This window comes from Drosophila grimshawi, unplaced genomic scaffold (assembly GCF_018153295.1).
Source record: "Drosophila grimshawi isolate 15287-2541.00 unplaced genomic scaffold, ASM1815329v1 contig_1377, whole genome shotgun sequence".
Lineage (NCBI taxonomy): Eukaryota > Metazoa > Arthropoda > Insecta > Diptera > Drosophilidae > Drosophila > Drosophila grimshawi.
The window spans coordinates 19897157-20028087 of record NW_025062900.1 but is presented as its reverse complement, the minus strand read 5'-3'; the positions used below and the strand labels follow the sequence as shown (position 1 = coordinate 20028087).

At 36.5% G+C, this 130931-nt stretch overlaps 28 protein-coding genes across 46 annotated transcripts in view; 10 read left to right on the top strand and 18 right to left on the bottom strand.

The window, feature by feature from the left end:
* LOC6567023 (ubiquitin conjugation factor E4 A) overlaps positions 1-2663 on the top strand; it is a 3568-nt gene extending 905 nt beyond the window's left edge. The window contains exons 2-4 of the mRNA XM_001992951.2: positions 1-2; positions 64-452; positions 521-2663. The exon at positions 1-2 is cut by the window's left edge and continues 791 nt beyond it. Coding sequence (XP_001992987.1) covers positions 1-2; positions 64-452; positions 521-2395 — 2266 coding nt within the window. The 3' untranslated portion in view covers positions 2396-2663. The remainder of the gene's footprint in view (positions 3-63; positions 453-520) is intronic.
* Positions 2664-3119: 456 nt separating this feature from the next.
* LOC6567022 (ZZ-type zinc finger-containing protein 3) lies at positions 3120-4282 on the bottom strand. Its single transcript, XM_001992950.3, has one exon. It carries the CDS (start codon positions 4264-4266, stop codon positions 3193-3195), a length of 1074 nt encoding a protein of 357 aa, XP_001992986.2. The 5' UTR covers positions 4267-4282; the 3' UTR covers positions 3120-3192.
* A 205-nt stretch (positions 4283-4487) lies between these two features.
* On the top strand, positions 4488-5798 carry LOC6567021 (hydroxymethylglutaryl-CoA lyase, mitochondrial). 2 transcript variants are annotated; one of them, XM_001992949.3, is made up of 3 exons: positions 4488-4614; positions 4677-5135; positions 5191-5798. In XM_001992949.3, the coding sequence occupies exons 1-3, from the start codon at positions 4564-4566 to the stop codon at positions 5668-5670; spliced, it is 990 nt and encodes a 329-aa protein (XP_001992985.2). In that variant the 5' UTR covers positions 4488-4563; the 3' UTR covers positions 5671-5798. The 2 variants fall into 2 exon arrangements, with proteins under 2 accessions (XP_001992985.2, XP_032595200.1); XM_032739309.2 differs by having other exon boundaries at positions 4503-4614; positions 4662-5135.
* On the bottom strand, positions 5705-8366 carry LOC6567020. 2 transcript variants are annotated; one of them, XM_032739308.2, is made up of 4 exons: positions 8317-8366; positions 7587-7960; positions 6112-7502; positions 5705-6050 (listed from the first exon to the last, which is right to left on the bottom strand). In XM_032739308.2, exons 2-4 carry the CDS (start codon positions 7927-7929, stop codon positions 5817-5819), a joined length of 1968 nt encoding a protein of 655 aa, XP_032595199.1. In that variant the 5' UTR covers positions 7930-7960; positions 8317-8366; the 3' UTR covers positions 5705-5816. The 2 variants fall into 2 exon arrangements, with proteins under 2 accessions (XP_032595199.1, XP_001992984.1); XM_001992948.2 differs by lacking the exon at positions 8317-8366 and adding an exon at positions 8142-8274.
* Positions 8367-9274: 908 nt separating this feature from the next.
* LOC6567019 (oxygen-dependent coproporphyrinogen-III oxidase) lies at positions 9275-10715 on the top strand. The gene has a single exon (XM_001992947.2). The coding sequence runs from the start codon at positions 9385-9387 to the stop codon at positions 10543-10545; it is 1161 nt and encodes a 386-aa protein (XP_001992983.1). The 5' UTR covers positions 9275-9384; the 3' UTR covers positions 10546-10715.
* Positions 10716-11413: 698 nt separating this feature from the next.
* On the bottom strand, positions 11414-12313 carry LOC6566950 (small ubiquitin-related modifier 3). 2 transcript variants are annotated; one of them, XM_032739246.2, is made up of 2 exons: positions 12214-12313; positions 11414-12087 (listed from the first exon to the last, which is right to left on the bottom strand). In XM_032739246.2, the coding sequence occupies exon 2, from the start codon at positions 12024-12026 to the stop codon at positions 11736-11738; it is 291 nt and encodes a 96-aa protein (XP_032595137.1). In that variant the 5' UTR covers positions 12027-12087; positions 12214-12313; the 3' UTR covers positions 11414-11735. The 2 variants fall into 2 exon arrangements, with proteins under 2 accessions (XP_032595137.1, XP_032595138.1); XM_032739247.2 differs by having other exon boundaries at positions 12243-12294.
* A 2070-nt stretch (positions 12314-14383) lies between these two features.
* On the bottom strand, positions 14384-17527 carry LOC6566949 (U1 small nuclear ribonucleoprotein 70 kDa). Its single transcript, XM_001992945.2, has 3 exons — positions 17359-17527; positions 16829-17282; positions 14384-16035 (listed from the first exon to the last, which is right to left on the bottom strand). Exons 2-3 carry the CDS (start codon positions 17244-17246, stop codon positions 15056-15058), a joined length of 1398 nt encoding a protein of 465 aa, XP_001992981.1. The 5' UTR covers positions 17247-17282; positions 17359-17527; the 3' UTR covers positions 14384-15055.
* A 490-nt stretch (positions 17528-18017) lies between these two features.
* LOC6566947 (protein cup) lies at positions 18018-29929 on the top strand. The gene is made up of 7 exons (XM_032739641.2): positions 18018-18034; positions 18109-18582; positions 18793-19692; positions 22263-22898; positions 23008-23845; positions 23917-24792; positions 29845-29929. The coding sequence occupies exons 2-7, from the start codon at positions 18112-18114 to the stop codon at positions 29856-29858; spliced, it is 3735 nt and encodes a 1244-aa protein (XP_032595532.1). The 5' UTR covers positions 18018-18034; positions 18109-18111; the 3' UTR covers positions 29859-29929.
* LOC6566948 (probable galactose-1-phosphate uridylyltransferase) lies at positions 19924-21781 on the bottom strand. The gene is made up of 3 exons (XM_001992944.2): positions 21591-21781; positions 20863-21238; positions 19924-20782 (listed from the first exon to the last, which is right to left on the bottom strand). Exons 1-3 carry the CDS (start codon positions 21607-21609, stop codon positions 20125-20127), a joined length of 1053 nt encoding a protein of 350 aa, XP_001992980.1. The 5' UTR covers positions 21610-21781; the 3' UTR covers positions 19924-20124.
* Positions 27306-29151, bottom strand: LOC6566946 (serine protease inhibitor 27A). Its single transcript, XM_001992942.2, has one exon. It carries the CDS (start codon positions 28759-28761, stop codon positions 27406-27408), a length of 1356 nt encoding a protein of 451 aa, XP_001992978.1. The 5' UTR covers positions 28762-29151; the 3' UTR covers positions 27306-27405.
* A 387-nt stretch (positions 29930-30316) lies between the features above and the next one.
* Positions 30317-31336, bottom strand: LOC6566945 (non-structural maintenance of chromosomes element 1 homolog). The gene has a single exon (XM_001992941.3). The coding sequence runs from the start codon at positions 31226-31228 to the stop codon at positions 30527-30529; it is 702 nt and encodes a 233-aa protein (XP_001992977.1). The 5' UTR covers positions 31229-31336; the 3' UTR covers positions 30317-30526.
* Positions 31337-31573: 237 nt separating this feature from the next.
* On the bottom strand, positions 31574-33411 carry LOC6566944 (protein cortex). The gene is made up of 7 exons (XM_032739359.1): positions 33381-33411; positions 33155-33283; positions 32850-33093; positions 32594-32776; positions 32127-32504; positions 31908-32057; positions 31574-31855 (listed from the first exon to the last, which is right to left on the bottom strand). The coding sequence occupies exons 2-7, from the start codon at positions 33170-33172 to the stop codon at positions 31596-31598; spliced, it is 1233 nt and encodes a 410-aa protein (XP_032595250.1). The 5' UTR covers positions 33173-33283; positions 33381-33411; the 3' UTR covers positions 31574-31595.
* A 480-nt stretch (positions 33412-33891) lies between these two features.
* Positions 33892-42417, bottom strand: LOC6566943 (sodium/hydrogen exchanger 6). 10 transcript variants are annotated; one of them, XM_032739305.2, is made up of 15 exons: positions 41988-42415; positions 39749-39873; positions 39488-39676; positions 39125-39414; positions 38481-38622; positions 38076-38384; positions 37891-38002; positions 37673-37826; positions 37558-37609; positions 37033-37068; positions 36555-36772; positions 36387-36495; positions 36200-36319; positions 34922-34943; positions 34202-34239 (listed from the first exon to the last, which is right to left on the bottom strand). In XM_032739305.2, the coding sequence occupies exons 1-14, from the start codon at positions 42223-42225 to the stop codon at positions 34926-34928; spliced, it is 2112 nt and encodes a 703-aa protein (XP_032595196.1). In that variant the 5' UTR covers positions 42226-42415; the 3' UTR covers positions 34202-34239; positions 34922-34925. The 10 variants fall into 10 exon arrangements, with proteins under 10 accessions (XP_032595189.1, XP_032595191.1, XP_032595192.1 ...); XM_032739304.2 differs by lacking the exon at positions 34202-34239 and adding an exon at positions 34532-34783; XM_032739298.2 differs by lacking the exon at positions 34922-34943 and having other exon boundaries at positions 33892-34239; positions 41988-42417.
* Positions 42418-42736: 319 nt separating this feature from the next.
* On the bottom strand, positions 42737-43542 carry LOC6566433. The gene is made up of 2 exons (XM_001992938.2): positions 43382-43542; positions 42737-43295 (listed from the first exon to the last, which is right to left on the bottom strand). The coding sequence occupies exon 2, from the start codon at positions 43267-43269 to the stop codon at positions 42766-42768; it is 504 nt and encodes a 167-aa protein (XP_001992974.1). The 5' UTR covers positions 43270-43295; positions 43382-43542; the 3' UTR covers positions 42737-42765.
* Positions 43543-43916: 374 nt separating this feature from the next.
* On the bottom strand, positions 43917-44696 carry LOC6566432 (glutathione S-transferase 1). The gene has a single exon (XM_001992937.2). It carries the CDS (start codon positions 44657-44659, stop codon positions 43997-43999), a length of 663 nt encoding a protein of 220 aa, XP_001992973.1. The 5' UTR covers positions 44660-44696; the 3' UTR covers positions 43917-43996.
* A 1986-nt stretch (positions 44697-46682) lies between these two features.
* On the bottom strand, positions 46683-47480 carry LOC6566431 (glutathione S-transferase 1). The gene has a single exon (XM_001992936.3). It carries the CDS (start codon positions 47441-47443, stop codon positions 46781-46783), a length of 663 nt encoding a protein of 220 aa, XP_001992972.1. The 5' UTR covers positions 47444-47480; the 3' UTR covers positions 46683-46780.
* A 645-nt stretch (positions 47481-48125) lies between these two features.
* LOC6566430 (acyl-coenzyme A thioesterase 9, mitochondrial) lies at positions 48126-49870 on the top strand. Of its 3 annotated transcripts, none has more exons than XM_001992935.2 (2): positions 48126-48334; positions 48410-49870. In XM_001992935.2, the coding sequence occupies exons 1-2, from the start codon at positions 48160-48162 to the stop codon at positions 49612-49614; spliced, it is 1380 nt and encodes a 459-aa protein (XP_001992971.1). In that variant the 5' UTR covers positions 48126-48159; the 3' UTR covers positions 49615-49870. The 3 variants fall into 3 exon arrangements, 2 of the variants coding, with proteins under 2 accessions (XP_001992971.1, XP_032595440.1); XM_032739549.1 differs by having other exon boundaries at positions 48225-48334; positions 48415-49869; XR_006246611.1 differs by having other exon boundaries at positions 48278-48334; positions 48387-48478.
* A 286-nt stretch (positions 49871-50156) lies between these two features.
* LOC6566429 (ATP-dependent (S)-NAD(P)H-hydrate dehydratase) lies at positions 50157-51499 on the bottom strand. Its single transcript, XM_001992934.2, has 2 exons — positions 51058-51499; positions 50157-50995 (listed from the first exon to the last, which is right to left on the bottom strand). The coding sequence occupies exons 1-2, from the start codon at positions 51382-51384 to the stop codon at positions 50420-50422; spliced, it is 903 nt and encodes a 300-aa protein (XP_001992970.1). The 5' UTR covers positions 51385-51499; the 3' UTR covers positions 50157-50419.
* A 327-nt stretch (positions 51500-51826) lies between these two features.
* LOC6566428 (2-oxoisovalerate dehydrogenase subunit beta, mitochondrial) lies at positions 51827-53614 on the top strand. Its single transcript, XM_001992933.3, has 6 exons — positions 51827-52198; positions 52264-52341; positions 52412-52658; positions 52718-52936; positions 52999-53091; positions 53150-53614. Exons 1-6 carry the CDS (start codon positions 51969-51971, stop codon positions 53375-53377), a joined length of 1095 nt encoding a protein of 364 aa, XP_001992969.2. The 5' UTR covers positions 51827-51968; the 3' UTR covers positions 53378-53614.
* A 104-nt stretch (positions 53615-53718) lies between these two features.
* Positions 53719-54589, bottom strand: LOC6566427 (mitochondrial fission 1 protein). The gene is made up of 5 exons (XM_001992932.2): positions 54404-54589; positions 54278-54345; positions 54149-54197; positions 53901-54068; positions 53719-53836 (listed from the first exon to the last, which is right to left on the bottom strand). The coding sequence occupies exons 1-5, from the start codon at positions 54446-54448 to the stop codon at positions 53720-53722; spliced, it is 447 nt and encodes a 148-aa protein (XP_001992968.1). The 5' UTR covers positions 54449-54589; the 3' UTR covers position 53719.
* A 523-nt stretch (positions 54590-55112) lies between these two features.
* On the top strand, positions 55113-59351 carry LOC6566426 (integrator complex subunit 3 homolog). 4 transcript variants are annotated; one of them, XM_032739346.2, is made up of 11 exons: positions 55113-55314; positions 55388-55998; positions 56083-56716; positions 56789-56978; positions 57043-57251; positions 57321-58139; positions 58208-58365; positions 58426-58570; positions 58630-58755; positions 58829-59017; positions 59084-59351. In XM_032739346.2, exons 1-11 carry the CDS (start codon positions 55213-55215, stop codon positions 59153-59155), a joined length of 3255 nt encoding a protein of 1084 aa, XP_032595237.1. In that variant the 5' UTR covers positions 55113-55212; the 3' UTR covers positions 59156-59351. The 4 variants fall into 4 exon arrangements, with proteins under 4 accessions (XP_032595237.1, XP_032595235.1, XP_001992967.1 ...); XM_032739344.1 differs by having other exon boundaries at positions 57043-57257; XM_001992931.3 differs by having other exon boundaries at positions 55114-55314; positions 57046-57251.
* Positions 59352-60193: 842 nt separating this feature from the next.
* LOC6567182 lies at positions 60194-64442 on the top strand. Its single transcript, XM_032739297.1, has 6 exons — positions 60194-60352; positions 61357-62653; positions 62715-63289; positions 63363-63800; positions 63870-64036; positions 64100-64442. Exons 2-6 carry the CDS (start codon positions 61438-61440, stop codon positions 64371-64373), a joined length of 2670 nt encoding a protein of 889 aa, XP_032595188.1. The 5' UTR covers positions 60194-60352; positions 61357-61437; the 3' UTR covers positions 64374-64442.
* Positions 64443-64604: 162 nt separating this feature from the next.
* LOC116805713 lies at positions 64605-65533 on the top strand. The gene is made up of 2 exons (XM_032739472.1): positions 64605-64709; positions 64779-65533. Exons 1-2 carry the CDS (start codon positions 64665-64667, stop codon positions 65274-65276), a joined length of 543 nt encoding a protein of 180 aa, XP_032595363.1. The 5' UTR covers positions 64605-64664; the 3' UTR covers positions 65277-65533.
* Positions 65534-65540: 7 nt separating this feature from the next.
* Positions 65541-67515, bottom strand: LOC6567181 (TBC1 domain family member 20). The gene is made up of 4 exons (XM_001992929.2): positions 67257-67515; positions 66401-67185; positions 66233-66342; positions 65541-66160 (listed from the first exon to the last, which is right to left on the bottom strand). The coding sequence occupies exons 1-4, from the start codon at positions 67309-67311 to the stop codon at positions 65953-65955; spliced, it is 1158 nt and encodes a 385-aa protein (XP_001992965.1). The 5' UTR covers positions 67312-67515; the 3' UTR covers positions 65541-65952.
* Positions 67516-69049: 1534 nt separating this feature from the next.
* LOC116805705 lies at positions 69050-72179 on the bottom strand. The gene is made up of 7 exons (XM_032739435.1): positions 72049-72179; positions 71669-71784; positions 70062-70276; positions 69885-69996; positions 69676-69831; positions 69431-69616; positions 69050-69352 (listed from the first exon to the last, which is right to left on the bottom strand). The coding sequence occupies exons 3-7, from the start codon at positions 70266-70268 to the stop codon at positions 69186-69188; spliced, it is 828 nt and encodes a 275-aa protein (XP_032595326.1). The 5' UTR covers positions 70269-70276; positions 71669-71784; positions 72049-72179; the 3' UTR covers positions 69050-69185.
* Positions 72180-72444: 265 nt separating this feature from the next.
* On the bottom strand, positions 72445-74642 carry LOC6567179 (serine/threonine-protein kinase haspin homolog). 2 transcript variants are annotated; one of them, XM_032739321.2, is made up of 7 exons: positions 74500-74642; positions 74145-74446; positions 73647-74087; positions 73441-73589; positions 73091-73294; positions 72738-73033; positions 72445-72679 (listed from the first exon to the last, which is right to left on the bottom strand). In XM_032739321.2, exons 1-7 carry the CDS (start codon positions 74562-74564, stop codon positions 72484-72486), a joined length of 1653 nt encoding a protein of 550 aa, XP_032595212.1. In that variant the 5' UTR covers positions 74565-74642; the 3' UTR covers positions 72445-72483. The 2 variants fall into 2 exon arrangements, with proteins under 2 accessions (XP_032595212.1, XP_032595211.1); XM_032739320.2 differs by having other exon boundaries at positions 73441-74087.
* Positions 74643-76021: 1379 nt separating this feature from the next.
* LOC6567180 (atrial natriuretic peptide receptor 1) lies at positions 76022-83474 on the top strand. Its single transcript, XM_032739556.1, has 8 exons — positions 76022-76238; positions 77972-78126; positions 78356-78557; positions 78617-78883; positions 79302-80406; positions 80475-80573; positions 81036-81146; positions 81230-83474. Exons 2-8 carry the CDS (start codon positions 77973-77975, stop codon positions 83129-83131), a joined length of 3840 nt encoding a protein of 1279 aa, XP_032595447.1. The 5' UTR covers positions 76022-76238; position 77972; the 3' UTR covers positions 83132-83474.
* A 14448-nt stretch (positions 83475-97922) lies between these two features.
* Positions 97923-111090, bottom strand: LOC116805701 (lachesin). Its single transcript, XM_032739421.2, has 10 exons — positions 110772-111090; positions 109512-109630; positions 108351-108536; positions 107795-107909; positions 107464-107544; positions 106878-107009; positions 102134-102253; positions 101217-101390; positions 99417-99722; positions 97923-98208 (listed from the first exon to the last, which is right to left on the bottom strand). The coding sequence occupies exons 1-10, from the start codon at positions 110899-110901 to the stop codon at positions 98015-98017; spliced, it is 1557 nt and encodes a 518-aa protein (XP_032595312.2). The 5' UTR covers positions 110902-111090; the 3' UTR covers positions 97923-98014.
* Positions 111091-130931: the final 19841 nt, after the last annotated feature.

The following is a 130931-nucleotide window of genomic DNA, read 5'->3' as shown; positions in this document are numbered from 1 at the left end:
AGGTTGAATTTTTTGTTTTTGTTTTATCTCTGTGCAGACTTGTTGACATATTTATAATTTCAGGTGGTGATTACATGGACACACTTTTCGGCCAGTTGCTCTGCATATCCATCATGCCCAAGACTCAAACGGCGCCATATGAATTCTTTCGCGAGATTTCGCCCATCTCACAGCAAACGGATCCATCGCTCTGGCAGCTGTTGGCCCATCATCAACAGTCCATGTTTACGCTAATCAAACAGCTGCTCGTCCAGTCATCGACAACCAAAAAGAAGACACTCCAGTGGATCGCCAACTGTCTGGATGCGAATGTGTCGCGTGGTCACCTATGGAGCACCATTAATTTAAATCTGGAACAGACTGTGCACAGCACCGCCAGCGATGCATTCATGACCGGTCTGAGTGCCGTTTTAATGCGTTTGTGTGCGCCACTCTGTGCGCCGTCCTTGAAGGTAGCACTTGTCTTAACTGTTTGCATTTTTGCACGTGCATCAATTGAAATTTGTATTCGCTGTTGCAGGTGATGCTAGTCGATCCCACGTACTGTGCCGTCGCCGATGCCGATGAGCGTCAGGCGAAGGGTGTCAGCATGCTGAAGGCCTACGAGGAGACATGCCTGCTGCCCACAGAGGAGGGTGAACAGCGCTTGAGTGCGGAGAAGTACAATTTCATCACGGAGATCTTCTATATGGCGCACAAGGCATTCGAGCTGGGGAATCGAGCGTGCATTGAACGGCTGACACGCATGATGCGCGAACTGCAGAATACACAGACTGCGTATCAGGATGTGGCCACCCGGCATCCCAATAATGATCTGACCAAGAATCTGTTTCGCATGCTGCAGGATCAGATGCAACAGATGCTGTGCATCCGCAATGGTTTGGGCGAACCGGAGAACGATACGGCCATACTGAAGTTCTTTGAGGCGTCCGCCATTTGGCTGACGGAGATTGCAATGATGCCGCGCGAAAGCTATGAGGCGGCTTTGGATCGAAAGGACTTTGCGCCACAGATGCTGCGCAATCTGGAGCTGTTATCCGAGACGCCACCATTTGTGGCGCCCTACATGAAATCGGTGCCGGAGTGCATCATCGATAATATTGCAGCATATTTGAATTTCTGTCGCAGCTTCTCGGGCGATCAGTTCATACAGATGTACACCAGTTCGCACGATGCCTTCTTCAAGATGATACTCCTCTTTATGGGCAGTTCCGCTGTGGTTAAGAATCCGCATCTGCGTGCCAAACTCGCCGATGCTCTCGAGTTTCTGCTGCCGTCACAAATCTCTGGCAGCAATCGCAAGTCGTTCAACACACACGTCTTCGATAGCCACACGGATCGGCTGCAGGTGGTGCGCAGTCTGCTCAATGTTTTCGTCAGCATCGAGATGACCGGCCAGTCGGTGCAGTTTGAGCAAAAGTTCAACTATCGTCGGCCCATGTACGCGATCATGGAGTTCCTCTGGACCAAGGAGGAGCATGTGGAATGCTTTCGTCAGCTGGCCAGCGAAGCCGAACGCAACATGGAGGCAATCGAGCCACCAATATTCTTACGCTTCATCAACTTGTTGATAAATGATGCCATCTTTTTGCTGGATGAATCCCTGTCGAATCTGGAGCAGATCAAACAGCTACAGCAGGCGCAGGACAATGGCGAATGGAACAATTTATCGCCCAGTGAGCGGCAGCAGCAGACAACGAATCTGCATCATCTGGGCATGCTGGCACGCTTCGACAACATACTGGGCAGGGACACCATCAATCTGCTCAAGCTGCTGACCAGCGAAATCAAGAGCATCTTCTGTCACAACAGCATGGTGGATCGCATCGCAGCGATGCTCAACTATTTTCTACTCCATTTGGTGGGGCCGCAGCGGGAGCGCTTCAAGGTCAAGGACAAGAAGGAGTTCGAGTTCGATCCGGCACAAATGGTGCTGGAAATTGCGCACATCTATATCAATTTAAGTACGGACAATTCCTTTTGTTTGGCCGTCTCGCAGGATGGTCGCTCCTACAGCGAACACCTCTTTGGCTATGCGGAGAATATATTGATACGCATCGGTGGCGGTCAGCTAATTGGCGACATGTCCGAGTTTGCGGCCAAGGTGCAGAAAATGTGCGATGACTACAAGGAAGAGCAGGAGCTGCTTGCCGATGCGCCCGAGGAATATCTGGATCCAATCATATCCACTCTGATGACCGATCCGGTTGTGTTGCCCAGCTCCAAGGTGACTGTTGATCGATCGACAATTGCACGGCATCTGCTCAGCGATCAGACAGATCCATTCAATCGCGAACCGCTCACCATGGACAAGGTCAAGTCGAACGAGGCCCTCAAGCAGGAGATTCAGCAATGGATCGAGACCAAACGCAGTGCGGCGCGTGTCAAGAGTTGAGCAACCAAATCCAAAGAACGTCGCTCGTTGTTTCTTTATTTTGTTGTTGTGTATTTGGGAAAGTTTGGCGAGGGGGTGGAGACGTGGGAGAGTAACCGTATAAGGCTATAGCTTAAACTAATTGTTCTTGATAATTCCAATATATATGTACATAAAAGGCTACTAAATTCAATTCAAATCGGGATTCGCTAATAGATAAATGTAAATAACTTTGTACGATTCGCGCGAATGCATTTAATCCAATAAACGTTTCAATCAACCGTTGAAATTGTGCAAACCAATTAATTAAAGTCAATCGCAACTATAAATTAAATTTGGCACATTTCTTTGTCAAAAGTGCATGTTCAGCTTGACTGTGAAATGATTGCGAATTGCCTTCAAATTAAGAAAACTTTAATTTCTCTATTGATTTGATTTGCAAAATGTAAGATTTGAATAGCTTCAATATAATAAAGGCTTAGCTGAGTTAATTGGCTAAGGACATTACTACAGGGCTAAGGATAAGGATCTAAGATCACGGAAAAATTAAGAATTGCATAGCCACATCAGTTTTATGGTCTCGGAATTTATTTACAAATCGATACTTAATAATCGATTAATAATGGATAATGCAAAATTAGCTAGTAGAATATCCAGGAACTTCGCATTGGTTCATTAGGACAACAAAAAATGGCACAATATTCTTTGGAAATAGTAGTAATTTAATTGAAAAGACAATCGCACCTATTTTACTGTCCAGCTGTGTATATTAATCAATTATCAATAACTTATTATACTTATTTACAAGTGATTCAAAACTATGTCTCCAGATCCACAGCGACATCGTGAGTCATATGCTCGAAGCGTTCCGTGATTAGCTGGTCGGCCAGGCAGTCGCCACATAGATTCAGGTAGCAATAGCAACTGTTGCAGCGCCAGCGTGCTCGCGTCACAGCCGAATCCTCACAATTGGCGCATTTGGGCGCCAATGGATCGGGACTGTAACCATCCTCGGTTTGTAGCTTCTCCTCCTGTATGGATGTTAAGATTTTCAGCTGCAGCAGCTTTTTGCGGCGCTGCTCCGTTTCGAGCGCCTCCGGCTCCAGCTTGGGTTCGGTTTTAATGGGAGGCGTTGATGGCGATGGCGCCACAGCCATCAGATCATCCAACGTGTACTCATCCTCGGGCATTTGTATCTCAATATTTTGGGCGGGAAAGAATGTTGAACGACGTACATTAAATTTGGGCCGCGTTGGACCACCTCCCCGCCTATATTTGGGCAAGCGTCCCGGCACCGGCATCCCGGCATCGCGGAGTTTCTGAAAGTATTTCTGGACACGACTGAAGACCTGTTGCGTTGTTCGGTTGCCCAGTGCTTTGGCGATTTTATTGAAACGTCGCATTTCCACCTCTTCCGGCGGATACTCGATAAGCAACTGCTCCAAGCGACGCTGCTCCTCATTCGTCCACAGGCGCATTGATGTCTTTGCTCCATTTTTACAATCTTTTTCCTCGTTGATGGGATTCGATTTTGGCTTTGGCGGGTCCATATCCTTGACGGTCAATGTAGGCAACTCGGGCAGGCGAACAGTGGCCAAATAGTTGGCCTCAATTAGAGGCTCATTGTTGCGCAGCTTGTCCAGCATCAACTGCGGATTCTCCAGATACAAATCTCGTATTCTTTCTAATTCACCGATCTGTTGGTGGACGCGAATGCGTTGCGCCTGCAGCATGGCGATGGTGCGCAGTAGTTTGCTGTAGCACTGGTTGCCACGCAGCGCCAAGTGCTCCGTTTCAAAATGGAACACATCCTCAGTGTCGCCATTATCGTCACTTTCCTCCTGCTTGATCATATTTAAATTGTTTTCATTTTGTTTATTGTTTTCTGCCATTAGTTCGCGCTTGCAGTGAATAGCAATTAGAGATGTGCGATGCTCAATAAAATGAAAATATCTTAAACGATCGATTGATCTATCGATAAGTCTATCTGAATTCTGATGAGAAGCAGCTGTTCGTCTTGTACGTAACAAGTTGCATAGACATAATGCAAATTAGAGATGTGACAACAAAATACAAGTAATTTAATCGATTGATCGATCGATATCTTTATCTTATCTTCTGATAAGAAGCAGCTGTTTGCGTTGCACGTAACAAGTTGTTATTTGTATATAATTATTATATTTATAACAATGCTAATTCCACGATACTTGGCACGTCGCTTATACCAATGCACAACCACTGTAAGAAGCTGTTCAGCTTAAAGCAACTCATAATAATAGACACTCAGTCACCCATATTTCAGGCAAGGATAACGCGACAGATGTCGAAGTTGTCGCAGGACAAAGTGCGCATTGTTGAGGTTGGTCCACGTGATGGTCTGCAAAATGAGCCAAAACTGCTGCCAGCTGCTATTAAAATCGAGTTAATCGATCGCCTGTCAACAACCGGATTGCAAACGATTGAGGCAACAAGTTTTGTCAGCGCCAAGTGGGTGCCACAAATGGGCGACAATGCGGAAGTTCTGCGTGGCATTCGCCGAGTGCCCGGCATCAGTTATCCAGTGCTAACGCCCAATCTGAAGGGATTCGAGGCCGCTTTGGCCGCAGGTGCTGAAGAGGTGGCTGTCTTTGGTGCCGCCTCCGATGCATTTTCAATGAAAAATGTCAATTGCAGCGCATCGGCGGCCATCGAACGCTTCAAGCCCGTCCTGGAAGCGGCCAAGCAGCATGGAGTTCGTGTGCGCGGCTATGTGTCCACTGTGGTAGGCAATGTACCCAATCTCATCCGATAAACTCAACTGTTGTGTATTCTGCCAGGTGGGTTGTCCCTATGAGGGTGCCGTTGCTCCCAAGGCTGTGGTCCAGGTGGTGAAGGCACTGCATGATATGGGCTGCTATGAGATCTCGCTGGGCGATACCATTGGCGTCGGTACACCGGGCAGCATGCGCAAAATGTTGGATGAGGTGACGCGCGCTGTGCCCGCCCAGCAGCTGGCCGTGCACTGCCACGATACGTACGGTCAGGCGCTGTCCAACATACTCACCTCACTGGAGTATGGCATACGTGTGGTAGATGCCTCAGTGTCTGGCTTGGGCGGCTGTCCCTATGCACGTGGCGCCTCTGGCAATGCTGCTACCGAGGATGTTGTTTACATGTTGCATGGCATTGGCATAAAAACCGGCGTCGATTTGGACAAGCTCATCGGAGTGGGTCGCTACATCTGCACCGAACTGGGCAGGCCCTCCGAGTCCAAGGTGAATCGCGCCTGGAAGGGAACAGCCCCCAAACAGACCTAAATCCACAGATATGCTCAAAAAGGAAACGATGGCATTTATTAGTTACTAAATTGTTCTTTGTTTATTGGTAGTACTGACTTCTGTTCTAAACATGAAAACAAATGCCGATATTTGTATGTTAAAAATAAGCTTGAATTTGTGATTGATTAAAATTTCTGGGCATCCTTGAGCGTGTACAGAGAGATGTCGCCGGAGGCCAGGGACAGATCGGCAAGGCTTTCGTTGGGTCGAGGTATATGCGATGGGCGCTTCAACGGGCTTTCGCCTGCCATTTTCATCTTGCCATCGTGTCGCATCACAGTTGGCTCCACAGCCGAATCGAGATACTTTTGAATCTTCGGCACATGCGGCATGGGGCGTCGCGTGCGTTCATCCACAATCTGCAAAGTATAATTATTAATAATATAATTAATAAATAGATGCCACAACACTGGCTCTCACCTGCGTCAGCTCCGATGATATATACGCCTTCTTTGGCAGCAATCGAGCAGTGGCATCAATGCAGCCCACACCCAGCTTTGATTCGGTGGCCTGGCCACGTTTCAATTGGCAGAGATACGATTCCAGTTCCATTTCCTTGCTGCTCAGCTTGTCGAACGCATCCTTGATGTTTGACGTCTGCCGGAACATGCTCATCAGGGGGGCAGTGCCCGATTTGTGTGTGTAGGCCCGTATCGGACTAACAATGTGCGCATAATTATCCTTTACGGCAAGTTGTTGGCGTCTCATCGGTATACCCGAGGGCTCCTTGAAGAATTTATCCTGTTTCTTTGCCAGAACTAGCAGAGAATATTTTCCGGCAGATCCGTGCAACTTGCTGCTGCTGTTGGCACCTTTTTGTAGTGATGATGATGGTGACGGCGACGCTGATATTGGTTGTCTTTTTTTGGGCGTCAACACAAATGTATTCTGCTTCGGATGCAAATGGATGATATTCGAGTCTGCCAGCGGTTTTGTGGGTGTGGCAGCTGGAGATGCCTTAGGGGATGGTGTTGCTGGTTGCGCTACTGCTGATGCTGCTACTGCTGCTGCTGCTGCCTTGGCGGCAATTAGTTCACGACCCTTACGCATCCTATAATCCATTTCCTCAATGGTATCATTGAATTCCATAGACGTGTTCTCCTTGTCCTCCCCCTCCTCAATTGCAACGCCAATTGTTGAAATTTTCTCTTGCTTTATGTCCGCATCTAAATCATCCTTATCCTTAGCTGCATCCTCGTCCTCCTCCTCATCCGTTGAGGACAATTCGATAATTGTATTGTCCGCCTCATCGTTGTCGACCAGTTCGAAAACGGTTTCGTGGAAATCGCTGAGCAGCTGCTTCTGTTCTTCTGGCGAGATGCCATGTGGCTTTGCCTTGGCAATGGCCGCATAAAACAAATCATCAACATTCAGAGTTTTTCCCATCTCATCCACCTTCTCAATGCTGGCCCGCGAATTGTCTCCAGCTGACTGATAGCAACTGGAACCGGATGCAATCGTTTCGTAGCTTTGTGCCGTTTTCAGCATTGGTGCGGTCAAAAAACTGCTGTTGTTGTTGGTGAGTGAAGACGAGGAGTCAGCGGATTGCTGACCCGTCATGTCTGCCTCATTGGCCTCTAGTATGGTTGACGGACGCATCAGGCCCACCATCTTAACCGGTGACGTCTTTGCCAATGGCTGAAACGCCGAATCGTTATCCATCAGTGTGGAGTCCCAGAAGCGAGATGGCGCCTCAACATCCTCCAGCCGTGTGCAATCAGCACTCTTGAGAGGACTCTCATTTTCCAGTCTGTCCTGACCGTTTAGGTCGTCGAACAAGCGACGCAGTGCATCCACTTCCATGTCATCAGCTGTATAATAAACAGATTGATAACAATGTGATAAGCAGTCTACAAGCAAAGCGACATGCATAAGGATTCCCATCGATCACTTACATTTATCTGCACGCGCGCTTCGCTCCTTGGCTAGGGCCAATATCTGATCCTTATCATCGCTGTGCAGGTATTGGAAGAGCGTGTTATCTGGATCGGAACCGGTCTTATCGCACATACGCTCAAACACACCAAAAGTCTCATCGGCATTTTCCGTCATCGAATTATCTGCGCATGCTTCGTAAAGGCTCGCAAATTGCGCGCTAACATTAATAATGTTAGTGTCGCTGCTTTGCTCGATGTTTTCGCCCTTTTCCTGCTGCTGTTGAGCGGCAAGTTCGGCCTTCTTGGCCTTAATCAAGGCTGGAAAATCCAGCACAATATCCAAACTATGGCGTGGCTCCATTGATTCTCTTTTCGTTTGTGGAGGTGGCGAACTACAAAAAGAAAATCCAACCTTAAAATATTAAATAAATTTCGTCTTCTTATCCACAGCTGTGACACTAATAACTATGAAATGTTGTTTTACTGGGGTATTCTACATATAAAGTACATTCCAAATAATCTATTTATATTCATCAGCATTACAAAAATGTAGAATCATCAAAATTTATTTACCGCATCAAATGGGCAATCAATTTTTGACGCCAAGCCGGAGTGTCTTCAAATTTTTCCAAGCCAGACATTTCGCTTCTTTGGGGTCCGTTTTTATTGAAACAAACATGAATGATTTCAACATACACACAACTCACACAATCTTAATTCCTAAAATGCCAAACACAAATTTACTCACTTGAATTATTACAAAAATGATTTAGTTTAGTAGAAATATCAATTTTGCAGCCGCTTCTATTCAAAAGTGTTGATCAAGCACACAAGTAAGTATCGACGCTCTGCAAAACTGTCGGGTAATTTTAAAATCGATACTTTTATCAGGGCTGCATGAATACAAGGAAAACATAATAGAATTTATTTAATGTATTCAATTATTGTTTAAATAAAATGCAATAATAATAAAATCGGGTTAAAGTTCATTCTGCTCACATTACTGAACAACATTCCACATCGATCACATCGTAATCGATATGCACAATTTTCAAAAGCTTAAAGTGTTAGTCGCAACAGAATTTATTTAACGTGTTCAACGATTATTAATAACAATTGCACTAAAAATTGTTTAAAGTTTCCAGTGACATAACCGTCTAAAAGAAAGGTCTACTTGAATTGATGAAAATAGCTTAATCCCACTTTACAGATTAAAAAAAGTTATCGATAATGACAAACTCCATATAAAACAACGGTGTCGCGAAATATTTCGCGACCGAATTTTGACTGCCGGTTTAAAGACTGTTAAAATAATACTTACAATTTAATTGATTGGTAACCTATGTGGATTCTGTGAACGGCTGTTAACGGTGTCAAAATAATGAACATTGCATTGGTAATAACATTGGTAATGGAAATAGTAAATAATGAATGAAAAATGATTTAAATCTTCTAGAAAAAAGTGTACTTATAATCACCGTAAAGGCGAGGAAATTAATTCATTAAATTTTTGCTTCGCAGAACTTTTTGTTTTTAGCTTCCACAAACGAAATATATTGCAAATTTGAGTTGTATTGATAATTGCCTATACCATAAAAAAGTTTATCCGTGTCAATAAAGCTAGACTACCATTACTGAACAGCATTGCAAATCGAACGCTTCGCAATCGATTGGAACAATTATCGATAGCTTGTGTTATCTAGTGGCCTTTAAATGCCGGCGCAAGAAGAAGATAGATAACAACAATTGTGCACTGTCCACTTAAGAATTTCGTGTACTTTATGCAACAAAGTAACCAAACAAAAATAGAATCAATATGAATGCGATGAGGCACGCGATATCGCTGTTCTCCCTGGGCTCCTTCCAGCTGGGCAGACGCATGAGAAGCCAACATCTGAGGGGTTTTCTACTTGGCACTGGGCTGGGTCTTTGCAGTTTTGCAACGGTCACGTACGCACAGGCAGAGGCCGCAAAGGTCAATCGCAGGCTGAACGTATCGAAATTCATGGCGGAACCGATAACGGAGGCAACTGTGCTGCTGGAAGACAAGGAGAATATGCGGCATCGCATGGAACTCATGATTATGGAGATTCAAGCGGAATTCTGCCGTGCTCTCGAATCGGAGGAGTTTAACGGTCAAAAGTTCAAAGTGGATCGTTGGATGCGCAAGGAGGGCGGCGGTGGAGTCACCTGTGTCCTTCAGGACGGCGATGTCTTTGAAAAGGCCGGCGTCAATGTGTCGGTGGTGACCGGCTCTCTACCACCGGCTGCAGTGCAGCAGATGCGGGCGCGTGGCAAAGCGTTGACAGAGAACGTGAAATTGCCGTTCTTTGCGAGCGGTGTCAGTGCTGTAATTCATCCACGTAATCCCCATGTGCCGACGATACACTTTAACTATCGCTACTTCGAGGTGGAACTGCCCGACGGCGAGAAGCAATGGTGGTTCGGCGGTGGCACAGATCTGACACCGTATTATTTGGACGAGACGGATGCCCGTCACTTCCACAAGACGCTAAAGAGTGCCTGCGATGAGCACGATGCTACCTATTATCCCCGGTTCAAGAAATGGTGCGACGATTACTTCCACATCAAGCATCGCAACGAGTCACGCGGCATCGGTGGCATCTTCTTCGATGACATCGATGTACCCACCCAGGACTCGGCATTCAATTTTATCACCAGCTGCGCTCGGGCCGTGATCCCCTCGTATATGCCGCTGGTGCAGAAGCACAAGAATGACGCCTATGGCAACAATGAGCGGCAGTGGCAACTACTGCGACGTGGTCGCTACGTCGAGTTCAATCTAATCTATGATCGTGGCACCAAATTCGGCCTGTATACCCCAGGTGCGCGCTACGAGAGCATTCTAATGTCGCTGCCTTTAAATGCCCGCTGGGAATATATGCATGAGCCGCAGCCCAAATCCAAGGAGAGCGCTTTATTAACGGTTTTGCGCAATCCCAAGGAATGGATTTAATGAACAAATCCACTTGAAACGTTTACGTTTTCAATTACTACTATATAATATCGGGTTGGAATGGTGCCTTTATGTCACTTTTAGCAATATAAGAATTTACAATATTTATGCCTGTACAGTTTTTGCGTTAAACATTAATAAACAATTATTTTTACAAGGAAAAAATAAAAGATTTGGTTATCAATTTCATTATTGAAATACATTTGTAGGTATTTCCGTCCCTAGAAAGTGCTATCTTAATAACATTTATTTTTGAAATTGAAAACATAATAAATAATGTATATTTTGTTTGGTTTTGTTGAATCTGTTTGTGACCAAAAAACAAACACAAAACATGCATTAATGCATAGAAAGTTCTCGACCCTTTTACCAACCGCTGACGTCATCAATTTTATGCATATATATATATATGGTTTTTGAGGTTATGTCTGAAGATCTAATTTTCTTTCGATACCATGTATATTTTCATGCATACGTTGAGCTGATACAATTCTGCTAATGGCATCACACACTCACACTCAAACATACACACATACATAATTATGTTGGGTTTTTACATGGACAGATGTCTGTCTGCTTCGATTGTGTATGTATACTCGTTTTCACACACACACATACAGGCACACACACAGACACGCAGTTGCTCTACTGTACACGTAGAGTTCGTACGTTTTGTGGCGGTGTGTGTACCAACAATGCTGAAACCCTCACACACACACACACATACACGCACACCATTTTATATCATGCGCTTCATGTGCTTCGCGTGTGTGCGTTGGGCAGAGGGACATAAAGCGGGAAATGTGCGCCACCGGCGAATTTACCCACCAAAAAAAAAAAAACAAAAAATATACACAATTTTCGTGAGTCGTTCTTAAATCATAGTTTACAAAATGCTTTATTTTCCAGTTGTTGTTTTTATAGCAAATATCTAGATCTTTGTTTTGCATTCTAAGGGAAAGGGAAGGATGGGGGAGAGGAATATACTCCTTTTAGTTGTTTTCATCTCTGGTTTTTACAAACAAAACGGAACTGAATGGAAATTTTCATGTGTGTTGTTTTTATTTATGTAGAATATTTCTCGCTGTTGTTTATCTGCTGCTTGCGCTGTGGTTGTTGTTGTTTTGTTGTCGTAAAAATGAAGAGTAACTAGCTTAACTACATTCATACAAGTATTATATATATTAGATTTAATAAACATCGACAATGCCGCCGCCGCCGCCGGTCTGCTGCTGGTAAACCTCAATAGTGTCTCCCTCCTCCATCTCTAGCGAGGTCGGAGTATCGTTCTCATTGATCGGCTGTCCATCGAAACGGAAGCGCACCACCTGCATGGAGAGTCCGGCACGGTCGCAATAGGCGTTCATCAGTTTGCGTAAGGGTGTGTGTTTCTTTATTTTAAATTGGACCACTGCATTATCCTGGCCAAGTACTTTCAGATTAATGTGCTCGGTTTCGCCGCCCTTCTTTTCGTCAGACATGTTTTTTTTCTCTCGTTTTCTTTTCACAAACGTAAAAATGCAATGATGCCGGGCGTGCGTGCTGTACAATAAATATATATATATAGCGACAAAAAAAATATTCAGAAATTTATAATAATTCACTATTTATTTGATTTGCGTTGATTTGCACTGTGTGATTGCGTTTGGATATAGAAAATTTTCTTACTCTTTTAAAACGTTTCACTGCTCGCTTACTTTTTTTAGATTATCAAGCGGCTTGCGTTTGCCTCACACACGCCAAAAAATGGTTGTATTTTGAGTGTCTCCCTATTTGCAGCGCGAAAAAATTATTTGCGAAATAATATACTAAATATGACCAATGATGCCAATTCTGCCAGGGTTGCATTTAAATATATATAATACTAAATGCGTTGAGGGTTGGTATTTTTTTTTTAATTCCAGTTTAATATCATAATGCTTCCATATCAGAATACTTTTATCTTCATTTAATAAAATATTGGTTAATATATTAAATATTAAATACCAAAAATATCGATTGCACTTATTTATTATTTCGAATGAATTATTCAAGGTAGAATATTATAAAATACCAGTAAATTAACCGAATGTCATATTTTTCTAAATATAACACGAAAAACTTCGAAAATAAATGAAACGATGAAATCAAACGCTTAATCAATTGGAAAAGAAGATATCCAAGGTGTTTGCGTTTAGTCTATAATGAAAATAACTTTCGCATTGATCACCAATTTTTTATCTTATTGTCAAGTTGTACAAATGAAGTTTACAATTTTTAAAATGAAACATATAAGATGTTTGAGACGATACATTCCAAAATCTTCAAAAGTAATAATAAAACAATCAGCTAATCAAACATCTTACTATGGCAGTTGCGGAATTGATTCTAAAAAATATATAACCTTGAACCTTGAACTCATGTCCGATTATCCAAAATCACACAAGCACAATCCGATACATTTTGGGGGAGAATTTATTTTTATTATTCCCTGTGTTAGATTTTACACGATATTTGGAAATATTCGAAAGTCCCAGCAAAGTTATAACTTAGAGGAAAAAGCTGGGTACGCAAGGAACTATTTCAAAAAACAAAGAAATTTTATATTCAACATATTTTGATACTCACTAATCAGCCACTTCACCGTTTATGTTATTTAAAGAAATACAAAATGGTAAAAAATCTTTCTTTTCTTTTAATAAAATACTTTATTTTTGGGCAGTATTTAGTATAAGCTTATTTAAGAATTTTTTTTTTAAACTGTGAAGCAACAAAGATACAAATTTTTGCATATCCAGTGCCTCAAAGAGATCGAAAATTTGGATCATTCACAAATTGCATCTTTAGCTTAAAATATAAAAAATAATAATAAAATAATGCTAATTTTGGACCCATCTAAATTACCTTTGGATGCATAAAACAGGACGTTTTTTGTTGATTTTTTTGCGATATTTGATTTTATAACACTAACAAATTACTTATTTATCAATTGTGTCTTTTAACACCCTTCTCCATTTCGTATTTTAAAAATACGTATCCTTTCGGCTACTACAATTTTAACCCTATAGAGGGAGGACCCTTACCAGTTATAGGCGCCAAAGTAGAACGACCAACCAATAACAAACCTTATTCCATTTGGAATATTATCATGTGTTCGTTCCGTGGTTTTCATCCTTTAGTAAAGGGGCAACACACAAACAATCACCAATCAAAAGTACTTGAAAAGATCGAGATCGAAAATTGATTACATACGATATCCAGTTGATATGTAAGTTCCATACCATAACCACTTATAATGGCATACCTTTCTCGCCATGCGTAACTTTTTTTTGTAGTATTCTTACCAACAATCAATCAAACCAACTTGCAACAACTTACAATCGTCAGTAGTTACCATTTGTATTTAAAGAAAAAGAAAAGAGAAAAAAAGCAGGCCCGATTCAAACTTACTCACAGACCCCAGCTGGTTTGAAGAGAATACATACAGAATGTACACCAATTGAATAAGGTGATCTGGCGTCCCTGGGAGCCATTACGTTTCTAGTGTTGGCCTAGAACGGTAAACGCATGGGTTAGTGAGATTTGTGTAGTGAAGGAATTACCTGATTTTTTTTTGGCAAGTTTCTAATGGGTCAAGTTTTCACTACTTTGTGTGGAAGTCTTTCGGAAAGATTACTTTTTGTGTTTGTTTGTTGTTGAAATACTTGTGGTTCTGTTTGCACATAATACACATACATATCGTACCATTATTGAGTTTATCAGATTTTCAATATTGAAAACTGCAAAAAGATAAAGAAAATAAAAATGGCACAAGTTAGCGCACGGGTTTAATGTTTTTTTTTTTTTTTTTTTTTTTTTTTTGCTTAAGTATTTTTGACCAAACAAACCAACCAATCGGTGCTGAAGTGCATCGGTTTTAGCCATGTGGATCCAGGACGAGGGATACTCTTACACACCAAGGCATTCCCATATACCCCCTTACCAAAGGTGGGGAATCAAACACACACATCTTGATCGGATTTATTTTTACTTACTCTTCATTTCAATTGTTTAGAATTACTTACATATTTAAACGTATTTAAGCTATGCACAATTAATTGTTGATTTACGTTTTTGTGTCTGTTTTTTTTTTTTGTTTTCTTTTTTTTTTTATATTGTTTTACTTTCTTTGTTGTTTTTTTTTTCTCTTGTTGTATTTATGGTAAATTTGAAAATGGAAGTTAACAAGTGCTCCAACAGCATTTAAACGGACTTACAGCATGTCTTACGCTTCGTTGTATCCGAATACTGCATCGTCCCACTGTATTGCTATGAATTGCAAATTTCAATTGAATAAATATGTTGAAAGCAATCGTTAATTTCGATTGCGCCCCCAAATGATTGATTGTAATTACGATTCTAGTGTATTAAATGTAGTATTACCATCCAGCAAAGTTTGTTAATTACGCAATAATAACTCTGAAAAGTTGTTATCGTTAATCGTATCGATTACCATCCGTTGACCAGGACCATGTACACGTAGAGGACTCACTCACTGTCGCCACCATGCCGGATCGTTGGCATTTTGTCCACCATTGTCAGAGTTGCTATTGCTATTGCTGCGCGCAAGTATCGGCGGTGGAGGCACACTGAACATATTGTGATGTGCAGCGGGCGGCCGATATTTCTCCTCGTTCTCATCATCCAGTTCACGTTTAATGGCCGTATTCTGATAATCGTTCATTGAATACGTCGGATAGCCATCATCAATGGGCTCCTCCTTAATCTTAATCATATCCATTTCACGGAAATCGGGTTTACGCTCCTTAACATCACGATCGCCGCCGGCACCGCGTTCGACGCCACCCCGATCACGATCACGTCGCTCGCGCTTGCGATCGCGCCGCTCGCGTGACGATTCACGCTCGCGTGACTTGGAGCGCTTCTTTTTCTTTTCACGCTCACGATCACGATCGCGATCCCTGTCCCGTCTGTCGCGTCGACCATCGAAATCGTCATAGTCACGCTCCCGGCTGCCGGCGCGACGTTTCCTCCGCTCACGCGAACGACTGCGTGAGCGACCCATGACACGACTGCCACGGTCACGATCACGATCCCGACGATCGCGGGAACGCGACCGACGCCGCTCGCTGCCGCCCACAACACCAGCGCCGTACGGTGCACCGCGGCCGCCGCCACGTGAATCGATGCCATTACTGCCTACACCACCACGCCCACCACCACCACCACCACCTTCACGATCCTCACGCTCGCGTTCCAAGCGATAGCGTTCACGTTCGCGCTCATTATCCTCACGGCCGGAGTGCTTGATATTCACATCGTTGCCACCGCGCCGGGTACCGCCCAATCCACCACCCAGACGTCGTGGCAGCCAGCCCTTGACAGTGCGGGCCCGTTCAACATCCACCAGAACACGCTTGCTGTCAATCTTCTTACCATCGGCGTGCTTGTACGCCGCGTGCATATCACGCTCGTGCTCGTACTCAATAAAGGCGTAGCCTTTGGGTTTACCTGTTGGATGAACAACAAAAAAATTGATGAAAGTGGGAACGAAATATTTAAATATAAATAGTAATACCATTTGATAACAGGTGCCGCATACCAGGAAATAATCCTAGTAATCTATCCTCCAACTTTGGCTTTAAAATTTCACCAGATGTTAGCTTTTGGCTATTTTCGGGGGCAGGAGTGGGCGTGACTAAAAAAATGTTTGCGGAGTTTCCTTTTGAGCCTTCCAAGTTTTGTAACTTTAGCTCTCAAATTACAGAAGATTTCGTCTTTTGAGAATTGTGTGGGCGGGAGTGGGCGTTACCAGCCAAGTTTTGTTTTATTAATCTTTCAAGGCAGCTACCGGTGATATACTTTCAAAATTTGGTGATTTCAGCTTCCAAATTGTGGAAGTTAAGCGCATTTCTAATTTCAAGGACCGCAGTTCACGAGGGCGGTTAGTGAGGGCATGGTCTGAAACTGCATATGCAGGTCTTTGAAGAAAGTTACCAGCAAGCTACATTCCATTGCCATACAAATTTGTTTATCGGTAATATATGCCCTCAAAATTGGATGGCTCCAACTTAAAAACTGTGGTGGGCCTGGGGGCGGCGTAGATAGGCGTGGCCTATGCTAGATTACGTCAACCACCTACCAACCAAATTTGGTGGTTGTAGCTTTAAATTTGTGAGGGATATTTGGCTTTATCGATTTGCTATTATCGATCTGATCGATTTCCTAATCAGTTCTTGACACATTCGGTATCAGTGTATAAAAATTTAAAGTGCACATATAAAAAATAAAAATCAGAATTTACCTGAGTCCTGATCATGAATGAGCACGATCTTCTTGATGGGGCCGTAGAACTCAAATTCGCGCCTCAACTTAGACTCGGAGGTGTCGTAATTGATGCGTGCTATGAACAGCGTACGAAATGGATCCTCCGTGGCATTCTTGATTTCAGTTGGATCCCACAAAGCTATTTCGCGTTCCAGCTTGTAGGCGACTTGTTCCGCTTTTTCGCGACGCCGCCGCTCGAGACGCTCCTGGCGCGTCTCAACGGTTTTCGGCAGCGGTGTATCCTTTGGGTCCTCGAAGTCGTCCATGAATTTGGCAACGCCTAAATAGCCCCGCGATTTCTTTTCGTGTGGCAATTTATCCACCGGCGGCATAAATGGTATTGGATCCCGCGAGGCGAATAACGCCAATAGATTTGGCGGTAGATATTGGGTCATTTTGTTTATATATTTTTATTACCTTTGTTTTTTGTGCTAGACAATTGTACAAATTGAGGTTATGTTTTATATGTTGTTTACGAAATTGTACAAATTGCGTTATCTTACTTACTTTATAAATCCACCATCCACGAGGCGTGTTTCTTAAATTCCTGGCACTTGAATCGAATTCAATTTTAATTGCATTGGACTCTAAATCGATTTATCTCAACAAATATTTATAGGCGAGAGAAAAAAAACCATTTTTCCTCTAGCGTAGCTGCACGACTGCTAAAGATGGCAGAATGCTAGAGATGAACTAATTGGGTTCACCGCGATTGTTACTTTTAAATACCAGTGACTGTGACTTAAAATTAATTATGTATAAGAGTATACTTTGTATTTATATTTTCCCTACAACTATCTAAATTATTATAAATTTGTATTTTTATGACGTCCAACAATTGATAAATGAATCATTGCATCAGCAGAAATAGTCACTTTATTTCGCTGGTTGGTAAACTTGGTAAACACGATGCGATGGCAGTCGATAGTTCGATAGTCGAAACTGACCAGCCCTGAACTATTTCTCCTGATTTCTATTCCGTTCATTTAGTGAGTTCAACGCATACACGCATAACTACATTTATATACATATATGAAACGGCGCACGATTGAAAAATCAAATAACGGCATCTACGAGTTCGCCATAAGTGTGATTTTAGTTCGCTATATTTAAAGCAAGATTTGCATTACAATTTTAGAGTGCCTTTTTAATAAAAACACAAAAAAAAAAAATTAATAATACTGTAAGTATAATTACACTATAAAAGAATATAAAAGAAAATGTTTGTTTTTTTTTTTCAAATCGAATGACAATCAGAAAATGTCGACTAGTTCAAAGCAAATGCTCGAAGTTGAACGGATCGAAGAAGAAAATGGCGCTGGCGCTTTACGAAAGCAATCACCAAAGGAGCAACGCAAAATCAAGCACAAACACTTACATCTAATGGATGCTGATGGTGCTCCGCATGAAGATGGCGAAGATGCGCTACAATTGCTGACTCCTGTTGAAAAGTCAAAATTTGTAATGCCACCACCACCGCCACCCCCCACACCGGTTCAGGCCCCTCCGCCGTCGGCGCCCGAAACGGATGACGAGGCGAATTCGGAGAAGTGGGAAGATCCTTGTGCGCCTCCACCGCCACCACCGTTGCCACGGAAAGCGTTAGCCAAGTGCGAGAAATATGCTAGTTTCACGGCCATAAAGCTAAAAGACGCTCTGGAGGATGCCATCACTAAAATGGAGTCCAATAAACGGGAGCAGCAGCAGCAACTGCACTACTCGAAATTCGATGTAAGTCTTACAGTTAGTTGTTGAAAATTTTGCCAAGTGTCGTGAAGTTGAATTTTTGTTAACCTAACTCAACATGGAAAATGTCAAAAATGATTTGGATTTTTGTGTTTTGGAAATGCCATTGAAATTTTTGTGTTTGAGTTTTCGCTAACATTATTGATTTTAGTAGAAAATTGTATTAATCTGTTAATATTTTTTTTTGGTCAACAGTCGTCTGTTTCCGTGTTAGATGTGTTAAATACCGAAGCTGTTGTCGAAATGTCGCCAACATGTCCAACAACAACTATTCGTACTGCATGTTGTTCCCAAGCCCTCATCGTGCATCCCAAGTGTAATAGGCCCGCTCTTCTCGATCAGCTCGATAGGAAACTGAAGGTGGGCAAACTGCTGGCCAAGCAATCGAGCAATGTGACCATCTCCAGGGAGCCAATACCGTTGCCAGCGATGGCTCATGATGATGAGGGTCAGGGTCTGATGTCATTGCAGGTGCTATCGGCACGCGCCTCCACGCCCTACACTCAGCCCATAAGCCAGTTGTCTTGCACAGCCGTCAGTTGTGATCTGCATTTGAGTCCGCCACCCTTGGTGACTGTCAAGACAACAGCCAAAAAGCATTTGCCAGCATCTTCTTCGCAACAACAATCGAGGACACGCAGCATCAGCTCTGCACCAGCCACTACTACTACTGCCAGATTGGGCAAGTTACGCGGCGGCACACAGCCGTCGACAATCGCTATGACTTTGCCCACCAGCCGACAGCATTATACGCGTCATCATCTCCTGGAGATACGCAATGCGATGATGCATGCTCTGATGCATCGGTCGAAGGAGTCTTTGACTTTCAGTATGCCACGCATTGCCACCTGTGATGATATCGAACTGGAGGCACGTCTGCGTCGCATGAATATTTGGCGCAACACGGATGCCGTTACTCGTGGCACACAACAGCACAGCTTGAAGCTGCATCCTCCACGTCTACATCATAGCCATAATACGGGAAACAACAACAACGAGTGCATGCCAGCCTTCTTTAAGAATAAAACCAAACAGCAGCAGACCGATGAGTCCATCATACAGAGCCAGCCACCGCAGTCACAGCAGGAATTTCAGGTGAGCATTTGCACATATATTCCATATAAATATATATATACATATATATGTATATTGACGCTCTTATCTGGTGACTGTGCTCAATAATCTGATTGCATTTTGATAAGAATTTTTGCGTAGTGTGGAAATCTTACTTATTAGCTAACAGTGAACATATGTTTAAATTTTGATTGCTTAACTTGAAGTCATACTATAAATATTTCAATCTTGTTTTATATTACTCTATTTTGGTTTATGTTTCAATCATCGTTTTGTATTGCAATCTTGATTAGCGTAGAGAAAAAGCGATCACAAACGATTTACTTTTCTCTCCATATTTTGGCTGTTTTCCTCCTCCTTTTTAACATAAGAATTTAGAATTTACATATATTTTTAATAACAGCAGATAAAGACAAATTTAAAAACAATCTTGAATTTTGCTTAGGCAGGCAATTATTTGCTTTGATAATGTTGTTTACCATTAACATCTCGCAGTCGCTGCGCTGCCTGCTCTGGTGTCAAGTCTCGCTGTGCCATTGCCAGCATCTCAAAACCGACCATAAATTTCCGTACGGTGGCGGAGCGTAGTAGTGGCGGGTAGTAGAGGGCATGCAGGGTCCAATGGGCGATCGAGGCGTGCGCATGCTCAGGTCCAGTGGGTGCACCATGCCAGCCCATGGAATAGGGACACGAGCATTGAAAGAGATTATCATATTTAATGGTTAGCTCCTTGATGGTCAGTGCAAGATTGTGTCGCTGTTCGGTGGTCAGATCATTGATGCGTTTGTTATTGTTGCGTGATATGAGCATCGTTTCAAAGGGCCAGGTGGCCCAGTAGGGCACCACCACCAGCCAATCGGGATTCTCGATAACAATGCGTTCCCGTCGCTGCAATTCGCTATTCACATAATCGCTGAGCATCGGACGATCGTAGGTGGCATAATAGGAACGCAATCGCTCCTGCTTTAGTTGTGGCTCCGTTGGCAAGAACGAGCACGACCAGATTTGGCAATGTGGATGCGGATTCGAGCAACCCATGCTGGCACCTTTGTTCTCAAATATTTGCACCCAAGCATATTTCGTGCTCAGCTCATTAAACTGTTTTATCCATCTGAAATAGAGGTAATCGATAACTTTTGCAAGCATAGATCCTGTTTGTCGATAAACATTTGTATCGAAGTGTTCACTCACTCATCGATGACGGCACAAATTTCCGTTGGACTCATCGTTGGCAAGGTTAAATTGGATTTGGGATGAAAGCACATAACGCGACAATTGCCACGCGCTGCAGCTGCCTGGAACAGCGGATCATCGCTGGCAGGCGGTGACGGCACCTCTTCCAGCAGGGCTGGAAAATCATTATCAAAGACATAGGTGCTCTCGTACCTATCAGTTATGAGGCCATTAGGCCTCTTCACACCCGGACAGAGGGGATTGTTGGGATCAAATTCGGGTTGTTCGTTCAGTTGCGGTTTTTCCTGTTGGCCCGACCAGGGACGTTGCATCCGATGGGGACTCACCAGCACCCACTGTCCATTTAATGGATTTAAACGTCGGTGTTGGTGTTCTAAATTCAAAATATATACAGTGGCTCTCAGTTCATTTCGGGCAGTGTCTAGCAAAAATTTTAAAGTGCTATAAAGTTTAAACAAAGAAACAAACGCAAAATGTTTAAGTGCCAATTTGTTTTATGTTATATCACGTTTGAAAAGGAAGCTTCAGTTTTTATTAAAATATTAATTAATTAACTAAAATTAGTCAAAAACTGAAAACATATCCAAAATACATGTCAAAATTTTGTTCGGACAGTCTTAGAAAAGTACCATATTAGGCGTATAAAAACTTAAATGTATCTACATATATACATATATGTATGTAGACAAATAATATATATAATTTAAATCCAATCAGATTCTTACCGGTGGCCACAAACTGCATGTTTTCACTGAGCTCAAAACCGTTTGATTGCTTATGGTTTTATTTGTTGTTGCTGTACACTGTATTACTCTGTTATGGCTGCTCTTTACAGTTAATCTGTCGATAGAGCCGTTCAACCGATGGAATCCACGAGACAGCACAATGTCAACTGTCTGTCGCTGGTACCGTTTCAGTTTTAGTATCACTTTGTTTTTGTGTGCATCTCCGACTAGTGTTATTGTTGTTCTTGTTGTTGCACTATTTTCATTTTGCTTATTTGTTCCCTTTTGTTTTTTTTTTTGCGCTCATCTCTGTGCACGCATATTCGCAAGTTGGCGGGTTTATCAGCTTACAGTGGCAATCTCTCTCACAGCTGTTGCTGTAAATGTTGTGCTGTTTGTACGTGTGAGAGATTGCAATTTGGTGCCGGTTGTTAGTGATGTACAATCGCTGCGATTAACGGTGAACGTTATTTAACAGTTACAATTTAAATAACTTATTGTGTCGCAATGTAATTGTATATTTTTAATTATATAAATATAAATAAAATGTAAACTGTTTTTGTGTATGAATTTTTAGTGTGTATGGATTGTAAAATGTAGCAGCAATTTAACAATTGCAGCATATAATTAATAAAAAAGGTTAATAAGCAATGCTCATTAAAACTCCTACAGGATCCAGCTATTGTTAATCAGAGACGCATCGGCAGTGGACGCCTGTCGCACACGAAATGGTCATACAACAACAACAATAACGACTATAAGTCGTACAACAACAACAACAATTATCAGGCCAATAGCATGTCAAAATGTCACATGGATGATGCGAAACAACATCATCACAACAACAACAATAGCAATATGACGGTTATGAAATTCTTTGATAATGGGGAGATCAGCACCTCCCATTTGAATGGCACTCAGCAATCGAATGGTCGCCCAAATACACCCATCATGGGCACATCCAACAACAACAACAGCAACAATAATAATAATAATCGTTCGGAAAATGAGAGCTTGAAATCGAATGAATCTATCGAGGATCTGAATCGTGCCAATGAGAATTATGTGAAGCGTGTCATGTCTGGCTTTTTGGTCGTTTCCAAGACCAGGTCTCGTGAGGCGGAGGAGCGACACTATCGTCGCTATAGAAATCAAAATGAGGAGCCCGAGTGGTTTAGCTGTGGTCCCACCTCCCGACTCGACACAATCGAATTGTGTGGCTTCGATGAGGATGAGGAGCGTATGCTAAGAGAGGGTAGCCACGCCACAAATGAAGTCAATAGGGAACCCATTATGCAAAAGCACAAAGTAAGTTAAGAAATAATGATGAAATATTTAAATATATTTCGTTCTATTTGACTAAAATTTGTTAGGTAACTTATCAAAATTAACTTTGAATCTCTCTACTCTGCCCCAGATCGAGCATAACAAATACAAAACACAGCATCGCGAGACTATTGGACGCAACACCAACAACAACAACAACAATAACAATAGTATGCTAAAGCACGACAACAACAACAATAGCAACGCATCCGAGAATCTGAACAAGGTGCACCCAACGGATAATGAGAAGCGTTACAGCGGTCGTTCAACTTCCTTTGACAGGTTCAATCACAATCAAAAGCACTTTGATAATTATCAGCCATTGCAGCAGCAACAGCAGCAGCAATCGGCACAGAACAATAACAATAACAATTCGAAATTTATGCCGTTCTTTGCAAGCGAACTGACGGAGAAGAAAGGCTCATCGTCATCGCTGAATGAGTTCTTCAAGCAGGCCATGTGCCACAGCAACAGCAATAACAATAACAATAGCTGCAATCCGAAAATGGAGCAGCCCAAGAGTCTTGGCTATATTAATCAAATGCCATCGGTGGAACAACTGGAAGCCAAATGGCGACGCAATTCGCTCGATGCGCCAGCAGCAGCTGCAGCTGCAGCTGCAACACATGGCAACGCCAACAGCAGCAATAACAGCAAACAGTCTGATAATTTTCAAAAATTAATAGGTTCTCTGAGTGGTGCCAAGCCACAACAAGTGGTGCCTCAACAACAACAGCAGCAGCCGCAAGTTGGCAACGATGCTATTTCCAATTTCATCCTGCAACAGCAACAATATCAACAACAGCAGCAAAAGCAGCACGTGCTTATCCAACAGCAGCAGCAACAGACCGCGTTCCTGGCCAGCCTGCAGCTAAAGGCAATACTTGGACGCGCCGATACGCAGCTGCTGCTGCTCCGTCTGACCAAGGGTAGGCCAAAACCATATATTATCTATTTGCAATAAATCTATAAATCACTATGTGTATCACTTGTACTGTAGGTGAAATATCGAAGCATGGTTTGCTTGTGCAGTTGGCTAATCCACGCTTGACCAACATGGATCGTGAGGCCATCACCGCCGTGCTGCAGTTTACCAATACGCAGCAGCAGCAACAACAGCACCAGCAGCAACTGGAGATGCTGTCGAGCACAGTGATTGCCAGCCAATTGCAAAATCTACAAAACTTGGCAATTGTACAGCAAACGCTGGCCGCTCGCCAACAGCAGCAGCAGCAGCAGCAACATCAGCAGCAGCAGCAACAACAGCAGTTGCCATTACAGCTGTCGCAGGAGGATCTACAGGCACATGCCAATACCATAATGCGGAATGCGGTCATGAAACGCAAAATGGAGGAGCAAACCACCAAGATGTTCAACATGAATAATGCGGCTAGCAAACAGCAGCAGCCACAGATACAGCAGCAACAGCAGCCACAGATACAGCAGCAACAGCAGCCGCAAACGCGCTCTCAATTGCCAGCAACAATGCTGGGTGCAAGAAGTGGCATGCGAGCGGAGTCAACAACATCCAATGCGATGTTGAACGCACTCATTGCTGGTAAAAACCATCAGATAGTCAGCGGCAACATGATGCAATCGGAACATTCAACGACAACAGCAAATGCACGTCGCTCTGACGCAAATTTGCGATTCCCAGAAAGCGTAAATTTCCAAATTGGTGAAATGTCCCAGCCTGCGGCACAGTATCATCCATATCAGCAGCAACCACAGCAACAACAACAACAGTATGCCGCAACCCAGCACCTTCGCCATCAACAAAACAATCCGAATAACAACAACAACAACAACAATTTTAACAAAGCGCACATTCAATCGCAACAGCCGATGGCAATGCTGTCCAGCGGCAGCGGTGGAGGTGAGTCTGAAGTTCTAATATATGCACATCTATATATAAATCACTTGTATATGTTTGTATATTCCCTGTATCCATACAAAGTGCTTAGCTTTGGGCAACACCAGCTTAGTCGATATTCAATAGCTCAATCGCGGTGATCTCTTCGATTCCCTCTCTCTGATTGCTTTAAAATTGGCAAGCGGGAATAATGGGCTTATGCAAAGGTATTCCACAGGCAGAAGGAGGCAGCATCTGCGATCCATATTAAGTATATATGAATTCTTGTATAGCATCAACCTCCGAGTCGATTTGCCTATGTTCGTCATACAGACGGATCAAGCTAGAGACTAGAAGAGACTATGGAATACAAGTTCTCGTATACCATACACAGATCAAGATATTTTTTTATCGATAATTGATCCAATTATAAAGATATAGCATTTCAATTGATGCATAATATATCGTGACATCAACTGTAAAAATTTCATTTAGATTGGGAAAGAAACGTAGCTGAACAAACTAGACTTGTTGATAGTCTTGTTAAAATCTGTGTTTAAGATTTCTTTTAGTTAAGGTGTCTCGAACTTTCGATCCGATATCGGATCTGAGCAGTAATAATTGGTTTGAAGATATCTTAATTTTCACTTATAAAGCTCCTTCCGTTTGAGAAATAGCAGTGGGCTCCTATATCAATAGTGTTTCAGTTTAAGCGGCTTTGTTTAGGGTTTTTTTTTTTTCATTAAAAAAAACACGTTTACGCTATAAAAACTACATATATATTTGTAAGTGAAAACACAAACATAAAAATGGACATGGATGACCTTATTTATATACTGATGAACCATGAATCAGTTTACACAACAAAAATAAATGGAGTTTATTTATATTTGCAATGCTCTTTCAGTTTTCGTTTTGTGGATGTGGTTCAAGCAAATATTATCAAACAAAGGGAAAGATACCAAAATTATTTTCTCCGCAAACAAAAAATGAGGGATAAAAATGTAATGGTAATTGAGCTGTGATTCGAAGCAATAGTATCGAATGAGTGAGCAACATATTTAAGCATATTTGAATACAGATTAAAAAAACTCGTTTTTAAGATATGCATATTAAAATCAATCATTAACTATACAACAATAAGAATTAAAAGGTGGGCTGAACAGAGATATGTGTTAGCAGCTTATCTGTTGAAACTGGAGTAGGTCAGAATTAATCAGTGATTTCTGATAATTATTATTAAGATAAAGGGCGGATCATCATTGGTCACTGCTCACTGGTCACATAAACACACAATTCACATTTGTTATGCTTGAAACCAGTTCCAAAAATACAACTCATACTGTTATCAAAAAACCAAATACAAGCAAACACGACTGAATACACTGATAAACAAATGTTTATATATATATGTATATATGTTTGAGTAGATTTCACGATCTCTCATCGAAAAAAGAATGGGATGATAACAATGTGTGCGTTTTAAATATGCGACTGTGTAGAAGTTACTTGTTCTAGCTTTCAAAGCTGCAATAAATATGATTCTCCAAGTTGCAGATGATTTTCTCTCAAGTGCTTCTCCGAGATAAAAGAGCCATAGTAAACAAACAATATCTTAAGTATAGTCAAGATTCTCGTTCTCTCTCTCTCTTTCTCTCTGTTTCTGAGTGAGAATACTATTTACCAAAGCGGCATTTGATTTAAGTTGAACTCGATATTAGTCTATATTTTTCAGATAGGCATTCAGTTGGGGATCGTGCAGTGAATTGACTAAACTGTTGAAGTGTTAAGTGTTAATTAGGTCCCCCACAGTCGTCGTGAATCATGTTCATTTCTTAAGTGGGTTTTCATGTGTTTGTACTTATCTTACAAACAGAAACATTCATACAAAAGATCGCAAAGCTCGACGCGCAATATTTTTTTTTCGGGAATTTCCACGCCCTACAATACACTTATTTGTACGTGCATCTTCATTAGTGCCTAACTGCTGTATGTATGCTGGCTGTATACTACTCATAAAATAAATAAATACAAAAACAATTGAGTAAGCTCTAGTCGATTCAGCTATTAAATATTTTCGATTGTATTTTAAATACAGGTTCTCGCTGTGCGGCACACTCAAATTTAAGCAGTTATGCCACTGTTCTTTATTTATATGGCTATCATTGGCTAAAAACAATTTATATTCATCATATATTTATACATATAGATTGTACAATATGAAAATGCGATTTGGCTATTAATTGACATTTTTCCATTTCATTGGTAATGAGTCAAGGCATATCCAATACTCAATTGGCGATATCTTTCCCACTTTTGCACATATTCATTATCACAATTTTCAATGGGCTTGGGAAAAAATTCTATAAAGCGGATATCAAAATTGAATGCCCTAGCAAAAGTTGGAGATTTTATATTAATATTATTAATAATAATAATTAATAATAAAAAGTCGTAATACTTTATAGTATCATGGGTAGTTTTCTTCATATTTTGTTAGACCGTTGAAATAGGTGTGTAGAAATGAAATGCCACAATTATAATCTCATATATAGGATAGTTTTTGTTTATTGTCAATGTAACTCTATAATCAAATAATCATATCAAGCGCGCCCGTGTTGAGCTCGTTGAGCGTCCTTAGGAAGGCTGATGAACCTTGCCGGCAAACAGAATGTTGCCGGTGGCCTCCTCCTCGATGAAGAACACAAATGGTCGATTCACATTGAACTCCTCGATCTTTGTCGGGCCTCCGAATTTATTGATAATCTCAACGACGGTGGCTGCATACGCTTCCGTTCCCTGCTCATTCACATCGATGCCGGCCTTTTGCAATATATTCGATACCTTCACCTTGCCGGCAACATCGGCACCCCGTGAGAGACCCGGCAGCGAGGCGGTATCCTCGAATATTTCGCGTACGCCCAAATCCTGAAGGGTTTGCTTAAAGTTGCGCTTGTAGTCGAATTTAAATTTGGGCAGTGTCACCTTCACCTTCACCTCCTGCATGGCCCACTGGGCACTCTTCACATCAACGTTCTCCAGCGCCTGCAGCAGCTCATAAATGCCGTCCATTTCATGGGGCAACAGGACAAATAGTGAGTTCTTGCCCTTGTAGGGCAGCCGCAATATTTGTGACTTTAGCTTGTCGGAGTTGTGGTAGTAGAAGAATTCCGTTTGCTCCATATACTGGACGCGTGTCTGTGCATCTCTGGTGGTGAAGAAGGGGCCCTCGTATGTGCTGAAGAACTGACGGCGCCACAGACCCTTAAAATAGATGAGATTCGTGAGCAGCATAACGCTATTCTGCACCGTCTCGGGTGTGACCAAATTTTTTAAACGCCCATCGGTCACATTGTTCGCCCACTCATTGATGGCATAGGCAGCAGCGGGTGAATCGGCAAAATCAAGTGCTTCAATTTCGCTATCGTAGAAGTGTTTCAGTGTCGACGTAAATTTTTGCTGCGTCTCAATGAAACTGTCGGTGAAGAGTTTTGTGCGCACACTCAACGTGTTATGGAGTTGATTCTCCTTCTTGAACGAGTTGAGCGTCTTGCGATAGAATTCACGCACATTATTCGCCGACCTGATGTCCGTTTGTGTGCTTATCAGCTCTTGTTGTGTCTGTGTATTTGCGCCCGCGGCCTCTGACAGCAGTGCCAGCACCAATTTAATGGAAAATGGTGATATGATCACATTATTCTGTTGTTCCGTCTCGCTAAGTAGTACCGTTTTCATCAATTGCCACGAGAAATTATCGTGCGAATCACTGCGATATGGCACAAATGTGTCGATGTCATCATAGGATGCAGTGGGCCATGATGCCGAAGCCGCACTCGGAATCAATGAACTTTCAGTGGTGGTAATGCTGGGCACATGATCTGTGCGCGTCTCAAATACGCCAGTCGGTGTGGTTAGTGTGGCGGGTACGTTTGGGTTGCCATTGATATTTGCCGCTAGGCTCACTAGCAGCAGCACCACCAGCAACGAGCACATATTAAATATTATTTAATTTTGTTTTGTGTATGTATACGTATTTTTTTTCTGTATTGTGTGTGTATTTTCACTCCTTTTTGTAGCAGTCGCAGCGACAGCAGCAGCAGCGATCTGCACAGAACGTTTAGAGAACCGTTTGGTACTCGGGTCCAACTGAGAGTGACTCAAAGCTAGCAGCGAGCAGGCCATTTTAAAACCAGCTTACTGTTTAACATCGTCGTTTTGTTGTTGCTCGTCTTTCTTTTCGCTCTATTGCTTTAAAGGGAGTCCCGAGCCGAGAAAGCAGAGCGCATCACGAGCTTGCTTACTCTCTCTCCGTCTCTCGCTCTCTCTCTCTCTCCGTCTCTCGCGCTCTCTCTTTCTGTGTCTATTCTGCGTATTCGCTTGTTGATGCTGCTAACTGTTGATTGCTAGCTATATAAATAGGCACAAGAATGTTCACCGAAACGTGTTTGGAGCTAAGAAAAAACAAAAGATTCGTGCTGCTCGAAAGGAAATCCGCTTATTAATTCCGTTTGCGTCAGTAACTCAAAACCCCTTAGAAAATCCCAGCGTCTCAATTTACTTAAGCATTTAATTAAGTATACTCACTAAGCATATCATATGTGCATAACCTTGATCTTGTGTTTATTAAATTTTAAACAAAAATTTACGCTACTATAACGTAACGGATGGCGAAACTGATACGTACCTCTTTGCTTCTGGCAACGCCAAACGCTTAGTGCTGTAAAATTCGCCAAGCCAAACAGCTGTTTCTTATGTGTTGCGACTTGAGTTGATGTAACAGCTACCGGCTAAAAAAAAAATTATAATTTACCTTTTAAATGCAATGCAAATACGTCGACCACGTGGTGTTACAGTAACTCAATTGATGGTCGTAACCGCAATTGGTTTTCTTGGTGGCGTTTACATTTGGCAGCCACTAATATTAAAACTGAGAAACGAAAATAAAGCAGAAAATAATAGCGAAACAACAACAACAACAGCTGCCCCTGCAACAAATTCTCCAAAGTGCGCCTTAAACATAGTTGAATATTGAATATTTTATTGATGCACATATTATATATGTTTTTTCTATTGCAGATGAGCTTCATTAAACAATTCGCGTCAACGACTGTCGGCATGATGGCTATCGCCATCGGTTCGACAATGGTGGTCTATTGCAGCAATCGTTTTTTAATTCGGCCACATTTGGATAGAAAGCGACGCCTGGAATCGGAGGCATGTGCAGAATATATATTTCAACAGGAGTCCCAGAGACGTGTATAGTGCGAAAGTACTGCACCCGTGTAAAAGTTAAAGATTTATCAAAACAATAACCTCTCTCTCAAAATACAAAGATACAGCAACGTAGAAAATTTCAATCAAGTAACGGTTTTTTACCATCTGAAATTTATCGTTTTCATATCTTCATTTGTGAAAGAGAATAAACCATTTAATACAATTTTTAAGATTTGGGAAATGATATGCTTAAAAAATAATCCCTAAGATAAAAATCAATCAATATGAAATTTTAATGAAAGATTTATGAAATGAATTGAAGTAATGAAAGACTAGCTAATAAATACACGTATGTTAAATAATTTTTGAAATAAAATAAATAATCTTAATCAACAAGTGTACTTAATTTGAAGCTATATATATAAGCGATTACTCTATATCGCTGTACATTTTACCAAAAAATGTTTAATCTTAATTTTAACATTGTTATTGGATCACACATTTTATTGCTTGCCCTTGTAACACTGACGGCCACTTCATCCTATTATTGACTAAGCCGCGTGCACCATTTGTTGCCACAGGTGGGGCAATTGGAGCGTGTTCGCAAATATTTTCGTATGCACTCGCGATGGATTTTCCGCCCACAATCCGAGCATTTGACATCCCAGAACACCAGTTTCTTGCACAGAGCGCACTCCTTAATTGTGTCCACGTAATGCGAGCGAAGATGGAACTCGAACTCAACAATGCTGCGCGCGCCCAGATAAAGATGATCGTCCGATTCGACAAAGTAGCCCATATCATTCCACATTTGTAGAAGTGTCTGCATGCGCAGCTTCGTGGGCGGTTTGGTGGCAGTACCCTTGAAGTTCACATTGGAGTATGCCTCGTTCCAAGCTATGCACAAATCCTCGCGCTGTCCCAGCATGTCCAATATAATTGAAAAATACTGGCATTCCTCGGCGGACAGACCGGGATGAGCAAGTTTGTCGGGCGTTGCTTCTGTTATGGCAAACACCAAATATTCCTTGCCACTAATCGGATGCTGCACGAAACCCAATGACTGATTTAGCTCCCTTATGGTATTTTCGATTTCACCAACCAATTTGTACAAAGCCTCTTTATTGGCGGGCTTTTCCACTTTGTGATGCTCACACAGCGGTGTTAATATCTTATCAATTTGTTCTGGATCCAGGCAGCTGTGATTAATACAGGCGCGCAAAAATGCTCGCTTTACTTTATCCATGTTAAGTATTATTTGAGATTTATTTATTAATTAATTATTTGCTCAATTGCAAAACAAAAAAAAATCCAAATGAAGGGACGCACTCTACGAGGGCTGAAAAATTAAACGGATAGTAACGATAAGTCGGATAACGTAACAAATTTGCAAGTATGAACCGATAAGTGGTTATCGGTTAGCTGCCACTTCGAAAATGGCGGTAGTTTTAAAACTAGCAAGCGCTCTCTAAAATACCCTTATTTTGAATTAAGTGAAAAATGCATAAATTTTGCCACCGTTACTTTTTTCTTTTATTAATTTAAAACTAATACAAAAAAATTAAATAAATAAAAATAAATAAAACTTGCGACAAATGTGAACAATTTGAAATTTACTTAAAAGGACCGTAAAGTTCTAGAACACTGCGATCCGCTTTATCGAGAAAGTCCTTAATAATTTCAGCATTTGTCTTATCCGCGGGGTAAAAGTCCCAAACCGAAAAGGACTCGTCGTGGCCAGCCGCAGCGAGGCTTCTTCCATCTGGACTCCACATCATGAACAATGCACCTCTGTCCTGATAGCCCAATATGTCAACTACCCGATTCAATGAAGAAAGCACCAAGATCTCAGTGCACGGACAGCCATTTTCGTCTATGGATATTTCAAATTAAAACAAATTCTCCATATATACGTAGCATCTTACCCTGTCTGTAAGTGTTGACCAGCAACTCGCCTGTGATCTTGCTAAAATTAAGTGACTTTATTAAGATCTTCTCATCGCCGCGCTGATAGAAGGCAACAATTTCACGGCGTTGCACATGAAATATATAAATGGATGAGGGTAGCTTTTCCGCTGCACAAAAATATTCAGTTTGGATTAGAATATGAATAAAAATATTGAAATTTGACTGATACTACTTACAAATAGCCAATTCATTATCGGACCAAGGATGCCAGTCAAAGACACTGCCACCTGCCTTGGCGCCCAATCTCAATATGACCTTATAATTCCTGCCATCGTATATAAAGATATGTCCTTGCACATCGGATGTGGCCAAATAGCGTCCCGTGGGCGAGAAACGCATACAATTTATTTGATATTTATGTTTACGCAAAACATGCTCTGTGGTCATCCAGGATAATTCGACTACCACAATTATGCCACATTTTGTGCCACAGAGAATGTCTTCATTAGACTTGCTCCATTCAATGCAACATATCGATCCGAATGATCTCGGCAAGTATTTACCATCGGCTACCAAAAATTCATTTGGTGGCAGTAATTTCCAAAGCTCCAGCACTGAAATTGCAAATACAAAATTTAGGAATTCTCGAATTGTAATTATAAGTTATCCTAGAAATGTAGTACTAAAATTTGTAAGCAATTACCAGGAAATTGGGAGACCATGCAGCCGATGGCAAGATATCGCCCCGATGGCGAATATTTGAGTGAATTTGTATTTTCGACACTGAAGACCATGCTGATATTATCCTCATTGCGCGATATAATTAAGTTTTCCCCAAACGAAATGGCCATCTGGCCATTTTTCGACCAGTCCATCATATTGAGATCTAAATCGAAAACATCAACAAATTTGTGTACAATTGTTAAATGAGTTATTTTGTTTTTTGGGTGTGGAAATACCAAATGAACTCCAGAGACCGGGCATCTCATTGGTGGCAGTGGGATAAGCAATTGGCCGGGTGCGTGGATGGCATGGCCAATCTCCATCATCGGGTGTGTTTTGTCCATGTGGACGCTGACCGAAGCACTGCTGGCCTTGCATATCGTTAAATTGCAGCAAGCGAAATTCTTGCATATTGAAGGCGTTGTTCAAGGCGAAAGCAAAGCTGCTGTGACTCCAATAGCTGCATGATTGGGTTAGATTCTAGATATATAGATATTATAGATATACGTACATATATAAATATAAGTATTCATGTACACACCATTTTGAGAATATCCATTTCCTTACGCCTGCCCACAAACTTAAGATTATAGTCAATATTCTCAGGCTTGAAACGTTTCGGTATGAATCGATCGGCATAGGTAAATTGCGACCTCGTATTTCTTTTGCTCTATATATGTGTATATATATGTGAATTGTGTTGTTTTTTTTTTTTGTTCTATTATTAATATTAATATTTAAATTGACGTAGTATTTGTTGAACTCACTGCACCTTAAATACTTCATTTTCGTGTTCGACCCGGCGCCCTTTTACATAGGAACGGACGCATTTTTTGTCCATCAAGCAATTCTTACTTAGACTTTCACAAATATCCATAACGAAGACAGACAATTAACTAAATCACTTGTCGCCTACTCCATATTTATCTACTTGAAAAACAGCTTTAATCAAGTAACTGTAAATGCTCTCAGTTGCTAGCATCAGAGATGAGAAAAGGGTAGGTTTTTGGCCTTTTTGTAGCTGTCGTAGTTGAAGAAAAACACATTTTTTATTTTGTTGTTTTTATTGATTTCGACTTACAAATTAATAGCACAGCAATTAATATCTTCAATAAATGTATATATAAGAGAGTTATGCTTTAGTTTAAATAATATTTGTAGTATGTATGTAATAAGAACTTTTTCATAGACAGAATATTGAATATTAAAACCGAATATCTTTAACATTTGTGTGTGTGTTTATTTTTTACCGTGCAAACACCGCGTTTTACATGTGTTTATTTTTTACCGTGCAAACACCGCGTTTTACATATTATATTTAATTTACATGTACAAAGTGTGTTTGTAGGTTTGCAAGTTTGTATAATTTCAAAACACAAATACATATCTAATGCAGTTTAAACTATATATAAATATTTGTATTTACACTAATTATTGTTCCGCAAATTTGAAAGCATTCTATTTAATTTCCTTTTTTTTTTGTTTGTTTATGTATTTCGAAATACAAATCTATTGTAAAAAATAAACGATTATTTATTTGTATATCTTCTATAACTTTTTGCCATAAAATCCTAATAGCCTGATTCTCGTTGATACCGGACTTTGAACATGCTCCAGGATTTCCATCTAAACATTTGTGTTTTGGTACGATTTTGAAGAATAGTTTTATATATTTTAGATTGTGTACATATAATTTGCAATTTCAGTTTCAATAAAATGTTGCAGCGGTTTTAAATAAAAAGAGAGGGAATATAATAAAGCTATGAGTATTTTTTAATATTTTTATAACATCATACAAATTTTCACATTGGGCTTCCAAGTTAATTTCAGTTAATGTAAAAATTATGTTTATATGTCCTTTTATTGACTAAAACAATAATAACAGTTTAAAAACTCAAATAATATACCAACTTTTCAATTGAACGTTATATTCCTTGAACGTAATAATCCATATTTTCAATATTCAACAACAAGAAAACAAATAATCATTGTAACTAACTCATATAACTAGAATTCAAATCACAAAGTCTTAAAAATTAAACAGGATTCCAAATTAAAAATAAACTAATTTGTACGCATCAAATTTGCATTTCAAATGAGACCAATTGCATAATTGTGTAGCTGGCAACAAATCAACTTAAATATGAACATTCCCATCTTCGCACGTAACCTATAAAAGAAAGTTTATAAATGAAACATAAACTTAAGTAAGGAATATGTAAGAAATGAGAACTGAAACTATGCTGGCATACTAGTGATAAGAATAATTAAATATAAAATGAAAATGAACTTATAATTGTATACTTACATGGTTAGTCGCATGTTAGATTCTAAGAAATAAGATTGTGAGATACGTAAACATAAATAATAATTACCAAAAAAATACAAAAAAGCCACTTCAATATTGTGCTATTATTAATACGATTCAATTCCCAAGCAAACCTTATAATACCCATTCACCAGCCCAATTTAATATACATATATTTTTGTGCGATCGGACAGGCAGGCCGACATTTGACGATCGTTATCATTATCAAGTTTTGTATTCAGTAGTGTACGTATATTTAAATATGAAAATGGAGCAATTTAAACACAAAAAGAAAAAAAAAAATAATAATAAATCGGAAAAAGAGGTTTTTTGGTTAAATTTGTTGTGTTAAATTCGATATTCGATTGGGTTGCAATTGATTACATGAAATTATTGGTAAGCAAGCTGAGTTCGTTTGCAATGTGATTAGTTTCATTTATAATATTTGACTATTGTTGAGGCAGTATTGTATTAGCATTGGTTAAGTTAATGGTTAATGGTATGGTTATTGTTTTAGTTTCAGTTTCAATTTCAATTTCAGTTTAAGTTCGAGTTTGAGTTTGGGGAGCAGATGTTAACCGAAAAACCGAATAGTTAAATGGTTTTTAGTCCACATGAGTTGTTGTTGTTTTTATTGTTTAGATGGTTTGAGGAAAGATAGAAAGAAAGATGCCGCAGCAACCAAATAAATTAATATTTTCGCTGAGAAAGTTACAGTTTGTTGTTTTTAGTTTTGTACGTTTATATTTGGTTAGCCATGCAGTTAAACAGTATGTAAAATATTAACAAACAATCAAAAATATACAATAAATATGGATTAAGACTAGAAAACTCGCCTGACGTATTTAAAATATAACTATAATTAACAAAACAATAATAAAATGGTTTTACAATCCTAATTATAATATTTTTTTATTTATAAAATTAACATTGAAATCATTGAAATAACGAGTTAACTAATAAGACAAATCACAATTTTGTTATGATACATATACAATATATATTTTATATATATGTACATATTTAGTAAGTTGGCAATTGCTGTAGTTGAAGTTAGTTTTGATTAAAATCTCGCTTAAAAGCTATAACAATGCGTCTACTTGGCCAAAATTTAGTTGTTTCGGATTTATTTTTTGAATTGGTTTGGTTTGTTTTGGTTTGGTTTGGTGTGGTTTTGTTAGTTGCTCTTTCTACATGGTATTAGTCTTTGGTGCTTCATTCAAGATTTCTGTAGCTAGCAAGTAGGTTCTGAGTATCGCCCATGTACCGAATACTTACGCGATTTATCGAATTGCGACGCCCGCCACCAACTAGACCATCCTGACTGATCCCATTGCCCGTATCGTTGTCAATGCAAATATCCGAATCGGAATCAACTCGCCTAAACTCGCTGCCATCCTGTGTGTACAAAGTAATAATACATCTCTTAATACAGTCGAACAACAGGTCAGGATTTGTGGCATACCTGCGTCAGCTGCTGTGTGGTTGTCAGCAGTCGTGCAATAGGATTACAGCATACTGGCAATGTCTCCAGCAAAGTGGGCCTCGAGTGCGTCAGCAATGGCTTCATATATCTGGCGAAATACTTGATACATATCCGTACTATGGCAATCATTGTTTTTTATATACTCACTTGGTATCAAAGTTGCCCCAAATGCGCGCTAGGATCGCCTTCTCGTGGCTGTTGCGTCGTCGTCCACTCGTTGCAGTCGCCGCATTGCCATCCAGCGGCGTATCCAGATTGGAGTCGGCGCCAGTAACGAGACGTGTCTTGCCACGACCGCTAACTCCTACAGCCCCTCCTCCTCCTCCGCCGCCACCGCCTTCCACGTCCTGCAAGTAGCCATCAGACTGAACAGATTTCAACGAGACAAAATTAGCGATATGTGTATTGAAAATGGGTCTTAGAAGAAAGAGTACCAGCAACAACATAATATAAAAAAAAAAAACTCAAAAGAAGAAACCTTAATGCTGCAAACTGAAAAAAATGCATAAATGTGTGTGTATTTGTGTGTTGTTGTCTGTTGTAGTGTTGGAACAGAGGACGACGAGGAAAGAAAGAAGCACACACACACAAATTGAGAATTGTATGGAATTTATTATCAACGTACCGGAGCCGAATGTGAATTGTCCATGGAATTGTAAACCTTTTTCGAATGATGCAAAATGTCGTGAATTGCGTGGAAATGTACAAAATAATTCAGTTAGAATTTACATTAAAATGTGAACAATCAACAACAACTGAATCAGAAATGCAATGTAAATTAAATCATTCATCGACAAACAGTTTGAACTTAAAAGTGCCACATTGAATATATATATATATATATACATATATATTATGATGATCCCTTAAAGGTACAAATAAAAGAGTTCCATTTTGAATATGCTTAATACACTGTAAGAGTCAATGACGAACTTAAGGATTTAGTTCCGGGAAATGGTTGATGCTAAATTTAACTTTAGCTATCACAGCTATCACTGTTAATTTTTTAACCGAAACTTAACTCACTAAAATATAAACTAAACTGTGATTATATATGTGAAAGTTCTTCAAATGTGAATGATGCCCAAACCGAACTTAAATAGCTCTTAATATATAAATGAACAAATGAACTTATTACACAGATACTCACACTGTGGACATGATAATTATTCAATTGCTCAGTCTCATCATCAACGCCAACGCTGCAACCAAAAAATATGGCAATTCAAAGCCGCTGATTTATTGTTATTAACAATTTAACTTACGGTATTTTCAACCAGTTGAGCAGAAAGTTAGCCGCACCCCCCTGAATGATGACCGTAAAGATAACAATCAGTGATGTGGCCGTTAACATGGTTTGTCGCGCATCGGACACCGTATTCCGAATGGCCAAGGCGAAGGACATCGCGCCACGTAAACCTAACATAAATGAAAAGAGATGGATATTATTGGGTATTTCAGATACGCTTTGATTCCAGCTTACCAGCAAAGAATAGCATGTGCTGGAAATTAGATGAGATTTTTGGTTTGCGTTTAATATTGAGCAGCCAGGACAAAGGATACACATTAACGGCACGTCCCAGAGCAGCACAAATCTATTAAATAAATTAATAATACAAAAATTAATATAAGTATATATATATATATTATATATTTCATTAGACTTACAAACGCGGTTATAATAAAGCCAGCATCGAAATGATGCTTGGGAAATGTGAACATCGAGACGCCAATGTAAGAGAATATGAAATTCTCGGCCAGAAAGTTGAGCAGCTCAAAGATCTGTTTGGTGCGCTGTCGCGAATCCTCCGACAAATTGTTATACGTATAATGGGCCTGACAAATGCCGCAAAACAATACGGCCACAACGCCGGTCAGCTCCGTGGCCTCGGCCAGCAGAAATGTGCTGTAGCTCATCAGCACAAAGAGCGCCGATTCCAGCAGCGGAAAATCACGCACGCGCGTAAACTTGGTCAAGTGTGGCAGGAGTTAAGGAAGCACATTACTTATAGAATGATTAATTTATATGTATATATATATTAATATTTTTTTTTGTTATTTTGAAAAGGATATCAATGCTGTAAAACAGCCCATGACGGCGCCAATTAGCAGCGACAAGAAGAAAATGCTTACAAAGTCGCTGAGCGAACGCAAAAATGCCGTCGACTCAAACTCGCCCGAGTTTGAATAATGCTCGCCGTAGTTTTGTATGGCACTGCAAATACACACATTAACAATTAAAATCGAAAATGTCAAAAAAGTTGGTAACTTTTTCGATATAAAAATATATTTTGGTTAACAAAATCTGCATTTTTCACAGTTGATCAATAATATGTCAGCAAGTAATATATATGTCAATTGGAAGGCTATATCTTTAGTGATATTAGAAATCGATTTATATCGATACGCTAGTAATATGATATAAACTTGAGCGGCATATTTCATTATCATCTCTGATATAGACTTACTTACACAGACGGGCACACGGACATGATTAAGTCAACTCAACTATTAATGCTAATCCAATATATATTCCAAAAGCAGCCTTTTGCTTTCCTTATGCCCCTTCTCCCATTTTTTGTGAGAACTTGTATTAATTTGATTGGCAACTGATTGTTGAGACATTCAACAAACTTTCCTCGGTCACAGATATGACATACCTGAACCGATTTTGACCCCTTGAATAGTACTAGAATTTAATATTTAGTAACATTTACCCGCTTAGCACAATGGCAACGGCATCGTTCAGCACAGATTCGCCCAACACAAGCGCATAGAGATTAACATCGACGTGCAAATCATTGAATATGGCCAGTATGGTGAGCGGATCTGTTGGCGATATCAGCGCCCCAAAATACAGCGTGTCCAGGAATGTGTAACTGCTGCTCAAGTATTTTGGCATCAGTTTCACACAGCCGTACATCAGACCACCGATTAGGAACGCCGATAAGGTGGTGCCCACAATGGCAAACGTCAAAATGGCACCCAAATTGCGAAAGAAGTATTTCTACAAAACGATAATGAAATTTGATTTAGAAATTGTTCCAGATTTGATATGTACATTTGTAAATAAATACAACCTTCTTTAGGCTATAGCCAGCATAGAATATAATTGGCGGCAATATAATGTTGAAGAAGACCTCCGGATCGAATGTGGCCTTCAAATCAATTTCATTCTCATCGATATCATAAACCTGGCCACGAAACACATACGCATATGTCTTAACGTCCTCGGGCTGCTTAGTGGTATTTGTCTGATTAACCGGATACTAAAACAAAAACAAAAACAAATCGATTACTATTGCCAGCAAATTGCATAGGACAGAGTTTTGTGTACGCACCTTAAACCACAATGTGTCCGGTGGCAATTTGTCACTATATGTGGGTGTTCCCTGCGTCTCCACCTGCATGTGCACCAGAGTGGTGTTTGTGCCCGCATATCGTATAATGGCACCAACAATTAAACCTGCAATTTGTTCAAAGAGTCATAGAGGTTCAGATTAATAAACATAATTTAGGAATTAAGGTTAGCAAAAGAATAAACAGTATAAACATAAAACAGATGTGATTTCATAACTATTGTAGGGTATATTTTTTTAGACTTAGGATCAGACTGAGATGATATTTTTTGTATCTGTTTTAATTCAAGAAGATATTTTTTATATGTATTTCCTCTTTGCTAACAAAATTTTTAGTTTAAGAATCAGATTGAAAAAATATCCAATATACAAATAATAATTACAAGTATGTAGTATTAAAATATCTGCTTAGTACCCATATAACAAAAAAAAAAAAATAACTAAAAAGAAATCAACAAATACTATATATGTTTGTGCAAAGTAAAGTTGGGAAAATTTTCAGCTAGCGATAACAGAAGTCTATAAAAACCAGTTACAATCCAAATAGAAACTAGCAACATACTTGCAAATACACGTATATATAATAATCTATGAATTGCATATATATATAAAATATAATTTATGACTAAATGCCATTTTTTTGCAAACACGAAACCAGCTTTTAGGGAATAGAGAGCACCATCTATTAACTTAAATTATAGGCCCCATTGAATGTCAAATCAAATTGGAAACTACCTTAAGTGGAAAAGGAATAAATGGGGAAACGATAGAGCCAAACCATAAATCGATATAAATTGGTTTCACTTCTGTTCTTTGATTATTGCCTGACCTATCACAAAGTGACTAAGTGAATGCGGCTGTTGCTTTCTTTCAATTGAGCCAGATAAGAGCGTGTGGAACGTACATGCATACTTGATATTTTGTTGACTCATTTGCCTTATCAGTCAAGAAAGAAGAGTGTGTGTTATCTGCATAGTATAATTTATTATTTTTTGTTAGTAGCACAAATATTTGTACGATGGTCTAAGCCAATTTAGATAAACAGTATAATTTAAATGTCCAATTATTTTATTTCATGCAAAAATAACTTTAATTATAACTGCTGTTCATGTCTAACACACGTGTCTAATTAGTTTTATTGCCTTCAATTCTACTATTGATCATTCCAATTGGTCAAGTCTGATTGGCAACTGGAAATGATGACGAAAAAACCCAAAACGAATACAATTAAAATAAAAACAGAAAATGTGGAAGGAGAAACCCAACTGAAACCAAATACACAAATACAACACACACACACACACAGTATGAGCACGTACAATGCACATACAATTGCGTAAAAAATAATAGCGCCACTCTGACATTTTTTCTTACGAATGAAAAAACAAAACAATACTTTTGCAATTTTTTCGAATGTAATTAACATTTATATTATATATTATTTAGTGTTCTACCTATAAATGAATGTTAGTACTGCTCCTGGAAATTATTCTCAATATTTATTGTTAAATATATTTGTTTTTCATTTGAAGTACCAAAAAGTTGCAGATAAATAAGAACAAATCGTTTATTTACTTCGCACTTTTACAACTATACAACTAATTTGAAAACATTTCTTGTGAGAGTGGTGCTATTATTTTGTTCGCACCTGTACAAATTATAATGAATAGAAGATAAAAGCATGGAATATTCTTGAATATCTCGAAATGCATATTATTGTAAATGTACACACTGTACACATTTATGACTTTTTAGCTTAATTGCATTTAACCGAAAGATGACAAATATCAGATTCAAACAGAAACAAAGAATTTGTGTGCTGCGTTGTGTAATTAGAAGTTTAAATACAGGTTTCATATTATCAACAGCGCAAAACATGCAGGCTTAAAAGCTTTTGTCGCATTTAAATTTATTCGATTACATGGGCGGGTTTCTAAGGGGCGGGAAGTGAATGATGGAATGTGCACGTAAAGTGTAAAAATACGCAATTACGTTTGTATTTATATATATATATATGAATATATCTATTCATATATGTATACAAGCATACATATACATATGCATATAGCTGCTTAATAGATACGAAAAAACAAAAACAAAGAGACGAAAATGAAAGCTGCAGGTGACAATGAAATTAAGAGGTAAAGGTAAAGGCAAAGAAGAAATGACATAGAAAATTGATAATGACAACAACAAGAAAGTATGTTTTTTATTTACTAACCATAAATAACAGCCAATCCGGTCTCATGGAGCCAAGAGACGCGATGATGTTTGAACAGCCAAATGGTCAAAACTGTGAGGGCCAACAGGAATACGAAGACCAACAAATCGAGACTCTGAATGCGATGATTTAGCGTCGCTTTGGCATCGAGTGTTATATCCGTGTCCGCTCCACTGCAAACTGCAATCAATGCAGAAACTGTCAGCGAAAGCCAAAGCGAGCTTCTCCAGCGTTGCATTTTGTTGCACTTGTTCTACAAAATTAATTGTACATTAATTGAAATGTGAACCGAACAGAATGGCAGCTGTTAGCGGAGCAGGCGAAACTGAAATCGATTTTCACGTTACGTTTGTGCGCCGTAAATTGATTTGGCGCACACGCAGCTTTTGCACCCTTTCGCTTAAGTTTGACTTTATTTATCTTCTTTTTTTGCAATGTGTATATAAACAATTAGTATTTTACACAATCCTGATTAGAATTAAAGATTTGAAGTTATGCTCGCCTTTTATAATCTCTTATACTACTAACTACACTATGCTGAACAAAAAAAAACAGTTGCCTTGACTGACACAGCTGTTTGCCTATCGATAACAAACGATGTCGTGATATTGCGCCTGTGATATTGCTGTCAGTGTTGTTAAATTCCACAAATACTTTCTACTCTTTTGTTGTGCTTAGCTCAAACATCTATTGCGTTTTGCGCTAGCATTCTCAACAATAGGCTTGACTCGAAAACAAACGAAAAAAAATAGATATATATACAAATTTAGTTTTATTTTTAGCTGTTGCTTTGATTCAAGTATTGTTCTCTTTTGTATTTGGCAATAATTTGCATTATTTCTAGCTTGGCATCAATTTTAAAGTCCTCATCCAGTTGATCCAGATCCTGGGCAACCGTCATGCCATAATGATAGAAATTTGTTCGATGGGCAATCCTTGTAGTTCGCAGCTCCATGCCTTTGGATTCCTTACTACGTTTTCTTACTGGTGGCAAGGATTCATCTTCAATTTCATTCGATGTTGGCGAATCCTCTACCGAAGGCTCTTCGGTTTTTATGCCCATATTGGCTGGCTGGATGCAATCTTGGGTAGCCAGTGGATCATCCTCGGACAGACAATCAAAACTGCTTTCACTTGCATTTGGTCGACTTGATGCCGGTGCATCCAGCGTTGTGCTTAAAAAGGCCAATGTTGATCGAAATCTCCAAGTTGTGCTGAAATTATCCGCATCGGCACCGATTCTTCGCGATTTGCTCTCCTCGAACAAATAGTATGTCTTCATATTTGTCCATTTCTTTTGCAGCGCCTCTAAAATCACAACATCATCAGTACTTTAATATGTTAGTTTATTTACTTTTATTATATTTCTAATTGAATATTTTTGTTCAATTTACCCTTTGTAATTGGTGTGGTTGAGAAGAAGCCACCGTGTGCATTTACCTTCTCTGCAAGCAGCGACCAGAATTTCGCCTTTTTCGCCTTATACGCATACTTGGGATGGGTGTTGTCCCAAACAAATGGCGCATGTTTTACATGTTTGATTATAAAAAATAAAATCTCATCGGTCCAATCAACTTTGTTAGTTTTGTTCATATTGTTTTTGCTATTCGTTCGCTGAATAAATCGATGAGCTACCCTTTCGATAGTTAATATTCATTATCGATAGTTGCATTTAAAAATGGTATGCAGCTCGCAAATCTCTGCTGTGAAATCTTGCCAACAGCCATAAATTGTTGATAATAGAGAAAAATTGATAAGTAAACATAAACAAATAAGTACCTATTTGATTAAGCACATGCATTTCTAACATTTCTTACATGAATGCATAGACAAGAAACTACATTTCAGTTGAACAAACCAACCGCCCATCAACAAAACAACTGCGCATTTATGTTGCTTACATTGCGGATGATAAATAATAAAAGCATCTTCGAATGATGAGAACATTTAATACACTGGGTACATAGTTTATTTATAAGAAAAACAAACTTGATTCTTAACCTTAAGCCTTACTCCTCTATTTTCGTCCACTTGCTTCGCATGAAATCCGTGTATCGCTTGGCGCCCACATTATTAAATTCCTCAAAGTATGGCAATTGACCGAGACGAGCCAGCCAAGCAGTGATCTTTGGATATCGATCTGCATTAAGGTCAACTGCCACTGCCACAGCTGATACGGTCGGGGCACAGCAGAGATCGGCAATGGTCAAAGTATCTCCAGCAATGTAGGATTTCTCCAGCAGAAGTTCGGTTTGCCTGAGAGCATCGTGAATATTGTCGACCTTTTCCTTTTCAACGACGGTGTGGCCACTGCGCCAGAAACCGATGGCAACATTCCACACAGACCTATAAATGACACTGGCATCGAAGAACAAGCGTTGATTGACTCCGGCCCGCTTCACCAGATCCTTGGGATAGAGTGCATCCGTCTTGGCATACTTGTCGCATAAATAACTGCATATGGCATGTGAATCATATATAACAGTGCCTTTGTCATCGAGCACTGGAACCGTGCCCAGTGGATTCAATTTCAAGTATTCCGGCGAACGATTCTCGCCTCCGGCGAGATCTACCACTTTATACTCGAAGGGCAGCTCAAGTGCTTTGAGTGTGAGTAAACAAGCACGAACTGGTGGGCTCTCATCGACTCCATAAACCACAATTTTCGACATCTTGCTGCGAGTAGTGCGCGGATCGAAGCAATAATTTAAACTGATGCCATCATTGCTTGCGCTAAGTGCTTGTGGAACGTAATATTTGAAATGAACTTAGTTGAGCTTTCAATTAAGCATAAGTTCGCGTAACGATGATAAAGCACTTTTATGTTTGTTTTGCAGGGGGTATAACAGACAAGTTGGTCTGTCATCGTGATGTGCTTGCTGCAGGCGTCGATTTGAAGCGTGTATGTACAAATTGAAATTACCTCTCAATGCTTACGCTCAATTTTGTTAGGATGTAAAAAGAATTTCGTTTGAAAGTGCAAGATCATCTCATTTTATCGCAGGCGAGAGCCTGGCCTGGGTATGCAACTTGATAGATTGAATGAAGTAGGTAGGACGAAGGATTTAGAATCACTTCTTGACCATAAATTAAAATTTAATAATGGTATCAAATTCACTATCAACAAAGCCTTTGAAGTTATTGATTTTCATAATTGATCTGATTCGGGTTTTCCTGGGTTTTCCTCAATCCATGCAACAAATGTTGAACCATTCTGCTTTTAAATACCCCAGAATACTTATAAATATTTCATATTTTTGTATATTAAATTTCATTTTAAATGAATTTTATTTAATTTGATTACTTTAATCAATTTTTTTACATTTTGTATTTATTTTTAAGTCGACTTACTTTAGATGACAAGATGAAGTACATAAATAAATAAAACTAAATCAATAAATTAATCATTAGTCAAAGGAATTTTATGAGCCTTAAAGACACACTTCTCTTCTCTTCAAATATGGATCTTGTGTGTGGTCTCCTGAAATATCTGATTCACCAAAGCAGATTGGAATCAGTGCAAAAGAATTGCCTACTTTTTGATCCGTGTCGCTATGAGTGATATGTATATATTACTTTTATACATCGATATTCTCCTCCCTTTTAACCTTTTCTTCCCTAACTAATGGTCGTGTTATGCTCGGTGTTATGTTTGTCGTTAAATTACTAAATGTTGAATTCGACTTAGCTGCTCAGATGAGTTAAATTAATTGTTCTGTTTTCTCGAGATCGTCTCGTTACTTGTTCCTTCCCACTTTCTCTTAATCGCAGTACTACTGACTATTTTGTAATGATTTCAATAAACTTTATTTGTAATAAATTCAATTCTATATCTCTATTATAACATTTTCCCCGCGTTTGTGGTTGGGCTTAGCTAATTCATACAAACTATTTTTTTTTGTTTGACTGATTTGGTTTACTGGGGTTTCCCCAATGTTGGACCATTTCGTATTTAAATACCTCCAGAAATCTTGTAAGTCGTATAAATATTTCTGATTTTAATTAATTAATTTAATTTCATCTATTTTTTATTTTTTCTTTGGTCATCTGACAAAAATAATAATAAATAAATTAAGATATTTGCAAGAGTCTTGCAACTTATTTTATTCACTATATTTTTATCTTATCTCTAGAAAAAATCGATGTACAAAAGTAAGAAAATACTCAGTAAATGAGTGGTTTAGATTATTAACTTATATGATTGGTATCGCGTATAATAATCTAAACTTATTTGACATTTCTGGTTACTGCCTGACATCATTCAAATTATCCAATATAATAATCTTAACAAGATGCGGCGTATAACTAACATTGAGTTAAACGCTCCGATAATTAAATTGAACTAAGCTTAAAATAACTCAAGAATTAAGAAAACAATATCTATATGGGGCACTGTCTAACCTGGGACAAATGCCCATCTTCGATGGATCCACAGAGAATCTTACAATCTTTATTAAAAGAGTGGAAAAGAAATACCTGTTGGATTAGAGTACCAGTAAGTTCTGCAAATATTGTAAACCAACAACTGGCAGGAGCTAAGAACCACACTTATCGAAGAACTCAAGCTGGAACTTAGAACCCTTTGTATGATTAGTTTTTTTAAGCCTTCAGTATCCAAGCCTAAGAATTACCAGCTTAAATTTGAGTCTACAAAAGCCTATTAAAGGGAATTTTTCAAATAAAACTCGAAAATGCTTTTTAATCGATTTAATATATTTATTAACAACTGGTCCCAGGTCCCAGTGAAGTTCACTCGACTAGATTATTCTACTTGTTATTGTAAGCCTTGTTAATTACAGCTCCACTTTTGTCCATTTACTTCGCATAAGACCCGTGTATTGCTTGGCGCCAACATTGTTGAATTTCTCAAAGTATGGCAACTGACCGAGACGAGCCAGCCAAGCAGTGATCTTCGGATATTGCTGTGGGTCAATGTCAAATACCAGTGACATAGAAGTGACAGTCGCAGCACAGCAGAGATCGGCAATGGTCAAAGTATCTCCAGCAATGTAGGATTTCTCCAGCAGAAGTTCGGTTTGCCTGAGAGCATCGTGAATATTGTCGACCTTTTCCTTTTCAACGACGGTGTGGCCACTGCGCCAGAAACCGATGGCAACATTCCACACAGACTTATAGAGGACACTGGCATCGAAGAACAAACGTTGATTGACTCCGGCCCGCTTCACCAGATCCTTGGGATAGAGTGCATCCGTCTTGGCATACTTGTCGCATAAATAACTGCATATGGCATGTGAATCATATATAACAGTGCCTTTGTCATCGAGCACTGGAACCGTGCCCAGTGGATTCAATTTCAAGTATTCCGGCGAACGATTCTCGCCTCCGGCGAGATTTAGCACTTTATACTCGAAGGGCAGCTCAAGCGCTTTAAGTGTGAGTAAACAAGCACGGACCGGTGGACTGATATCAACTCCATACAGCGTTATTTTCGACATATTGCTTGTGAGTAGTGTGCAGATCAAAGTAATAAATTGAACTAATGCCACGAACAGCTTTTTCAGCTCTTAAATGCTTGTGGAACGCAACGAAAGCTGATAAAGCTTATCGTCAACTATTTGCTGAGCTTTCAGCTTGCCATTAAGCATCGAGTCGCTTAACGATGATAAAGCATTTTGAACGAGTTTTTTGTTGGTCTGCAATTCATTTTGTTGTAAATCATAAGTATGTATAGCAAATACCTTTTTATAAAATATATATCAGTTATATTGTTATCCTCTATTAAAAAAAATTAAATAAAATAAAAACATTAAATAAAAATAAAATGCAGGGTATCGTCCAGTCGATATATTATTATTGCCTTGTTATTTCATAATAATGATAAGAATCATCTATTTGTTTGGTTTATTTGTCTATTTATTTTTTCAAAGCTTGTGAAATATTAACATCTTGTAAAATAATGATGAGCGTGCGAATTTTGTCTCTCTTCAGGAAATTTGATATTATTTATTATGAAATTGTCTAGAAAAAATCAGAATCAGTCACCCAAAAATAAATACAATTTTTATTCTTATCCTCCTATCTTGAAATCTAAATAAAAACGAGACATCAGCACAGACACTTACATCTCATATTTAGAAGTAAAAATGTTTATTAAAATTGGTATTATTTGGAATATTAGTCAAAATAATATGTATTTAGCTAAATTTTAAGAATGGCGCCGCTGCTGAGTCAGCCACGATTTGAGTTTGGAGTACATCGAATTCTGAATCCATTTTTTAAGGCATCAATATGCCATTTCCATCAAAGTGCCTTCCGTTGTGGCTGGGGAGTATCCTGTGACTTAGATGAGTTGGAGTCGGGCCACTGTTCTGGTACAATGTCTGATGGTAAATGTCTATAGTAATATCTCTATATATATTTATAAGTATATATATAAAGCGTGAATACGCTTTGTGCTGTAGTAAAGAAGGACATCAATCAACGTATTGGCTTGGAGCCGGGCTACCATTCAATACCCAAGTGTCGGGCAAGTCTGCTCAAATATCAACCGGAACAGAATGATTTGCCCAAGCGGAGTCTAATGGACTCGTTCACTACGGCCGTATTGCCATTGACCTTGATTCCGGTGCAGGAGTCTTATGTCAATCATTTGGGACAAGTGCGTATGGGTCGCCTGATGGAGGACCTGGACTTGTTTGCCGTGTGGATCTGTCATCGTCACGTGAATTTGCCAAAATTGCCCAAGGGCATCCCACTGCCTTATGTCTTTGTTACGCTCCTGGTGGACAGCGTGGACTTTGAAAATGAAAGAGGACTCACCGCCCATGAGGATATGGATTTTTGTGGTCATGTCTCCTGGACCGGTAGAAGTTCCATGGAGATAACCATGTATATTCGACAACAATCGATCATCTTTGCCAAGGCCATATTTATGATGGTGGCACGCAATGCAACCAACACGGGACCAGCACCAGTCAACGCCCTCCAGCCGGCCAACGAGAAGGAGCAACGCTGCTACGAGAATTCCATCGAAAGGCACAAGCGACGCATGGCAAAACAATCGAAATCTGTGCTGAATGTGAGACCAACCAAAGACGACGAGAAGCTCATGTATGAGATCTTCAAACGGACAAAGGGCACTGACATCAGCATCAGGGATGCCAGCGAGTTGCCGCCACCCAATTGTCGATGGATGAGCGACTCCTTTCAGACGACCATACTGCACGCATTCCCGGACAATCGCAACTCGCATAATCATATTTTCGGTGGATTCGTCATGCGTCAGGCTGTGGAAATTAGTTTCATCGCTGCCTGTATTTATGCTGGCGGTCGTCCATTATTGACTGGCATAATGGACGTGGCATTCTATGGCCCGTTGAAGGTGAACTCGTTCCTAAAACTAACGGCCTATATCGTATATACACATAAAGAGTATATTCAATTGTTGACAATTGTCCAAGGCTTTGATGGGACCAACATGGAAAAGACGACAACAAACATGCTGCATATGACCTACAAGGCGAAGGTGCCCGTTAAGGAGGTGCTGCCCGCCACCTATCAGGAGACCCTGTGGCACATCAATGGACGCAACAAATTTCGGGCCATTCAGTTATTGAAAATCAAACGAAGAAAGATCAACAATAATAACTTAAGCAAGCAAAAATAATTTGAAAATTTTTACCTGGACTTGCCTTGGATAAGTTTGTTTATAATTTGTGACTGTTAGCTATTTACAGATTAGAACGGTTGCGACTTGGGAATTATAATATTTCTATCAAAATTACCCATATATATTAATACACATTTAAATCCCTTTCGGTTTTTAATAAATACGCAACCAGAAAACAGATCCCAGTATGGATATTAATAATTGAACTATATTTGATTCATTCAGCGAGATATTTTGTGTGCAGAATTTGCAGTTTATAATAAATGTAAAATAAAATGGATATTTAAAGTAATAAATACGCATTGTTTGAATAAAATACGTCGCAAATTGCGCGCGCTACAAATGTCCTAAAGTATACCAAAAAATTACAAATACCGAAACAAATACCACAAGAATTAGATGTAAATTACAATGTAAAAGCAAATTAAAATGAAGAAAACTTAATAAATATTTTCCCCTGTTTTGATAGCCTTTCAACAAATAATTAGAAAACTAAAAATGTACCCAAGCAAAACAGACCAGCAATAACAAATATATTCTTTTGGCATCAACAGAATATTTAATTTATTAATTAAGTATTATGATATACGAAAATGCATAAAACGCACATTAATATATATATATATATATGTTAAGGGCACCAAGTTATTGAGTTCGATACGAGGAAAACCTTATTGCTATTTTGAATCTAGCTTACAAATTCCATAGTTCTATATATTGCATATAATAATAGTGCAACAATTTTAAAATCAGTCCAATACAGATCTCTATGTACTAGATAACAAAGAATGCTATAATTGCATTAATCTGAGTTCGAATTCTCGAATTCAGTTTTAAACACCGTAGATATCTCATTAACCATATCACTGGCAACCAAACTACGTCCCAGCTTTTGAAAGGCTGCATAATTCAATTTTTTCACAAAATAACTTGAGGCACATGCAGCTAAATAGGCCGGATTCGATTGATTGGACTGCAGGGCCCAATAAAAGAACGTTGCCAGAGAACCGCTCAACAAATCCCCTTGACCACCACAGCGACGACCCGATCCACCGATTGGCATTGCATACACTTCGTTGGTGTGTGGTATATGAATCTTGTCGTTTGCTCCCTTTTCGAGGACCACAACCCCATCGCCGAGAAGCAACATCTTTTCGCTCGCAGCGGCTGGATCCTTGCCAAATAATCTCTCGAATTCGACAGCATTCGGTGTCAAAATGACATCACGTTGTCCGCACACCAGATCGATATTATTGTTTAAAATAAACAGCCCATCGGCGTCTATCACAATCGGCTTGCCAATCCCCAGGCAAAACTTAATAATATCTGTGGCAGTTTTCAGAATACGCTCATCTCGCCCCAAGCCGGGTCCAATCACCTGAAAGCCATACAAATGCATTCTAAATATGGAAAACAATTGCGATTAGATTTTGCACATACGAGAACATGTAATCGATCGATCCATGGCTTAATCTCCTCCACTGCATCCTCACGGTTTAGGACGGGATGTACAATCAAGTCGGGACTGTAGGATTTAATAACTGTCGCCGCATCGGCATGACAGAAGATGTGCGAAAGATCTGCGCCGACTTTCATAGCAGTTATTGCTGCAAAATACGGTGCTCCAGTATATTCCAAGGAGCCTCCAATGACGCCGATACGGCCATATTGACCCTTGTATTTTCCATTTGTTAGCTTGGGTATTATAGTCCTGAATATAGTCAGCAGCTTTTGTACGTGCACAGGTATTTCTATTATTTTCGACATTGTTGCTATTACTTTTACTTTGTAGCTTTTTTGCTGCAAGATGGCTTCATCAATTATGGTCGATTTTTTGTGCACATTTCCCGTTTTTATTATGGGTATGCTCGATTTCCAATTTGATGATGATGAGACAGTAGACAATATATCGATGATGATGAGACAATAGACAATATATCGATATTGTTGAATGTCACTGTGCGAAAATTAAATGTGAATTTCAGTGTGAATATACAAATGAATATATACAGTGTGGATATTCACTATGCTTTTTTAAATTAAATTTAATTTTAATGTATTATTATTATTAATTTTGTATACTCATTACCACAATTAATTTTTTTTATTATTAAAATGTAGCGTTTGATAATAGATTGGAGCATCGCTAATGGTTCTGCCTGATCTGGTAGCTCCATGCCATCTGATCGATGTGATAATACATATGTTCATATATACATATGTATATGTTTTCATCGGTACATGCGGACACACATACGCATCGTACACACGTATTTTGTTGCGCAATAGTGAAAATAGCGTTTATTTATTTTTATTCATATCCTTTCCCTAAACTAAATTAAAATTAAATCATGAAAATATCGTCTCTTGGCCGCGGATTGTTCAATGCAATCAAATTTAATGGCGGATCTTTGACTAGATCGCATTTCACGTATTACCCGACAAAATTCGCGGAGGGCAGCAAAGATGTGCAAAAAATGAATATGTTTCAGGCGATAAATAATGCAATGGACTTGGCCTTAGAACAAGACAAGTCAGCATTATTATTCGGCGAAGACGTTGGCTTTGGTGGAGTTTTTCGGTAATTTCAATTATATTTCGAAATTGTTTTGTCATATTTATTTTAAATTTTTGTTTTCATAATAGTTGCTCGGTTAATCTGCGGGATAAGTATGGAAAGGACCGCGTTTTTAATACACCTTTGTGTGAGCAGGGAATTGCAGGGTATGTTTGATCCTTATACTCAGTTAAATAATATAATAGAATATTTTTGATTGATATATTATCGTTATAGTTTTGCCATTGGCGTTGCCAACATGGGTGCTACGGCCATAGCAGAAATTCAGTTTGCTGACTATATATTTCCCAGTTTCGATCAAATCGTAAATGAGGCTGCGAAATACCGTTATCGAAGTGGCGGTCTATTTGACTGCGGCTCCCTGACGTTCCGAGTTCCTTCTGGCGCTGTCGGCCATGGTGCCTTATATCATTCTCAGAGTCCCGAAGCGTACTTTGCTCACACCTCCGGTCTGCGTGTTGTGGTATGTGTTCATTTGTACTTATTAGATTTATATTTATTTTAAATGAAAACAAATTTCAGATTCCCCGTGGTCCAATAAAGGCAAAGGGTCTTCTATTGGCCTGTATTCGCGATGCAAATCCTTGCATTGTGTTCGAACCAAAAACATTGTATCGCGCTGCAGTTGAAGAAGTGCCCACCGAATCCTACGTGGATGAATTGGGCAAAGCGGATATTTTGCGTGAGGGTAAAGATATCACGCTTATCGGCTGGGGAACACAAGTGCATGTTCTATTAGAGGTAAGATTAAATGGAACGAAGTAAATATTATACATTAAATCGATTTTATTTACATATCACAGGTAGCAGAACTGGCAAAGAAAGAAATGGACATTGAATGTGAAGTTATCGACTTGGTATCAATTTTACCATGGGATACCCAAACCATTTGCAATGTAAGACACTGCACATCTTATTTTAAACTTTTATTTAAAATTGTTCGCCTTATTTCAGTCGGTTAATAAGACCGGTCGGGTCTTAATAGCCCACGAAGCTCCATATACCCAAGGTTTTGGTTCGGAGATCGCAGCTTATATACAAGAGAAATGCTTCTTGCGCCTAGAAGCGCCCGTAAAACGAGTTACTGGCTGGGATACTCCATTCCCCCATGTATTCGAACCGTTTTATTTGCCCGACAAGCATCGCTGCCTTGCGGCTCTCAAGGACACCGTTAACTATTGATCCAAGATCACGAATTAATCTAACCGAAACGGATGCATTTATTTACAAGCACAGCTTAATTAATTAATAAGTATTTTTTAATTAAACTAATTTGTTATTATGTGTATGGTCCAAACGCAATGAAGATGTGCATAAGAAGCCATTTTCACTATTTTTTTGTTTACTACATAAAAAAATGGGAAGAAATTGATTATTTTAGCATTTAATTTTAAATAAATAAAATTACACCTGAAATTTTCTATGTAAATAATGAGATTTGTAATTTTATATATATGTAAAGACTCGTGCATTTGAAATCAAAATACCAATGTGATGAGTAATGCAATTTAAAACAAGAACATTTTACTTTCTAGCCATTGCGATTCCAAGTCCTATGATGCTACCAAGCACCAGAGCAGCTCCTCCAGCCACAGCCATACCCTTGGCAACCTCTTTGTCACTCTGTTTCTTGATGTGCTCCTGGAGACAGCAAAATTTGCAAATGTTCAGGGAATTAGTATAATAAAAAAGACATCGAACTTACCTCCAAAGCGCGAACTTGATCATTCGACTCAATATCGAGAAATGCTCTGCAATATTTCAAGCCCTCGGTATAGTTTTTAATCCGTGCATTGCCAAATGCAAGATAATAGATATAATCACGTTTTCCTTCCGGATGCACATGAGCCAGATCCTCCAATATCATAATGCCCTAAAAGACAAAGAAATATATACGCAGTAGTTAGTAAGTACACGTACTGCGTACATAAGTATTTACATTCACTGACTCACCTTTCTAATGTCATTGGTGTAGCGACTTCGCACCAAACAGCAAGCATATCTACCAAATTGAAAAATATGAGACAATGTTTTCCCATATCTAAGTAGAATTCATAAAAACATTAAATTAAAATTACGTACTCAAATTTGGTTTCAATTGAGACTTCGCCATTAACTTTATTTTCTTGTTGATATTTCCTTTCGAATCGCTGCAACGAGACCTATTTAGATATATATGCTCAAGTCATGTCTACATTGATACACCACCTCTAGATCTTCTTGGGGCACCACATCGTTTAACAGTTCCTCCATTGTTTGTTGTTCACGAGCTGCAAAAGTCCAAGTACTTTGTATACGTGCGCATATATATATATGTATTTATATGTATATGTGCGAAATTTTCCCAGCGTTATGTGGTGTAATGAGAAAATAATCAACGATGTGCGATATGCGTGCTTTTGTAACTGTTACCAGTATCGTAATCATAGTTAATGAACCAGTATAAACTCACAAGTGTTTAATTTGACTAAAATGACAGTCTGGTTCTATGTAGTCACTTAGATTTGATTACAGTTTTAACACAAGAGAGAAACTTACATTATCCCAAATTTAATTTTGTTATTAAAAATCTAAAATGAATTTTTATTCATAGTTTTTCTTGTAGTTAAATATATTACAATTAATTATACAACATTATCACTTCAATTTAGATATGGAGCATATTCAACAAGTTAATAAGTGTAACATATTAAATTAAATTAAAAAAAATAACTTAGCAAATATGATCACTAGTTCATTTAACATTTGCAAAGTATGGCAGCATTTTGTCTGCAAACATCTGGCAATATCAATTGCTGGCAGCCCTGTTTTAGGCAACCATATTTTTTCTGTCTACAAACCAAAACAGAAATTGCTATATAGTTATGGTTTATTAAATGCTATTGTACAAATCAAGCTTTCTAATATTTCAGTTAATGTTTCTACATAATTATGAAACTAATTAGGAACTGAAAAGCAGCAGATATATATATATATATAGGAGCAATACTCAAACAAAGTATCCACACCACACGCAAATGGAGCAACAACAACAACAGCAGCAACAACAAAAAAGCGTAGCTCACATCTCTAAATTGTTTGTCTGCACGGCTGTTGACTGTAAAGATGAGATCGAGGAGGTAAATTCACACAATCGCTTCCAATAATTGACATACTAAACTAACATATTTGTTTTGCTTGCGCCAAATGTAGAAATTCGAGCGATCCTATGTTAGTCTGCAGCAACAAATTGCTGGACTCAGTGATAAGGAGATGCATGATATTCTCACCCAGTTCGTTTGCAAGGAGAAACAGCATGAGGAGATATCCATTGGCTTCCTCTACATAATACTAACCGATCCGGCAATGGCACCCAAAACATATCGCGACATAACACTCGTGTCCCGGGACGGCATGAATGTCATTGTTGCCAATCTTACACTTTTAGTTGCCGAAAAGTACGCAAAACTGACGGAGACGGCGCGGAGACAACTGATTTGGGTGCTGCGTGAATTTGTGAAACATCAGGTTCTTAGCGTTGAGAATGTGATTTGGAACTGTTTGCGTCAGGCGGGCGGTGGAGATGTATCGCATAAGAATCTATATCTGGTTGAGAGTCTTTTGGACATTTTCATTGAGTATCGGGCGTGGCTTGAGACGAATCCCTTCCTTGTCCAGTCTTCCGTTTATAGTTTTGTTCGCCTTATCGAGGACCATGCGAATCCCGCCCTAATATCATTACGCCAAAAGGAAGTTAAGTTTACAATCTCATTGATACGCGATCGGTTTCATGACATTATACCTTTGGGCAGAGATTTTGTACGGTGAGTGGAGCTCGACAAATTTTATTTATATTTATTGTAATCACTATTTTTTAATTCCATTTTATTATTATTATTTTCGTTTAGGCTTCTGCAAAATGTTGCACGCATTCCGGAATTTGAACTATTGTGGCGGGACATCTTATACAATCCGAAGAGTTTACACCCAACATTTAATGGGATTTGGCATTTACTACAAATACGCACAAGTCGACGATTTTTACAGTGTCGATTACTTCCAGAGATGGAGCGCAAATTGCACTTTTTGGCATCGTCTGTTAAATTTGGCAATCAGAAGCGCTACCAGGATTGGTTTCAAGACAAATATTTTGCTACGCCCGAGTCGCACAGTTTGCGATCAGACCTGATTCGATTCATTATCAACGTAATTCATCCCACAAATGATATGCTATGCTCGGACATTATACCACGATGGGCAATCATTGGCTGGCTAATCTCATCATGCACGAACCCGATTGCTTCCGCCAATGCGAAATTATCACTGTTCTACGATTGGCTCTTCTTCGATCCGGCCAAGGATAACATTATGAATATCGAACCGGGTATTCTAGTGATGTATCACTCGATCCGAAATCATCCGTTTGTGAGCAGCACACTGTTGGATTTCTTGTGCCGCATCACAAAGAACTTTTATGTGAAGAACGAGGATAGAATCAGATTGGGTGTATATAATTCATTAAAATTGATACTTGATAAACAGGTAAGATAAGATTGGACCACTACTATAACGAATTATTGCTTAACTCTTACAAAAATTCCATTCATTTAATAGGTCATTCCAAACTTACATCCACTATTTGAGTCACCAAAACTGGACAGAGAATTGCGTAACTTAATACGTGAAAATTTCCGAGAATTTGTGACGCCCGTAGCAAATATGCCACAATCGATGTATCCAGCAACGCATACAATTCAAGCGCCCATCTTTAAAAAAGAAGCCGATCAACGCCTGATGCAAGGCGGTATATATTCCTATATATATATATATTTGACAAAACATATACTTGATATATATATTCGTTTCAGCAGAGATCATGGATGCCGGTGGCGGAGGGGCTTTTGTGGCTAGCAGTGGCACTAATATGCTTGTGGACGATGACAACAAAATAGCCATTGCACCGTTAGAAAGTATGGAACGGGAAAATGAGGCAGTGTTCAGTGATGATGAAAATTTGCCCAGCACAAGCAAGAATGAGGAAAATACCGATGACGACGATGACTTGCCACTGTCGAAGGTTAGTGTAAGTAATATTAATTGATGTCATTTGTGTGGTTAGCATTAAATTGTAAAACTTGTTTTGCAGGTACGGCTCAAAGAGAAACCAGTACCCGAAAAGGTTGAGCTGCCCGACGCGATAGCCGAATCGTTTGAGATATTTGTCACGAAACGCAACTCTTTTACATGGGAGGCATTTTTGAAAGACTTTCGCACGCTACCTGCCTCCGCTTTGGACGAAACACAGCTCAACTATGTGATCTCAAATACGGTATTGATACTACGGGAAACATTGCCGCAGCAGAACGTATTCTCGGAGAGTAAAACCGAGGAAAAGTATTTGGCCAAGAGCATTAGTTATCCACTGTACGGTTTATTTCGGTTTCTATATGAGAATGAAGACAAGAGCAAAAAACCATTTCAAACCCTATTGTCTGAGATATGCGGGCGTCTAACTGAAACGGGCTATTTACTGCTCTACTTCATGAAAATTCACTGCAAATTGCAGACGCGTAAAAACGCACAGCAATCGTATCAGTTTAAGACGACAGTTTATCGACAAATATGCGAGGCAACAGATGAAAAGATTGGCGTTTGCCTCGTGCGCGATTTGGATCTGCTCGAGAAAGAGAACACAACAATATATTTGTGGCTGCTGCCAGACATCTATCGGGAGTTCAAAACGATAGCCATCAATAACACGGAACTGTTGCGTATCACTCTCCGTTGCATCGATGCGAAAAACGTGCGCGACATTATGTATTCGATTGCCCAGGGTAAACTTACCATATTCAAGCAGGACGGCCTGCTCGACTGCATTCGGGACAGCCTGGAATATGAGACATATGAACAGTTTTGCCTATGGCAGCTCATCCAGGCACACGATGTACCCCTAAAATGTATACAAGTAAGTCATCATTGTTTTCTATTTTGCCACAAAATTAACTAATTATATTTATATATTTTATTTTACAGGATTTACTTCCAGAACTAGAAGCTGCCAATCATCCTGAAGCGCTCAGCCATTTGCTGTTGCTATTGAAAAATGAGGAGCCAACAAATGAAATAATCAGACTTTTGCTCAGTAGGGAAGCTAAATCCAGAGGAGATCCATTTGTCACATCTGCTCTCAGGTGCGGGCGATAAATTAAACGCTATTTCAATTTAAATGCTATTAAATAATTTATGAATAGGTTTTGGTGTCAGCGATGTGAAGAGAAGCTTTCGGAAATTATAGCATCACTTCTTACATCCAAATACCCGAGCTCATCGCCCAACAAACGAAAACGTCCCTCTAAAGGTAGTTCCGCTGCGAGCAGTACACCATCGGCTGATCATGTGAGTGCTTATCTTCTATTATCAAGCGAAAATTATTCAAATTAACCTTTGTATTAAAGGTGTTGAATCATCTGGAGCATTATAGAAGAAGCTGTAGGCATGGAACTGGGACAGGACTTTATGTTCATGATATGATGCAGCGAGCACTGCAATCGGCGTACTCACATAGCAATGAAAGTACAAAGGTAAAATCCATATATATGCCTTCATCTAAAATATTACTTTAAATTGTATATTTTGTAATCTCTGTTTGAGCAGAAACAGTTCAGCGATCTATTCGCATTGGCAGCGGAAGATGAGACGACGGCCGTTGGTCGTCGTGGTGGCAGCGGACGTGGACGTAAGCAGCCCGTTGGTAAAAAGGACTCAAGTAATCATAGTGCAAGCAGTAAAAAGAATTCAGATGTTGTCAAAACTATATACTCGTCTGATGAGAACTCAAGTGAAGTAAGTGTAATCAAAAGGTCATTATATATATACATTTTTTAAAATGAAATTCCATTCATATTGCAGGAGGATTGGTCAAAGCATAAAGTTACGCAGCCGGCAAAAAAGAGAAAAAAAGCAATCAATGATTCTGACTGACAGTGTCAACGTCAATTGATGTCTTCAGTTCCGATCGGTTCCTTGGATGATGGAAATTATACAAAACATGAATATGCGTTTTGGAACGAAATTATTTAAGTTTAAAATGGTTTACGATTTTATCAATTTATAATTAGTAAAATCAATTGTAGAATTTTTTGAATGTTGAAATTGTAACGTTATATTTTTTTATTTTTAATAAAAATAAAAGATGCTTATTCAACAAATATACATACACATACACATACCGAATTTTATATGTATTGTATGTGTGTATTTTATGTTATATATATATATGTATAATATATATCATTACAGTAATTTTTTTGTGGAACGAGAATAAAGTAATTACAAAAATTGAACTTTTGTGTTATTAATTTATTACAAAAGGGGGAATAATTTATTTTTTCTTACAGGGTATCTATTAGTCGAGAAATTTTTCATATTTCTGTACCATTGCCAAACATACTAAATACATGTTAATTTTCGCTTGTGTTAAAGAAACTTGAGTAGAAAAACTAGTTTTTGTATAAATTGATTTTATAATTTGATTTTTGATTACATCAATTAAGATTCAAAATTATTTGATATGCAAAGGCAAGGCACGCTACATATAAAATATTAAAATGCGTATGTTACAATTTGCATAAATAATTCATTTAAATTAACACATTTGAGATACACACGTGTATCTGGACCAACAATTTGTTTTGTATCTGTACGTGCTAAATTACTTAAATATACAAACACACACACACATACACATCAAAGATTGGCTTAAGCCCGCTCTATCATGAATGAAAAAGAACTGGTAAAATTCTCACAGATACACGCACACACACACTGACACGCACACACACAATAAATATTCGAGCTGGGTTATTTGTCTGTAGGTAACAAAGAGAGAGAGAGTGACAGAGAGAGAGAGAAGCTTTTGCCTCCCTACTCTCACTGACAGTGGAAACAACGCAAGTTTCCAACTGCTGAGATCAATGTTGTGAAAGCGTTTGCGCGCATTGCGGTTTTTGGTGTCTACGTAGTCTACTAAAATCAAAGCAAACGGAAAGACACCTTTATTTTTGTAGACAAAATAATAAATATTAAATTACAAGCATACGTTTACTATACAAAAAATATTTTAACTAACTACCAAAATGTGTATCACCAGTTCTCACAACAGTTACTAAAAACAAATAGGTTTGTTTTCTATCCATATGTGCAGCATATGTGTGTGTGCCTGTGTGTGTGTGTGCGAAACAAACCGAAAAAACCCTCTCGAATCAATGTAAATTTTTGCGAAAAGAAAGTAAGATATCTCCGACTTTAGACAATTTATTTCACTCTCAGCGAATAAATTTGTGTGATTTTTAAGGTTTTGTTTGTGTGTGTGTGTAGAAGAAACTCTGCAAAAGTTGAACATTTGTGTACAATTTAGAGCAATGTTTTGCTGTTGGCCATGGGCTTAAGTCTCTTTCTTATAATTCCCTCAGTTTGTTTTTATTACGTACTTATGCTTTAACGTGTCAACAAGTTAATGTTCGCATGTAGATTTGTATGTCAACAAAAGTAAATAAATAAATGTATCTAGTATGTATCTCGTATCTGTGTTTATCATTTAAAGATTAGTGTCCCAAAATATGCGTGCGCATTTGTACCTAACAGGTACTCTAATAGGCGATAGGTACAAACTCTATTATATGCACTTATGAATTTGCATTATTTTCGATAGCTTCTTCACTAATCGATAAATGATAATTAGATTGAGAACTACAATTTGAAATGCACGCACTTTTCACTTACACCCAGAAGAAACCAGGGAATCAGGGACAATTTTTTTTTTACAGTTGAATGAATGCTGATGCAGCTAGTCTTTAGTAAATAAAAAAATATCCCATATGTTCAACTGTGTGAAGTGTCCAGCAATGGGATTAAAGCTTAGTGCTCTAAAATACGATTGTACATTTGTACCTAATAGGTACTCTAATAGACCGATAGGTACCTCTATGCTTACGAACTTGCATTATTTTGTATTTCGATAGCTTCTTCACTATTTAATAAATGATAATTGAGAAGTAAAGTTTAAAACGTACGAACTTTTTCAGCTTCACCTTTCACCAAGGATAACTATTCATATATATTTTTTTATTTTTTTTAGAGATCTCTAGTCTATATCAAGCATATATTTTTTTTGACTTTTTTAGAGTTGAATGAACGCTGATGCAACTAGTCTTTAGCAAATAACAAGGAAATCACATACGTTCCGCTTTGTGAAGTGCCCAACAATGGGAAACTCGGGCAGTGCTAATAATATACATCGTGAGCGATCGAGTATTGATCGAAACTCCCATTTTCAAACACGTTTTCAACACCTGAACCAGAACTCGCATCGTCAGCTGCAATGGGGTAGATCTGGCCTAAGAACCAGCAGCCCAATCAATGCTCAGCGCAGCTTGACCACAGAATGGAGAAGATCATATCCATCAACTGCCATCAATAAGGAGCCCAATGCTCAATCGGAAACTGTCTTTAAAGTCTTGCCCGAAGTGGACAAACGGTTGCATCTGCGGGCTACTACAAATGGTGCAATCTTAAATTCTGGGGGCACGATCAGTGGACGAAAACCTAGTGAAATTCCATCGAAAAGCTTATCAAATGCACTCAGCAAAAGATCGAAGACATTCATAATTGAAACCGGGCAAGATAGAAGCTCGGCTCTGAATGATAAATGTGATTCAAGGCCCGAATTCACGAGATCCCAAACGCTACTCTACGTTAAAGCTAAGAACAAAGATGCTGACATTAATATGAATGAGACGAATCTATCTCGAATGCAGCGGCACACATATTCAGAGCCGGAGCTCATCAATAAGCTAAATCAGCAACGTACATCAATGAAAAATATGGCAGACCCACCATTTAAGCCAACCAATCGAAATAAGTATTCCAAAAAGCGAAGAGCTCCGGAAGCACCTCAAATAGTCCCTGTACCGAGTGCACCACTAACAAAGCAGACCATTGAGATTCCTCGTAATACTCAAAATTTAACGGATAACATAAAGCCCACACATTTTGCCAAAAATTCAGATCGATTGAGTAAGTACAGCAAACAAACATCGAGGCCAGTGCAGAGCCAAAATGATGTATTCAAAAGGGGTACTGAGATACGTAAATCTGTAAATGGAAACTTACATTTACAAAACAAGTCAACGGAATCCCCCAAAATCGTTTATCGGCGTGAGAAAAGTTCCGATGCTATTCTGCTGAAAAGTCGAAAATCTGAACAACCAGCAGAGCGTAGAGAAACTACCCTCGACGTAGTTCCAAAGCATCATAGCAACCACACATCCATTCAAAAGCCCGCAGTCAAGTCTCTAAATCCAAAAGATAAATTCGATAATGTAGCAATAGTTGCGGTTCAGGAGAATAAAACACAGCGTACTTTTTATTTTGGTATGGAAAGAGATGCAGCTAAAGATATTAATAAGCCGACTGAAATTGGTAAGTGATGAAAATCTTAAATGTTTTGTCTTTATAGCATATTTTGAATTATTTATTTTAGCCGAGGAAAAGAGCGCTCCAATTGAGACAACTCCATTGCCAATGATACCCAATTATGACATTGAATATAAGGAATCGAATCAAGTGGAAGAAAGTTTAGATGACAATGGATTACTTGTGCACATTCGGCCAACGCTGCCCCGTCGACAAGTGGAGACACCATCGTTTAGTCCAACATTGGCCTGGCGTTCCCTAATCGAGGAACAAGAACGCATCGATAAATCAAATATAATTCAAATTCGAAATAGTACCTTAAATGCAGCGAGTGAAATGCCCATACAACCCAATCGAGTTACACAAATTAAACAGCTTGCGAAGCCAACCCATTTGCTAACAACTTGGACACCCGAACAAGATCTTGAGGATGACCATGATGACAGAGTCAAGGGTCTGGGTGCCGAGGACGATTCCAGCTCGGACGAATACCGTTCGAAATGTGAGGAAGATGGCTTTCTATTTTATGGCAGCAAGACCAAAAATTATACAGGAACGCCAATCCACACATTCAGTTTGTCCCTGCCCAGGGATAGTCATATACACAATGCTCGGGGTATTGGTATTTTAAACTCAAGCGAAGTACGTATAATATTTATAATATATATAATATATATTTTTTTTTTACTATAACAAATATTTTCGCAACTCGTAGATCTGCAATTATAAAAGCCTGCAGAAATCGAAGCCGGAAAACTATTTCCATAGCAATATGAATCCGTCATCTAGCCAAAGAAATTTAACATCGCATGCTCAACTCGATAATGGTTGTGTTACCAATTTTGAAAGCTCCAACAATTGGATGCTTCATAAGAACGTCAGCAGTACGGATCTGCATACGAAAAGTCTAGAGCATGGTAGCAAAAGGCAGAGACTGGTTTCCGTAGAGCCACAATCGATCAAGTTTCTAACTGGCGGAAAACACGTCATGTATTTGCCGGGCAGCAATGATCAATCTAATCCATTGAAAGTTGCCCCAACAAATGAATCACAAGAAAATACACAACAGGTCAGAACAAATCGCAATTTTAAAAGCCGGCAACGACATATGCCACAAAGCCTACAAGATAAGACGCCAATTTTTCCAATAACGGTACAGTTAAAAAAAATATATTTAAAACATTAAACCCATTTTTAATTATAAATTTAAATACAATTCCAGTCTAAGAATGATGAGGGTCTGAAATTGGACGATGATAAACCATTTCATCAGCGTTTTTTATTCAATAATCAAATGCGATTATTGGAAAAAAAGTTACATCCAGAGAAATCCACAAAAGCCGCCAAACTTAAAATGTCTGTGGAAGAAGAACTGGAAGCATTAAAAAAGTACATACAAAATACATTGTATATAAATATATATTTTTTTTGGTTAACTCATTTATATTTTAGGGTAGAGGAAGACTTTCAACGAAATCGTGCGAATGAAAAAGAAAATGTTCAGCATCAATTGCGGCTTTATTTTGGAAATGATGATGAACGTAAAGATAACTTTCACAGTCTGCCGATATCGCCCGTCCTTGATCGATTCGCAGCTATTAATCTCAATGAGACGAATACTAAATTATTTTGGCGTGATGATCCTGAGGGGTGTGTTTCGAATGCACCTTATGTCTCCCACGAAAGTGAGGGTCACAAAATAACCATTACTTCAAATAATATGTAGCGTAAGAATTGTAAAAATATGTATACATATTTTTAGATAAGAACTGTTAATAAAAAGGAATGGACTTAATTTTTTTTTTAATTTTTGCAATTAAACGGTCATCAATAGTTTATCGAAATTATCCATACAGCAATGTTCCGGGACCAGTTCCGCATCAAAATGCTGATATTCAACATATCGATATAGTGCTCTTCCCATATCGGTATCGGTATTTTAGTTGTGTTCAACAATCGATATTAAAGTTAAATAAATAAAGTTGGGAAATAAATAAATTGTTGACATTTATTTAGAATGGAGTTATTAAAGAGTATAAATAATAAAGAAATACTTATGGAGGTACTGAGGCATTCAATTTATGCCAACAAGAGAAAGCTAAATTTATTATTTTATTTTATATTCTGCTAGGTACTGCATTTATCCATTGAATTCCTAATTGGAAGCATTAATGAACAACAGGCTCTGCGCTTATCACACAAATATGGCTTTCAAAATCCAGATGATTTTCTACTTGCTACGCGTACAATATCCAAATACTATAAGCAATGTTGTTCAGATGGTGCCGAAGTGGATATTGCTGAAAAATTCCCCTCGTTGAGTCCCGAATTGCGACCGCTTGTGCCGCTGGTGCTCGCAGCACGACTGGATGCAGTCGAATATGCCCTTGGAAGATGGGAGTATTTAAAGAACGATGTCCAATGTGTGGTATCATTTTCCTGGGACACACGTCTGATATTGGGCGACAGTAGTTTTCGGAGTAATATTCGACAAGTGGCTACAATCAATTTACATTGTCAATCAAATGCCAAACGTGAAGTTATCTGTTTCGAACTGGATTTGAAGAAACTCAACGAAATGATTGAAGTATTAGAAAAATCTCTCAAAAGCGACAAAATACAAATCTAATTATACAAATACTGAAAACTGTTTAATTTCTACTACTATTGTAAATGCTCCATATTTTATCCGACATTTCATGGTTGTGCATCCAGATAATTATTAGAATATGACGTTAAATGTGCAAATTCTACCTTCGTCAAATCTTTTTTGTTAATGCCATTTTTAACACGACTTTTAGTTCAAATTGCCTACTAAAAATTCCACTTGGATACGGTTCCAACCTACCACAAGCCCAATCTGATTAAAACTCAATAAATTCCGATAATTATATAGGTTTATTTTTTACATTTCTTTATTGTTTAAACATATAAGCACATATAATTAGGTAAACAAAGTTATGTATATATTGAATTTGCCTATTTATATAATTCAAGTTTAAAATACGCTGAATATATATACAATAAATGAAAACATAAACATATAATTATTTACCATTTCAAACCACTTACTTTATTTTCTTTTCTTTCTTTTTTTTTTATTATTTTATACAAAGTTTTCTTTTTCATGTAAGTTCGCTTTTGGTTTCCACACTGTTCTCTTAATTTGGGTATGTTGATTTGGACATGTATTTTAGCTTAGCTAATTAATAAAGGCAAACTGCAAACATACAGCCGCACTTATGCAGATACATTGGTGTCGAGCGGAGAACAAAATAGATGGTTGGATGAAAATGCTCACACACTCAGCTAATGCCGGCGGATAAATACTGATTCTTGTAGTAATACGCACAGATGCCAACCACAAGCGAAACAGCTGTCGTCATAATAACCGATCTTGGTGTTATAACATTTGAGAACCATCGGCTGACGCTATTATTATTGTTGTGAGATTTGGCAGATGTTGAACGGGCAAGTTGGCGACGTCGTTCCTCCAATATACGTTGCTCTTTCCTATACATATGAAAATAATTTAAAAACAAATTATAGTTGTTAGGTTTGCAATCTAGCCCAGATAACACTTACTCTAATTTGATAAGTTCCTCAACTTTCTTTTCGATTACGGTCAGACTATATTTGTCATATAATTTTCTGGATGTTATCAATAAATCCTCAAATGGCAAATCATCGGGTAACTGAAATGAGGGAATTAGTTAGGTAATGTTCGATTATAATTGAATTTGATCGAAATACCTCTGATAGTAGGCAATGCATTGATGCCATATCACAGTCCTCCTGCAGTATTGTTTTCGCTCTATACAAAATGATGGCCGCCGTAACAAAAACTGGCGTATATATTGGCGAGGCCAGAAAATAATCGTATAATCGCACGACGGATTTGTAGGAATTCAAACTGTGCCCGAACCAGGTCAAATACCAGGGCAATGCAAAAAGTGTGCCAACCGATGAACTTTGCAGGAACTGAAACAATTCTGAATGCTCAAAGTGGACAATCGGCCAAATGAACATAAGTCGTCGCTGGGTCGCCTCCATTGTTTCTTGCATACACTCGGAGAAATGTGTGGTCGACAATTCCTCCATGATGGCAAAGGCAACTTCTTCGCCAGCGACCAATAGAAATGTAACAGCAACATCATGATATCCCTGATAATAGCGTAAATTTGGATATTTCTTAATCACACGCAATATCAAAACTGTCAGTTGATCCTGCAACGCGATACGTTGTTCGTAGGGAATGCCTGGTGGGAAGCGTTTCAGCGAGCGATTCACATCGAGTACAACCTGATTATATTCCGGATGACTCTGCAGTTCATCGAGTGTTGGCACACGATCCAAATTCCTCACATCCACACCGGCCAACTGGGGCCACAGTATCCGTCGCAGGTCATCGTTCACTAGGCCGTAATTACTCAGCGCTAATTCACGCAACGCTGGCAGCGGTATGCAATTGTCATCGCTCTGAGAAATCAATTCCTCTATCAGCAAACGTTTGGTGCGTTCCTCATCGTTTTCTGGACCTGCGAATGTGAATATGTATATTGGTCTATATATATGCGAATCAATGGAGTTGCTTCACTTTATGACATACATTTTTCGAAATTTAGGGGGGGCTGATCGATTTTAATCTCGTCAGCATTGCTCATCGTTGACAAAGTTTTGTGCGATTTTTGTCGATGTCTCCTCGGACTCAAGTGGTTGTTTGTAATTGGCGTAGGGGCAATGTCCACAGCTGATAACTTTATACTTTATGTTTATTAATAATTATTTAAATTGTTCTATTGTTCAATTATTGTTAATCTTGCACAAAATAGCCAGAATACTGTCATCGAATAATAAATACCGATATTCGATTACAGTGTTTTCAACTGCGTTGCATTAACATAAAAAAATACCAAAAATTGTTTATATTTATAAAACGCGGAAGCTTAAATTTTTATACATAAAAATATATAGTCGATAGTAATTTATTTTAATTTTCATAATATAATCATTTTTTCATAAGTATCTGCCGCTGATTTAAATGTAAAAACATTCAGCGTAACGTGATTTCACTTGCAAATCAAACATTAAAAACTTCCTTTTGTATTGATATGCTTGGACTTCTTAATATTGTATTACACTGTGCGAAATATGCATATCCCACAGCCTTGTTAGATGTTACCATTTCATACTCATTCACTCGATACTTTGCCGATAGTTTTGTGTGCAATAATCGAAATTGGTATCATCATTTATTTCACAGTGGAAACTCACTAAAAGAAATTCATTAAAATGAGTAGATTGAGAGCTTGGATTACGAGGATTTTTCCAGTATTAATAATCGTTACAATTGTAAGTAATTTATAATTTTTTTTATTTATTTATTTATTTTTTGTTTCGAAGGAATAAAAAATTAGGCTTAGTGTAGATTTGTTGGTATATCTAAACCTAAAAAATACATATGTATATACAGATAAAACAGTGTTTACTTTAAATAGTCTTGTTTCTTTTGTTGTGCACTTTGCTTTGGTTCAGAATTTGAAAATCAAAATTTCTGAACTTATATATATATTTTGGAAAATGCCCAATTATTATGTTAGTACGGTAATACAATACATACAAGTACGATACAATATTAGCAACTGACCTAGTTTAAATAATTAATTACTTATAGCACATCTGTGTTTGTAGAAGCTATAATTATATTGTACTAAATTCTGTAAAAATATATTTAAATCATTTATACAACAAAACGATCGGTTATACAAAACTGGTAGCAATATAAATGCCAAATAAAAGCAACAATAATAATACGAATAAATGCTAATAGGGGGATAGGATAAATGCAAATTAGCAATTATTTTTATCTTCGTTTTACACATCAGTAACATTTACACATTTTATTTATTTTATTGATGGCAGCTGAGCAGATTAACTAAATATTGCATATTATTTATTTTAAATGGTAGTTTTGCATTGACTTTATAATAACGTAAACAATATATGTGTCTAAGTCTGAATTCACGTTTTTCTTACATATATAAATATAAGTATGTTTAAATAGCTAAATTATATATTTATATATGTATAAATATATTTAGATGTATGTCTTTTTTTTAATTTAAGAAAGTAAGAAAGTCATTATAGATAGCTTAGTTTACATACATCAATTTGGTACGTACGTAAGTATAAAAGCAGTAGGTCAAAAGTATACACAGGTTTATGTACATGAATTAAAGTTGTAATTTTATAGCTGTAATCCTTTTGCATATTTGCTCGGATAAATTATGTTTGTTTTCCATATGTATTATTATTATAATTTCTGTAATTTCTGTTGTCATTTAATTTTAATAAATACATTGTATGTATATATATTAAGTGTAATATTTAAATGTAGTTGTCATTATTAAAAAATAGTTAAAAAGATTACATAATGTATTTATATACTTATAGCTATTGGAAATTTGTTGCGGATTGTTTAAACAGTAACATTAATGATTAGAAAAAATAGCATTTATAAGTACGAAATATCTAAATCTTATATGCGCGTTATGTTGATTGCATCTGTTATTGATTCCCTTCTTAGAAGTTGTTTTGTATCATTTTCTATCTCAATTGGCGATATACCCGTACTATGATCATTTAAATAAGGAGTGTCTTCCTCCACAATTTTCTCGAGTAGAATATCGCCTGAATTATTTGGACCTGGGAGTTGTTGTATTTTTATGTATTGTATGTAGTTTTAAGGTATTGCCGAAGTGGATCCATGAGATTGTATCTTACCATTACGACCGACGATCTGACCATTCGAAATGCTCTCCGCCGAGCCACAATGAACGACGGCAACATCCGTGGGCGAGGCTGATCCAGAACCGGAGCCGTTACGTCCGTTTTTTTGCAATGCAACTGCTTTGCGAGCATGTCGTGTGGTTAACACTCCAGTTTCTACATCTCGCTCAAGACGATGGCCTTCAAATCATAATATATATATGAAGCATATTATATTCATACATATAAATATTCGTTACCTGAACGCGATCTGGTTAACTGCCGTTGAACATAGTCTTCGAGATCCTCTTCCTCCTTTCGGCTTATCAAACAGTTCAATACCAATAAAAATAAGCCCAATCCAAACGAAAAGAGGCCAGTGCATGTCACCTCATTCCACCACGCCGAGCTAGAGCCTATTCAAAATCGTATTAATATATAATATGGGTTTTTATTTAAGTGATCTTACTAAATACATTCCAGGACATAGCTTCATCCGGAATGATACCAGCACCACATAAAAAAATTCCAAATACAATGAAAACAATGCCAATGTGGAGCATTCCAATACTTGTTACGACCTGTAAAAAAATAAGAATATATTCATATCGATCAAGAGAGACCTATTTATGTATGTATAATTAACCTGGCTGTCTAACATTCCGGGTCCTGCCTTGACCGCATGGTGCGGATGATGATATTTACGTCTTACCGATCCACTGGGCGAATGAAAAGTTTCCCCGCTCTCCGAGCTCTGAGTACTATAACGTCTCTCTCTGGCTCTCTTCTGCTCATCGCGACGCTTTCGCTGGCGCTTAATCGCCATTGCTGAGTGTATGCCCACGGAATGCATATTTAAACCTTTATAAATAAATGAAATTTTGATTATAAAAAAGTGTAAAAAAGTTATGCTCAAATTTGCTTACTGCTGTTTAAACAGATTTGCACAGCTTATTCTCAAAATTTGAAAAATATCAGCAAAACGCAGCACAGCTGCTAAATTTATTATAGTTTTATTGTCAAATATTCCTGTAAAAAGTTTTGCACACTAAAATGTAAGCAGGACAGCATTTTCTCATCTGCTCTAATTTCTTAACGTAGACACAAGCTTTGAATAATAATAAAAAACTAAGGCGGCCCTTAGATTTATTTTTTTCATTGCGACTATAACTTCGAAGTTTCTTATCCGATCTCTGTGAAAATTTTCCAGTTGATATAAACGGAGGTTGCCTACAAAATTAAGCAATCTTGTTAGGGGGTATGAGAGAATTTATATTCCAAATAGGAAGTCTGTAGCTCTTTGAGTCTCTAAGATTCGAGTGTTTATACAGACGTACGGATGGTCGGATAGACAGAAATGGCTATATCGACTCGTCTGTTGAGTCTGATCAAAAATATATACATCATGGGGTCGGAGACGCTTCCTTCTACTTGTAACAGACATTTGCACAAAATCCATACCTTATTTTACCCTTTATTCATGAGTAACGATTTTTTTCGCTCTCAACTCTGTCTGGAACAGTTATAAATTTCTCAGAGTGCGGTTGATAATCGATATTTATCGGTAGGTGTGGAATGTGTCAGTTGTCGGCGGAGAATGCCTGTTAATAATTATTTGCCAAACTTAATTATAAGGTGAATTATATTATTTTAATTATTTAGTACAGGGTATACGGCTAGCAAAATACACAATTAAAAACTGTAACCGTAACGTATAAATACATACACACACATACCGTGCTGCGTGATATTGCAGTAAAGTATGCTATGCTCTGTTCTCAAGCAAGTTAATATGCATGCACTTATTATGCATAACACGCACTTACATACATATACACAATATGTGTGTTGCTGTACCTGTATCTGTACCTGTGTACCTATCGCCATGCCAACATTTCAACAGGTTTACGGGATTTGACAATACAAACAAATATACATACTTACAGTATGTGCATTTGTGTGTGTATGTGTAAATACACACAAAAAAAAAACAACTGTTTTCACATATGTTAAGTGCTCTGTTCTCAGAAGCAACCCCTAAATTGATATTTTCATCTGAATGTAGGTTGGATACTTACATACATACATACATTACACATACATACATAAATAATAACAAATATTTACAGATGCAACTTGCATGTGTATTTTGCATTAGATACACACATATGCATATTTAAAAAATACTTATACATATGCATGTATGTATGTGTATGTATTTATAGCATACATATTGTTCTCATTGTTACTCACCTTTGTTTGTATGTATAAGTGTGTAATGACTTTCTGTTTAATCCGGTTTAATCGTTAATCCACATTAAGCGAATAATATTCGATTATTCATAAGACGACTTAATTCATTATTAGCACTATTAATATAAAAAACATAAGGAACATATTACAATATATGGATGGATAAACACATATGCAAATGTATGTGTGTGTATTTATGTGTGTATTTACCAACAAGGTAAATAAACACAGAAAAAGAAAGAATACAAATACATATGCATATAAATTTTGCACTCATTACTTTAAACTATATCAATATCGATTTTTATAGTTCTCATAGTAGTGTTCCATTTTTATTATTTAAAATACTTATTCTAAAATTTTCTTTTATTTTCATTTACACTTTTTTAGGATGTATTCTTCATTTGTTTAAACTGCAGTATGTAACTTTTGTTTGTGGGATAAAACGCAGTTTTCTTGTTGGTCAACCCAAATATATATAATTTTTTTTTATTTTTTATTTACACCAGCGGAGAAATCAGCCTGTGGGAAATACTGCACTTTGCACTACTGTCGTAAAATTCGTATCACGCACAGGAATCGTATTCCTTTGAAATTCATCTGCGAGAAAGGGAGCGAAAGCTCTACAAAAAGCATTCGAGCGCAGCGGAATAACACCGGTTTAACAGACTGTTAGCTTTTGCATTCATTCGGAACATATGCAAATTGATACATCAGCCAAAATATATTTATTTAAATGCAACTTCAATTATTTAAAACATAAAAAATATACAGTGTGTGCAAATAAAGGAAAATATATATATAAGTTAACTAACTTAATGTAGATAATCGGCGCAATTAACAGCACTGTTAAGGGTCAGGACGATTTTATCGAAAGCTTTAAGCTTCTCCATATGCATTTTATGCGCCTTGGAATTTGTGCTTTTGTACTTAACGCCATCTATTAACTTGGAGCAGACATACGACAACCAAAGCACATTCGTCCTTGGCGAATACGCCGACCAATTGTTTCTATAAAGAATATATATTCAAAACAAGAAACATTTTTAAGATGGCTTACTTGACTCACTGGAGTTCATCGCGCATCAGGCGATAAATGTCATATTGATAGTCGCCAGTGGCCGCAAATAGCTCCTCATCGGTGGAGAGATCATTATAATGGCAACAGTCGTCAACCGTTATCCTTGATAACGTATAGTCAATGATTGTTGTCCGAATTCCTTTTGTTGCCACTAATAAATCCCTGCCACAGAGTTTATATGCAATTTTCCTCTCATCTGTTTTCTCAATAAGTATGTTGCCCCAATGCAAATCACGATGCTCAAATTGAAATGCTTCCTCGCCAACGGCCAGCGTTAATATAATCTAATATAAACAAAATAAAGTTGTTCATTGCTTATTTAATTTAGTTAAATAATTTACCTGTTGTAGTGCATAATAGGACTGCTCAGCATTTAAAAATAAAAATGACGACATATCTTCGCCAGCGAATTTTAACTCCAATACAATAAATAGCTGGTTATCGTTAAACATGTCCGGATGATCGTTCTCCGACTCCTTTTCATCGTCATAGTCCTCCCACAGTTTTATTAAATGTTTCGGATACTTTCCCTTCACTAAGCATGCCTGCAAACAATGGATATATTATTAATTTATTTAAAGTCAGTAAAAAAAAATGGATTAAATTAAATTAATGCAAAATGGTTCCACATTTGTTGCATGGATTGGGGAAATCTAGAAAAAACCGAATCTATTATAAAATTTAAACTTACATTGTAAATGTCGACAAATCCGGTTGTTGAATTAGTTGGATTCAAGCGCAGATTGCTCATCTCTTTAGAAATTATAATTTCCGGCAATATTTGCTCAAATGTCTTTTGCGCTTCACCATTGACCAAAGCAGCACCCTCAATTGGGAGCACTTTGAGAACCACAGTGTTTTTAGTACATTTCTTTGGCGTATATTTAAATACCTCACCGTAGACGCCTTCGCCGATCTTGCAAGTGTCGATCATTTTAGATAATCCATAGGCTGAGCTAAATTTATATGGTCTGGACTGAGCACAATACTTGAGCACTTCTTGCTCGTGACTTAATGGTAATTTCGGTTCCAAGCTATTCTTTATATGCACCGATTTTCTTTGAGTCACATGATTAAGGATTAAGCCTTCTGCTGTTCCAGCTCGCGTTGTCAATTGTTTCTTTGGACTCAAGCTGCGAGGCGCGTCATTATTGTGGGTGCGGCGCCAGGTGATTAAGGGTTTTCTCCATTTGCCCGGTTGTAGGACGAGCGAAGATCTCACTTCCTTGGGCAATATCCTGAAGCCGTCCAAAGCGATATCCGTATCATTGGTATTTTCCAGGCTGAATGAGTTCACTTCGAAGCAGACGTGTTTTGGTCTTCGCGGTTGCTCTTTTTCTAAACAAATATTTAAAATAATTATTCAATTAATCCAGTTGATTTCTTTTGTTTTACCAATGTCATCCAGTTTGTGATTGTCGTCAATTGGTTTTAGTCCATCGATTTTCATGCCAGTAATGGGGGATAATGCACAATGGAACAAATTGGAGTGGAGAAGTTTGGTGCAAGGTGTCGAAATCACATCGCTTCTTTTCTTTTTAGTTGGATTTAAATCTTGGGGAACAGCCAACAAATTTGGGTTTGGCATGGAGCATTCGATGGCGCTTAACATATTTGGATCGGTATTCTCGACACTGGAATCAATATTAAACGATGCTCGCACATCCCTCTTAATTACGTTCAGGTCGCGTAGCTGCCTATAAATTGTTTCAATTAAAGACGGCAATTTATTGTTTACAAATTGACTTACGGCCTTTGATCCAATAGTTTATCGAATGAGTCTTTCCAGGCGTCGTCTGGTAGAGTATTGTCCATTTTGTCAGTATTGGTATTATCATTTATTGCGCTTGCCCGATGTTATTATACAAATATAATTAAATGTTTTCTTGTTACAAATTGAAATTAAACTCAGACTTTAAATTCAGATCTGCTAAGAACACAACGCTGTTGTTCAAAATGATGCTCTGTTAACGCAAAAAAGGCGCCTACGACGCATTTTAGAGTCCTGTTAAGTCATAGCTGAGCGATAAGTATCGATATGTTATGCAGAAGGGCAGTACGCTGGAAAAATAAAAATGTTTTAAGCGCACTATTCATTAATGTTTTATTTTACCAAATAGTTAGGTGCAATGATATAGAAAAGCGTAGCATCTCGGTAATAATGTGCTAATATCGAGTGGTTTGAAAAACGCTACAGTATAAAGCGTAAAATATCGTGCTTATTAATCTATCTATTGTGCCCTGATTGTGCATTTGCATCCGCTGTTCTTTGTTAACAATTCAAACTTCAGGCAAATATTTAAAATAGGTTTTAAGCTTATGACAGAAAAAATTTAGTCAGCAAGGTTTTTTTAATGTTAAGTTTTCTTTGGATGCATGAAAAATATTTCGAAATAAAGTGTATATTATCGTCGAAAAGCCGAGGTAAGTTGTTCTTTCTTGTATTAAATATGATCCTTTGAAGAATTGCAGAGGTTTCCCTTTTAAATGTTGCGTTTTCGGCAGATTTTTATTGTCAGTCAATGTAAACAACAATTCTCCAATTACAAAATAAATGCAAGTGAATAGCAAATTATATAAAATTATATGAACATAGCCGCACTTATGCAAAACGGTGGTTTTGATTCCTAATTAAAAAAATGATAATACAATTAAGATTATAATGAAAGTGTTGCCAACAAATTTGCAGTTTGAGCAACTTTTGGTTACAAGCATTGACATAATTGCATACATATAATAAAATCCATAAATATATATATGTATATATATATATATATATATATATATATATGTATATATGTTTATATGTTTATCGTAACAAAATTTGTGGAATATGCATAGTATGCTTTTTGGTATTTGCGACGCACGGTGCTGTTTAAGGTAACCGACTGCTTATTCCTCTGTTTCCAGTCTCTAATTGATTTTGGAGTTAATGAGTCTAAAGCTGTGAATATTAGTGAGGGAATTTTAAAGGATGATTAAACTGCTATTATTATTATATTTTTTTTTGTGTGGTCGGCGTGACTGGGATACCTAACTGTTGATTTGTAAGGGAGGATTCTCAAATTTGGTAATTCTTAAAATTTTATGATAGTTTAAGTTTATCAGATGGTCATTGCAAAACGGAAAAGAATGGGCCATATACCCTTTTTTTTGGTGATTTATGAACAGAGTATAATTAAATTTTGTCGATTTCTACAGAATTTGGAAGAGCGGCATTATGCTCACAGTCGTCGCAGAAGTGCGACATTTCTTGGCCAGGAGAAAAGAAACTCTTCTTTTCGCGACCGGTGCTGGTGGTGGTGCTACTAATGAGGTTCTACTGTTGCGGCTGAGTGCATGAAACTTGAATTTGTTTCGCAGAGCAACTTCATTATGTGCATTGTTTTCTGAACGTACAGTTTCAGTTAATTATGAAACTTCAATCGGATCGGTCAACATCTTAAATACAAAGACAAGTTGGCGACGCCATTTATCAATTGGAATAAAGTGTAATATCATTAATAATTATTTGTTTAAGAAATATGTTATTTAAATCGAACTTTCCAAGTGAAAAATACAAAGCAGAAAAAGTGTTAAAAATTGAGTTTTTGGTGTGTTAATTAATTGTTTAAATTCAAAGAGAAATGAATAGAATTTATAAACTATTATATTTATATTTGTTGTCAGCGCTTAACAATAAGTAACGGCGAAAATAAAATCACCACATATATTAATACATATACGAATATATTTATATTAATGCGTGGAACATAATCATCACATAAATTGTTTTGAATAATTCCTATAAAAATGAAAATAACAAAATAAACACAGCAAAAATAATATAAAATCTGATTAACAAAAGCATCGGACGACGCCTTTTAAAGTTAATACTTATATTTTGTGTGTAAACACAAATATAACAAATGAGAACGTTGGCTGCACCGCATAACCGACTGTATACTACTCTGCGCCAAGTTCAAGAAAAGTTGACAACAGGTGGAAAGACAACTGTTTGAATTTATTGTAAAAAGACTTCTTTAAAACGATGCCAATGACCCTAATAGTGTAAAGTGATGAGGATTTGGTGTGCATATAATGCATGTGTCATCAAAAATTGAGTTTATATACTCGTGTTCCATTCGAAAAACAGAGTATAAATAGACAAAGTGTTTCGCATAAGCGTTTGGTCGAGCATTATTTTAAGAACGCATCCGTGGGCGTTGATCAGCTGAAACTAAAACTGAATCTTGGAATTTATTTGCAGATCTTCAGTGTTTTCCATCAGAATTAATTTTATTTTTCCTGCATGAGCTTGCTAAACCCACTGAGTATAATCTTTAAAATACTGCGCTGTTAGAACTAATGCTCAAACGATATTCTGATTAGGATTCGAAATTCAAATTTAATTTGCATGCATTGAAAATGAACCAAGATCTTGTTAAGATCAAGATTTCTTATATACTCATTTTTGAGTCAATTTTGCTCAATTTTCACTAATTTATCATGACAAACAAGTGACACTTATGTGCATAGTTTTTTGGTTATCAGTTTGATTAACTTATTGAGCACTAATTTTTGAAACGGACTAAAATTGCTAAAAAAAAAATTGAAATAAATTGAAATTAAAATATTTGTCTTAAGCAAAACCGTATAATCTACTATATCAGTTGATAATAAGTTGGAAAAATCAATTCGATTGAGTTATGCTTAATCAAATTTATTATTGCTGAAAGATGTAATAAAATATGCTTGTATTTATTTGGCTTACTTTACTTTGAGGTTACCCAGCTAAATCAGATATAATCAGGTACGGACAATAGATTGTGTCGCCTTAGCCAGAAGAAGATTCAGTCCTCATAGTTATAGTTTCAGAGTGGGTCACAATATTAGGTCCCCCAATAATAATACTTCAAAGTGACTGGCTGACAAAAACTAATCAAAACTAATATTATTTACTAGCACACTGCTTTAAAAATAAATAAATTATGATAAAATATATATAAATATATATATATATATACTAAACTATATACTATATATATACATATATGCATAGCGCTTAAAGTTCGAAACATGAAACCTTGAATATATAATCTATACTTATAGTCGCATCAGACAAAGTGTTAATTTTGTAAACACATTTCCCGCTCACAATCCGTAAAACTGGAAAATCTCCATATACCCTAACTAATTTTAATAGCATTTTGCGAATTTTAACATTCTATTTTTCTCCACAGTATGGAAATTGTTGGGGCAAACGTAAAACTGAAAATGTCAGAAATGGCATTAAGTCGAAAATGGACGGTTCTCAAATATGTCGTTTTTCTGGCTTACTTCTTGTTGATTCTCCCTGGCTACAGCGAATCATCTTATCAATGCATTCAAACAAATGGTAAGTGTAAATTTGATGAGCAGATGAAAGCTGAAACTTTTCCAAATGTTGCTGATCTGCAGAATTGTTGTCACATATACAAATTTGTAGAGGCAATATAATCTTTTTGTCAGCTCTCGAGTGCAAAGATCTGAGAATAAAGATAAAACTCTGTTCGATATGAACAGACAAACATACCCATCCATAATTATTCATAATGATAATGGTTTTTCGTTTTGTTTTTTTTCAGAGAATTTTTCATTTGAGGCACCCACGAGTGGTTTTGGCATTGGGCTGCAAGTAACAAATAGATCGTTGCATCAGGTGATGACACGAATATTTTATATGTTCTTGAAAGATGTTCTACATTATCGAGATATTCGAATCATTCCAATACATTATACAAACTCGTCCGATCCACATAATCCCTGGTACACCTTGGACTATGTGAGGTAAATAATAATATTTAATAATTGTTATATGCATACTTATGATTATTTCTTTGTTGTAGGACCTACAATGGTTTTCACAACATTAGCATGATCAATTTGGAAGTTTGGATGCCTTACAGCGTGTACAGAGAGCCGCCTGCAAACATATTGAATGCGGGTGCCTCCATAACACCCGGTCGATTCAGTTGGTTCGTACCAAAAGCACAGATTTCAACAGATGCCAGCAACTGCAGTTTGCACTATGATGTTTTCAAAGATATTCACAATATACACTATGATCTGTACGTCTTGGAAGATAATCTTATGGATGTGTTAAGGAACAGAAGGTTTGTAGAATAAATACTCAACTCAGTTTTTATAAAATGAATTCCAAATTGTGTCAAATCCTTCCGTCTGTTTGCAATGAGCCAATTAATAATATAAGTTCAAATTTGGTTTGTAAATTCTCGTTTACCGTACAAATCTATTTTCTATCGATACAATAATATTTAGAATAAAAGCCACTATTTTGTATAGGTTTTCCAATTAAGTATTAAACATACATTGACATATTACTGCGAAAACTTCGCCAATATCAGAACAACTAAAATCGAACCTTTGCAGCACGATAATCAAAGCAAGCTTTGAGTAATAATAACTAATTAATTCAATATATTCAACCGCTCTGCTCAGGTTACCTCCTAGTCGAGCTCTTTCGACTAGAGCATTTTTGCTTATTTTATTTAATATATTTATTCATTACAGTGTTGAGGAATATATAAATCCAAACTGTGTTAATGTGAAATGTGCTACGCTTATAGCCGAGTTCCGGAACGATTCACATTTTGTTGTAAATCAGCTAAAGGAGAGCTTTGTAAATGTAATTTGGTTGGGCACCGAATTTCGAAGCACAATCCAGGAATTTGTTGCATTTTATCAGACATCTTATGCACGTGGTCAGAAAAGATTTATAGTCTTGCATTGGCTACCATCGGAAATAATTGATGGTGACATCAAGTTCACACAAATCACATTGCCGCGATGCGAGGACTATCAATATTTGCAAAACACCAATTGCAGATATGAACTAACTCCGATACTCAAATACTATACGATTAGCTTGGCCAATGATAAGCGATTGATTTATGCGCTTCGAAAATTCTTCATAACTGACGAGGACATTGAGTACATTCAGAGGGAGTTGAGTATTCAAAGGAAGCACTCAAGCGATCCATATGATAAAGTTGCTTGCAATTGGTTACTGAACAACAGGAGAACATACAGCAAATGGATATTACCGAATACGGTACAAACTTTATCGATCGGTGGCATATTTCCCATCAATATCACAGATCGTGGACATTTGAATATTATTGGTGCTGCCCAGAAAGCCGTTGTGGCAATCAACAAAGATCCAACCATATTACCAGACTACAATTTGGAAATAATGCTTAACGATGGCCAGTGCAAATCAGATCTGGTCATGAAGGCGTTCATACACTACTTCAATGTACCAAATATGCTGGGTGTTTTGGGACCGGGTTGCAGTGAGACCGTTGAGCCCATTGCCGGAATTTCGAAACATTTAAATATGATGGCAATTTCCTACTCGGCTGAGGGTTCCTCATTTGTGGATCGCAAGGCATATCCGTATTTCTTTCGCACCATTGGATCGAACAGCGTTTATGTGGATGTGTATATGAGGATAATGCAACAACTTGGTTGGAGTCGTGTCTCAACCTTGACGGAGGATAGCCAGCAATATACAGAGTATATGTCGCGTATGGAGACCAAGTTGAGATCACATAATTTCACTTTGGCATTTAGTCGCAAGTTTCCGAGTGATGTTACAGCTGAGGATATGCGGGAGGTTTGTCTGCTCATTCTAATAATTGTATAATGTACATATTAAATTATATATGTATTTATATCGCTTAGCACCTGGGCCAATTGAAAGCAGCTCACTCTAAGATCATCATAGCGGAACTTCATAGCGATAATGCTGCTGTTGCCATCTGTGAAGCCATCAACTTGGGTGTAAGTCTCTTTTATTTGTTTGTGGTAGTAATTCTTAAATTATATATTTAATATTATTGTACTGTGATACTGATGTTATAAGAGAAAGTCAGGCAGGGTGTTAAAACTGGAGTTCTACGATAATTGCAAATCGATAAAACCGCTTATATCCCACAATTTTTGAGATAGATTTACCAAACTTGAACCTTTTTAAATAATTATTTTATTTTAATATTTTATATTTGTTTTTATTAAAACACTTGACATGGATCCAACGTAAAATATATTTGTTATAATAAAAAAAACGTTTTCAAACAATAAATAATTTTAACAAATATTTTACATTTTCAAGTTGAATTACTTAATTTGCCTAATTTTTCGAAATGATACAAGTTTGTAGTTATCATTTCATGGCTTAGTTTTTCGAAATATTCATTAAATTCAATATCTAAATGAAATATTAAATAACTTATTTTATTTTAGATGACACACAGACAAGATTACATTTGGTTTTTACCAGCATGGCTCTCCAAGGACTTTCAAATGTGGCAGCAAAAAGTGAAAAACAAATGCGCTGCCAAACAGTTAGAAAACGTAAGTTTTTCAAGATTAAAATTGAAAATTGAAAAATGTAGATAGATTATTTAAGTGCTTGATATTTTTCGTATCCATTGTAGGCCATCGAAGGACACTTTAGTATAAGGCACACGCCCTTTGGCCAACCAAATGCCAAAATGCAAGAGGGCAAATCTATAAATTCCTGGCTAACCACATATGGCCAAGAATACGAAACGTTTTCGAATTATGTGGGATTTGTTTACGATGCCGTTTGGACCTATGCGATAGCTGCACATAAATTGCTGCAGAACAACACATATGCCGTGCACAATTTGAGGTCCAAGGAGGTTGTAAATCAATTCGCCCAATTTATTTGGGCAACCGATTTTGATGGGCTGTCGGGCAAGGTGCGTTTTGGCCATGGCGAATTTGGCGGATCACGGATTATCGATCTGGATATCTTGCAATGGACAAATGGATCTTATGCCAAAGTTGGCACATTTCAACCTCATGTTCGGGCTAATGGTTCCGATGTCCATATATGTGGTGGCAATTTGTCGTTCAGTGCCAGGGATGTGTTCCATGGTCGGATACCAGAGGATGGCAGATACGACTGTCGATTCTCGGGACTGGCTCGTCTTCTTTGTGTCGATTGCGATATTGCCTCGATGATCTTCAGCGTGTTGATGTGTTTGCTGGCGATCATGGCCATGTCGCTGATATCATTCTATTTTTGGAAACAACGCTATGATCGCAAAGTGAGACAATCGGTGCAGATAATGAAAATGTTTGGCATTGATTTGATATCGCCATCGCGTAATAAAATCAACACCCTGGACAAATGGGAAGTGCCCAGGGAGAATGTGGTCGTCAATCGAAGATTGGGCGAAGGTGCCTTCGGCACTGTTTATGGCGGTGAGGCAAAATTCAATTCGGACGATTGGACAGCTGTGGCTGTTAAGACCCTCAAGTCTGGTGGCTCGACGGAGGATCGCTTGGATTTCTTGGCCGAGGCCGAGGCAATGAAGAAATTCAATCACAAGAACATTATAAAACTTTTGGGCGTCTGCCTGCAAAAGGAGCCCATCTACACAATCATGCAGTTCATGCTGTATGGCGATTTGAAGACCTATCTGCTGGCGCGCAGAAACATGGTCAACGAGAAGATCACCGATGAATCGGATATATCATCCAAGCGCCTGACCATGTACGCCATGGACGTGGCCCGGGGCTTGGCCTATCTGGCGGAACAGAAATATGTGCATCGCGATATCGCGTGCAGGAATTGTTTGGTTGACTCACAGCGTATGGTGAAGATTGCTGACTTTGGCATGGCTCGTCCCACATTCGAGAGCGATTATTATTGCTTCAATCGGAAGGGGGTTCGTAAATTGTTCCCAGTGCGCTGGATGCCGCCGGAAACGTTGTCGCTGGGTTTATTTACATCTGCATCGGATATTTGGTCATTTGGTGTTGTACTCTTTGAGGTTATCACATTCGGCTCGTATCCGTATCAGGGCATGACCAATAATCAAGTTCTGGATTTTGTTAAAAACGGAAATACGTTGCAAATTCCGAATGGTGTCAAGCCACAGTTGGAGGGTCTGCTGAAGGCATGCTGGAGTCAGGATGCCAGCAAGCGACCCACTGCCCTCGAAGTCATCGATTATATATCAAATTATCCGCGACTGCTGACTCCATGCCTTGACCTGCCCGGCACGGCTGTCCAGCTGCCAGAGTCGGACGATGAAATGGAGCTGTTGCCAAATGCTCGTTTGTCTTCTCCACGACTCCATGACTCCAATTTGGACATATTGGCCAAGACAAACAGTGCTGGCAATATGCAGAAATTCGATATCATCGGTGATGGCAATCTGTCAGAATTATTGGCAACCGATGATTCGGGCACTGTGAGCATGCCACACGATTCGTTTTCCTCAACTACACCGGACGGATACAGCATAATGGCTCCACTTTTGAGCTACAGCAAAAAGGATGTTAATTCAAACCCGGAAAATTAATATATAAACATTGAATGCATTTAATATGCATACGATATGCATGCATATTTTTATTAATCGAGACTCGGAAAGATTTTATTTAAATAGTTGTTACAAAAAAAAAAAGAAAGTAAACCTAAGTTTTAAGAAAAAAGCGAGCAATCCAAATTTTAAATTGATGAGAAATAAAAAATGTGCACGAACAGTTCTGAAAGTGATATTTTAAGAAAACTATTTTAAGATAAGCAACAATTATACATACAAACTTAAAAACGTATATAAGCTGACTTGTATAGAATGTGAAAAGTTTCTTATGAAGGTTTTTATGTGAATTAAAGCAACAACAAAAATGTTTCAAATACAATTTGACAATATTTAAAATTTTTTTAATTCTGATTTCTTATCGATTCTTTGAATGGGAACTTTACTTTATAATAGTCAGATGCTGATTATTATTCTATTTTTGCTTAGAAAATTTGAAGAGACAAATATAACACAAAAAGCTGGTGAGCTTGGAGATAATACAAATTTAATAAGTAAAGAAAGTTCCTTGGCAAATTTGTTCGCGTTAAGGATATAATACAAAAGAAAATTCCCTTCGAAAATAACAAGCGATGCGTTTGTCAACTAACTGTCTAAGTATGTGTGCATATATATATATATATATATACATATATACATCTGTGTAAATGTGCGACATTTGCTGCTTTTTGGTATTTAAAAAAAGATTTTATATGCGAGTCGAGTGAGTGAGGCATAAAAAATTAGAATGATATTGCGACGACTAAACAATTAAACATCCCCATATACACAATTGTATATATATGTATATATATATAGATATTATGACTGTGACTGTATATATTTAAACACTCACACACATATTGTAAATCTGTGAATTAAGAAACAATCATAATAATCGCACTCAGTGCACGTAATTATGAAATCCACATCAAGCCATAAGAAAGAGAGACAAAGAAGCGGGAGAGAGTGAGTGAGAGAGATAGGTAGAGGGGAAGGTTGGGCCTAGGCTAAAGCTCTAGCCGTAAGCTGCATGGCGAAAGGGACACCCCTCATCCAGCACGCCACCCGCTCCATGCTCCGCACACCCATTCCATTGTCTCCAGTTAGCGCCATGGCTGCTGCAGCAATTGCTGTGGAAAGTGCACAACGACATTATGTTGCGCTCTACCGCGCTAATGCAATGGTCTATCAGCAGCGTCCAGAGCAAGCGTATAACAGTACAGAGACCGAGTCAGGGACAGGCAGAGACATGAGAGACAGAGAGACAGAGACAGAGAGCGGCAGAGAATAAAGGGAAAAGGGACCCAGTTGAATGCGACAACCGCGTTGCGATGCAATTCCAAAGTCATCATTAGTTGTGCTAATGCACCGGCGCTCGGGGTAGGGTGTTGCATGCATTGCAGCAGGAGGGTGTTATCGCGGTAGCTGCTGCTGCTGCTGTTGCTGCTCTTGCCACACTCTGCCGACAGCAGACAGCAAAATTGTGTCTGTCTAACTGTCTGTGTGTCTGTCAGCTGCAATTGGAAACCAAACGGATGAAATTGTTTCATGTTACACAATAAAAATTCTATATATGAAACCAAAACAATGGCCTAGTAAATAAATGCGGCAACGTTGAGCGTTGACTCGAAATAAAAATATTTATAGCATACAAACACACACACACACACACACATGCATATGTTAATATTAGTGCATTATGTTTGTTTATATTTTATTAAATGCACAGTGGTTATTACTCATTACTGCATTATGTTGGATAAGCAGAATATATAATTTGGACTCTTTTTTATTTTCACTTGCTTGTAATAAATCAGTTAACAAGTTTTAACAGCTTGCATTTCAATACTGACGTAAATATACAAATGTTTCAAGGAAAGTAGGTTAAACACCTCACAAATATTTTTTAAGACGTTTGAAAAAACACAAATTTGCATTCCACACTTTGTTTTTAATTTTCCGATAATTAGGCAGAATTCTTCAAAGTCCTTAAAAACGGCACCAATAATTTGCATTTTCATTTATTGTTTTCCGTTTCGAATATCGAACTGGTATCAAAAATGTTTGTTTTTGGAAACTTTTAATAGCTTCGAGCTGTTGTTTGCTGGTGGGTTAGTTGTGCTCGTACAAGTGTGATTCCAATTACTTTCACCCAATGGTCTGTTGCCCCTTCTCTTTAGTAATGTGGGTTGGCTGAGTTTAGTCGCAGGCCAGACTGCATCCTTGGCTGCAGCAATCAGACCGATGTCTATGGGTGGCCCAGCTGCTGTTGCCAGGATTCACCAAAAAGAAAAAAATCAAACAAAAAAAAGGCTATGGCCGTTAAAGTGACAATACGCACTTGCCCATCATACAATGGGGCATTTGTAAGATTTTGCTAGCAGAATTTCTTATTTGGATTCTTTGCGCAAAAATCATAGGGTTTTTTTTTACACCTATCAATCTGTCGTTATGTAAACAATATATAAAATATATAACATTTACTTCGAAATGTGTAAGTAACTCAGAAGTTATGGCTTCTGCACTTAACTTGGAATAGAATGTTTTAAGGATGCGCTACTTAAGTAAAATCCAGCATACAATTTATTCGTAAGACGAGCATTTTAATGAAGCTTTTCTTTATATCTAGAGGATGACTGCTTTATACTTTGTGAAAAGGTAATTTTATGAACAATAATATCATATATAATTCCCACAGGTTTCATACATAAAATATACAAATTAAGAGTGATTTGGGGTGCACTAGTAAAATCATTTAAGATTCTTGTCAACAGTTTAAAAAAAATCAAAAAAACACAACTTATTTCATGTTTGCTAGGAACTCTCTTCACATTATTAGTATCTTAGGCATCTGGGCGAATTTATATTTAATAATAATTTTAACTTTGCCAAGGGGAAACTTTATCATATTTATATTTGAGGGGATAATATAATTAAATTATGAATGAGCCCAAATAATAATAAATGAACAGAATATGTTACCTTAAAATTGATCTTCATTATAGAAGAAAATAACAGTTAATAGCAGAAAACACTTGTAAGAAATATTGGTCTGCCTGTATGTAATGTATTGTTGGTACAATAAATTAAGGAACTTTAAGGGTTCGTTCAACATTGAGCTGAAAAATTTCATTATCGAATTTTGGTATACCCTAAATTTGGTATATATGTTAACTTTTATTCTTTTTTTATCGTTGCCAAATAATATAGCAAATTTAACCATAGTGAATGTACATATGTGTGTATGTGTGTATGTATTTACATATACATAACAAGAATTTTTTGTGTGTTTTTCCTGACGCTGCAAATATTCGGAGCACAACTGGTCAACGCCAGTAAATAGTGAACGTTGCACAGTGTCCGTGTGGGCGCAATTCATGAAAACGACGACGGGAACGGGAATGGGAACTGAAAACGGGAACCGGGAACGAGGATGGCAACGAGAGCGAAAACCCAAACGATATCGAAGGGTGACGCATGCCAGCCAAATAATGTTGGACCGGAGCGTTGTGAAAATGGCGTTCATAAAAAAGAGCATACACATATGTATGTGAGTATGTATGGATGGATGTATGTATGTATGTATGAGCATATGTACATATGACCACGATGGCGCATATTCGCGCATAAGAATATAAGTTGATAAATATATATATATGTATGTATATGTAAATGTATATGTATATATGTGCTCACGCGTACTTATCAACATTTGTGTTTGCATATATACAATTGTATAATTTCTTTCGAACATAAATATGTATTTAATAGTGCATACGTATACAACGTGCACATCTGTTCACATACTATCAGATACACATACACATTTCCAGTATGTCAAGAAAGTATCTTATTGTTTTTTTTCTTCTTTTAAATAACACAATTGCATTTAAATGCATTTAAATGTATTTAAACATATTGTGCATATTTTTGTTTGTAACGGAAATCATTCTTAAATTTAACTTATCAATTGCAGTTAAACAAAAATATCTGATTTATGCGCTTCAATTATTATTGTAAATTAACTACAGAGATACATATCTACAGATGTTTATTTCGTTTAATATTAAATTCGATGTAAATTAAACAAATAATTCCCATTGCATTTGAGAGCATCTAACTGTATATATACACCGAAAAAAATGACTATTTATTCAATATTTTATAAATTATTTGCATCCTTGGTATACCTCGACAACGAACTTTTACTGATATTTTTATATTGCTTATTTTCTTACAAAGACTATTATAATTTTGTCGATCTGGTTATTATACAAGCGGTCGAAGGACAAATTATCCTAACACAAAAAATCACTTTACTATAGCATATAGTAAAGAAAATAAATTAAATATATAGTGAAGGGTATCAATTTGATCCCAACTCAAAATCTCTTCATTAGCTTATCGTGCTTTTTTAATTCACATTATAATAGTCCTTAGGCGGATGCAGGCGTATGCTAAATGCGTAGCTAAAGAGTCCATTAGGGAGTGCAACATTTGGCGACACTTTTGAGTAAATAGTTTTATCGCTTTAAAAGCGGGAAATGACTTGCGAAATAGTTAACAAAATGCAATTAAAAAGCTGCAATTATAATTATAATTGGGCCCAGCAAAAAGGAACATAGCAATCAGAAAGCAGTCAAAAAATCTAACGAGCGGAAGGGAAATGAGGGTGTAGCGGGAAGGGGCCGGCTGATGGAGTCGGAGGGGGGGAGAGGGGGGGTTTTTTAGGGATGTGAGTGTCTGAAAGGTTGAAAAGGAGAGAGCACCGCGGGCTAAGTAAATCTGAAAAGCGTTAATTGCTGCTAAGCCTGAATGGGCAGCAGACAACAATACAATTATTCCAAGTACGGCAGTTTAAGCCAGGCTGCTGCGGGCAAGGGAAACGATGTTTTTAAGCACCCTCCCCCAACCCTCGAACAAATAATGAATATTTCATATTTTTCATAAATAACGTTTATAAATTGCAAGCGACAAATGAAGCAACATTTATGTGCATATCTAAATCACCATAATGAGATTCATACGATGCATTTTTAGGCTAGAATTGCATTTATTGAATATATATGTTTGTCTAAAATACAATTGAATAACACGTATTTTAATACCCTTGTAGAGAGTATTTAAATTTTGCATTAGATGTATACGAGCCAATGTATTTAATTTCGAACATCTACAAAAATGTGAAATCATTAGAAAAAAATATATATGGAAGACGAATTTTTTAATATATTCAATTAAAATAAATAAAATTATTTTTATTACAAGCATAAATATCGAAATCGGAGAAGGAATCATCTTCGACTTCATAAAGTATATATATTCTTGATCAGGATCAACAGGCGAGTTGATATAGCCATGCCTGTCTGTCCGCTCGGACGTCAAGTTTACATCATTTTCCCGATAACTGCCTGTGTTTTGCAAATATCGATATATATCGTTCGGTCAGGAAAGAATTTCGGGCTTGTTAGATCGGCAAATTAGGGAAAATTAGTACTACGACTTTTGAGCCTGTTTATAGCTACCAGAATAGAAGCTCTAATAAAGATAAAGAGTGCACTATGAAGGTTATTTCTGATGACTCAAGGAAGCATTACATATTTCATGGACCCACCTTGTAGAAAGGAAAAAAATCTTATCAAGACAAACACAAAATCGAAAATATTGCACCCCAAAGCATGACATACTTAGAAGCAAAAAAAAAAAAAAAAAATGGCACTCAGAGAAGAATTTTGCATGAAATTTTTGTTGAAGTAATTGCATAGTTTGTGTCTGTTATTTGGCATAATATTTGTTTGATACCAATTTTTGTTGTATTGTAAAATGTCGATACTAATATTAAGTGCTTTTTGCCAAGTGTATTTTTTTGGCAAATTTGTAGTATGAAATGTGCAAATTTATAGTAAGACACATGTGCCCCATATGCACATTTATAGATGGGATTCTTTTTAATATTTTCTTGCTGCTATTTTTTTGGTTGCTGTTAGCATTTTGGGCTTGCCGACAGCAAAAACATAACACAACAGAAAGAGACAGAGGGGAAGATAGAGATAGATAGATAAAGAGTGAGAGAGAGAGAGAGAGAGAGAGAGAAAGAGAGTGTGTGTGTGTGTGTGTGTGTGTGACACATTTCATAATCCTATTGAGCTCAGATTGTTTTTGCTCGGTCACCGACATTCTAATCGCTTAACAGTGCACACAGCGTGCAGCCGGTTTCTTGCTTTTTGTCTTTTCGCCATATCGGCATTTGGCCAGTTCGTCAGTTCGAAATTGTCGCATGCTGTTTCGGATTGATTTTTCCTTTTCCTGTTTTGCTTCACATTTGTGGGTGACTTTAATTCGTTCGAAATTTCCAATTGGCTTAGTGATAACACATGGCGACAATTGGACAATGCGAATGTGATATGCGAACATTCGGCTCAATGGCAACGAAAATTGTTAACTGGTGCCAACATTTTATTGGATTATAAGTTTACTGTTTACATATAATCCAGCTCTGTATTTCCTGCCAATATATGCATTTGTGTAAATTTGATTCAGTTAACCTTGACCTTCTGTAGCATGAGCTTGAATAACTTACTATTTAAATGACCGAACTCGAAGAGTATTGGCCACGTCGACTACCTCGAAAGTAGTTCACATTACTTCTGGAGTAGCTTAAGGTAGTCACTTTGTGGCTTTCTTTCATTAATGACTGCCGACAATCGAATCACAATCACGTATTCTTATATCCTACTGTTAAAGACCTTTTAGTTATCTTTGATATCAAACTGAGCTCTAATCTCCCTCTGCCAAGATTTGTTAATGGAGCCATTAACGACTACATAAAATGTTGGTCTAAATAACCCTTTCAACAAACTTCAGCAAGCACTACAGCTTAGTTCGACTAAGAGAGTAAAGGATATTTGCTGACAGTGTTTTATAAAGCAAAAAACATACCTATTGCAGGTAGGTCTTATCAAAATCGGAAAATATTGATCATGTGGTGATTGTAATCACAATGGTCCATATCAGGAAAGGGACGCCCATATTTTTGGTCTCTTCAAAACCTAAAAATTAAATCCTTTAAATAACTTTTCAATTTTAACATATTGCCGGCAAATCTCAGAGCTTTGATAAACATTTATCTCTCTCTTTTAACTAACTGTATAATACAAAGATAAAATTGTTAAATTGTTTTTGCGCTGATTGGGGTTTTTTTTTTGGTTTCCCCAATTCTTGCAGAACATTTTGGAGAATTTTAAATTTGAGTACACCCAGATATTTTGTCTTTTATTTTTTACATTTAAAAACCGAACATGAATTAAATGGTAATTTTATTATTTATTTAATTCTTTAACGTTTGTGAACAGAATTTATTTATATTAATTTGTTGTAATCTTTTAAAGATTGTGTATTTCAGCAACATTAAATAAATAAACGAATAAAATACTATACAAATAGACTTCCCAGGACTAAATACCACGACTACAAATTCCAAATAATATCAAAAGTCAATGTTAAATATATTCAATTTTATTCAGTTATTTATGAACTTAAGAACGATTTTAATTTAAATAGAAAATACATATATTTTTATTGTCCTGTATTTCATTTCTGAGTATTTCACTTGTTAATTATGTGTGTATATTCATATATTTTTTACAAATATGTATGTATGTATATATGTGTACCTATATAATTTTTTTATATATCATGTAAATAAACGCAAACTTATTTTAAATACTCAATGTTTGAATAGTAACTTTCCATTTTTATTTATTTGCTTATTATTGAAATTTTATTAAATACACAAAATTAAATGCACTTTTACGATTTACACGATTTCACATGTAATTATCTATTGTACATATTGCTTTATATATATATATATATATATATATATATATATGATCTGTTGACTTCATTAACAATCGTCGACTCAAGCAACAAAATCGGGTTAATTCTTAAAGCTAATATATCGATGCCATATTCTTGCAGTTATATACAAGTTAATATAATCTGTAAGTATTATTATCTTAATTTTAAATTCAACCCGTTATTTTGAGAATTATGAAAATATGTTGCAAAGATTCGTCATTTTAAGTGTGTATTTATTGCAAATCTGTAGCATGACTTAAATCAATACCAACCAATATTTACCTAACTCAATAAATAAATTCACTTTTATTTATTAATAAAATATAAATAAATATTTTAGCTAAGCTAATAAGCGAATGAGGTTTACAAACTTAACAAAAGATCCAAACAACAAATTTCAAAATACGCCTAAAAGGCATCTCAAAAATGTTTAATGTCGAATTAAATCAAATGGTAAGAAAAAAACTGAAACGAAAAGCAGAACTTTTAATGGTATTTTTTATGAGGATATGTGTTCCCTGATTTCAATATTTGATCTATGCTTATGCAAATTATAGTTGCCTCATTTGTATTGAATAAATTAACAAGTGTGTTTTGATTTTGTTTAATTTAATCGGCTGTATATAAATTTGTTAAGTGGCTTTTCTTTTCGAAATGTTTACTTTTAAGAGAATACACTTTGAAATTAAACAATGAAATTATGCCAACCCATTAATTAAAATATATATTTGATCTGTGGATACTTTTTTAAATTGTGGTCAGAATGTTTGGATTGGGTACAGGGCAGTCGAACATACGTTTTTTTTTTCTGAGTTGGCTTCCGACATTTGATTTTATTTTCGGTGGATACTCGGTTTGAAATTTGTAGGCAGCTTGTGTTTTTATTTCATGTATGTGGCTTTTTATATGTATTTACTACAGTAAATACAAACACAATTTGTATCTTTATGCCAGCGGTTATTTAATGTCAGGTTTGCCTACTGATAATTACATGTGTACGTGTTGCATGTATGTATGTATGTATGTATGTTGCAGTTGTATTGTTTTGTGGCATGCATATAATTTTACTAAGAAGAGCAACTAAATTGTCCAGCCACAAAATTTATTACTGCTGCATTGAACTAATTCTGTATTTTTGGGGTGAAAATATTTCTGCTTTGTGTATGCTATTACTTATAATGGAATTAACAAACAAACATTTAAATGCATTCTACATTGTACAAGAACACGTACAAATAAGAACACCCACAAATAAAAACCAGCAAAAACAGAGAAGATCCTTTGGTCGAAGATTAGATACCCTTTCCGACACCTCTCATCTACTCCCTCTGCTCACATTGAAATTTATTATTGAAGGATTTATATTGAATTTTGAAAGATGATAATGTTGGAAATAACTGTATTTGCCTATTTACACCGCAGAATGTCTTGCATTCCCGTTTTGTAGTCTTAATCTGTTGTTGCCTGCGAGCAACGGTAATTGTAAGTTCCTTATGATCAAGACCTTCTTCGATGCTATGCTTAAGCTATTTTCATGAAGTAAGAGTCAGTCGCTTGTGGTCGCTTGAATCGCGTGGTATAAGTCGCATAGAGCGGACATATGTTCTGTATTAAATACAAAGCTCTGAATAAATATAAACCCCAAGTTATAATATATAATTATGTGAGTCGGTTAAAATATTGCGACAATTAGCGAAATCTTGAAATCTTGCCAATTTTAAATGTTTATTTAATTTTTAGGCCAACTTTGATTTTGGTGTATGGATATATTTTGAGCATTGGAGAGAAAATAAATATTTTATGATATTGAAGATGACTTCTGATATACGTTACATACTTTATGACATAGCTAAAACACCCCATGCAAATAGACAACACTTGTACATTGTAAATGCATTATCCAAGTGCATGCATATATAATGCAAAAGTTTCTCTTTACATTTTAATGGTAATTTATTGCTAACCAAAGAAAACATACATTTTTAGACAGGAAAACAATTAAATAAAGAAATTATAAACATTTCTTTTTGATTTCGTTAGAAAAAAAGTAATAAATCTGTTTATTTTGATTTCTTTAGAAATTGATCAGATTTCGGACAAATCAAGCAGAACTGCCTTTTGTAATAAAGACATTAAGCTTAGCCAAATACATTTCAGTTTTGTATTACCCAATAAGTGGGTTTAAATTATGTACTTAGCCGATGCCACCAGATACATACGCACACACATAGATATTTCATTGGAATGCAACTTGAAATATTTAGTGCGAGTTGCAGGCTGGGAAATGGTGGCACAATTACGCACAAGTAGCGGACTCAGTGTCTGTGGTCGACCACATGCACTTTCCTGCATTCGACGTCACGTAGCTGTGAGGCAAGTAAATTATGCATGCAGCTTCGAGTGCAATAAAACAGAATTTAATGGGAATTTAATGTCGAAAACATTATCAGGCTCTGGCATTGGCCAAAGTGCTGCTGCTGATTCAAACCAACAAACAAACAAACGCGCTCATTTCAGCAAATAAGTATGCTATGCTTGTATGATGTGCCGGTGCGGGGTATATATATATTTATGTGTGTGTGTGTGGGTGTGATGACAATTGTCGAATCAGCCAATTTTTTTCTTTTCACTTTTTTTGTATTATTTTTTTATTCTGCTTTTGGTCTACGCTCGACGTGGCAAACTTAATCTCTGCACTCCGCTCCAACTGCCTGCTTCTAAATTAGTGGCAATGAGTGTGCAACGGAGTAGCGCGAAATGCATGAAATTCACTAATGCGTATACACATGTATGTGGGTGTGTGTAGGTGTGGCGTGTTGGCTATTATTTCCTGACCAGCACACTGGCGGCATCATCAAGCGCACTTGAAGGTTTTGTTCTTATCACCCGTTGTCCACGCGGACTCGATAAACAACATTCAGGCTAATATACAACCGCCGTTGCCATTGTCGCGGTTGTTGCCACTGCCTGACGTCATTTGCACAAATGCGCATAATCATTTAGACCGCTGCTACATGAGGCAGCAGTCGAAATGTAACAATAGCTGCAACAAGCACAGCCAAAAACTCGACACGCCGGCAAACTGGACAACCCCTACCAACCCCACTCGTACCACACCCGGCAACCAAATGGACATGGCCAAAAACCCGCCATGGCTGCAGCAATTCAATGCTGTCGCATTTTGTTGCTCATCTCTTTACGGGTGAGTTCAGTTTGGGATTGGAATTGGGATTGCAATGCAAAAGCAGCCACTTTGGCATTTTCAATCGCATGCATTTATGCAAATTCAATGCCCAACTGCATACCCCCAAATACAGCAACAGCTCCAAACATAAATACATACATTCATGCACCCAAAGATACACACACACACACATACGTGGCATATATATAGTTAAATGTATGCATGCATACTCATGGGTGTAGTGTGCAGTGGAGCTGAAGCTATCCTTGAGAACTCGGGCAAAATAATCCTTTTTTTGCTTGACATGATTTTAAGTTATTCTTGATTTTCAGCTTAAGATAGTTAAAATGTTTGCAAACATCGTTTTTTAATAATTAGTCAAAGTAATTTTGATGAAGATAGCTATTTAAAATCAAAGCAATTTGGAAAAAGAATTATAAAGCAATTTCGTAGCCGAGTTTGCTTTTAATATAAACGAAAAATAAGTTTATATTTAATAAAACAATTGAATTCTGTATTTGTCGATGAGAAATATATACCAAGACATATTTGAAAGCGTTTCAAATATAAATAATAGAAAAACATTTTAAAAATAATAAAGATTGAGTGTGTTTTGTAGTATTTTTGCATTGTTGAACAGCAATTTGTTAAGTGTGTAAATATTGCCTTAAGGGACTAAATTCTGTACATTCAATATTCGTAAAAAAAATGTTATGAATGTTAAACATTCGACTCGAGTAATTTTTTTTGCAATGATCAATGTATGAAAATGTTATTGCGCTTACTGTAAAATAAAATAATAATTTAATTAATTAGTGTTGCATATTTTATAAATAATGAATGCTGAAGGCAAAATATAAATAAAATATAAATGAAATATTCTTTTAATTTTTAAATTGCATTCTTATCTGAGTGGTTGTTTGTATCTCTTATATTTTAATTAATTGTTTTATTGTTCATTTCGAGTAAGCAAATAAAATTAAGTAGATTAGATACATATGTTAATTAAATCAGTAGGCAATTTGTCACTCACAACGAAGACTGATAATGGAATCGGACAATGTTAAGAATGTGAATGTAAGAAATGTTGGGCATAACTGAATCAGGTTAGGAGCCTTCTGTTTTGATGGGTTACTTCTGAGAGAAAAGTGTGTCCTCCCCCTAGCTGAGCTGCTGGCTACGCCCATGTGCACGCATACCAACGCATTTGCGCACTTTTAGATATGCAGGCAGATACAGATTAATGCATACATGCAATGCCTCTGTGCACATACATATAGAAAACGCCTAGAGTTGAACAGCAAGTTGATTGTTTTGACCGTGACAGTGATGTTTGTAGCAATGTTTGGCAATCATATTCATAATGTAACTGCAATTGGCACATGTTTTACTACATCCGCCATCTTGTATTGCTCATTTGTTAATCATGCCGAAAGGGAAACGCGCGCGTGAAATTAACACAAACACACACAGAAAAGAAAAAAAATAAATATGTACATATATATATATATATATATATATGTATATAGTTGACTGTAAAACTCATACGTATATGTGTATCAATAGATATGCATACTCATTTATATAAATATTTATCTGGTTGTGCATATGAATACAGGCACGGGATATGCATACAAATTAATTTTATTATTTGCAGTTTGCGAGTGAAAATGTCTGTGGGCCGTTTTTGGATACAAATCATTGAATAAACGACAATAGTATAAATAAAATTAAATATCACTTCTGTATTTTCGTTGTCCCGCTTTGTTATGATTTAAACACACACACACAAAATAATAAACATGCCTAAATGCTTGGTTCGGGATATGTTTAAGTATATGTCTGTGATTGTTATATGTAAATATATATAGATATTTAGTGATTTTAATAAAATTTAATAAAATAAACTGAATTTTCGTTTTAATACTATATATGTACATAGGTATCAAAGCTAGTAATTAAAAAAAAAATATAAAAAAATGGATATTAAAAATAATTAAAAAATAAAACAAGAAACAAACAAACTCGATTGGGAAACATCCTGTATCCATTTGGCATGCTTCCCTTTACACATTCGTGCACACTGGATGGCATTTGTAAGTACACAGATATGTAAAAACAAGTAAGGGTGCTCAGTCGAGAGTGTCCGACTAGGAGATACCTTGTACCCAGAGGGAGAGAATTCGTTTTGTTGTCCCTGCTTCAATAGTCGCTCAAATTAACTATTTAGTGAAAACAGACATAGATCTAGATTGATCTGGATCTGATGTTTGATCCATTAACCATGTATGTATGTAATTTCAGAGATGTTCCTTCTATTCTATCCAGTTTTGGGTACCGGGTATGCACGTTTGGTATATTTCTGTTGAGCACTTATATATTATATTTATATTTTGACAATTAATGTATAATTATTGTTTTGATACAAACGTCAAGCTTAATTCATATATATGTTTTTTTTTTTTTGTTCATTTCAATTTGTTTTTGCGGAAGACATTTCTGTATTGCATAATTCATTTTATAACTTTCGATTACGTTAATTATCTAATGTGAGCAAATAAGCTCAGTATAATGACTTATATATAAAAATTCTCGTTAACATTCAATTTCGTGTTGTGTATAATTATTGTTTTTGTTTATAAGCATAGGTTTATATTTTATTGTTACTGATATCATTGGACTTTGAACTATTCTTAAAGGGAGAACATTAAGTTATGCTTTCGCACTTAGATGTACTCATAAGTATATATACTAAGTAGCAACTAACTTTAATGATTAAGTTGCCAAATGTATTATTTAATATGTTCTCGCCACATATCCGAATCGTTACAATCTTACAAATAATATATGTACAATTATGTATATTCAAATATATATTTTCAAAACAATCAATTTAGAAATTGTGCTTTTAATGGTTAAGTAAATTAATAAGAAATTTGCCGCTTTTTAAGCGCTGTATGAAGGAATTGTGGCTAAAATAATTCCTTTTTTTAAGCTTTACAGTCCAACATAAAAACAATTAAGAAAATGAACTGCTTACGATTTTTGAAGTCGTTTTAGTGAAATGGTTTAAAACAGCATTTTGACTATTAGAAAATATTCTTTAATCACCAACACAATTTTTGATATATTTGTCTCTCAGATCTTTAAGATATGATACTGTATTAAAATGCATTTGTTGGTCTTCATAGCATAGTTAGATTCTCATGCTGGTTTTACAATCTCTAGAAACCCGATTTTCCCGGCCTTGGCGAAAATACAATTGTACTCCCGGCAATAAAAAAAAACTAATTTAATGGGTAATGTCTTCCTCAATGATGAAACTATAAAGCCCTTTGCTTGGGCGTAGTTGTATTTAATGTTTTTGATTAATTGTTAACTCCGTAAAGTACATATATTATTAATATATATTTATATATATTGTATGTATATGTTTTTTATAGCATTGGGGGAAAAGTTTGGGATGCGAGCATTAGCCAAACATACATATCGAATATAATGAGTTTTTTTTCCTTTGAGATGGATATAGAAAAGTTGAGTCGATGGAATTCTGACATAAATATATGGACTAGAAATATGCGAGTAAAAATTAAATTGCAAGTTAATTGAAATGCTGAAAATCGACTAACTTGATCTACGCTCCCGATAGCATAGATAATTATTATGAGAATTTCTGTACTATACCCAATATATATGTATGATAAGCTGCACCGCTCTCTCTCTCTCTCTTCTCTCTCTCTCTCACTGTCTCTCTCACTGTCTCTGTTGCTATTTGTATCCTTGCGGTGCCGGACTTGTTATACAGTCTGGCATGGATTTGGCTTGGAAGCATAATTTTAAATGAGCTTAGCCGAATACATTGTGAGTATAGTGAAAAAAGCCATCAGGGCATTTGTCGCTATCGTTGCACTGGCGAGCAGCTGCGACCCTCCATTCGCAAATATCCATGGCGAACGAGGTGAGGGGGCGACCCCACCCGGAGACTTATATGTCTTTTCGTGTCCGTTACGTGCCGGGACTTGCGTATGCACTGAAAACACATATATATCAAGATAAAGTTTTAATTATTTACAAGTCATGCCAGTGTATATACGTGTATATTTATGTCTGTATAATAGGTGCGTTTATATATAAATTATTATTATGTTTCTTTATTCCTATTCAGAATTAAATTATGCCATTATTAATTATATTTTCGTAATTATTTTGGCTCAATTAAATTCACGCGCATAATGCATTTGCCACATTAAAATAATGTTTTTTTTTTTTTAAATTATTTATTGTCAGTACCACTTTAGGCATGTGTCTCATTCAAATAATAAATTATTTTTATTTTTGTGTGCTTATTAAAATTTAATAAAAACTAAATTATTCCACTTAGTGCATGTGTCGCAATAAAATGTTATTTAAATTTATTCTGTTGTTTTTGCTTATTACAAATTCAAATAAAATTACTGCATTTCTCTCAAAATGAGATAAACCCACCTAAAGCGTGTGTCTAATTAAAAATGCTTTATTCCAATTCGAAGTGTTCTCAAATAAGGCCTAAAAATGTACACGTTATTGAAGTTCCGTTTGCCACTGTTGCAAGATACAATCGGGGCTAAACGACATAGAAATGCACACTCGAAATTGAAACTGACTGCTGGAAAATTAACTTCAAAAGAGATTTGGCGAGTACCCGAGCTGTACCAAAATACGATTTCGGTTGATAAATCAGTGCGCTCGACAGCTGCACGAGTGCTAAGTCCTGCTGACTGCCACAGTTGTTTTGGCCTGGCTGCATGGCTGCATGGCTGCCTGGCTAGGTGGAGGTGGGAGTGGGAGTGGGGATGCTCGGTTTAAAGGGGGTCACGTTCTGCAACTGGGAATGAGTATGTTGCGGTTTGTTATTAGTACTTCTGGTAGCCAAAGATCGAAGAAGTAAAGCAAAGCCACCAAGAGTATCCTAAAAGGACAGCAGCAAGTAGCAAGCAGCCCTGATGCAGCGACATTATATTTGTCCAAGTCATAGTCCCCATGGCGTTGGAGTGCCCCACGGCATGTGTATGGTTTAGGTAGCCGAGTAACCCGGAATAGTCCGGTATATATGGATGTGGTTCTCTCTCTGTGTGTGTGTGTCTGTGTGTGTGTAAGTGCGAGTGTGTATGAGTGTTTGTAACTGCCGCTTATGCCTGACTTCATTCTCTGCTTGTGCTGCAGCCATGTACTTGTGGAATTTTCTAAATCGTAACTTACCTTCCGCTCCGTTTATCATGCCGTTGACGTTTCCACTTGCCACAATGCCACCACCACCACCACTGCCGCCACCGCCAGCAGCAGCAGCACCGGCACCATCGCCACCGTTGGCGCTTTGGGGCACACCAATCCCGCTGCCGAATACATCGTTCTCTTGCTGCATTTGATTTGAGAAATGGGTTTCCTTGGCACGCACCACTTCGTTCAGTCCCTTGTTGTGGCCGGGCTGCTGCTTCCGACGCTGCTTGGCCGTGGTGTGCACGTGAGGTGTTGGTGTCGTTGTTGACTTGGGCGGTAATCGTAATTCTGCAAGAAATTGCACCAATTATGAAATGCCGAATGCCTCTTTTTGCATGGGTGGACACCAAAAACAAAACAAATGGGGTGGTACACATCCGTTAAATACAAATATGTAAGCTCTGCGGCAGCAACAACAATTTCAACTAGAAATATTCGGATACCAAGACTTTAACAGTACTCTTTTCCGTTTGATTATATAAGTTGGAGTACTTTGCTTTCCGTATTTTATTTAGATTCTTAAAGATATTTATATTTAGATATTTTTTGTGTTTTTTATTTTTTATATAATCCGATATATTTCGAAAAAAATAAGAAGCAAAAAGACTTTGAGTATTCAAATATTTCAAAGCAAATCGGGGAAATAATATTGTTGAAGTCCTGGCATTCGAAAGTTTAGATATATTATATATATTATATGTCAGAAATTGTTATTGTATATTTGTAAATATTATAAAGAGGTTTCCAAACAATAAACAATTCAAATTTGCTTTAAAAAAAAAGTGAGTGCATTTAGGATAATTTTATTTAGTTTAGTCGACCATTGTAATTATTTATTGGACACAAATAAATAACTGTGTTTAACTTTGAGCTTAGCATTTTTCAAGCTAATGAGGAAAATTATAAGATGGCTAAAATTAAATTGATGTACGCTCAAAGAAAATGTAAATTTTCTTCTCTTTTTTTTTGATTTAACAGATAGTCAAATTTTATAATAATTTCCATAATTTAAACGAGACTATTTATAAGATGGCTTAAATAAAATTGATCCACGTTCATAGCAATCTGGAATTTCGGTGGAGTGATTTAAATTCCGACCAAGTTTTTGATTTGTTAGCCTGTTAAACCAAAAACCGGGAGGTGCAGATTTTAGATAATTTTAATCACTCATCTGTTTAAGACAGGCTGAAGAAAATTCATTTAATTTTTAGATTTAAAAGATCTATGTGAAAACCCTTGACGCGTACGCTTAGAGTTTCACTCCAGTGGGTCTTTTAAGTGAAAATTGAAATTGCTGCCACGAACTTGATGCAGCTCCAGTGGCAATGCGAGCAAAGAAAGTTTTCCGCTGATTGTGCAATAATTCATGCTTAGTTTCAGCGCTCCAACTCTCTACTTTGGTTTGGTTCGGTTTGGTTTGGCTTGGTTTGGTTGGGTTTGGTTTGGTTTCGTTTGCTTTGGCAATGAATGTTGGGGATGTGGACTCGCTGCGCAGATGAAAGATAGAGAAATGCTTCAGTCGTCTTTAAATGAGATCGATAAAAATAATAGACCGACGGAAATCCTATGTGATTTATTGCAAGGAAACTGAACGAATTACACATACGATGAAGACACACATATAAATACGTACATACGTACAGAGGCCCCCAGTTCATTCGCAACTAAATTGATGGGCTCGAATTGAGGGAACTACTTGGCTAAGCCAAGCTCTTGGCGCCACACATGCTTCAAAATGTGCATGTGAACTTGAAAATGGAATTCATTCATTCTCAGTCTCACCTTGCAATCGAATCCGCGCCTCACTCTTCCCAAGAGCATTCACACTGGAACAGCTGTAAGCCCCAAAGTCCGACTTTGTCAGGTGTCGTATCGTCAAGTTCAGGTGCCACGTGTACAAGTTAATCATGGCTTCAGATATGTTATACTTGTTGCCATTGTGCAGCTTAATGTTACCTGAAAAAGTACACGCAAAAAAAAATATATATATAAATCAACAAATCATTGCTTAATTCAATAAATATTAATAGCAAGAATTTTCTCATATATGTGTTTTTAAGCGCTTTTGTTAACTGAGCCTTAAGAAAAATGTATTATAAAATTTCTAATATTAGTTTGAAGTCTGGTATGGATATTCCTGCTGAATTCTGAGCTCATTATATTTAGGAGGAATGCAAATTCAATTTTGAATGCGAAGTCCAAGCTATAATCATAAATTGTTGAAAATGTGAATATTTTATTCATTGAGTTTTACTTTTAAAAAATAGTTTCTTAAGTTTTTTTAGTATTAAATTATGTGACATTAGTTTTTTTTTTTTTTTTTTTTTTTTAATATAATGAGAAAATTTTCTGTTTTAATATACTAGTTTAAAGTCTGCAAATGGCATTTGGAATGCTGAGCTTTACATGTCCAAGTTTATATCACAATAGTTGCGAAGAAAAAATACGTAGAGTTTATACTATGACTGAAAAGTTTTGGAAATATGTAATCCATACTTCATTTAGTTAGTTTCGGTTTATAAAAAATACTACAAAATTGTAAAGATTAATTTTTTTTAGAGGAATTTTATTCTACTTGTACTTGAATTTGAATTTGAAACAGCACCTTTCGCTCAGTGTATATATGCATTCGGAGCGTATCTATTCTAACTGTTTGTTCAATTTATATGTCTTGTGGAATACGTGCTTAAATAAATTACCTTCATTACGATACCAGCCGTTAAGGGGTTTCGGATATACTTCCACAATACATTCCAGTATCACTTCTCGTTCGACTGGCGCTCCCACTAACTGGCTTACAGCTTTAATAGTTGGAGGAACTGAAAGTTAGAAATAGTGTAAACTCATTATATAAATGTAAAAGATGTAAATATATATTATTTTGCCAATTGAATTAAATGCTTTAACTAATTTTCTGATTAAATTACGCACCACATCATAAAGCTATTAGATTTATGATACTTAGAATATACATTTATTCCACATATATAAATGTATGTAAAATTTAATTACACATAAACGTAAAGGGAAAAATAGGTCAGATGGTTCCACAGTACATCGTCTTTTGAAGTTGCAACAATAATTTTTCACTTATTTCTCTCTTTTTATTAGTCACCTCAATGATGACTGCACCAACTTCCAGCAAATGACTCTGCTGCATTCATTTCAAAGACAAACTTTTCGTATTTCGCACAGATACTACGTAATAAGAGTGAAGGGAGAAGATAGAGAAGATAGTGTAGAGAGAGAAGAGACCGCACTTTGCGATAACTTGTGAGGGGGAGTGACACTCAATTTTTTTCGCCCGCAATTTGAAAGCTTTGCAACTGGAACTGGCCACAACGACTGTGGTATTAGCTTTACATATACTTTGTATGTTTACATTAAGTCCCGGAAATGGCAAAGGAGAAAAGGCGTTCTTGGATACCATAGAGTAACAGCAAAAATATTGAATTGCATTTTATGTTCTATTTCTTTTTGTTAAAGGCATGCAAATTTTGACTACCTTTTTGAAATATTAAAGAATTTAATTTAGCATTAATTTATTAATGACAGTTTAAGAGAAACTTCCTTATTTAATTAGAACCACAACAAAAATATGAATATATAACATAATAATAATAAAGACATGATTGTTTATTTAATAAGAATCAAAGCATTGATTCAACAGTGGCTCCGAGCAGCTACCCAGTTGAACCGAAAGCATTCAATTATTTATTGATGCCCATGAAAATCACAGTGAGTGTGAAAAGTAAATAACACTCCCAGTCATTTCAACATTCAAATGATACGCTGTTTATATAAATATAATATTATGCCACCACTTGACTTGTGTGTACCCATCAAAAAATAGCAAAGTGAAAGTAAAGTAAACATTTTCTTGAACAGGTCAAGGAGCTGAGACCAGATTTTGTTTAACTTTGCTGTACTGAATTGTTCAGTTGATTGAGAAGATAGCATAATAATATAGTTGAAACTAGTCTACGAGTGTATTCGTGAGTCGACACATTCAAATGTTTCACTTTATCTGTTTAGTCCTTGCACAGCTCCCAACAGATTACAGCGGCTGGGGCAACCCAAAAGAAGCGCGAGTGCACACAATCGTTGGTTGGGTGCGTGAGTCGCCGGCTAAGTCTGCGGTGTGTGTGTGCGAGTGTGTGTGTGTGTATGTGGTTGGTGTGGGTGCTATTTTCCAAGAGTCTTTTTACTAGTGTGTGTGTGTGTGTGAATGACGACTGTTTCAATGCAGCAAAGGCTCATGCTATTTTTCCTGTCGCTGGTTGGTGTTTTGCCATAGGAGCTGTTGTCGTTGCTGCCAAAGGATAATTTTAAGCCATAAATAAAATGGATTAAAGCGCAATGATCCGCTCATCAAAATAGATTTCATCCTCTGTAACACTGGAGCATTATTAAAGCTTTGCAGCAAAATCAATAATAACAGTGCTTTATATAGTGGATTTCCCCCCGCCATATTATACACTTATTTTGTTTATTTTACTCTTGACGCATACATTCTAATATAGTGGATAATTTAAGCGGTATTAACTTTCATTTATAAGTCTGTGGCAACCGAAAGTTACTTTGTGCATACTATCCCCACATATCCGTCCAAGGAGTATTTATGCACTTAAGCAAGTGAACAACAAGTTCGAGGAAAAGAATATTGTAATTTGTTACTGTTGGAAATAACTGTATTTGCCTATGTACACCGCAGAATGTCTTGCATTCCCGTTTTGTAGTCTTAATCTGTTGTTGCCTGCGAGCAACGGTAATTGTAAGTTCCTTATGATCAAGACCTTCTTCGATGCTATGCTTAAGCTATTTTCATGAAGTAAGAGTCAGTCGCTTGTGGTCGCTTGAACCGCGTGGTATAAGTCGCATGAAGCGGACATATATTCTGTATTAAATACAAAGCTCTGAATAAATATAAACCCCAAGTTATAATAGTTACTAAACATGTCTGTATATATATAGAGATTCCTCTGACCATATACAGTAATAGCCCTGAGGGATGGTTCTTTTTTTGCTACAAAATTGTTCTTAATTCAAAAGTAAATAAATATTTATCCCTGACGCATTCAAACATTTTCATAGTATGCTAAGCAAATTATACATGTTATTATGTGGAAAATGCAACGATAAAGTTGCATGCATAAAACATGAGCTTCTTTTAGTCCATAATACTGACAAGAGTAAGTGAGTTGAGTTATTTTACCATCATTTGTAAGTGAAAAAAATGACATACAAACTTCGTAATAGATTTCAAATTTAATAAACTAATAATTAAATTTAAATAGAGAGCAGTTTTACAAGCATATGAAATGCATGGAAAGCTGCTCGTTGTTTCCTTTTAAAAAATATGTAAAACATTAAAGGAAATTAATTGCCTGGCGGCGCAAACAAGATTAGTCTTTTTATCATTTTTCTCACAGTTACTTGAATGTTTGCATTCTGACATACTTTGGATAATGAGCGTTAGTAAAACAGAAACAGACAAGAAACAAGCAAGTAAGAAAAGCATAAGAAAAGCTGCAAAAAAAAAAACAAAAGGAAAAGAATACTGCTTGTGAAATTGACAGGAGCGATCCATTTTTACCGCTTAACATTGTCTGGTTGAAGTTAATTGGTTTTGCGGGATCAGCCAATATATAGCTATAGTATGTAATGGTCATTTAACTATATAAATGTGCAAAGTCAACAATAAATTAAAAGTTGTCTAGCATGGACAACAGAAGAACAACGATGCAGAGAACGTTTCGACAATTGCAAACTTTGGATTTGCATTTTACTGATTTTGACGCGGACACATTGCCAAAAATTGTACGATTCCCATTTGGCTGCTTGGCTACTGCATGACTTTCACTTATGTACATATCCGTACATACATGCTCCGGCGGATTGCTTAGTCTCTCACAATTACGAACTTGTGATTTTCAAATGTTTACTACGCAGACGAGCATACCATGATTTTGCAATGTTGTGCGCATGCATGTGTATTGCATCTGATAGATACAGATATATATATATATGTATATATGTGTATGCGATGCATGTGCATATGAGCATGCATACATACATACATAAGTACATACATACATAGATATGCACATCCGTATTCATTTAAATACATACTCATACATGGGAGTAAACAGTATAATAGAGGCAACAGCTCATGACAATAGTTCAATGTGTGTGCTGCCAGCTCCTCTGCTGCTTTGCTAGTTACGAGTAGTTATCACAATGGGGCAGACACACACACACACACACACACACACACACATAGACACACACGATTGTAACTATGACTGTTAATGCATATACATGCATACATATGCTATACATTTGATATGCTATGCTTGGTAGACGAAGTGCGACTATCGCAACTTTCCACAACTGGTACTCTGAATTTGACTTGACAATCTCATGGTGTTGATTTGTGTCTTGTGCCACACCAACGGCATGTTCATGCAAGCATCCGAAACAGCCTCTATTTAAGAATATTTTGCATCAACATATTCCTTGTTTCATCAGAACAGATAAATCTACAACAGAATCTGTCAAACCAATTGTACAACCAAAACCAAATAAACTTACTTCGACTCCGTTAAATGTTAAATGTTAAGTATTAAAGATAAACAAATTACTTAGAATTTACTCTTAAGTTAAGTTGCTCTCCTGTGTTTGCTTCGGTCTCATTTGAATGACTTCCAACAGAAACAATGGAGATTATTCAGCTGCATTTAGATAACTACATCGATGTATGTAAGTAATTGTATGCTTACATAGACAGTAATACAATTGCTTCACTAATATTATTCAATTAATTAACTACCTCATTCGCAAATAGAATATATCGATTCAATACCTTGGAACTAAAGCATTTATGGGCTATATAATAAATAATTATATAGAGTTATTCAAAACGCATTGCAGCAGAGTAGAGCTAATTAGGTAATTATTGACTCGTCTGTGATATTGTCTTATTTCTGACTCGAAAGCTCATCAGTAATTGGTATTGACAAAATTATTCTAAAGAAATTACTATATACTAGAAAATTGACCACATCTGTGGAAAGTTAAGGTCTAGCCTTGTAAAACTTAAGCTACATTTTAAGCTTAATATTCGGCTTTGGCTTTAAACTTATCTTGAAAAAATATAATACTCAATTGAGTCAATTGAGTCAATAGAGTCATAGACAACCAAGTACTACCTTCTAGAGTTTCTTAACATAATTGCAATTAATAATTTATAATTTAAATATATTTATGCAAAACTCTTGTCAAACTACGAAGGTCCTTGTGAGAAACAATGATTTCGAACAATAGCATGGAATAAAGTTGAAGGTAACTTGATGGTCACCGAGGGAAAGCTTGAAAGTGGTGTGTAAACAGACTTAATAAAATAGTTAATTACCATTATATAGTTTGGATTAAGAAACTTACAGTTTACGTGAACATCAAAGCGTTTGCTCACCGAAGGAGGCACCCCGTTCGAAGCTATGCAAAGGTAGCCACCCATATCGGTGCGGTGAACATTCGTGAGAGTTAATCGACCGCCTTCCACTGACTTTAATGCTAGAAGAAAAAGACAACAAAATTTAAAAAATTAGAACACACTATTTCTTAACAACAATAAAATATAAATACATTCGATCTGATTACGTAGTTTTTCTGAGTCTTGCATTTTACATTTAAATACATACAGATTTATCATATCCATTTTTAAAAATGTATTTACTCTTTTTAATTTCCAATTCATAATTCACATACTTCCTTTTCATTTTATTTAATATTCATTTGTAACTTTTTTATTTATTAAACCCTTTTTGGACAATTTTACATTTTAATACCAAAAGATATATCCTTAATATGATTTAAATTTATATTTTTATTTTAATTTAATTACTTTGTTTTAATTTTATATAATTTACATTTACGTAAATGGATATGCTTCTTCGCCAAATCTCTTTTCATTTAACAATATAATTAATTTAAAGTAGTGTCCAATGTAATCTATTTAGATGTTTACCTTGTTTGTCCCTACTCTCCGATCGGAGTATAATGTCCTTTCCGCCCTCACGTCGCCACTGCACCATTGGTGTTGGAACACCTATTTACATTAAATAAAATATATATATATATAGTTAATATTGGATATATGTAGTTTTAGTTTTATTGAAACTCTCTAACTACTATTATTTTCATAATTAGTTTCTTTTTAAATATTTCTATTAAATAAACAAGAAAGAATGCTTCAGCTTGGAGTGTATCTGGATCAAGTTGAATGCAGGGTATTTGGTAGTCAGTAATTCTAGACTGAAGCACTAGTTGCTTGGTCCTTAAGGATATAGTATTAATACCTGTGGCACTGCACATTAGCGCAATGCTCCCACCTTCAGTACTAACACCTTCATCAATGTTCTGATCGGGATGATTGAGAATATCCGGTGGCACCACAACATCTAAATAGCCAGACTGTAAATGGACAACATAAGCAATAATTAATAACACAATTTATTTTTCGATTTACACTTTTTTATTCTTGCTTAAAATGAAAATTGGAAACCACACATAAAATTGTATTATCGATTGGAATTATGTGTACTGAGTGCAGTTTCTATAAGCAGACTTATTATAAGTAGGCAATTTTCACCGGTACCAGACATGGCTTTGCTTTGGACCAGTCTTGAACTTTATTTACCTGGAGCAGCTACACTCACATTTCACACACACACATACACACACACACAGTGTTAAGGTCAGGCTCAGACGCATATGGCGATAAGATTAGTGCCTTGACCAAACAGGAAAACAAACCACTGTTGTCGTTTTGAGGGGTTGGGTGAAAATTGGGTGAAGTGGTAAAGAGCCGGAGTAAGCAGAGGAGGAAGAGACGTTGGAGTTTGGCTGACTTACCAGACTCTTCATGGGATCCGTATTCACTTGACACATGTAGCTGCCAGAATCGTTTAGCTGCACGTGGGATATGTGAAGTTTCCAGGTGTTGTGTCCATTGTGTGTCACTGATAATCTTGGGTTTAGGGATACCATATGTGTATGTATACCAAGTATTGCTTTTGAATCTGACTTAATCCATGCCACCTGAAATTGCAAAAGCAAAAGCGAAGATGGTATTACGCCTTACCACCAGTGTTCGTTAGTGTAACAAGTTGCCTTCCTGCTGCCAAGTTCACTAACAACCCCCACTTTATCTCACACATATATCCTGTATGTACACACACATACATATATACACACATACATACCTATGTTTGTATGTTGCTTAATATGTTTTGTCCCTGTAGACCAAAATATTATTTTATACTTACGCGAACGCAATCTTAAGTTTGTATATAAGTATGTATGTGTGTATAAGTAAGTACAAGATTAAACACATCTGTATTGGTGCGTAACGACCGTTTGGTTAAAGCAAATGCGATTTAATGGCTTATTAGTGCATTTCGAGTAGGATTGGATGGGTGAGGCTGACAGAGTTGACGGTTTTTATGTAGGTGCAGACGGACTCTGAGTTCACATAACGCGTAGTATTTAAGAAGGTAAAACAAACATTTACTTACAGTATTAAATACACATATATCTAATAATGTATATATGCATATAAAAGAGAAATATATATTTAAAATAATTTATATTTTATATTTAATATATATAATATATATTTCCCGTACACTGCAATCTATATTCTTTTCTGTTAGTTGCGTATCCATAAATTATTCAAGTGTCTTAACTGAAAAAATAAATAAATTAAGAACAGTTTTTGACAGCTGTTTATATGTGTAAATTTGTTGAAGAGACTTTTTATTATTTTCGGTCGAAAGTTGGTACACACTGCATTATATATATATATATATATATATACATATATATTTAGTTCATTTTAAATGAAAAACAGTCCCACATGCCGTCTCACATATTATTAAAAAAGAGTTTTTGGCAGCAAAATCAAATGGCTTTCACATATTTTTATATATTCATTTATATTTGTAAATTCATTGAAAAATGTTTAAATTTTTAATCCACTCGAAATAAGATAAAATAAAATAATAAATTACATACCCGATATAGCCCCAGGTTGTCCACAACACAGGTGAAAGATATGTCGCGGCCTTGTGGTACGCTTATATTTGATAGTTGCGCCAAAAACTGCGGTCCCACTTCATCGGGTTCGTTATGACCTATTATAGCAGCAGAATAAAAGAGAATAATAATGTCCGAGGTACATATTGTGAGCACAGGTGCATTTACACATTTAATTTACATATAAAGCATACGAAGCAGATTTAGTGAAGAACAAATATATGAAAACAATAAGGATAATGAAAAACGAGCAGAACAAAAAATTACTATAGAAATCTGCCAACTGCACGATACTCTGTACCCAGTACAGAGTACATCTGCCAACAGATGGACACTTTTGCTGGAATCAACCGTATATTTATTCGTCGTTTACTTACTATGCACGGACATAAGTAGAATAACTCTTAAAATTCTACGCTCATACGGTTAGACAATCAGACGGACTTTGTAATTGTTTTTCATTTTGAGAACAGAGTATGCAAATTAATTACACAAATGTAAAAATTACCATTAGCATATTGGGAGCTAAAGGAGTGATAAACACGTGAAAGGAACTTACCAAGCTCTATATTATACAGTATACTTAGGTACTCAGAAAAATAATCGCTCTGAATTGTAGAAAATCGGTATACTTTCGAGCCAAGGGCAACTCAAGATTGTATATTACTAACCACTAAGGTAGAGAACAGTTGAACTCTAATTATATTTTTTCTTAAAATAAAAGATTTCTCTTATACTTTTTAGTTTTTTTTTCTTAGTAGTAAAAAACATTTCTACAAAATACAAAAAAAAAGCTATAATTTACTTATTTTTTCATATACATATATATGGATATTTTAATTATTATTTTCAGAAAGTTTTTCTAGTGTATTAAATTTATATTTAAAATCGCCGAATATGATATTTAATCTCTTTGTAAAATACAAACAAGAGAGTGTAATATTCCAATTCGCATTCAGTGAAAGTTAATATTAAAATGTAGTGTAAAATGCGCAAAAGGGTAGCCCAATACTCTTGTTGCCATGTTGCTAAGCTTAAAACTAATTGCATATTATTTGCACAAGCAAACAATTTTATGAGAATTTTCAGCTATATGGGCAGTAGTATAAAATACAATTTAATTTTTTATTTATACTCGCACAACTTTAAAATAGATAAGTAAAATATTTCAAAGATAATTTCAGCAAAACATTATGGATTTCAAATATGTTATCAAAATAAAATGTGGTCGATTCTTACCTTGTGTATTGGCTAACGAATGAGTTCCTTTCGTGCACAAGGTGCCGCTGAGTAACAAAATAATGACAGAGGCTAGCGTCCGGACGCAGAATTGCATCTGAGTCATTTGGGCAGTCTTCATTTTAATCATAGGCTTCAGATCGTCAGTGGATCTTCAGGTACTTCCAACAACTTACTAATTTATATAATATGAATAAAAATCTCGCTATTCGAGCTGATCCCTTGCTTGTGGTATTTGTCTATTTATACCCGAAAAGCAGTTCCTTCTAGTATTGTCTCCGTTAACATAGCATAAGTAAAAAATAATGTTTTCACATCCAAAATGTTTCTGCAAAAAAATGATCAACAGTGTATTGCATAAATTATTTACAAGCATATTAAAATTGTATACTTAAATCTATGAGATAATTAATTTTATGTTACATTTTCTTAATTTAGACAACATTGTCTTAAAGACTAGGATGTTTGCTTACTTTCAGCTAGCATGCATGCTATGCGATGTTAATGCAATAATTATCTTTATTTGTAAAGCTATTTGCTCAACCGAAAGGCATAAAATGAAAGGGCAAAAGGCAACCAAAGTTAAAACCAAATTCCTCTTGTGGAATGCGTCGCGCAATTCACTTTGCCAACTGGAATTTCTGTACCAAATTTTAACTTGTGTACAAAAAAATTTGAAAACTGGTGGAATAATACAACTAATTCAAAAAGGGCGAGTTGTGGCAACAATTAAAGAAACAATATATATATACACACAAATTTAAGAACAACATAAAAATGGATTGGTAAGTAAAGTAAGCGTTAAGCGCATTGTTCTTAACTTTAATATGCTTTCTTAACAGTAAACATTTTGAGAAGTAAGTAACTGTTAACGAAGTACAATTCGCAGTCTGTCCTTCATTTACTATACATAGCAGTAGGATGTTCTAGCTCTTTGTCGTGGGTTTGTGGTAAAGTTTGTTGTATGCTATTTTAATTTAATTGATATTTTTGAACCACAGCCTATGCCAAGCATTCTCCCTTCACGTTCATACTCAGATTCATCTTATTGCACTTACATGTTAAGCGTATGTTAATTTCAGTTGTTATCGATCTCTGATTGCATTGAATCACAAAATGCAACCGTGTATGTTATATTGCATTGTGTTATTTTCTTAATGCTATGAATACGCTTCCAGCTGCAAACTCGATATACATAACAAATGGACTATCCTAGTCAAGCTTAATTTATGATCATTGCAACTGTTTTGCAGTCTCAGCTTTTTGATAGCTTTCTTTTCCAATAATAACACAAAGTTATTTCCACTACGCTATAATGTTAGGCTAGTAGCCAATGTCTTTTTCGCAGCACTTTGATTTATTTATTAAAGGTTTGAAATCAATTACTCAACTTTTTCTGAACGAGAATAACTAAAACAATCGATCAGCTAGAGTTTTGCGGAACAATTAATTAGTTGCAGTAGCCGACGGATTAGCGAATGCTTTTTATCGATGGAGAGAGCGCTGCTAACGCTAGCTGCTGCAGGTCAAACTGCACTTAACATAATGTGGACGTGGAATTAACACTAACAAAAAGCTATTTATATTAAGCTTAGCAGTGCTCCAAATTCAAGCATCTAAACAATTCATAATCAATTAAAACCTCTTCGCTGTTGCTGCCAACAGTGACAAAGGGGCAGTTTTTAATTCTAATCAAAAAAATAAAAATATAAGTAAAGTAAAATAAATTAACTGCCTTTTTTAATTCCGATCAAGAAAATGTAGACTGGTAAGTAAAGTAAAATGTATGTAAAATGATAGCTGTTGACGAAAGAAGAATGTTTTGATAAGTACTAAGTAACCGTAGACCACATATAATTCGCACGAACTGTGTTCCGTGCAGTAAACATAACAGAAGAATTCTCAAAGTCGAGTTCTCTCGACTAGAGCTTTCTTAGTCGTTTTTTGTAAGTCTGTAGCTAGAATTTACTTTGTGATCGGTGTTATTGATACTGATCAAGAATGTGTAGCATACTTTTTGGAGTCGCAGAGGTCTTCTCCAAAGCGTTAAACATTTCGTTAGAAAATTCAAACACTTTTCGTGAGATGATAATGAAGAATGGTATCTGTGTAGTACAAGATGTACTAATACGTACATAATGCACATCATTTGGAGTACAACAAATTTGAAAGCATCAACAGACAAACAAAAAAAATTACTTAACGAATGGCTGGAGAAAAATGTGTTGTGCCATCTCTCTCTGCTCTCTCCCCGTCGCTTTCTCTGTGTTTTCTCGGCTTATCTAGGGGCCAGGGCCAGGGCCAGAGCTGGGAATGTGTAGGCCTCTATAACATGATCCTGATTTGCTTGCGCATAGCTTTCCCAGAGAGAAATGACAGCGACAGCAGCGAAAACGGCAGTTACAATGAAAACAAGAAGGGAAACAAACAATAAGAAAAACCACAAACAATTTAAATGGATTATGTGTTTACACTCTAAGTGGAGGAATGGGCTGGATGGTGGCCACGGACCTTGGACAGCTGGTCGTGTGGGAGTTAAGCGTTGGCAGTGTAGCAGTAGCAGCAGTGTTGCAAATTGATGGTAGCTCTTCGTCATCAAATGGACAAACAGGCAGACGCTGCCTGCCTGCCAGCCTCGGTGCCTGGCTGCCTACCAAGGCATCAGTTGGATGAACGAACTGACAAGTTCAAGGCAGTGGGTGCACTGGTGGGGCAAATGCCGGACACCGCAGTCGCTGGTCTGGGCTCGGCTGGACGAGCATCTGGCTATTGGCAGCGCCACAGTTTTCAACTGTAGGGATTACGCTTGAAACGCAACGCAAGCATCGCAATCGCATGCGTGTGAATGTGGATGTGAATGTTGAATGTGAATGTGGATGTTGAATGTGAATGTTTCTCTGTGTGTGTGTGTGCGTTTACTTGCTCGCTCACTTGTTTTTATTTGTTTGTTTTCACAAACGGAATTGTTTTTAATGAGATTTCAGACGCAAATCTTTTTATTTGAATTTTTTTATTTTTAGGCCCGTCGGAAATGCTCGACCACACCAGTTACTTCTGATTAAAAATTGTGGCGAATGGAATTCCGTATTACCCCGGACACACACAGTGCACAATTTCGAAATTCCGCATCAGAATCCGGCACAATGTATCTGTATCTGTAACTGTATGCATCTGTATCTGTAACTGTAACAGTAAGTGTAGTTCTCCACTTGCTGGCCGTACCAGGAATCTGCTCATGCAAAATCCACAATCCACATGCGTAATGTGTGCAATTGTGTGTGCACATACATATTGCAGTAAGTGTAAGCTCTTGCACTCATCTCGTTTTGAGTTTGGCAGTCAGGCACTGTTTTCTCGGCTGTACCGATTTAAATTTAACATGACAACAACAACAAGAAGAGCAGCAACAAGAATTTCATGTGATTTTAGCCGAAACGGAATATGAATAAATGGATCAGCAGGCACTTTATGCTGATGGCAATGGTGTCACACAAAAGTAAAGGGACTTGGGTCTGCTGCTGCTCCCGCTGCTGTTGCTGCGGTCGACGACTGATGTTCGGAGTGGTGCGGAGTGAGCAAACATGAAATGTGGTTAAAGCATTTTATGCAATCGCACTGCCTCCACACACACACATACATATGTACACACATATGTAAACACATATGTACAGACATACATACATACATCCAGATGGGTTGGTCATTTGTAAAATCCTTTGATTGAAATCGTTGAGAATTAAAAATTCCGACTGAATATTTTCTTTATTTTAACACATTCGGCCATCGCCCAATTAATTGTTGATGAATGAGCATTACGCACAAGCAAACGGCTTCGGTACCAAAAATTGATTGCTGTGATTTTTACAAGCACACACACAGAGAGACACACATACAAATATATATATATATATAATATATACATACAAATATATATATATAAGTATTAACAAGAGCCTTCGCTAGTAGGTGTTGCAACAACCCATAAATCTGTACTTATCATGTTTCACACTAGCGGGTATTTTCCGCTCTTTATTATCCGTATTATCCGCGTATTATGAAGTGTGTGCTGAATTTTTTTAAAATGTCTTTGTAACACGTAGAGTTCATTATTTTATACATAGCAATGGATTTGCTGAAAACAATTGAAATATGTTCTCACCGAATTGTCACATGCACACTCATAAATTCTGAACTTTAAAGAAATTTTGCTAAGAATTATAGTTTGCATTTATACATCTTAGAAATGTTTTTCGAACTAATAGAAAATATTTCTAATAAATAGAATAAACACTATTTTGTCAATTTGGGGCAAACATTTCAAAATTTTAGAAAATTTTTTCCCCATAACTTAGAAACAATTTCTAAAAAACAAAATATATATTTTTGAAAATTGTATTCTCTCTTTTATTCTCTCTATATTTCTGTCTCTCTCACTCACTCTTTCTCATCTCGTATTTAATAATTATTTATGCTTGGCTTGGCTTTAAAAAAAAGTCTGTTAAACCTCGAATTAACTTTCTGGTCTTCTATATCAGCTCTTTGATCAAACTAAGCAGTTAAGAGTCTTCATTCTGCGAGTGTATTTCATATCCGGCATGCCAAAGATGTCGGTTCCTTCTTGTTTTAACATTCACCTTACTTTATTCTCTCTCTTTTTTTGACAACACGAGCATTTTAAGTTTTCTCCATTGTCGCTGCGTTATTTCCTCAAAAAAAAAATCAGAGAAAAAAAAACACTCAAGGATGCATTAAGTTCCATTTGGTGACACGGCGAGCACTCTGCATAAATGTCGACAGTGTAAAAGTCAAAGTTCTTGACATTTGCATAGCATGAACATCACGTGTGAACTGTTCCTGTCTCTCCAGGCGACCCAGTGGTGCAAAAGTACAAAAATTATATTGAATGTTTTCGCTGACTCCAACCACATTCGTAAGCCACATCATAATGACAAATTTGGGGCATGTACGCTGTGCAACATATGTGTTTTGGGGCATATTGTTTGGCACAAAAATTTGAATAAGAGAGATGAGAGATAGAAAGTTTTTTTTAGATATATTCTTTGATTTGATTAGGAATGAAATTTAAATAAAATAGTAAGAGAGTTTTTTAAATAATTGTTTGACTTGTTATAGTTACAAACTATCAAACTATAAATATAAAATAATTTTATATATATTGGCCTGATTAAAATTTCGATGCACCAGATTTATTCGTTAATTGTTTAACCCTTAACCTTTATCTTTTATTTTACTTTTTTATTATCTTTATTTTAAATGATAATTGTTCACGTTCAATTGTATATCATAAACTTTGTAACTTTAATTTCAAATTAAAAATTTCATTTTTTAAAAACTGTGTTCTCCGTTTGCTCACATATGTATATCGCTAACTAATATGATCATAAATTACAACTGATGCACAATGGTGTTCCACATTTTATAGATTATAAAATTGACAATATTAAAAATTAACAAAATAAACAAAAAATTATAGTTGTGCTTAATTTTAAACTGAAATGGAATTCAGAGCATAAAAATAATGAATCTTTTACAAACAATTTTGCGAGCTTTCAGATTGTACATTCAGATAAAAACTAATAATAATAATAGTAGTAATAGTAATAATAATAATATTAATAGTATAATCTTGTTATGTTTTGTTTTAAATTTATTAGTGTCGAAGCACTTTAAACATATGTTTAATAAAGCAATGTTCTTCTTAAATTAATATGCATACACATACTGTAACAGACCCACACACACTCACTCACACACACACCCAAACACACACACACTTGATTATGTAGCTGTATAGATGTGGGTGAGAAGAAGAACTGGTGGAGACAGTGCGCACTCCGTGCAATGACAATGTGCAATTGTGTAAAAGAGGCAACTACAAAATAGTTGTCCGGCAAAAGTTGGCAAACAACACAAAGCGTAAAGAGATGGGTTGGTTGGTTGAGTGCTGAATGCTTAAACATAACCGTTCGGCGAGAGCATTTGCTGCACTCTAAGTTTTATCACAACTATTTTGATGATAATAATATAAATTTCAACCTACACGTTAAAGTTAAGAGGACACTGTAGACAATCTGCACTGCTTGCTGCAATGCTGGCTGCACTGCTTGCTTCATTTGCCTATATACATTTATGTATGTATGAATGTTCTCACTCATTTTACAGGCAGTCCTTAAGCCGTTACCACTATTCATAAACTGAGCCCCCCTCACCACGTGCCACCCATTCCCCCACCCGTCACGTCCGCTGCCAATTGAGTTGTGAAGCGTGCGCCGTGTCTGTTGACTTTGCTCCTTATCAACAAGTCGCCACTTAATTCAATTACATTAGATACGACGAACGAACAAACGAACAAACGAAAGAAGGAGTCTGAGTGAAGGGCGCCTCATAACTAAACTCGACGAGGCGGCACTGTTGGCATTGGCCTGGCCCCGACGATAGATAGGCCAAGCATAGAATTCTGCGGTTAGATGACAGCTGAGACTGGGCAAAAACACCAGCAAGCAGCAAGCTATCCGCTAGTTGAGTATGAAATAAGAAAAAGGCACTTAATAATAGCCGCCGGCATTTTAATTTACATATTTTTCGACTCGATTTAAATATCTCGAGGGGCTTCTTTTGTTGTTGCTGTTGTAAGTGTTCTTGTGGAAACCAGAAGGTTTCATATTTTCAACAAAAGCAATTGTCAAATCCTTTTACTTAAATGCTCAAATGTCTAAGGGCAATCAATTCCAGCAACAGCAACAACAACAAACACTTTTTACTATATAATTTGAACAGCTGACCAATTTCAGAGCTTGTCAATTAATACCCACAAGCATGTATATAATTATAATTCCATACAGGCAACGATTGATATATATGTAAAATAAATTGGGTACCTTGGAGTGTTAATGGAATTTGTAACTTTCTATATATTTTGGATTTAAAATAAGCATAACAAAGAAGTTGCTGCGTAAATACTTTCATTCAATATGCAATAATTTCCTACTTATTTCCATTAGTTACGTATCTATCTAATTAAAAGTGATATTTCCTCTTGACGGTTAATTAAGGCAACCGATATATAATTGTTAAAGTATTTTCATATTGTAGCTGCACTAATGGTTGACTAATAAACTATATGTAGACTAGTTTATTTCTTATCCATAAAGATGTCTTAAATTTATATTTAAATATTTAGATTTTATACTTAAATTGTGATTGCTATTTGTACTTATATTAATCTATATTATATTTATCGAACACCAAAACTGAATATATTTGTGAAGATTTTAAATTTGTTTATTTTCGTTAATCATTATTTGGTGTCTAGATAAATACTGCAATTAGATACATGATTCTTACTCGAAATAAATAAAAACAAATATATATTCTTAGAGACCAAATATTCTACTGCAATAACTTTGGCAATTAATTTATTTAATTTCTTAATAAACAAAAGAAAAATAAAATAAATTTAAAAAATTTATCTAACTGGTTGAAAGTCACTATAAACTTGTATATCAAGAATTTTTCTGAAAATTCTATTTATACAAGTTTTTGAAAGTGTAATTTAATTAATTTTAATATCATACAAAATAAGCAGACATTTCATACAGATAGTAAAAATCATACAATAAAAAAAGATTGATGTACGAATTATTAGTGGTTTCGCTCTTATATATTGGTATACTATTTATATCCTTATAAATGATATTATAATATTATCGTGAGGCAACAAGCGCATTGACGGAGATCTTTGCAACCATATCAAATATGGAATATAACCCTTTTCTTTGGAATATATATATATATATATATATATATAATTATAGTGCAGGTATATATATATATATATATATATATATCCGTGGAGTTCTCTGTCAAATGTATATGCCATAGGAACAATCGGTGGAAAGATGATTTTTAAATTGTGAAATCGAGTTAGGCTACCTGCTGATACATAATAAACGGATAATATAATTATCCAAATGCAATAGATAAAGTTCAAAACAAGAAACACTTAAGTCCATTTTTCTCAAACATTATAAATTATAGTATTATCTTCCACTCTGGAATAAAATGTTAATTTATCTACAAGTAGATTCACTAAATTTTACAAGGATTACAGTTATCTATCGAAATAAATCAGGTTTTCATGCAACATATTTCAACAAATTTCTTATGCCTGATAAGCACGAAAGTCATTTCATCAAGTCCACATCGATATCTATACTAAATACGTATATACGTTAAATTTAAAACGAAAGAGACTAGTCCGTCTAAAAATGGACAGACAGACAGACGGATAGACGGACTGGCGGACAGATGGACAGACGTCTATACTCGTACTTAGTCTGGCGTCTGTTTCCAAGACAAATAGAGCTTACTAGCTGTAATTACCCGGCTTGGCCATGTCAAAGTTAAAATGATTGCCCAGCTTTCGACCAATTTCCGCCCGTGGGGAGGGGCGTTTATTTTTCCATGAAAATTGATTAATTTATATGCCGAACTTTGAAAATTCAACAGAAATTTGTAATGGAGAAAAATAATGGATATTTCGTCAATTGAACATTGGTTGTCCAAGCAAACAGATGATGGATTTGCCAAAAATAGATTAAACACGCATCACATGAATTATTGCAGGCAATCATAATAAACCAGATTGTGCCAAATTCTATAACCAAGAAATTAAAGTGCGCTAAGAATTTTAAACAAATATATTTTTTTCTAAAAAGTGCAACAATTTATTAATAATCTACTGTTTTATCTGTCATCATGTGAAAGTTAATCAGAATGCAATTTATTCATTTATATGGAAACTCATTAGCGTGGAGCGGTTGACAAGTGAAATAAATGTATAATCCGTAAACTGACTGTTGTCATGTTTTCTATGGTAATTTTCAAAGTTTACTAATGGCTGTTGAATTCATCGCTAATTTATTTAATGAGCTTGTTGGAGTCGTAACTTAATTAACAACTTTTGCATAGTATATCGTGTAAAACTGCATTTTTAAGTGTTTGTTCAGTTTGTCAAGAATATAATGATATTTCAGATCAAGAGTCGTCTATTTCTATCATTGGAAATTTTATTTGTACGCCTTGTCTTGTGTATATTTATATTTATATATTGAAATTTTTAATTTAATTTCTATCCTTTTCATTTTATTTATTTAATTAGCAATTATAAAAATCCGTAGACAGTTTTTAGTCTACATTCAATAAATTAGTAAAAATACTATGTTATATTTATTTTTGTGCTGATGAAGTTTTTCTGCGGTTTTCCCAAATAATGCAACCAATTTCCCATTGAAATATCTTTAAAATCTTTGCAATTTTTTCTTATTTTTTTTAAAATTTACATTTCATATTTTAATTTTTATTTAATTTTTTTTTCTTTGACGATAGATATAAGTCTACCTTAAAATATATTTGTTACTAAAACTACGAGTAAAGTTTTTGACAAGATAATAATAACCATTTATCAAAAATATTAATTTATATTTAATTTATAGTATTGATAAGATTAGACTAATATATTTATATATATTTAAAAATAATAATATATATTTAAATAAATAAAAAATATATAAAGTATTTAAGGCTAAATGCAATTACATTGCCATTGCAGTTAGCTTATACAAAATTCTTAATTTATGAACTACATACAAATATACATTTAGATATATATATATGTAATGTGTTTTTAAGCTTACAGTTAGGACATGGATAAAGGACCAATTTTATTCATTGTTTGCGGTTTCCTTATTTGTTTCCATTTCATTTCTGTCCGAGATGTGACAGCAACAGCAACAGCAACTTTTGTTTGTATCCTGATTGCTCTGCAATTGCACTGGACCACTTAAGTTTTTAACAAAATTAATTGCGGCTGCATTTTAGCACAAGACAAGTGATCGTTAATTTTTCAAAACATTAACTGCATTGTTATTGAAATTAACTGAATAAACAATATGAAGAAAGGAATGTAACTTAAAAACTAAAGCAAATGGAAAGTTGCAGCATATTTTCTCATTGAGTGTAATTAGTAACTATAATTCGTTAATACGAATTCAATGATTGGAAACACCAACTTGTTTACTGATTATAAATTCAACGACGGTAATTCGCGATTTAGTTAACAGCTTACAGTTTTTGTATTTAAATGCAACTTAAACACGACCGTCGCGCGACAAGCTCTGATTGGGACTGAAGCGAAGGCGTCTGGTGATAAGTTGTCCGTGCCGTTTGATGCTTGAGCGTGGCACACTTCGTGTCTCGCTCGGCTGATAGCACGAAGCCGAATCTCGCCCCTCCAATGGGCGGGGAGAGTGTTTGCTGTGCACCCATTGGCAACGATATGGCAGGGGTTGGCGAGAGCGCACCGCAAGGACTCTCTCTTATCATGAGAGCCAGTTGGGAGATAGAAAGACAGATTCCACCACGTGGCGTTGTGGATTGTATGCGTATCACTTTGGTCCCACCATCCAAACTAATTTCTAAATTAGCATTTGCATTTCTAATGCAAAAATACTTCATTTGAGTTTAAAGATGGAAACTCGTTACTAAGATACAATTCAGGTAATATTTTAATTTTTACTTATATATTATATCATTATTTTCTTACTTTAATTTAAAATAGTTTTATTGACTATAAAATTAATAAAAAATATAAATATTATTATAATTTATTTACTTATTGAATGTCTTATGAACGAGACAAAGTTAATAAAAATATGTTAGCAAGGCTAGACGAGGGAACTGGACTGGGAGACTAAGAGATCTGTACCCAGATAATAAATAATAAATACATTTTTCTTAAGCACAGGTTGTAGTTTTTCTTTGCCAAGTTTTCCATAAAAAGACTTAAAGCACTCCAATGTAATCAGAGAGTTAGTTACGTTCCAAATTTAAAGTATCTTGCTCCGAGATCGGTGCCATCTTGGCTAGATCGACTTGGTTGTTGATATTGACCCAGAATATATAGGCTATATGGGGTCGGAGATGCTTCCTTCTGCCTGCTACATTCAGTCTAAACTTATTACCCATTTTCAATGTGTTCTGGTTCCAGGTTGCCATAGAAACTATCAATCGAAAGTTGAGCATGATTTATTAAATGATTTTATAAAGTATTATTACCTTTATTATCCTTTCTCTTTCTCTTAAAACTGCTACATCTTTTAAGAACTATTTACTGGGTATCTTCTAGTAGAGAATGGAAAACTAAATTAATTTATTTAGACGGCAAGTTGTGTATTAGAAATACATCTGCTATTGCAGCATTCTACTGTTCAACTTCCTTTCATGAATAAAATTACATTGCTTACCACAAAAATCATACCAATGAATAGCGAAACATAAATACAAACGAACAAAAACATGGTCACAAGTAAATTCAGTGTACATATTTGTTTTAAATATTTGAAATTCTTTTCTAAGCACAGTCCCCTAAATTATTTCATTTAACATTTTCAAGGTCCCTTTTGGTTTATTCATTACACCAAAGCTGTGAGGCTGCCCCAGCCTTTTATGTATGTGTATCTCACAGATACAAATACATAAATGTGCGCCGGTTGGAGTATGTGGTCAGCTTCCTGGCAAACGTGTATCTCTAAGAATTAGTTTGGTGATGGGCGGATGGCGCTGGCTGAGGGTTTAATTTACACACTTTCAAGTATTGTACAAAAAAAGGGGTCTAGTTGAAGGGAGAGTTTTAGAAGTGTATAGTTACCTGTACTTACCCATTCAAGCATTTGGCAAGGCAAAACATTTAATAGCGCAAATTTCGACTACGGGCGAAATCTTTTAGCCCACCGGCTGCTGATAAGAACCCGCTTTAACTTTCACGAACTCTCGACTAGTGTATTGTTTATTGATCTTTTTCTATATAGAAATTAGATTCCAATTCCAATTTTGGTACGAAAAATATAAAAATTGCAATAGAGCTTTCGGCGTTTGTTTTTTAAATTTTTTTACAGTACCTTTTACGGCCTTGGTTTACAACAAGTAAGAATGTTGTAGTCGAGTGAGATCGGCTGCGATATACCCTGAACCCGCTTATTAAACACATTTTACTTTTATTGTAAAATTTCACTTTAAAAAGTATAATGGTTGGCACATATAATGAAAAGTAAAAAAAAAAATGGAGCATACATTTGTTCACAAGCCCGAACAAAAAATGCTTACACCTGCTGAGATCTCTGTAGAGCGGAGTCCACCCACTGACATCTAATTTTCATTATAAATCGGCTGATCAAGAACAAATCTATGTGGTCAGAGATGACACTTTCAAACTCCAGAACAACATGCTAATTCCGTCGATAACGGCAAATACTACATTTTATTTGATCGAATGTTTAACACCACTTTCAAAAATTCCGCTCTTGTCCTCCAATACTTCTTGCATTACCGCATTTAAATATATATGTATATATGAATATGTATGTATGTATATTGGATGCATTATGCCTTTGGTAAACTATTATTTTTCTAATTTTACCACACTCTCCAATAAGTCGACGCACATCCACTTTGTTCAAAGTTAAAATTCCGATTGACTTCGTGTTACAAGATCTAGTTCAGCTCCTGTTAATTAACATTTGTTATCGATCACTTCTACAATTGAATGATATCGCTGGCAGTTGTTTATTGTTAAATCTAATTGAATACTAAATACCCTAGTCGGATCAGTTATTTGAGCAGAGGGTATATGTAAAAATCAAGTACCCGAAAATATTCGTGAAAGGCATTAGCAGGCATCAATTGACTCTTGTCATGGCCACTTGTTCCTTAGTCCTCTTTCATCGGTGGCCGTATCTGTCTTATGTCTTACGTCGAACATTAGCGATGTGTTCGTGTGTGAGCTATACTTATGCAAGATGAAGCTTGTAAGTGTGTGTCTGTGTGTGTTTGTGTGTTTGTGAGCTACCACTTCAAATACAATCGAAAAGCCGATTTACTTTGTACAAGTCGAGTGTCTCAGGGAAAAAATGTTTGCTTTTTGGTTTTTGAGCGAAAAACGTAAGAAGCAGGAGGAGTGACAGAAGTAGAAGAAGAAAGAAGGAGCAGCAGCAGAAGCAGCAGTAGCAGCAGAAGAAGAAGATGAGGAGCATGGCTTACCGAGTCGCTGCTCACGGTGCCGAAAAACAAACGGAAGTTGTTGCAGGCAAACAGGCCCAGACAGTCAGACAGGCAGGCTGGCAGGCAAGGCACCCATGCATAAGGAACGACAACAGCAACGGCTTTGTCGGCAAAAAAAAAAGAAAAGAGAATCAGTGCCAGGCAACAACAGAGGAGCCAGGATCTCAGGCAAGATGGCACAGGAGCAATGCGATGACGAATGCGAATGCGAATGCGCCCTTTCGCGAACTGCAAGCGAATCGCTCTAGTGGCAGCTCCACATCACAATAAGTGTGTACATACAGACAGTGGGTACTTGCTACTTACATAAATACGTACACACTCTTTCAGCAGATTTCACATCATTTATTGTTCAAAGTCGTTTTTTTTGAAAGGCGGCATCAGCATCAGCAACCCACTTGACTGACTGACTGACAATAATCTCTGTTGTTTCGTTTCGACATCGGTATTGCGAATGTAATTATTGTTCTTCTTATTGTTGTTACTCCTCGTTTTGGCAGTCCAAGTGTTCGAGCACCACACAGTGCCGTCGTACCGTGCAACTAGGAGGAATTAGAGGGTTGCTCCCTTTGCTGTTGAGCGATTGACAGTGTTTTAATGGTGGCGATTACAATGATTCTTGACTGTTTACTTGGCTCGTACAGAAAACAATTAGCCTGGCTGAACGGCACAAGCAGCGATGTCTGTCCTTCTGTCTGTCTGTCGGTTGTGAATGACGACGACGACGAGAGCTTAAGCGACGATGGTTGAATGTCACTCGTCGTCTTATTCTACTACTTATTGTTGTTTGTCTCTAAAAATTATTGAGTACCTCTTTGCACTCCAATTAGCTTCAAACAGTTAAAAGTTCAAGAGTTCAAAAGCTGAACGCAATCTAAAGCCGGAGTTATATCTTACAGAAAAACATGTATACGATAAAAGAAATAGCTTTTGTTATTAAAAAAAAAAAGCATTGCAATCAAATATACACTCTGAAAAAAAATCGCCTTGCATTTTTCATAATTACCCTAAAAACTAAATATACGAAAGAAAAAAAAATCGTCTTCTATTTTCTTAAATATTTGCTATTTTTAAGAAGCAATAATTAAGTAAATATTTAATAAATTAAGTAAATATTATTTCAAAATACACGAAAAAAAAAAAAAAAAACAAAAAGATAAAAATACTGTTTTTCTCTATTATTAAGAAAAATACATCTGCAATGCAAACCTTTAATTTTTAGGAAAATAAAATCATATCAAACATTCCGAAACAACTAATGAAATTTGCTTTCTAGACTTTTATGTTAGAGCTTAAATTATATAAACTTAAGAATATATATTCAATTTTAGTATACGAAAAATCTTTAATTACTATTCTTAATAGTAATTTAATTAATAACGGACAAGCTAAGAGTTCTGTTTACAGATTTAGAAAACAGCCTGGAATTTGAAATTCTTTTTTCTAATTTATTTTCTTTTATGAAATATAGTTTTTGGGGAATAAGCTGAACTACCCCTGGTAATTTTTTCAAATTTCAGGCCAACTTTTTTGTCTGAGTGTATTCAATTTAATCCCAATGTATAGAATTCATTGTTGCATTCAAATAATCCTTTTAATTAGAGTATTCAGTAATCCAATTTTAATTCCTCATTAGTTGAGATTATCATCATTGTGATAGAATAGCATTTATCAAAGCATCTATGCAGCAATAACAGTTTGTTCTATTCGCATTCACAGTGGAAGGCATTGTGCCACAGAAGAAGATGAAGAAGAAGAAGAAGAAGTATCAGAATAAGGCGAAGAAGTCGCTATCTATCCACACATTCGCTAACGCCATCGCAGTATATCTAAGTTTCATTATGTTTCAGCTGGCAAACTGTCGACTCCTTAAAGCAGCTATTTTACGTATGTATGTATGTATGTACGTATGTATGTGTGTGTGTGAGGCACGTTGCTAAAGCCCGCATTTGTGAGTAATACAGACACACACACACACACACACATACGATTGAATGGGAAGCGGTCTTAAGATGTGGCAGAGGAGAGCCATGATGTTCTAGTGCTGAAGGCATTTTACTAAGCCGTTGAGATTCACTCAGCTAATCCTCAACAAGAAACTCAGTAAATCCGAAAGTGTTTCTTGGATTTTATTATTTAAAGTGATTAAAAGTTATTGTTGCCGGCTGCCATTGACGTTGACGGTTGACGGTTGCCTGCGCTGCCTTCGCTGCCTTCTGCTTTTCTGTCTTATGTCCTATGTCTTCTGCGTTTGCCTTTCGACTTTTCATTTGACTATTCTATTCGACGGGCACACTTTGGTGGCTTTGCTAAAAAGTGATTATGTAAGCACAATAAAATCCTAGTTGTTCAGTTGTAGACTTTTGCTTACGATTTTTTCCCAGTCATTTTATTTATTTCTTGGCATCCGCTAAGAAGGGGTTTTCTTTTCAAAATTCTAAACCTAATTATGTAAAGGCAAAACTTTATCAATGCTCAATTCTAATGAACTTTTCCAACTACACATTGCTTACAAATTTGTTGCACATGCCACCAATGAGTTGACAATTACAATTCGAATAAAAATTAATTGATTTAAACATTTATGTTTGCATGCGCGGCTTAAAGTAAATGCAGTATCAGCTTATTAAAACAGCAACCAAAGTTAATAAGTCAACGTAGTTAATATAATTTGCATGATTATTTATAATCCTTTTTTTGTTTGTTGATAACGATAATACTACATTTTTTTTAGGTCTCTTCTGTCATTGTCAACACAATATTGACTGTCCTTAAAACGTTGCCGACTCCACAATACTCTGTCCACAGTGTGGTAAACTCTTCTAACGGATATGAACGAATTGATCGAGCCATATCCATAGCTCAGTCAATATTTGTCAGCTTTGAAAATATCCCAATGACTATAATTAATATACAATAAATATATATTTATGAGAACAGAACAAATTACCATTGTTTCGTATTGATTTTGTATTGTTATTGAAAATGCGGGGCGCATTCGTTCTGTGTCTTAACTGGTTTGATTTGTATGTCCATCACCTTTAACAACAACATGAGAGAGGTCATCAGCCATAGTAAGCTTGTTGACAAAGTAAAATTGCTTTTGAAAAGCGAAACAACATACACACACAGTAAAATATATATGCAGTCGGATTCACGTTGAGTAACAATAGTGTCCATTAACACGCTGCCGGCCAAACAACTTGGCTATTGATGTCATAAATTAAAATTGCAATCGCAGACCATTGATGATAAATCATACGCTCGGATGAGTTTTCATCTCGCACATGAATTGTAGCTGCCGGCGACTACAGCTCCTGCTCCTGCTCCTGCTCCTGCTCCTGCTCCACCACTAGCCGCAACCCCAGCCCAATCCAGCCAATGCTGATGCACGACTAGCAGCGAGTGGTAATATATACACACACACACACACACAAATACACACTCAAACACACACACAGAGGAAAAGCAGTCAGCAAGAGTAGCTGTGGGTGCTATACAGCGACGTGATGGGATTTTCAAAAAATCCGAGCTAAATCGTTTTTGTTTGCAGCAAAGCTAACTTTGACTGCTAACTTTGTTAGAAGAGAAATTTATGTTTTATTTGGTGTCAATTTGTGGCAGAAATCATTCTCTTTATTCATAAATCGCATACAATTCGATTATATTCGATGATTTGATTGCTTTAAATTGAATTTGCCAGATACTAAAGATATTTCAATACATGCTGAAACGTGATGATCAAACACTGGATAACTAAATATATATATATATAAATACATTTATATACATATACATGTGTGTATATATATTTATATATATATATATGAGTAGTTCCCTTGGTAACACACACATGATTTCACATTTGCAGACTTGGGCTTAAAGCAATCGGCACACATTGTAAGCATATCGGGAATGAAAGTGCTTTGTTTGTCTTAAATATTATGCATGCTATGCAAGTATGTATTATAGCACAAGATATTATAATACATACTCGCATGGCATGTCTGTAATATTTGAAACACGTCTAATATTTTCAGAGATGAGACATTTTTTGTGATTAGCTAATGTTTGGGTTTGATTTATAAATAATCAATGTCAAAAGTTCACTTCTTATATTTTTGTGAGCACTCCAAGCAGATGATATAATTCAAGAGTGACGAGCTAATGCTAGCTTGAATTGATCCAGTGTTTGATTTACAAACCAATTGATGCCAAAAGTTCAATTCTGGGTAGCCTTTGTGCTTTTGCAGCTAATAAAAGCATAGACAAAGAATGTTCTTAAATGCAATCAAAGACACTGCGTACTTTCAGGCTGAATCAAATTGAATGCATGCTCGCAAAAGAGCCGGATAAAAGCATACTTTAAAACTGCTCTTACAGACAGTAATTTAAAGGTACCTTTAGCAATCAGTTTGCCAGCATGCAGGTTTAGAATATGCATCGCATCTTGTATTTTTATCATATCTACTTTTTATTCTATGTTTAAATGATGTTGACAGACTCATAGTGACACTATTATTATACTCTCTGCAAGGATCTTTTCAACTTTGGCAGACAATTAAGATAGGGGCTTATAGTAAGATGTGAATGGAACTGGATTTCTTTGAAGGTAAACTTTATTTTACTTACATAAAATGCTTATCAAATTAAAATGCTAGTTTAGAAACAACAAGAGAAAAACAATTTAGATTGCCAAATATTAAATACCCTTGCAGATATATTTATATAGCTCGAATTACAGTCCATTTTTTCAATTTCAATCATGAAATTATTCACTGCTCTTTAAAAGTTAGTAAAAATATCGCTGAAAACAAATGTTACACATGAACACATCATTCGATGAAGATGTAAATGTGTGTACATATTTATGTGATTCTGTTTGTATTTGTATATATGCTTGCATTCAATAATGTAGACACTTCCGACATTTGGCACTTAATAATTTAGCGTTAAAATGTTTGTGAAAAAATTGACAGCATTTTGACAGAAAAAAAAAAACATGTGCGTAGCAATGTCAGTTTCTCTATCCCTTCATGTCACCCTCACATTCGAGCTTTCGACCACAAGCTTCATTGTGGGCTCTATATGTCAGAGCCAGCGCATTTTTGCACCCTCACAGAGAGTATTGCTATTCAGTCATCAAGAAAAATATAATTATACTATATAGATATATTTCTTTATTTAAAGTCAACTGAAGTCAATTGACACACAGAAATACAAACATACATATATTACATTACATTAGAAATAAAATTTGAAGTTAAATTTAAATTGAAAGATAAGAAATATTTATTAGATTTCTGGCAGTATTAACTGCAAAATTGTCTAACATTTCTCCAGGAAGACCCAATCAGAACAAAAAAATAGTTGTTATTCACGAGTTCTTATATTTATATAGTTATGTTAACTGTGCCTTAGCTATCGATAGTAATTATCGATAAATATAATTTATTTCTATAATATTAATCTCAATCAAAACACCGGATAACGACGGTTTTTGTGATAATGACTGACACAATATATGAACATTAGAATTAGGTATCTTTTAGCTACTAATCCTTATTAATATTCAGTGCTGAAAAAAAATAGCAATCTATATACTGGAAATATCGGCCGAACAATTAGATCTTAAATATTCATGTTTGTTAAGATTAAATTGCCGAAAAGAAGTGTTTGCAACATAAATGAATGAGTATTTGACTTTTGTATCATAAAGTTAATATTTCATGTACTATAATATATGATATATATTATCCAAATCAGATAACTACTCAATTCTCAATATTTATCAAAAAACTAACCAGACAACTTTAATATAAAATGCTCTCACATGAAGAAATAAAAAATTTAGTTAATTTATAAAATTGCAAAAGTAATAAATGTATCACACTTCCACTAGATGTCTGCAAGGGTATTGAATGGTCGGCAACCCGAAGATATCTCTACTCTCTCGTTGTATGTCATTGTGGGTTAACATGCTTCACGGTCTTACTTATTACAGGCTTGAGCGTCAGCCCTTCCACTTTTCCTTCGAACACTGGCTGGATATATGTGTGGCATGATTGTATGTATGCTTCTATCTCGAAAAAAAATATATATATATATACATATTTATATACACAGCTTACCTCGCTCTCCTGTCAACATGAAATCCTAAGACGGTTGTCAGTATTTATGAAAAAATGTTTGAACTGTGGAAAACATCCTTCAACTCGCTTCTAATGCATTTGTAGTGTTCATGTTTCAGCATAAGACTTTATTGTCTTTTTTATACCACGCTTTTTGGGTTTTTTTCTTTTCATTTTCTTACCGAAAGAATATGTTCGATGGGTGTTAACAAAATAAAAGGCACAAATCAATATTAATATGGAAAAGTTTTCAAAATCTGCTTTATATTTGAATACTTAAGCCAATGCTAGAAAACTACAGTATCTACGGTCTGGAACCGCGTACAGGGTATTAATGAAGTCCTGCTTAATATAGTTACACATTCACTTGGTTTATTTACCACAATATTAGCAATGGATTAGGGGGGTGCAAAAATGATTCGCTGTCAGTGTCATGCTCTTATGCTGTGAAAAAGATTTGGCTAAAATTACATTTTGCACAAAACTTATAAATTGCCACAAATAGCTTACTTTTGATGAGTGCTGCAAATAATGTTCACCTGTTGCTCTAACGTCAGATAATTCAACGGAAGCAATTATCACAAAATCGGATATCAGAATAATATCTCCAACTTATCTTATTGATTTTAACTCAAAGCAAACTTTAAACCTTAATCATTTCGATACACCCCATTTAATAATTTCTTTCCACACTCTTTAATAAGTAAATATGTATGTGTGTACATAAGTAAGGATGTGTACACATTCCATTGTGAGTGTATTATAAATAAATAAGTGGCAACACTTGTGCAACCAGCATTTAACCCTCGACCTTTTGAATCGCTACCAAAAACATATAATGCATAAAATCGTGCTCGCCTATCGTATTTAATTAGCATCGTTACTTAAACAC

Bases quoted from the DNA above. Each gene is read 5' to 3' on its own strand.
- LOC6567022 (XM_001992950.3), bottom strand. From the start codon at position 4,266: ATGGCAGAAAACAATAAACAAAATGAAAACAATTTAAATATGATCAAG.
- LOC6567021 (XM_032739309.2), top strand. From the start codon at position 4,564: ATGCTAATTCCACGATACTTGGCACGTCGCTTATACCAATGCACAACC. The intron at 4,615-4,661 runs GTAAGAAGCTGT...ATAGACACTCAG, and splicing joins TATACCAATGCACAACCACT to TCACCCATATTTCAGGCAAG. The intron at 5,136-5,190 runs GTAGGCAATGTA...GTATTCTGCCAG, and splicing joins GCGGCTATGTGTCCACTGTG to GTGGGTTGTCCCTATGAGGG.
- LOC6567020 (XM_001992948.2), bottom strand. From the start codon at position 8,209: ATGTCTGGCTTGGAAAAATTTGAAGACACTCCGGCTTGGCGTCAAAAA. The intron at 7,503-7,586 runs GTAAGTGATCGA...TTTATTATACAG, and splicing joins AAGCGCGCGTGCAGATAAAT to CTGATGACATGGAAGTGGAT. The intron at 6,051-6,111 runs GTGAGAGCCAGT...TATACTTTGCAG, and splicing joins TATCATCGGAGCTGACGCAG to ATTGTGGATGAACGCACGCG.
- LOC6567019 (XM_001992947.2), top strand. From the start codon at position 9,385: ATGAATGCGATGAGGCACGCGATATCGCTGTTCTCCCTGGGCTCCTTC.
- LOC6566950 (XM_032739246.2), bottom strand. From the start codon at position 12,026: ATGTCTGACGAAAAGAAGGGCGGCGAAACCGAGCACATTAATCTGAAA.
- LOC6566949 (XM_001992945.2), bottom strand. From the start codon at position 17,246: ATGACCCAATATCTACCGCCAAATCTATTGGCGTTATTCGCCTCGCGG. The intron at 16,036-16,828 runs GTAAATTCTGAT...TTCATCCAACAG, and splicing joins CATTCATGATCAGGACTCAG to GTAAACCCAAAGGCTACGCC.
- LOC6566947 (XM_032739641.2), top strand. From the start codon at position 18,112: ATGTCGACTAGTTCAAAGCAAATGCTCGAAGTTGAACGGATCGAAGAA. The intron at 19,693-22,262 runs GTGAGCATTTGC...AAACTCCTACAG, and splicing joins AGTCACAGCAGGAATTTCAG to GATCCAGCTATTGTTAATCA. The intron at 23,846-23,916 runs GTAGGCCAAAAC...CTTGTACTGTAG, and splicing joins GCTGCTCCGTCTGACCAAGG to GTGAAATATCGAAGCATGGT.
- LOC6566948 (XM_001992944.2), bottom strand. The intron at 20,783-20,862 runs GTGAGTGAACAC...CCTCTATTTCAG, and splicing joins ATTTGTGCCGTCATCGATGA to ATGGATAAAACAGTTTAATG.
- LOC6566946 (XM_001992942.2), bottom strand. From the start codon at position 28,761: ATGTGCTCGTTGCTGGTGGTGCTGCTGCTAGTGAGCCTAGCGGCAAAT.
- LOC6566945 (XM_001992941.3), bottom strand. From the start codon at position 31,228: ATGGATAAAGTAAAGCGAGCATTTTTGCGCGCCTGTATTAATCACAGC.
- LOC6566944 (XM_032739359.1), bottom strand. The intron at 32,505-32,593 runs GTAATTGCTTAC...TTGCAATTTCAG, and splicing joins CATGGTCTCCCAATTTCCTG to TGCTGGAGCTTTGGAAATTA. The intron at 31,856-31,907 runs GTAAGATGCTAC...AAATATCCATAG, and splicing joins GGTCAACACTTACAGACAGG to ACGAAAATGGCTGTCCGTGC.
- LOC6566943 (XM_032739298.2), bottom strand. From the start codon at position 42,225: ATGCAACGCTGGAGAAGCTCGCTTTGGCTTTCGCTGACAGTTTCTGCA. The intron at 39,677-39,748 runs GTGCGTACACAA...TTTTTGTTTTAG, and splicing joins CGGACACATTGTGGTTTAAG to TATCCGGTTAATCAGACAAA. The intron at 38,623-39,124 runs GTAAATGTTACT...GTGTATTTGCAG, and splicing joins GTTGCCATTGTGCTAAGCGG to TGCCATACAAAACTACGGCG.
- LOC6566433 (XM_001992938.2), bottom strand. From the start codon at position 43,269: ATGAAGACATACTATTTGTTCGAGGAGAGCAAATCGCGAAGAATCGGT.
- LOC6566432 (XM_001992937.2), bottom strand. From the start codon at position 44,659: ATGTCGAAAATTGTGGTTTATGGAGTCGATGAGAGCCCACCAGTTCGT.
- LOC6566431 (XM_001992936.3), bottom strand. From the start codon at position 47,443: ATGTCGAAAATAACGCTGTATGGAGTTGATATCAGTCCACCGGTCCGT.
- LOC6566430 (XM_001992935.2), top strand. From the start codon at position 48,160: ATGGCGCCGCTGCTGAGTCAGCCACGATTTGAGTTTGGAGTACATCGA. The intron at 48,335-48,409 runs GTAAATGTCTAT...TTTGTGCTGTAG, and splicing joins TTCTGGTACAATGTCTGATG to TAAAGAAGGACATCAATCAA.
- LOC6566429 (XM_001992934.2), bottom strand. From the start codon at position 51,384: ATGTCGAAAATAATAGAAATACCTGTGCACGTACAAAAGCTGCTGACT. The intron at 50,996-51,057 runs GTATGTGCAAAA...TATGGCTTTCAG, and splicing joins TCGATCGATTACATGTTCTC to GTGATTGGACCCGGCTTGGG.
- LOC6566428 (XM_001992933.3), top strand. From the start codon at position 51,969: ATGAAAATATCGTCTCTTGGCCGCGGATTGTTCAATGCAATCAAATTT. The intron at 52,199-52,263 runs GTAATTTCAATT...TTTTCATAATAG, and splicing joins GGCTTTGGTGGAGTTTTTCG to TTGCTCGGTTAATCTGCGGG. The intron at 52,659-52,717 runs GTATGTGTTCAT...AACAAATTTCAG, and splicing joins CCTCCGGTCTGCGTGTTGTG to ATTCCCCGTGGTCCAATAAA.
- LOC6566427 (XM_001992932.2), bottom strand. From the start codon at position 54,448: ATGGAGGAACTGTTAAACGATGTGGTGCCCCAAGAAGATCTAGAG. The intron at 54,198-54,277 runs GTACGTAATTTT...TCAATTTGGTAG, and splicing joins TCAATTGAAACCAAATTTGA to ATATGCTTGCTGTTTGGTGC. The intron at 54,069-54,148 runs GTGAGTCAGTGA...TTTGTCTTTTAG, and splicing joins ACACCAATGACATTAGAAAG to GGCATTATGATATTGGAGGA.
- LOC6566426 (XM_032739344.1), top strand. From the start codon at position 55,213: ATGGAGCAACAACAACAACAGCAGCAACAACAAAAAAGCGTAGCTCAC. The intron at 56,979-57,042 runs GTATATATTCCT...TATTCGTTTCAG, and splicing joins TCAACGCCTGATGCAAGGCG to CAGAGATCATGGATGCCGGT. The intron at 58,366-58,425 runs GTGCGGGCGATA...ATTTATGAATAG, and splicing joins TTTGTCACATCTGCTCTCAG to GTTTTGGTGTCAGCGATGTG.
- LOC6567182 (XM_032739297.1), top strand. From the start codon at position 61,438: ATGGGAAACTCGGGCAGTGCTAATAATATACATCGTGAGCGATCGAGT. The intron at 63,801-63,869 runs GTACAGTTAAAA...ATACAATTCCAG, and splicing joins CGCCAATTTTTCCAATAACG to TCTAAGAATGATGAGGGTCT. The intron at 64,037-64,099 runs GTACATACAAAA...TTTATATTTTAG, and splicing joins GAACTGGAAGCATTAAAAAA to GGTAGAGGAAGACTTTCAAC.
- LOC116805713 (XM_032739472.1), top strand. From the start codon at position 64,665: ATGGAGTTATTAAAGAGTATAAATAATAAAGAAATACTTATGGAG. The intron at 64,710-64,778 runs GTACTGAGGCAT...ATATTCTGCTAG, and splicing joins ATAAAGAAATACTTATGGAG to GTACTGCATTTATCCATTGA.
- LOC6567181 (XM_001992929.2), bottom strand. From the start codon at position 67,311: ATGAGCAATGCTGACGAGATTAAAATCGATCAGCCCCCCCTAAATTTC. The intron at 67,186-67,256 runs GTATGTCATAAA...TCACATTCGCAG, and splicing joins CCCCCTAAATTTCGAAAAAT to GTCCAGAAAACGATGAGGAA. The intron at 66,343-66,400 runs GTATTTCGATCA...CCCTCATTTCAG, and splicing joins TGCATTGCCTACTATCAGAG to TTACCCGATGATTTGCCATT.
- LOC116805705 (XM_032739435.1), bottom strand. From the start codon at position 70,268: ATGCATTCCGTGGGCATACACTCAGCAATGGCGATTAAGCGCCAGCGA. The intron at 69,832-69,884 runs GTAAGATCACTT...GATTTTGAATAG, and splicing joins TATGTCCTGGAATGTATTTA to GCTCTAGCTCGGCGTGGTGG. The intron at 69,353-69,430 runs GTAAGATACAAT...AACAACTCCCAG, and splicing joins TCAGATCGTCGGTCGTAATG to GTCCAAATAATTCAGGCGAT.
- LOC6567179 (XM_032739320.2), bottom strand. From the start codon at position 74,564: ATGGACAATACTCTACCAGACGACGCCTGGAAAGACTCATTCGATAAA. The intron at 73,295-73,440 runs GTAAGTTTAAAT...CATTGTTTGCAG, and splicing joins GATTTGTCGACATTTACAAT to GCATGCTTAGTGAAGGGAAA. The intron at 73,034-73,090 runs GTAAATTATTTA...TGTTTATATTAG, and splicing joins CCTATTATGCACTACAACAG to ATTATATTAACGCTGGCCGT.
- LOC6567180 (XM_032739556.1), top strand. From the start codon at position 77,973: ATGGAAATTGTTGGGGCAAACGTAAAACTGAAAATGTCAGAAATGGCA. The intron at 80,574-81,035 runs GTAAGTCTCTTT...ATTTTATTTTAG, and splicing joins GTGAAGCCATCAACTTGGGT to ATGACACACAGACAAGATTA. The intron at 81,147-81,229 runs GTAAGTTTTTCA...TATCCATTGTAG, and splicing joins CTGCCAAACAGTTAGAAAAC to GCCATCGAAGGACACTTTAG.
- LOC116805701 (XM_032739421.2), bottom strand. From the start codon at position 110,901: ATGATTAAAATGAAGACTGCCCAAATGACTCAGATGCAATTCTGCGTC. The intron at 101,391-102,133 runs GTAATTTATTTA...GTACTTTTTCAG, and splicing joins CGGCTGGTATCGTAATGAAG to GTAACATTAAGCTGCACAAT. The intron at 99,723-101,216 runs GTGAGACTGAGA...AATTTCTTGCAG, and splicing joins GGCGCGGATTCGATTGCAAG to AATTACGATTACCGCCCAAG.